This window comes from Lygodium microphyllum, chromosome 29, assembly GCF_053477565.2.
Source record: "Lygodium microphyllum isolate KBCC chromosome 29, Lygodium_microphyllum_v1.1.10, whole genome shotgun sequence".
NCBI classification, from domain to species: Eukaryota; Viridiplantae; Streptophyta; class Polypodiopsida; order Schizaeales; family Lygodiaceae; genus Lygodium; species Lygodium microphyllum.
Window position 1 is genome coordinate 53080433 of NC_141163.1, and position 144179 is coordinate 53224611.

Here is a 144179-nt window from a genome sequence, read left to right on the forward strand (position 1 = left end):
ACCCAAAGATCCTAACAATAGCTCTATTTTCCAAAAGCATGACTTTGTCGATAGTAGTTGTACACATTGAGTAGAAAAAAAACTATTAAGAGCTTTTGTACATAGCATAGACCAAGACACCTCTTCTGAGAAGTTATGGGGAATATAAGGAATCTATATTCATCAATCTTGGATAATTAATGTGTCCAACAACATTGTCCTTGGAAGCACTACCAATCCTTGATCCACACTCCTTATTCTTGGGAAAGCTTGGAAAGGAGGCAAAATATAGAAGTGGTTACTTCACAAGATCATAAACAATCAATGCAATAGACTTTCTCATGAGCTTACATATCTTCGAGTGAAGATAGAAAGTTGCATCTTGTGCATAAAATCTCTCTAGGGAAAAGAATCTACATCTTGTTATTAATGTTGCCTTATACACAAGGGAGCTTCCAATTGGTATATGAACAAAATCTTTGGAATTCACTTGCATAAGAACTCTTGCCAAATGCTAAATTTAGTTTAATCTTCTTTACAAAATTCCTTGCAATTGTTTTCCACATGATCAAGGACCCATTCAAGGTTAAACATGTTCCTTGCAATTGGATAAAACAAGAAAATATTATTTTGGGCTCTCTTTACTTTGCTTGCACTTGTTAGAGACTTGGGATAAGGGCTAACATAGTGCTCTAGAGGCCACTTGGAGAACTTGGTGGAGAAAATTCATAAACATTGGAGCCTTTTTGGAGGATGTAGGTTTGTTGGAGGGTCTCTATCTTTTCCTCTACACTTGAAGATACATTCTCCTTGGAAAGTTTTTGAAATTTTTTAGAAATTTGGGGTTTCGAACTTGGGAGCCCTTCAATGTTGAAGGTTGGATAATGTAACAAGAAGGCAACTCCTTGAAAAGGTCAAAATAATGTGTTTTCATGGAGTTTAACATATCATGTCGTCATGACCTTCTCCCAGATCTAGATGGAGGAGAAATAAGACACAAACATGACCGATGTAAATTTTGGAATGAAGAGTGAAAATACGAATCACGAGTAGTTGTAAAACCTTTAAAGTAATAAAATAATAAAAGTTTATGATTGCATGTAGATATATCCATTTGATGTAACTATTGGATGTGCCTCGTAGCACATTTGCTATGTGCCTTTTTTCACTCTTGATTTCAATTCCCTTGGCCAATTTTTTTTTAAGTTGCAACTTCTGGGGAAGCATCACTAGAAGGCCCAACTATAGTTATAGTTGTCACTTCTATAAGGAAGCAACACCTGAATGCCCAACTAGAGTTTATAACATGCAAAGGTGCTTTAGGGAAAGAAGAAAATACTAGGAAACAACTCATCATCTTATTCCACATGCACCATTTGTAAGGCTTTTGAAGGATTTCCAGCTTGCCTAGGAGTGATGACCCTCATAAGAAGTGGTATGACCTGTATGGTGTTTATAGGAAGTAGTAGAAGATTTTATTAATAACTTTGTGAATGATTCATACACTATTGTTGCTCGTAGGGTCACTCTAATGAATAAGGACTTTAGTATCATTGAGCATGCTTAAATAAATGTCTAAAGGAGTTTTGATACCCTTGCCACTATTGATGTCAAGGCCTTTGACATCTTTAATATTCCTCCAAAGTTGTGAAGGAAAGAGAAACATGTTAAGAATATATTACCCATGAGTGCATCATAAGAATTGTAGCCTTAGGGAATCATTTTTTAAAGATGGGATTAGTGTTCAAAGAAGAAGATTGAGGTACTTGCTCCCATGAACTACATGATGAAAAATGTGTTCGATCAAATGGTTGTCGATATGTTTGCTATTCTAGAGAAGAATCATCACACGAGAATAAGAGCATGTTTGAAAAAAGAGATCCAATTATTTGATTCAATGGTATTCTGTTGTATTAGGTAAACCCTTCTTACCTTTCTAATTTTGTAAGGATTATTATCTTGGTATCAATTCATCCTTGTATTTTGTGAGTAGGACATGTATTGGTTCTCTCCACAATGATATTGTAAGAAGTCTATTTGTCATTAATTAACTTCTCTCACCTAACCTTTTTTCAAAGATAATATCAAATATTGCAAATTTTTTCCATTCATATGATAATGTGAAAAATCTAGCTTAAGCATTTGTTTAAAAAAATTGTTGTGAATTTTTAACTATTAAGGCATTTTTTCCTTTGAAGAGGTATTGGGCTTAATTTTCATTGATCTTTTGGTAAAGAAGTTATCTTTATTAATTTTCTCCTGGAATACAAGGCTGATCTAAATGTATTGTGTGTTTTCCTTTCTTGTTTCTTCTTCTCTATCTAGTGAACAAGTCCTTGCTTATTGCATTTACTTATTGATTTAAACTTGTGATGTCAGTAATCTTGTTGCAAGCTATATAGAGAAGACATACGAGGACATTGTCAAACTTAATAAACACTTTTAAGATCTAATTCAAGAGGTCCTATAGCAAAGTGACACTATGAGTTGTATTGAGCTTAATTTTCATTGATCTTTTTGCTAAAGAAGTTATCTTTATGAATTTTCTTATGGAATACAAGGCTAGTCTAATTATATTGTGTATTTTCCTTTCTTGTTTCTTCTTCTCTACCTAATGAACAAGTCCTTGTTTATTGCACTTACTTATTGATTTAAAGTTGTAATGCCAGTAGTCTTGTTACAAGCTACACAAAGAAGACCTACAAGGACGTTACTAAACTTGATAATCACTTTAAAGATCTGATTCAAGAGGTCCCATGACACTATAAGTTGTGGACGGGGAATACTTGCAAATCTTTTGAGGATTATATCTATAAAGTTGTTAAATCAACCAATGAATGTAAGCTTCACTATCTTTGGATGCATTTTTAGTAAGGCTTTCACTATATGCAACTCACTTGTTTTATGCTTTGCTAGAGTGTAAATAATACCCTAAATAATATCTGTGATGGACCATGGGGAGGAAAATTGAGTTAGCCTTAGAGAAGGCAATCACACTAGTGGATCTTGATTCCCCTCCTGCATTGAAAATTGGCAAGGACCAAGTGGACGCAATGGAGCTCAAAACTTTCTCTTCTCAATCCAATTGCTAAGGGCAAGGGCAAGTTAACCACCAATTAGAACATCACGAGCACGTCTAAAGGGAAAGGATCATCAAAATATTCTTCTTTGAGGTTTTATTCATCTCCTTAGAAGTCTAAAAATAAAATATTTCCAAAGTACATAGTCTTCAAGAAACCAAGGAAACCACCTACTACAAAGAAACCTCTTATCTTTGATGAAATGGAGGGAAAGGTAAAGACCCAAAAAAGGCCTTGAAAAGGAAAGACAAAAAGGAAAAAAAAGAATAGCAATATTTTATTACTTTACTCATGAATTAAAGAATCTTTTGCATTCATTGAAAATTAAATTTATGAAACCATTCTTGTAAATAGATATTACCATACTTATAGTGCAAAATCAAATTGTCAATTATTTATATTCATGATTCAAAACTTATAATAGTGGGAGGCAAAAGACTCATATAAGATATTGAGTATTTAACTCTTTTGTCAAATTGTGGTATCATTGACCTTGAGCTTAAATCTAGGGGTTGTGTTGTCAAGAAACTCTAGGGTTTCTCTAGTATTCTTTAACATCCACTTCTACGAAATAATATTAACCTCTTTTCTTTCTTCATGTCGAATAACATGCATCTCAAGTTTACATGGTATGTAGTCCATCTTAATGGGTCGCAACTATCTAATCTAAGTTTATATCTCCTACAATCTAAGCCTATGGTAAAATATTTCCAAGAGAGATTATAATACAAAGCTAAGGATTGATGCCATGCATTGCACATTATATAATCACCATTGTAGTTATCGTATCTAGTTTTCTAAAATAGTCATACAATGTTTAAATTTTCTTGTACAAACTTTCTACTTAGCCATAAAACCATTATAACCATTGTAATATTGCCTAAATTTTCTTCTATAAATTTTCTCATATATTGAAGCAAGCCATAAAGACATGTAAAAGTACAAACCATTATAAGCATATTCTTCTCGAGATCCATTCAAGACTCACCCTTTTGAATATCCTACAAAACTTTAAGATTAAAGCTCTATACCATTGCTACATTTAGAATCATCCAATTTAAATATGAAAAGGCTTGATACTAAAAAAACCTTCAATAGGTCCATACACACCTGGGCTTAAAGAAACAACATATTGTATACACTATAAGATAATCTTACATTTAATGAAAAAACATATTTTGATTAGCATACATAATCTTTGAAAGTTATTTATGATTTTGTGAATGTTGTGAAAAGTGACATTAAGACTCTTCGCAAGTTGATGCTCGAAAATATAGATGGGAATATGTTTGTAGGGAATAATATGATATTTATTACTTGTAATAATTATGAATATATATTCAAATATATTATTCAGTTGGAGCTTAAGTGTGTGTGCATAAAAATATGTCGAGTTGGAGATAAGTATATATACGTAGTCATGTCAACATGTTGGACTTGAGCAAAACCCCCTTGAGGTGTAACTTTGAGAGTACAAGCACACTCCTCCCAATGATACCTTGCATCCTCTCATTTGGCTATTTTCTTCATTTGTGAGCCCTTGGATGAGAGCAATATGATTACCTAATTGTTTACATTAAAGGTTTTTGAGTTTCCAAGTTCCATTAACACTCTTGTGAAACAATGTAAGAGTATGAAATGGGGACAATGCCTTATGCATACCATGTATGAGAAATAAAATCCCAAAAGAAAAAACAAAGAGCACAAAAGAAGAGAATAAAGAGCACAAAAAGAGAGCTAAGAGAAAAAATTGAAAATAGCATGAATGAGAAATAGAATGTTCTAGGTAGATCTCTCAACTTTCAAACATCTAATGTTGACTTCACACTATCTTTTTTGTATATATTGATTGCTTGAATCAATCAATAGGATCATTAGGAACACCACACCATGCTAGACTTTGGAGATTCTTCCTAATGAAGAGGAGCGATCCAATATTTTTTCTTACCAAGATTCAATGAGGATTTTTTCTCTAATTTGTGAATAGTAATCCACCCATCCTTTTTTTTCCAACCATCATTTTTCTCATTATCATGAGAGGAATCAATAAGTTAATTAAGTTCTTTTATGAATTTGTCACTTGTGCAACCTTCTTCATTTTCGTAACCATGTGATTATTGTGAAACTTGTGCAACCTTCTTCAATTTCATAAAGCTTTGTTGCCATTTGGAAGACCACAAAAATTAAGGATGCAAATTGAAGCAACTATCCTCTACCCATATGATGAACCTAAAAATGTGGTGGCAAGGGGTACAATGGGTTGAAGCTTAGCATCTCTCTTGAGAACCTATACGGCGGATAAAATACCATGGGGCAAAATTTTTATCAAAGCTCCAAAGTTTGATGTAAGTAGGCAAAATCTCTCATAATGGAGCATGTTCACTTCCATGTGAAGTCATGCATATTAGAGGGGAAGATTCATCAACTTAAAACTGTTACAAAGTGCTTCTTCCTGTTGACAAATTGGATCACCATAACATCCTATTAGATCATCTCAATATGAAGCCTATTCTAGAGAACTTGAAGTACTCCATGCCCGCAAATTGGGCCCTTGCAAAATTTTACCAAATAGCTTGGCATAGTATCTTACATTGTGAGCCACATTTCACATCCATGTTTCAACGTTGTTACTTACTTTTCAATTTTATGGTAAATATTTGATCAAAGTTCAATCAAATGTTTTTGAATGTGATATACATTGTTCCATATAGAGCTTGTCCACGATATTTTGTATTTTTGCTAGTCACTTCATTAAACAAGATCATTAAACCATTACCAAAAACAAATTAACTTGCTTTGAATATGATACTATTGATACCATGAGATGTGGAAATACTAATAACGATTGGCAAAGGAAGTTGCATAACTAGATTTATGACCAAGTTTGGTTGATGAATCTTTGTCACTCCAAGTTATGAGCAACATTTTTGGACGGACAATGAATGTGCACGGTGCATTTCATCATGCACTTCCTACATTCCTACCATTTGAAGACCATATACCACCTCACAAGCATGGCAAAGTTTTCAACAAGTTGGAGATTTCACATTGTGTCAAACATGCGAAGTACCTAGAGAACTAGAATTTTACCCGATTTTCATTATGCAAAAATAAGAGTTAAAAGAGCCTACAGTTATGAATGTTCAACACAAAAATCACACGAACCCACACCTCTTCTATGAGCTCCTACATGAACATCTAGCAAGTTCGATGGCTTAAGTGAAGAATGCTTATAAGCTACAATGCATCAAGTGAAGAATGTTTGTAAGCTACAATGCATCAAGTGAAGAGTTGGAGATGGATGGTATGAGGGATTTAGTGCCTTGGAATAAAAACACCCCCAAATTCGGGAGTTAAACTCCATAAGAAATGCCAAAAGTGTAAAAGCAAGCAAAATTAGCACTGACTCCTTAAAAGAATGTCAACCCACATCCAGTAATCCCTCCTCAATCCGAAGAAAAGTCTGATCTCTCACTCACACTGAACAGACCTTCTACTCGCATGGATTTCATCGGAAAGTCTTTGCATAAGCTTTTTAGATCATCAAAGGTGCATTTTATTTATGGCTAAAGTACACGAGAGGCTTCACATGTGTAGACAGCTACTGCTGTCTTCAATAGACAGCCAGCCAAAGAGACGGTACAGGGGATCATCACATGGGTTAACCATTCATAAATGCATCAACAATCAGGCATGCACACTTGTCATCCAATGAGGACAATTGATATACCAAGTCTTTAACAAGTCCCCTGCTAGGACTCTGCCCTACATAAATGTATGGATGAATACATATATGCCCCATGTAGAATTTAATATACAAAAAGATCATTAGATTCTTTTCTGAAGCTCCTTCCATATGAATAGTTCTTGTATCAGAAAGCATGTAGAAAATGGCTGGATAGACATCGTAGAGTTACGGGTTCTCTTTCTTGAATAACTGGATCGATGGGAAAACTACTTGAAAAAGGTCGATGGAAGCATGTGACAAGACAGAGAAGAATCTACAAGGCACCTGCAAAAACTGTCCTTGTCCAGAGGAGCAGAAGGTGGTAGTGGGTGATCTGGTGTTATCCCTACCTGAGATACAGAATAAGAAGAAAAACATGAACACAGCTCCCAATTACTATTCTTCCTGATAGATTTGAAAATTTCTGTTAGAAGCTAAACACAATGAAAAGTGTGTGTAGTAATGAGGATTACAGTCTTGGCCTATCTAGTGGGAACAGTAGGACAGAATATAGAGAATGAACTGTTGCTTTCCAAGTTCTTTGCCAAAGAGCAGCTTTAGGCTGTTCACATGCCATGCATGTGTACCACACTACAGACCAACACATTTGATTGGTGACTAACTTTTTGGAGGAATCAGATGCTAGGTGTCTCCCCCTTGAGGATGATTCAATTGTACCTGCAAATGGTGTATTTGATTTTTATATCTTCTGTGAGATTCATTTCATGGACACAGTCACCAAATGTGACACCCCTTTGTAACTTGAATGCTTGTGGCCTATTTACCTTCATTGGGGGTCTCCAGCTACAATGACTCCCTTCGTGAAGGTTGAAAAGATGAAGATAAGAGTTTTCCTTTATGCAGCTTTAGTGACCTCAATAGGCCTTTCAGGCATTAAATAAAAATTTTATGGCAACAATTTGCAATGACCCACCAGGAGTCATGTTTTTCAAGATAGAATTGCCTTCTCCAAAAAATGGAGCCAGGATTTCCCAAAATCCCAATGTCAGACTACTGCAAATAAAGTTCATAGATTGGTCATGCCATGCAATTGGATTGCCCACTAACTGTCTACCTTAAAATAGCCATAATATGGGCACCAGCAAAAGAAAAAAGGGAAGAGCAATACCAGTCTTGCACATTGCATTGAATTAAACCACCAACACTGCAGTTTTTTGCACCTACATTGGCATTACAAAGATGTCTTCTTTGGATAGAGACAAGGGGTGGAAGTGAGTTGCCAGGTCGCTCAGCTAAGCAGCAGCAGAAACTTGGGCTCAGAGAAGAATCACAGTATTTCATGGCTCCACAGGAGCTTTATGATTGCCACAGAATGAAGAATGATCGGTGTCAGATGAATTCGATTCCCACCCTATTCAATTGTTAAGTGCAAAGAAGATGCCATACGTTGAGGACTGACATAAATTGATTAAACAGTGGCATTTCCCCTTCCCCCTCCCTCCCAACCAAAACAGGCAATTTTTGTGTGTCACATCAAATTACAAATTCAGCACCCCGGTATTACCTTGTCTATGTCTATATGTGCTGGAGTTTCATATCGGGCAATCGTTACTGCCATCCCTGAACCATCTGAAAGTTGAAACACCGACTGTATCTTTCTGCAAAGACCCAAACTCTGTTGTGAGTTTACACAAATTCACAGAAAAGAAAACAAGGAAAAGAGCAGATATTTTGTTGGTACCCGGAAGTCTGCACTTAAATACTTCGGCTGAAACAGAAAGTTGTAAATCTTTTTTTGTGAGGTGTGGTTAAATACCCTTTGCCAAATGTTGGCTCTCCCAAAATTACTGCTCTTTTGTTGTCTTTCAGAGCACCAGCTAAAATTTCGCTTGCACTTGCAGTACCCTTATTAACCTGCGAATGACACATTCTACAACAAATGTAATGGGCAGAGCACTGGTTTTTAGTATATTGTCTTGCAAAACCAGTTCAATTACTTACAGAAATCAAAATCCCAGTTCCAAACCACCTAGACCATGCCTGCACATTAACTGTAGCTACTCAATTTTTCTCCTTTTCCTTCCCCCTCTCCACCTTTATTCAGTGTTTTTGCCTGAGCTTCTCACCCCTTCTTTCCTCTATATCAGTATCCTTTACCAGTTTTCACCTTTCTCTCACCAGCTCTCTTCAAGGGTCTTTCAACACAAACCTGCGAGTAGAATCTGAGGACAGAAGGCAGTCACTCTTTGAGTCAGCCAACTAATTAAGTACCTCAGACTGCCATATAAGGAGTCAGGACTTGGCTTCTTGAAGCCCTTATTACAAAGATGACTCAACATTTCCTTCACACTAGCCTTGCTAGTTCCAGCTGGAGTTCTGCACGTTAGAACCCACGAAATGGGCTTGAGAGTCAAACAGCCTGCTTTCCTTCACACTAGCCTCCTTGCTAATTCCAGCTGGCTGCACTTGAGAACCCACCAAATGGGCTTGAGAGTCAAACGGCCTGCACCCCTCTGACCTTAGCAAGCTTCTCTACTTCACGTGCAGCTCTTTGATTTGACATTTGTTCCTTTTGTTGTAAACAGGAACACAACATTACTGCAATACACCAAGATAGAACAAGAGATCTATGCTTACACTTTCCTATGGATTGATCTCTACAAAAACTCAGCTCCTTGTTGATTCAAACTTCGCATTGCAATACCCAAATAAATGATTGTTATGCATATGAGGAAGTGACATTAGACGTAAACACCTCCCATTCTTCTGCCAATGCTCCTTCCCTGTCCCAAGAAATCCAACCTCAAAAGGGCATGGTGGTCACTGGTTGAATACACTGTTTAGAGCAGCTAGCTGGTAAGGTCCTAGATAACTTGTGGTGGCAAAGGGGAGTCATTCAGCCCTCAGATGATTCCAAATGATATCTGAAGCTTCTCTAGACAGACCTTCGCCATTTCTACCTAAAATAGTTGTGTACATCATTGCTTATCTGTGCCAGACTGCTTATGCTCAGCCTCAACCATGATTGACACTTGCAGTTAAAACTAGCCTTGTGCTTGTAGTCTTTGGTCCATCATCCTTGGATGGCCGAACCATGCCCAGGTTCACATGGCTACACCTCTATGGATCTTGAGATTGCAGTAAATAGTTCTTTTTCCCCTTATCTAAGTTTGACTTAGCTAAATGACACTGAGATTGAGCTAACTTTTGGAAGTTACTCCCAGACATAGCATTGATGAAAAAACACATATCTTGCACCTAGACTAGCAATAAAGCATATATCCTATAATTGGTGCACAGTTGTTAACAGTTACATATTATTTTCCATTGATCTTTTTGTAGCCGACTAATTATACAAGAAACATGCTCTCTACACCATCAACACCATCATTACTTGGAAATGCAGACCCTTGAAGTCTTTTAAATGAGTTACATATTATTTTCCATTGATCTTTTTGTAGCAATCATCAACACCATCATTACTTGGAAACGCAGACCCTTGAAGTCTTTTAAATGAGTTCATGATTGACCTTGGTTGACAAGGCCATTGCTTACAAGATCACATGTACAGCATGATATTTGACTTCAATACTTACCAGCACAGCAAGTGGCTCACTTGTAGCGACTGTCTCATTCCCATCTGCTTCATATATATCTCTTATGCCCATATTGTCAGCAATGTATACAATCACACCTTTCTCCAGCCTGAACAAATTCAGAAAGAGAAAAAGAAAGGGCTTGAAGAGGAAAAGAAATATGTGTGTGTTTCAGAATGGAGAAGGGGGGCTCGGGGGGCGGGGGAAGAGAGAGAGAGAGAGAGAGAGAGAGAGAGAGTCTTTCATTTAACATCTTCAAAAGGTCAAAAGACTATACACAAAAATGTATTGTGGTGCTCATAATCAAAACAGCATTACAAGCTCATAATAATGTTGTCCTTAAAAGAGGTAGTAAAGAAGACAGTGCACAGTGTGTCAAAACTAGAAGCCTATGTAAAAAAAGGCTAGTTGATTGAAAGTGTTTGCATCCAACTCATGAATCTGTAGTAACTACTAAGCGCTAGGTGACAAATGATATATCTTTGCTACATAAAAGACTATTGTTTGTTGCAAATAGTCATTTGGTACAGAAAATGCACATTCACATGTTCAAAGCAATAAGAGCATGCACACGTCCAACAAGTGACAGAGAAAAATTAATGGGTCTACAAAATCCTATTCAACAATGCTAATTGTCCAATCATCAAGGTATATGTATATATGAAGCCAGACATATAATTCAGCTGAATCATCAAAGTCCAGTATGATGCAATACAAATGCCAGCTATGAAGAGGCTTTTTTCCAAAATTCATCAAGAACTTGCATAAGGAACAAACATGCCAATCAACTAAGAGAGTGAAGGCATAGAAAGTCAATCCATAGCTGACGAACTACAGAGGCATGATGCATTTATAATATACCTGAATCACATGTTTTCCCCAACTCGTGAGTAAATGATAGTAAACCACAAGTAAGGAATTAATGACCGATTTCAAGCAGCTCATTTTTTCAGCTGAGCAGTAATCTAAGATGAAGACACCCCTCACCCTGAAGGATCTAAGTAAGGTTGTTATGGGGTTGGTATTCTTCAATGACAGGTCCAAGTATTTCATAATTAACGAAACCAACTAATGTGTGAATTTTATGCACACATTAATTAATTCCTCAGCAAGAAATTAAACAAAGTTTTCGTTTTTTTATTAAAAACTAATGTAATAAACTAAGGGATGATTAATTAAAGTATTATATTTAATTTAATTACTAGTTTGCAAAGCTGTATTAGCCCAGTGAAAAGCTTGAACCACAAAAGAAATGCAGAATGCAGTTTTTCTCCTGTAGAGTTCACAATGAAGACAGGGTGTGGCTGTCCAGGAGGCATTGCCTGCAAGTGCTGATCGTGAAGTGCCCACTGCAAATCAAGCAGTCCCAGCTGTTGATCAAGTTGTCCGGGGCTTGACAATGCTGAAAGCACCCTGGGCAAAGCAGTCCAGGGCTCAAGCAGAGCTATTGAAGGCTGGATGAAGATCTTTCCAGTTGGGTGACATCATCTGGCTATTGGGCGAAAGCATCTGGCTGCTGGACAGAGCTGTCTACAATAGGTTAAAGCTGTGAGTTGTCCATGCAGTTTCAGGATTCATTCAAGCAGTTTTGCTAAGGTTCAAGAATTATTGGAGAGATTTGTCACATGTCTGCATGGAATCTCACCCCCATCAGTCCAGACCTAGTCTTTCAGTCTCAGAATATGGTGAGAGCATTTGGAGATGCTTGCAAAAGCACAACAGATTTGTGAACAATTGTACTGATCTTCTAGTAATGATAAAGAAACACAGCGAGGATCCCAAGCTTTGGAGCCAATTTGTCTTTGTGGCCTGGTGTTCGGGCATCTAGCTCCACTTTACTCTGTTTTTTTGGTGCTGAAATTTTTTGTTTAACACTAAGTGTTCGATTCATTGCCCTTTGATTTACCCAGAAGCCAGTTTCATGATTCCATTGTCAAGACATTACCAACTACCTTAAGTCTTCCGTACTCGGTGTGTAACCACTCAAGTCTGCAATCCATCCAAACAAAAAAAGCAAACAAGAACGATGTCTCAAAGGGAATGGAGCAAGGACTTTTCTGAAGGAAGACGATCTTGTTGGCACACTTGCACAGGAGGGATTAGTGCTTGATCCTCTGGTGCATGGGGATCAAATAGATGGCGTTGCTTCAGAATCTAGGGAGGAGGGCTGATGCAGATGATGATGCTCTATTCAAAGCATAATTGCTTAGTGCAATTGACAGGCTTACTCAGCTCTCTAATGGAATGGAGACACTTTCCCAGCTTATGATGAATCCTAAGTTTGTAGCATTGTTGGATTCTTCTAAGCTGGCAAAGGGTAGGCAACAAGATACACTGATCCGAGATCCGAATGAGGTTGGGAAGAAGGCCCACATGACTTCAGTCTATTGTTATCAAGGATTCCCCAAATGCAGAGTATTCTAGTTCAGCAGACAACTCCTGTCTTTGGTGCTGAAACTAATGGACAGGGTAATGATTTTAAGTAGGTACAGTATACAATTCATCCACCATCCACTAGGGTAGGACAATTCCCTCCAACCAGTTGCTGAAGAAAGAGTACAGCCACCAGCTCATCCGCCCTTGCCACCTGCCACACCTTCCCGAGACATGCACAGCTGTTGCCACAATAGTTCTTCGGCAATGGCCCATGGTCCTACCTGAGAGTTGCGGAGCGCGGAGAGTTCCCACTACCTCTAGAGGTGGGGATCTTCATGGTTCCTAAGTCAAGGAGGGGCAAGGTCCATCTACTAGCACCACCGGATGGACCAAACTACGCCTTTTTTCTTTAGTCCTCTTACTCAGGGGAGTGGACGACTACACAGATAAAGGAGGAGTTGAAGAGTCAGGTGGCGGATCACAACTCCCAGTGGATGGGAGATGAAGGACTAGCATTGTTTGCACAACAGTGGCCTGGTTACATGATGGACATTAACTGGTGGGCTGGTACCGAGGTCCCACACTTGAGCATTATCTTTCGAACCCCTCCACAGTGGAGAGCTCCGAGGGACGTGATCGAGTGGCCCCTGGCACAGGCGGCCCGTTTCTACCAATGTACAGAGTCGCAACTCTCAGCATGGCTGATAGATGCATTGATAGTACCACCTGGAGCATCTATCACCCCTATGGTCCGCCGGCCGAGGGCCACTAGGGGGGACTAGAGCTCACCGTCTAGACCGGCGGCAAAGCGCACTTGCATGCCTCAAAGTTTCTCCTCCTCATCAGCAGCATCCACACCAGACAGATGCATGTTCGGTCAGTCACAAGTTTCCCCATGAGCTTACACCTTGCATCCTACAATGTGAATAGTCACCACTACAGTGGGGCACGTGGTTCCAGGAAGTTGATTGTTCGACAGGAGTTGCAGCTTGCCCTTGCCGGATGGATCGACACCTTGCTTATGCAGGAGCACAAGCTCACCCCCACCCAGGCCCAGTGGGTTGGGAAGGTACTTCCGGGCAGCTCGCACACTTACTAGGAGCACGCCATAGGTGCCCACGGCAGGAGTGGAGGCGTATGCACCTCTATTGGTCTGAGTCTCACCGCCTGTGTACGAGACCATGGGACAATAGTGGCAGGAAGGGTTCTATGGATCAAATTGGATATTGGGGACTCGTGCATTGGAGTCCTCAATGTCTATGCCCCTATGGAGGTTAGGGCACGCAGCAGGTTCTGAGTGGAGATCGCAGATGGACTCCCAGAGGTGGACTCCTGGATCCTTGGAGGAGATTTCAACAACCTAGAGGCTTTGGAGGACCAGCAGGGCAGAGGCAAAAACTACCAGGGCACGGCTGGGGAGGAGCAGGAGGCATGGGAGGTGTTTTTGCTTGCAGTCGGAGCACGTGATGCTTGGAGAGACCCTGTGTTTCACAAGAGGGAGAGGTCATTGGACTTCTCTTAGGGATACAGGCGGCTAGGTGGAGTCTTGCTGGAGCGGTTGGATAGGTTTTATGTGGGAGAGTGGGGAGGCTCTCGTAGAGGCCAGATTGAGAAGTTGGCAAGCACCACATTGTCCGATCATTGCCCGGTTCTCCTGGCACTTGACCCCCTAACATCTGCCCTAGACACAAGATCCTGTCAAATCCCTAACTCGATCTATAGGAAGAAGGAGGTGACGAGACAGATAGAGCAGATTTGGACCAAAGAATGGGACAGGAGGGACCGGATAGTAGAGGAGGTTGCACAGGTCCTAGCCAAGTCGAGCAAACTCTGCCAAGAGGCAGCCATACACTCCAGGCAGCAGTGCTAGAAGGAGAGAGCACTCCCGCGGGACCTTGCAGCCACACAAAGATTATTGCAAGAGGCACCAGGGGATCCCACCCTCCACGCACAGCAGGTGCGAGCACGAGCAGCCATTGCTAGCCTAGAGGACAGGTGCTCGGAGTTCTGTTTCGGAACCTCGACAGCCTTCTGGGCGCAGAAGGGGGACACGATGTGCAGGAAGTTCTTCCAAGTGCACCAACCTCGCACCGCAGGAGAGTAAATACGCAGCCTTCGGGATCAGTATGGGAGGACCCGTTCTAGTCCAGATGAGGTGATGGAGATCGCCACCAACTATTACATGCGCCTTTTCCGGTAGGAGATAGCTTCAACTAGAGGACAGAGGCGTAGACAACAGGTATGGGATCACATCCTGTCCCTCGTCACAGAGGAGATGGGACGCTCCCTCCCAGCCCCCTTCACAAAGAAGGAACTAGAGGAGGCTTTCCATACACAAGATGGGCAGCAATGCCCAGGGGAGGATGGCCTCTCTAAGGCCTTCTTCACTACCTACTGGGAAGTGGTGAAGGACCCCCTACTGATGGCCTTCCAAGATATTTTCACTTCAGGACAGATGCCACGGAGTCTCTCGGCAAGCCTTATCAGTCTTCTTCCCAAAGGAGGAGACCGGTTGGAGCTTTCCCAATGGAGACCGATCACCTTATTGTCAGTGGCCTATAAGGCGCTGGCAAAGATGATTGGTAGGCGACTATGCCCCGTGCTTCCAGATATCATCCATGACACACAGACACACTTTGTCCAAGGTAGGAGCATCCTAGACAATGTATTTACCTTCTTTGAGGCAACAGAGTGGGCTCAACACAGTGGGTAGAGACTGGCCGTATTACTCTTGGATTTCGAGAAAGCTTATGACAGAGTGGATTGGGATTTCCTAGAGGGCACCATGGTGAGGTTGGAATTCCCCCAAGCTTGGATTCGTGGGGTCTCCACCCTGTACAGATCAGCCACTAGCAGGGTTCTCATAGGCGGAAGGCAAGGGGAGGAGTTTCGACTGGAGAGATCGGTTCGACAGGGCTGCCCCCTGGCCCCATACCTGTTTCTACTCTTCACAGAGGCGATGTCTCACTTCCTTAGGTCGCGTGTGAGCAGATTACATGGCCTCCGACTTCCCGTGAGAGAGGAGACTGAGTTGTTAGACTCAGAGTACGCAGATCACACAGCCCTCTATATAGAGGATGATGAGTTGATGCTGGAGAGAGTGAGGCTGGCTCTTGACGTGTTCTATTCTGCAGCGGGAGCAAAAAACAACTGGCAAAAGTCAGTTGGTTTCCTCACAGACCCCGACTCCAGCACGGAGTGGAGCGTCCACCTGGGATTTAGATGGGTGAGCAGAGGGCAGACCGTCCGGTACCTAGGGTTCCAAGTGGGACAATACATCACTCCTACCCAGCAGTTTCTTCCTGTCCTTGATTCTATTTGGAGAAAACTGACCTAATGAAGCACGGTTCGCCTCTCACTAGCTGGACGAGCCCTGGTGGTTAACCAAGTCCACCTAGCGACGGCCTGGTACATCGCCTCGTGTTGGTACTTCTTATCATCGTGCGTAGTGCAACTTTACCGCCTAGTGAGGAATTTCCTTTGGTCAAGGTCTGATGGTTCCAAGGATTCCAAGGCCAAGGTGGCGTAGGCGACCATCATTAGACATAGGTCAAAGGGAGGACTTGGGATCATAGACCCAAAATATCAAAGTATGGCCCTCTTGGGCAAGCTAGTTGTCCGTGGTCTCACACTAGGCGACCAGACCTGGAAGGTCTTATTGCAAGAGGGCTTTCAGGACTGTAGACCGAGACTTGGCAGTGAGTGGAGGCCGACCCTGACATGGATCTTCACGTCAGCCCAGATCACCCCCCCCCCCAGATCGCCTTTCCTTCGCAGCTTACTCCACGTGTGGCAGGGCCTCCATAAGGCCCTAATCTAGAACCCCCCACGTTGCCAAAAGGAAATAGCCCATCAGCCGATGATCTGGAACCCCCAGATCAAAGATCGGGAAGGGGCACAGATAGGTGAGCACCCCCACATCTAGTGGGCTGGGTGGGAGGCCGGCCCGGCTCGTACTATAAGGACATGGCGGGAGGTGTACAGGATGGCGGACAAGGAGGTGTTACAGCGAGTATCAGGCTGCCAAAGAGGAGTGGAATTGAGGAGAAGGGAGATAGACATAGCAATACCTCCAGAGTGGCTTGCTCCCTCGATACAAGAGCCAATAGAGTTTGGGGAGATATGGGCAGCTAGGTTTTCACCACCAGTCATTCCCCTTCAGGTGGTAGGTAGAGTAGGTGGCGCCCCGCAAGGGACTTTCTTCGTTGTTTAGGAGGGGGGACATCTGGCCCTTGACAAAGGGCAACAAGATGAGGGGATTTCCGCCCTTTCGTGGAGGAGAATTCGGGTGGTGGGCCTTCAGGGGAAGACATGGCAACTGGACCCCTATGTTTTTTGGAAGGAGCTTAGGGAGTGGCGCCTTTGGATCTGGGAGGGCAAACCACTTGATGGGCTAGAGTGGGATCCAGGAGTGTGGCTATGGCCAGCATCTACAATCGCCAGGAAGCCACCCAGGTTCCTAGAGTACACTGCCAGGATTGGCATACATGTACTGATGCAAGAGGATATGGACTGGGCACCGTCACATAGCAGGCACTGCGCGGAGCACGGCATCACAGAGCCCTTCCGACGGACCTTCTGGTGCCGCCTATGGGATAGCTGGAGGCCGAGGAGGGTATCGTATTTCTTATGGCTGGTGGCACATGGAGGCTTGGCGGTGGGAAATTGGCTTGCCCAGATGCAAAAGGAGAGAGGTTGTAAGCGCTGCACACAGCAGCCTCTGGAAACCCCAAACCACTACCTTTGATCATGTGAGGAGGCGCAGCTCGTGTCGAGAGGAGCATGCTGCATCTTTCGTCGTATAGCACCCAGCCTTGGGTGTATCTCATGGAGAGCTTTTTGTTGGCAGGCAGTCAGCCAGGGCCGTCACCTTTTGTATGAGGCCGGGATGCAGGACATGATATTCATTATCGAGGCAGGGTCGTGCACAATGGTCAGTTTGGAGGCTCTATCCATCCGCCAAGTACTGAAGCCCACAACAGACCACTCGGAGGTATGGGAGATCACAGGGAGTCTTATTGGATGGCATATCTGGAAGGCACGGTGTCAAGAGGCTTTCGGTGGAGAGAGACTTTTAGCACATGCGGCCTTAGCAAAGCTCTGGACCTCCATCATCCACTCCCTCCACAGCCGATGGGATCAGGTGCAGAGCGAGTCCAAGGCTCGTCAGGAGCTTCGAGGTCACTTCATGTGCACTTGGGGCGGCCAGGGTCTGTTCTTCGTGATGCAGGCAAGCAGCCCCAGTTGGCAATATACCCCCCTCCCCCCCCCCCCATGGCTTCTTGCTCACATCCCCCCCAAACCGCCTTGAGAGGCTTGTATACATGATGTATTGGTGACTTTGCATCAACTCCAACTAGTCTTTGAGCATGAGCACTCTGTTGTAATCAGTGTTTTTGAGTAATATAATCAGCCACATTTTACTTGAAAAAAAAAACCCCAAAACTCAAACTTAATGCTAAAAATAGTTCCTATCCCATAAGCAAACTCCCACACTTTGGTTGGTTCCCCATCTATATGTAGATGGTGTGCTCAATCATTTAGCATCCCGATTCACCCATTCTAGCCTTCTCCATCCAGTCTCCACAACCCAATGGCTGCCAACTCTACTTCTGGCTGCTGCCACCTGCCTCTACAGCTAAGTGACCACATCATCAGCTGATGACTTGATCACTCCTTCTCTAGATTGCTGTGTTCTAATTCCAGGAGGCGGCCCAGCTGTTTAGCATTGTCTCCATAAGTTTTAGGTCTCCATTTCACAGTTGTGAAGCAGTCCAGCATCCAACTTCCCTCTCCCAGGTGTCGCCAGCTCTAGACTTCTGGGTGTGACCAATTGCTCTCATTTTCAGGCAGTACACTATTGTGTGCACCCATTCCGGCCTCATAGACTGCTGCATTCTGGTTTTCCAGCCTGTTGCCGCGTCATTTTCAGCATCATCTCAGCTCTGACTAGTGGTCATAACAATCGGGATCCATCTCCCATAGACTTCACACAGTAACTACTCCCTCTGCCCATGAGAGTCATCCGCTGTTGGAAAACTCCGCCCTTGAGCATCTTGTACACACACTCATCATTTACAACATTCATTCATTTGCTCTAGAGTTCTCTTTCTTCTTTGTTAGCATTTTTTCGTTTCTGTCTGAGTTTTTGTGTTTTAGTCATGTTCGTACATTCTATGTTTTCTCCATGCAAACCCCGCATATCTTCACATGGTATCGAAGCCGATGCTCTTCTAAAGAGCATCCTGCAGTACTGTGGAGGCATAATTTGTGTGAAATATACAAAGGACAAAGGCTCATCTTTTTCACTTTCTTTTCCAGATGTAGAGCAAATGACGGACAGAGCATCTTGTACACACACTCATCATTTACAACATTCATTCATTTGCTCTAGAGTTATCTTTCTTCTTTGTTAGCATTTTTTTGTTTTTGTCTGAGTTTTTGTGTTTCAGTCATGTTCGTACATTCTATGTTTTCTCCATGCAAACCCCGCATATCTTCACATGGTATCGAAGCCGATGCTCTTCTAAAGAGCATCCTGCAGTACTGTGGAGGTGTAATTTGTGTGAAATATACAAAGGACAAAGGCTCATCTTTTTCACTTTCTTTTCCAGATGTAGAGCAAATGATGGACATGGAATTCAAAGAACTCGTGCATATCAAGGACGTACAGTTCAGAGAATTCATGCATATAAAATATTGCAGCTGTACTCTTGTTTCTTTAAACTAGAAGCATCATCAGAGTTCGATGATGAGGATGGCCACCTCTCCACTCAGGGAGGACATACTACATCCAAGATGACTGGCAACCCATCTTTTCATCATAGCCAAGCCTCGTGTTAGGTTTGCATAACCCTTTTGAGTCATATGAAAGAAAATCCTTCCTTGTTTCTCTTTCTAGTGTGCAAAATCCAAATCATGACAAATTTGAACATGCTAGTTTCAACAAAGGAGGCGGCTCCAGAAGTGGATGTAGGCCCACATGTATACTTGACATCGTACCTTCTCTTTCATTTGAACATAGAGTCGGTGTTAATTCCATCCCGCCCCACCCTCTTTTGTAGAGTTTCTTTCTTTTGCATAAACATCTAGCACAAATTGTGATTTTTGGTGTGTTCTAAGCTAGAGAAGGAAATTAGGCAACTCATACCACTTCTGTGATTCGAGGACTTAGTGCCTTGGCAAGTTGGTGTGGTCTAGACTGGATGAGGAAATTAGGCAACACATGCCGTTTTCTCAATTGGACCTGCCTTGGGAGTGTCATTTTTCTGCTAGTAACTGTGTGGCTGCTTTGCCTGTTTCTTGGGTTGTGCATATGGCTTCTTTATGCTCTTTAAATGGTCAATTGTACATTAATTATTCTTTATCTCAACAATATTTAAAAAAGAGACATGCATTTTTCAGAAGGAAAAAAAAGAAAAGGACAGGTGCACACACAAACACACACACAGAATCAAGCCAAAGATTATATATGTATATATGCAATATGGGTTGCTCTTCAACTTGCCAAGTGGCGCCCATTACTTGTGCCAACTAAAACAAGTGCAAACATATCTTTGGATTATATGTATCGCAGAAAAAGGGTTGAAAACAAAGCATCAAGTCAATAACTAGGAAAATGGAAATTTGAATTACCATAGCTTGGCAATTTCAATACCAGCAGGAAAAAGGCCCCCACTGCACACAGCATTTTCAATAGCAAATTAAATATATGAGTTAGCAAAGCCATTGAAAGCTGGACCAAAGCAGAAATGCAGATTTCATTTGAACATGAGTTGCAAATAGTCACACACAAACAATCATGGAGTGAACAATTTGAACTGGATTCAGGTAAAATGGGTTCCCAACTAAACCATAGAACAAGACCGAGACTAAGAATTCTCTATCAGCAGGACCTCAAGGTCAAAAATGCATATCACTCTATATTACCGCATGATATATTGGCATAAATAACAAAGCAAAACCCACCTATTGTTACGTATATCCAAAATATATGCTGTTGCTCCATTCTCTTTCAGTTTTAAAATGGACTCTCTCAGTGAACCTGCAGCCAAGCACACAGAGACATTTACAAGAAAACTATTGAAATAAAGTTTCAGAAATCATGAGATAGAGCAAAGAAGTAACATATATCTTCTATATAACTGTGTACATGTGTGTGTGCGTGTGTCACACTTGCAAACACACCATGGACAGGGAGGAAGGTTGTGGCAGGAAAAGCAATCTTCCTGGCAGCAAGATGCTGAAAGACAGCAAGCTGTCCTCCACTTCTTCACCATGGAAACCACCTCACTATTCACAGGAATGGAGCTGGCACCCTAATACTATGTCAATCATAATGTGTGTAGAGATGAAACACACCAGCTAGCTTCTAAGCTATTTTCAACTCATCAAATCTATTATTTCTTAGGTTTTTAGCTTTTTGGAAAGAAAGCTATCTTTAATTACTCCTTATCTTGGCTTGATAAGCAAAGAGGGATCTAAGAAAGTGCATCACTTGCAGGTTTCTGCAATTAGAATCTCTAGTCTAGGGCAATCATTGGAGAGATGCAAGATCACTCCAACAATTTAAGGGTTGACATCTAAAGGATGACATCGCATACAAACTCCTAGGACAAAGTTGTTTGTAGGCATGGTACTGTGTGGAGCCTCCCAATCAGTTCCCCACTATCCTTCAAGGTTCTGAATGAAGAGTTGGATTGACAATTAGACAAGTTACTTCGGTCAAGACTTCATCAGGCCTAGTTTCTCACTCCTTAGAACACAGATATATTCTGCCAAGGAGGAAAGGAGGTCTGCAGGATTATGCATGGATTACTTACCTCTCAATAAGTTGACCATAAAGTACTGCTTCCCTATGTTAGATTTATTTATCACACACTATTGTGTGTAAAAGTGCATGTTTAGGTGTGAACCCCTTTTACACCACTTAGTATTAAATAAGGGTCAAAGGTGTAGGTGGATACATCAGCCTATATATTCACACCCTATCACTTGTACTTTATCTCACTCGTCTCATCTATCATTACCAATCTCTCTTTCAATTTGTGTGTATCTCTCTCTCTCTCTCTCTCTCTCTCTCTCTCTCTCTCTCTCCATGGAGTTCCATCTGCCATAGCCGGCTGGTCACACGTGAGCTCCATACCCAATGGTGGTATTAGAGTGGGTTCCACTTGTTATCTCATGATTCATCCATCTTAGCCTATGCCTCAACCGGCCCACATCAATGCTGCCATGGCAGCTCTGCCCTGTTTGCCTACCACTCAACATCTGTTCGCTACAGCCATGTTCTAGCCTTGCCGAATCTCATCCCACAACCTCTCTACCACATCATCAACTACGCTGGTTGCGCACTCAGTCAGCCAGCCGTGCTTCACTCATCCTAATATGACCTATTGAATGTGCCTTGAGACACCCTCTTGTTCTAACCCATCGAATGTGCCACCTGCCAACCGACACCCTCCAGCTACTTCCACCCAGCCTGCAGTGAACACTTGTGAGGTCAGATCTGTCATGTGCCATCATCTCCAGTAGACTCGTCTTCAGTGATGTTGCAGCAATCATCATCTGCCTATCTTGTCCACAGTGCCTATCCCAACACCTGCAAGTCACGTCATCTTTCTTCCCACATTGACCACACCTAAGCCCATCACGCACTCCTAGGAAACATAAGGTTCTCATTAAAATCTTAATTATTAAGGTTTTAAGCTTTAATCAAGGAATTCATATGTATTTGGGGCTTTTTACAAATTGACGAAATTTGGGGCTTTTGGTGTTGCAGCCTTGTACCATTGAGTTGACGAAGCATTGAAGATCGACTGAGTGCTCCCTTTTCACATTAGGAAAAAAAAGGCTCACCAAGTATCAAGTGCTTGGCGATGCTGTCACAAGTGGTCAACATGGACCGCATTGTCCTCCAGATGGACATCGAGGGGGAATTTTTATATCTCTAATTTTTTAAAGAACAAAATAAAAATAATTTAAGATATAACAACATTTTAAAAATTAAAATTATAAAAATATGGTTGGAATTAGACACTCACCATGTCTTGCATACACTAAGACCTTTCTATCAAAGAAATAGTAAATAATTGTGTGGGGCTCTTTACTTGGATTTTAATCCAAAATGAGTTGTATTTCTCTTTATTTTCTTTCCTTTCAATTCACAAAGGAGCTATATTTCAAGGGGGGTTTGTAACAACGTCCCATGTGACTTCTAAGTTGATCCCGAGAGCTATACCCAAGTATTTGACCTCTGGTCATGTGCCTACAGCCTCTAAGCCACGTTGGCTTTTGATCAACCTCTGAGCCATGCATACGCACCTTGGGGTCCCTAAGTTTCTCGGTAGACCATGTCACGATCATCCTCATGTTGCACCTCTCTTACTTATGTATCTCCTTTTCTAGAATCATTGTACCGGATTAGACAGTGCCTCTTCAAGGTTAAACCTTCCCTTTTCCTTTTTCGTATGTTTCATGTCACGGGTTCAATCACCCATGACCCGAAGGGGGATTTGTTAGATTTATTTATCCTCGTGTATAAACACACATTATTGTATATAAAATTGTGTGTTTAGGTGTGAACACATTTTACACCACTAAGCATTAAATAAGAGTCAAAGGTGTGGATGGATACCTTGGCCTATATATTTCGGCCGTATCACTTGTACTTTCATCTCACTCATCTCATTTATCATTATCAATCTCTCTTTCAATTTGTGTATACTTCCAAGAGAGCTCTCTCTCTCTCTCTCTTGCTCTCTCTCTCAATGGAGTTCCATCCACCATAGCCTATTGATCGCACATGAGCTCCATACCCACACCCTATTTCTCACCTCAAGTACATTATCGAGAGACTCACAGATGCCACACCCTTTTTCAAGATGGATCTTAAGGAAAAGTGCCATAAAATACACGTCTTTGAGGTAGATATTCAAAAGACCACTTTTAGGTGTGAGCCTATCATTAGAGTTTATGTTGACGCCAAGGCTGTTTTTGTCAAAAGTTTGAGTTCCACCTCTTATATCTAGAATATATAATTCTTAACATTAGATGTAGTTTTGTAAATTAAACATGTAGCCATCTAGCCTTAACATACATCGAGTACATTCTTGAGATACGAAAGGGTGTCAAAATCTTTTCCAAGGTAGACCTAAAAGTATACACTAGAGACTCACCAATGCACAATAATTTTCAAAGAGATGATGATGATGATACTTAAGGATATTATGGTTGGTTGATTTACCTTGACTTTGCTTGGACAACACTCTCTTCTCCTCTTTCAGCCTACACAATCCACTTAAATGGCTAGAATGAACCTCCACCAGTCTCTAACAACCTTTCCTTCAATTGCATGGGCAAGTTTTGCTAGGTAGCAGCCATAAATTGGCCAGGCCATTTTGACCGTCAAGTGGTCCAATACACTAATAGGTCCCTTAACTGGCATTAATGCATTCATTATTTAATGCTTGTCCCTAATGGCGTCAATGATATTTATTAGCCACTTAAATGTCCTAGGCCAAAACTGACACCAAACATCCACTCGTGCTTGACCTGTATTTGCCTTTGACCCCCACTGATATCTCAAGGTCCTTGACATATCATTGTGAATTAATTGACTTGCACAACATATGTGCTTCTCACATTAATAGGTCCCTCCTTTTCCCTAATGTCATCAATGATATTTATTAGCCACTTAAATGTCCTAGGCCAAAACTCACACCAAACATCCACTAGTACTTGACCTATACTTGCACAACATCTATGCTTCTCACATTTGCACATTTGATAAATAACTAAATGAAATGCTAAGCAAAGCATCAAAAATCCTAGTCTTTGTGGCAGTCCTCCCCCTTGAAATCCTTGCAATCACCATCAATTGCACTACAATTTGTTAAAAGCATTTGTTGCCACTATTTGAAATACATGTAGGCATCATAGTCAAACAACATATGCATCTATTACTCATAGAAACAGGGAACGGCCGTTCCGGCGCATAGGAACGGATTAACGCGTTCCAGGAGGTCCCAACCCAGGAAACGCCGGCGAAACGTTCCAGCCCGTTCCATGTCCCATTTCATCCCGTTCCGGACCATTCCCTATCCGTTCCAGGCCCGTTCCCTGTTTGGAACGGCCATTTCAACAATGAAAATTAGAAAAAAAAAAGTCATTTGTTTGCTGGCGCCCGTTTAGGGTCGCGATTTGCTGCCCGATGACTTCCGCCTCTCCTCTCCCGCCATCACACCTTCTTCGCCTGGCTCGCCTGTGTATCCCGCCTGGCTCACCTACTGCTCCCGCTTGCCCCACCTCTCCTACTACCCTACCTACCCCACTTGCTTGCTCGCGCTTGCCTCTCCCACCTGTCTGCCCCCCCACTCCCACCCGTGATCAGGTGAGGAATCTCGCATCAAGCACCGACCGAAGTCTTTCTCTACTCAGTACTGATTTTTGTTCAGTAGGACCATTATTTCCCCCAAATTTGGGGCATTTCGGATCAGTTGCCAGCAGTTGCCCCAAAATTTGGGGCTTTCTCAAGGATTGGGGCCCAAATTTGGGCATTGGGATCCATCATCCCAAGATCTAAAAGAGCCCCCAAATTTGGGGCATTTTGAATCAATCGTTGCCCCAAATTTGGGAGCTGAAAAGCGCAAAACTTTGGGGCATTTTCAACAAGGGAATGCAAGCTAGAATGCCCCAAATTTGTGGCATTTTGAATCAGTCATTGCCCCAAATTTGGGAGCTGAAAATACGCCAAATTTTGGGGCATTTTCAGCAAGGAAATGCAGGCTGGAATGCCCCAAATTTGTGGCATTTTCAATAAAAGGAATTCAGGCTGAAGTAGCACCAAAGTTCGGGCATTTTTAGCAAACATTTAACACATGCATGTTGAAATTTTGGTGCAAATTTCTGCAATTTCATTGAACTTTACTAATTATTTGTCACTTTTATATAGATGGCAGCATTGACATCTATGGGATCTTCATCGTTCTCAGCAGGTACTTCGTCAACAACTGGACGAAGTTGAAGCACTACTTGGTCATGGCGGGATAAGGTAGATGCACGGGTGCCATTGAGAGGTGGAGGAGCTCGCCCTTGGAAATGCAAACTTTGGACTTATGCTCACACTAGTGGGGCTGATAAAGTGAGACCCCATCTTCTACATAAGGAGGGGAAAGAGATGCGTTTTTGCACTAATGTATCAATTGAGAAAAGGTAGGAGTTACTTGACCGCATAGCCACTTCTATGGGGAATTCACATGCCAGGAAGACGTCAAATATAGCAGTGGATCCAACAACGTGGACTCCAAGGCCAACAGGGCATGGTGCTTCATGCAGAAGACCACCACGATTAGTGGCTACGCAGCCTTCTCGTGGGCCATCAGTGGCAGCATGTCGTGGTGTTAGACAAAGTTCATTGCACACTTCATGGGAACCAAAGAAAAAGGAGGAAACAGATGCAGCAGTGGCACGCTTTTTTTACCATGACCATATTGCATTCAAATCAGCCATGTCACCTTATTTTTTAAATATGGTGACAAAGATTGTAGAGTATGGACCCACATATAAGTCCCCCTTCATTAAAAACTATCAGGACTACATTGCTTCAGAAGGAGAAAGCAGCCATAGAGATTGCAACAACAAATATTCGCAATCAATGGGCAAGAAATGGAGTGACATTGATAGCAAATGGATGAAGTGACACACGCCATAGGTCCATACATGGTGTCGTCGCATATTCTCGTGGGGATGTATACTTCATTGGTAGTCATGATGCTTCAGGGCTAGAAAGAGTACAAAAGTATTAGCATCTGAGTGGTACGAGACAGTGCAGGCTGTTGGGCACAAAATGTAGTGCAGTTTGTGGCAATGTATCCACATAACACCTTTAGTCCATGCATGGCGCATTGCTTGAATAACTTGTTGAAGGATATTAGGGACTTGCCATGGATTGCATCTCTTGTTGCAAAAGGCAACAAGATTATCACATTTATATGTAATCATCACTACTTGCATATTGAGTTTTGCAAAAGAAGTAACAAAGAACTTCTCAAATACTCGGATACACGATTTGCAAACTTTCTTATGCTTGATCAATTGCACTATTGCAAAGGTGCAATTAGGAAGCTATTTGCTAGTGATGAGTATGAAAATTGCACTGGGGCTGCCACTGCTACTGCTGTGTTATGTAATGCATATGTCTCTGATAGAGATTTTTGGGATGAAGTAAATCGCACCAACCAAATGGTTGATCCTATTATGCACATGTTGAGGCTTGCAGATGGCATGGATCCATGCATTGGGAAGATCTATGAAGGTATGGATCGCATGATTGAGAGGTCGGAGAGTTTGGAACCAAATGCAGACAGGTATGAGCAAATCAAGGAGTTATGCATCAGCAGATGGAATGAGTATGACTCTCCTATGCATGCTGCAGCATATGTGCTTGATCCTGAGTTTCAAGGAAAGATGCAAGAAAGAGACCTTGAGGTGGTCAATGCTTGGAACACATTGCTTGCAAGGCTTTATCCTGGCCATGAAATGCAACGCAAAATTAAAAATCAGCTCTTTGTGTATTGGCAAACATTAGGAATATTTGGTACAGAGGATGCACTAGAGGACAGGACAAATATTGGGGCTGCTTTATGATGGGAGGACTACGGGGTAGAAGCTCTAAGAGTTACAGAGTTTGGCTATTTGTATTCTTAGCCAAACAATTAGCTCTTCTTGTTTAGAGCAACTATGGAGCTCATTCAATCACATTCACTCAAAGAAGAGAAATCGTATTGGTACAATGAAGGTGAATGACCTAGTTTATGTGAGCTCCAATCTTCGCTTGCTAGCTCGTACAACAGTTGCAAAGGCTGATTCTTTTATACATTGGGAAAAAGATGACGATGGTGATGGTGATGGTGATGGTAAGGATGTTGTTTAGCAAGATGAGCATTCAGGCACAATGGAGCCATCTTCCATGAATCAGAGCACTTAGCGGCTAGCCTTTTAGAACTTTAGAGTATTGACTTGGAAATTTGAGCTCTTGTAACTTGGATCTTTAGACTTTAAAGTTTAGTGCATATTTTGTGTCTTTGCAATGTTAACTTGTTGGACTTATGCAACATTGTTGATTACAATGTTGAATCATGAATGCGACAATCCATTGCTTATTACAATGTTTTGAATCTTTATTATTGTTGAAACTTGATTATTATGTCTCTAATTTCACGAATTATGGTTAATATGATATATCTCTCTAGATTCTAACTTCTAAGACTTAAGTGTTGACTCTCTCTCTCTCTCTCTCTCTTTTTTTCGTAAAAGGTAATTGTATTAATTACGAAAAAAATACAAGATTACTGGATTACAAGATACATGATGACACAAAGCCATCATGTGAAGAGGTTCTCTCTCTCTCTCTCTCTCTCTCTCTCTCTCTCTCTCTCTCTCTCTCTCTCTCTCTCTCTCTCTCTCTCTTTATATATATATATAATATATATATGCCGTTCTCTCCGTTCCCATTCCCTAACTTTGGGCGTTCCCCCCGTTCCGGGGGGTCCTGTTCCCGTTCCCGTTCCCCGTTCCTGGAAACTATGCTATTACTTAACCATGCACATGCCCTCTACCTATCTAAAATTCCACTCACTAATTATGATTCACATATATGAATCATAACTTCAGTCAAAACCATAAAGAATGTGTCCACATGCCAAAACCCAACACTGTTTTGATGGCCACGGCATTGTAATGCACAAAATAAGCATAAACAACATCTCATAGGCTATAGCAACATGATACTCATGTAGAGCATATATCAGCTACAAGCCAAATGCAACTCATGCAAATGTACTTTTGTTGCATCACTTGAAAATGTACATTATATACCATCCATGTGTCTCATAAATGCCTTGCAAATATACATCACATCCAAGTGAACATTCCATTTATTCCATGGACTCCATACAAATACTGGATACAAACAAGGAACATCCAAGTGTTAGCGATTATCAGTTCCTAGCGGCGCAGGCAGCCACGTGGCAGTCTGGTCGGACTGTACCAGTCGGCTGCATTTAATGCAGCCGACCTGCCATTTTTTATTGCATTCTTTTTGGCTATTTATAGCCGACGGTCTGCACATTGTTCCACACTTCTGTTTGCAGATTTCAGGCTGGAGATTCGTGCAGACTGCAGCGTACCTCAAGGTGGACAGCAGGTTGCATCATCGAGGTGGAGATACGCAGTCCCGCGCACTGCACCCGTGTAAATATCTGCATATCTTTGTATACCGCACACCTTATACAGCTGATCTTCATCTTCCACTCTCTCTCTCTCTCTCTCCTCTCTGTGTTCACTCTCTCTCTCAGTCTTGGTCCCACGCTTCTGCATCGCTGCACTCTGACATGGTATCAGAGCAGTGAAGAAGGGCTGACTGAGTGAAGAACTTGCCTGAAGAGGAGATTCCATCGCGACACAAGGCTGCGTTTCCAGTGTTCGAGGGCAAGCGGGAGGGCTGCGCATCGGAACAAGGCTGAAGCGAGTGTGGGCGCGCGGGAAAAGAGTCCAATTGGTGGATTTATTGCTGTTTGCTGCTGTTTGAAGAGGAGGAAGGCTGTGTTTTCAGCTTTCAAGTGCAGGTTTTACTTTTTCATCACCTCCAGCGGGTAAAGAAGGTTCGGGACGTGGAAGAAAGAGCCCTAGCATGCTGCATTTTCACAGTCAGAGGGGGCTGCTTTTGCGTTTGCACAGGCATTACAAGTGAAGATGTCTACAGAGATTGACTTGAAGTTCCAGACGATCTTGGATCGGAAGGTGCCTGTTTTACCGGCTCTTCCCTCAAATCAAAAGCTCGATGGCGACAATTACCGCATCTGGCGCGTGATGATGTTGGCCATCCTTGAGTCTTATGATTTGGCAGAGCTTGTACAGGAGGAGATTGACCGGCCCTCAGTGAGAGATGAATCCAAACTCTCTTCTGATACTCGTGCAGAGTTGGCCAAGGCCCAGTCTCACTGGGACAAACTGAATGCCTGGATTCGTTCTTTTCTTTTTCTGTCTTGTACTACAGCCATGACAACTCACATCGAGCACTTGACGGTGGCTCAGGAGATATGGCTGGAGCTTGACCAGATGTATAACCGGATGACCCTTATGAAGCGGGTTTCTTTGGAGGTGCAAATGCAGACTTTATCTGTGAACAAGTCTTCTTCGTTGCGGGAGGACATCAACAAGCTTAGACAGCTTCAGATGCAGGTTCAAAATGCAGGGAAGCCGATTTCCTCCAAAGACATGGCGATCACACTCCTATCCCAGTTGCCGCCACGATTCGGTGCTTTCTACTCCGCCCTTATTGCTTCGGGGCGTGAGTCTACTCTTCGGTGGGAAGAGTTGATTCCTATGGTCTTGGACCACGAGGAACAACTGAAGGGCCAACATGCTTCCAAGTCGGAAGCCTTGACAGGTCAAGCCTCTCAGAAGAAGGGGAAGGATCAAAAGAAAGAGGAGGACAACAAGTCAAAGAAGAACAAGGACAGAGAATCCACATGCCATATTTGTGGTAAGACCGGCCATTGGAAGAAGGATTGCCCCGACAAAGACAAGAAGGACACCAACAAGAAGGACTCGAAGGATTCTGGAGCGGTGGCTGCACCCTCATCAGCTGCGTTTCTACATCTAGCAGTCATTGAGGACTCTACAACGAAGGCTTCTGCTACTGCGATGACAGCTCCCCAAGCTCGAGAGTGGATCGTTGACAGTGGTGCCTCCTAGCACATGACTTCTTCACTAGTTGGTGTTGCCCAGTTGCACCCCTCGCATGGGCAGATTCTCATCAGAGATAGCTCTTCGGTGTCTATTGCAGGACGGGGTGAGATGCAGCTTATTCCAGATGGACGTGGTGGTACTCATACCTCAGAGGTCTTGCATGTGCCAGGTTTAGGGTATCATCTACTTTCGGTTCATAATATTTGTTCACTCGGCCTTTTGGTGGAGTTTGACAGTGATTCGGTATGAGTCCTTGATCGTGGATCCTGGAAGGTTCTCTCATCTGGATATGAGGAGAACAGCATCTACAAATTGACGTCTTCTACCGCTCTCCCTACTCTTCTTCTTACCTCTCAGACACAGTCCGAGCTATGGTATGCTCGGTTTGGTCACCTTAACTGTGGTTAACTTCGGAGGGCGTCACGTGGACAGCTTGTTCGAGGGTTGCGTGGGACCAAGACTGAGAGAGAATGTGAACACAGAGAGAAGAGAGAGAGAGAAAGAGACAGTGGAAGATGAAGATCTGCTGTATAAGATGTGCTGTATACAAAGATACGCAGATATATACACGGGCGCAGTGCGCGGGACTGCGTGTCTCCACCTCGACGATGCAACCTACTATCCACCTTGAAGTACGTTGCAGTCTGCACGAATCTACAGCCTGAAATCTGCAAACAGAAGTGTGGAACAATGTGCAGACCGTCGGCTATAAATAGCAAAAAAGTTTGCAGATTTCGTGCAGACTGCAGCGTACTTCGAGGTGGACAACAGGTTGCATTGTCGAGGTGGAGACACGCAGTCCCGCGCACTGCGCCCGTGTATATATCTGCATATCTTTGTATACCGCACACCTTATACAGCAGATCTTCATCTTCCACTGTCTCTTTCTCTCTCTCCTCTCTGTGTTCACTCTCTCTCTCAGTCTTGGTCCCACGCTTCCGCATCGCTGCCAAGATCCACTACATGGCCAAGCCATCCATCACTAGAACTTAGAAGAGTGGAGGTGCAACGTGCCCCTTGAGCATCATGCAATACTCAAGATCTTCTATGCTTTGCTGAGCCTAGAAGAGCCCGATCCAAAATCGACCCTAATTGAAACACATCAAGATAAAGTGCATCACTAAGGATGATTGGCGAAGTAATCCTCCTCCATCCATTTGAATACTTTCATAGGCGAAACAATACTAAAACTTTGCCAAGAAACACATGCACAGTTTACCTCTATCTCTTCATGCCCCAAAACCTACACTAGGTTCTATGACTTTTTTCCTTTGGAGCATAGAGATCCTCTATACTTTCACATTGCTGCTAACTATCCCCTCAGATATACTTGACATGCTAGGAGCACTAGATGTGTTAGTAAACATTCATGTTTGCACACTTTGGACCATTGCAATGTGATTGTGCAAGGGACTTTGCATACTACTAGCCATACCAAGATACGATTTCCTATACATAGCATGCAATACTAGCTGCATTTTTCTTCATGACCAGCAGTGTGTAGAGCATTTGCATAACAAGCATAAATACCAAGAGTCCCAAACACAATGGGCTGCACATGCATTGCCAAATATACTACCTTGTGCCCAAACATATGCCAACATTACAATACATAGAATATTGTGTCTACCAACATTACCTTCTATTATCACTAGAATTACATTGTCGATTCAAACTTGCAGCTTGCCCTCTTTGGCTTCCCCTTCCTCAGGATTTCCCATCTATTTTGATATGCACCATAACTTTGACCGCCACCGCCACCTTAGCCTTAACTAGTACCTCTACCTATGCTAGTAAAGTAAAATCTTACTCTTACTTTGAGAAGAAAAGGAATCTAAGCCAAGCTTCTTCTCCTCAAGTGTCACTATAGAAATCAGATTTCCAAAGTGAAGAATATCATCCTTGGTATTCATATACCTAGATACATTGGGCCTTGCATACCATGCATAAGTGGCTACATACCAAATAGATTTGATCCTTGCATCCCCATGGCTAAAGCATTACTAACATGTTACTAGGAAAAATTAACCATCACGAAAGTTTCCTAGGTGCCCCATATTTGCATGCATACCTTGTTGTCGAAAACTCATTGGATTGGCACAGCCAAGATGGTCTTTCATTTGTGTGGTGTATGCCATTAGGATCATTTTCTCTTCTTGCCTTGGTTGCCCTCCTTGGGGGAGCTCAAAAAGCACATAAACTAAGAATTGTTTGTCAATTGTATAAAGATTTCAGCTACTGTCCTCATCTGATCCTTAAATTGGTCACCAAATATCTCTTCCTCTTGCTCGTTATCAGCTTCAAAAGGCCTACATGACACACCTCTAGTTGCATCCCCTCATTCTCAGCTTGTTGCCATGCTACATGCCTTCTCCAAGATCAAGCATTGCATTTCCCCCAATACTATGTGAATATTTCAAATTTAGAGGCATCATTCCTGCTTACTCCCATCTCACTATATCAAGACATTGCATTTCCCCCAATACTATGTGAATATTTCAAATTTAGAGGCATCATTCCTGCTTACTCCCATCTCACTATATCAAGAGATTGCATTTCCCCCAATACTATGTGGATTTTTCAAATTTAGAGGCATCATTCTTGCTTGCTTCCATCTCACTATATGAAGACATTGTTGCTATAACACTCAACTGATTACGATTTCAGCACTAATGCAATGCTTTTGAGTTTGAATCAAGTGTCAAGGGCCCACCAAATCAAGGGAGTTGATGGTATCCTAGCAATGGAACCATGTAACCAACCTTCCCCAATCAAACTTGGACAATAAACTCCCGGTTAGCCCCAAAACTAGAGCCCCTTATGGTATTTCTTTAACTTCTATTAAAATTGGATTAAGTACACTAAGATTTCACTCCAATCTCCTTCACTTCCCAACATCTCTTGCTATAAAAAATTATCAACACTAATGCAATTCTTCTGACTTTGAATCAAGTGTCAAGGGCCCACCAAATCAAGGGAGTTGATGGTATCCCAGCTATGGAACTATATTATCAGCCCTCCTTCTTGTCATCGATGGTAAATAATCTCATTAAGCACCAATTACAGAAAGCATAAAATTCACATAAACTAAAGTACAAATATTACCAATCAAACTTGGACAATAAACTCCCAATTAGCCCCAAAACTAGCGCCCCTTGTGATACCTCTTTAGCTTCTATTAAAATTGGATTAAGTACACTAAGATTTCGCTCCAATCTCCTTCACTTCCCAATGTCTCTTACTGTCAAAAATTATCAGCAAGTCTTCTTATCAATTAGCCTCTTCATCTAACAAGGGATTGGCATTCAATTGGCCCTTGGCTAGTCAAATCTAACCCGAAGTCCTATTGGGATGGCTGGCTTCTTGAAATCTCTAGCAATTCCTCAAATTCCAGCTGTTGATTTCAAGTACTAAGCCTTCAATTTCTTGGCACAATATCCAAGGTGGGTGCTAAACCCTAATTTTTATGTAAATTGTAGAGGAGAGAGAAAGCTGAAAAGAGAATAATTCTGATTTCTGTCGCGAGAAAGTGTTAGAACCAATTGCTGCTATGAAACAACATTAAAATGTTGTTGGCCAGCAGCTAGGAGACCTCGATGGACATCACCCACCCCCAGATGGAATCTCCAGCTGCTGCCCTCCCTATTGGAGCTGTTGCCTATAGTAGAAGCCTTCTTGGCTGGCTGGAAATGGCCAAAACTTGCTAGTACCTGATTGGCAGCACTCTCTTCTTCTCTTTCAACCTACACAATCAACTGAATGGCTAGAGTGACTCTCCACCAGCCTCTAATAGCCTTTCCTTCACTTGAACAAGCAATATTTCCTATCAACCATCCTGCAAACGCAAACCGGTTGTCGAGAACCATTTCGACCCATTTTCATGGGGTTTTAGGGCAGCGTTTCGCAAAAAGGGATGGGTGTTTGACTTGGGGCTCATTTGCACACTCCCTTAATTCTCACTCTCTCCTCGAGGCTCATCCCCACCCCCTTGTCTCCAAGCATCAATCTCCCATCCCCTCCCTCTTCATTGTTCTTTCAAGTTCCCCCCATCCCTTCCCTTTTGAAGTATCATCTCCCCACCCCATCCCTCTCAAGTCTTCAAGCCTCGAAAGCTCTCACTCTCTCCTCTCCTTCCCTTCCCTCCCTCTTCAAGGATCATCGTGATTGGAGTGACAAGTCTTGACTCTCTCCTCTCCATTGGGCCTCTCCTTGACCCCTTGGCATCATGACATGCGAGCAACATGAGGCCTTCAACTTGCATGCCATCCATGTGGAGAAGGACACGAAGAAGTCCAACTCCCACCATTGAACGTGCAAGTATTGCAAGAAGTGCTATGGAAGTGGTGCAATCCGACTTCTTCAACATCTTTCCAAGATGGGAGGGGCAAGTTGCCGCATGCAAGGCAATCCTTCAACACATTCTGGAGGAGATTCTCGCCAATATGAGAGGGGGATCCACTAGAGGAGGCAAAAGTAGTGCATCGTTGACGACACCCACATCTATGTCTACTCATGAGAAAGCCTCAAATGTAGGCATATCTTCAACAAATGCGGGTGAGGCCTCCACCATTGGTAGTGTCGACTCCACATCCACTTATATGCGTGGATCGGTTACCTTTCTTAGAGAAAGCAAATGACAAGCGGACATTGAGATTACACACACGGTGATCGAGTGCAATCTTGCATTCACTGTCCTAAAGCATGAGCAATGGAGAAAGATGGTGAGAGCCAATGCCAATGTGGGCCCATGTGAAGGATGGAGTGGTATTACATACAATGGCATGAGGATGAAGAAGATTGATGAAGAGGAGAGGATTGATAAAGCCCTTGATCAAATTTGGGCTGCATGGACAAAATACACTTGCTCCATTCTCACCGACGAATGGAGAGACCATAGGAAACGGGGCATCATCAACATACTCATTTCATGTCCACTCACCACATATTTTTTGTGGGCCATAGACACCGGCAAGAGGGAAAGCAAAATGACCGGCACATTCATCTACCGCCACATTTGGCAAGCTGTCATTGAGATATACATTGTCTTTTTTAAATTTTAAAGTTGTTACTTTCATTATTATAATTTTGAATTCATGACTCCCCAAAGCTTTCCTTATCATAATTTTGAATTTGTGCCATGTATGATGTGGTTGTAGGTGGGCCCATCAAATGTGGTGCAAGTTGTTACCAACAATGTATCCAATTGTCGGCGCATGGACCGTTTGTTTGAGGCCGAGTTTCCTTCGATATTGTGGCCTCCATGTGCAAGTCATTGTTTGGACTTGCTCATGAAGAACATTGCGAAGCTCAAATGGGTGGAGGGTGGTGCATAAGGCTACATCAATTGTCACCTTTGTCGCAATGAAGGTAAAGGTGCTTGCATTGTATCATGAGCATAGCATGCTTGAGTTGCAACAACCTTCATCAACTCACTTTGCTTATATGTGGCTATTGTTGGAGCGCCTTTATGAAGTGCGGTCCACCCTACAAACGGTAGCGTCCACTCTATGGAATGAGTGGGATAAGCATGAGATAGAGGAGGCAAAAGCAATGCAATTGTGCCTCGATGAGTAGTTTTGGCAGAGAGTCCATGGGATTGTGATTGTGATTGCTGTGACTCCCTTTTATAGGGTGTTACATATGAGTGATTGCGAGGGGTCCACCATGGGCCTTCTCATTCACTTCTTTAGAACAGCATTGGTGGAGGCACGGGCTTGCACGGTAATCACAAATTCATAGCGTCCACACATCATTGACATAGCAAAGAATAGATGGGCATGGATGCGTAAGCCCATCCATGGATTTACAGCACTATTATATCCGGCCTACAAGTCTCTAGTATAGTCATGGATGATAGAGAGATGCATTCTAGCTTGTATATCTCACTCGAGTGGTCCCCATGACCACAACACAATTCTAGAGGAGATTGGATGCTATGCAAATCAGAGAAGGCATATGACTCTTGCTTCTTCCACTTATTGGAGAAGAGAGTCACTTGTGAAGCCGCTCTTTTGGTAGTAGAATTTTGGATATGCACTACAAACTCTTCAATCGTTGGCCATGAGAGTCTTGCCCAGGATTGCTCTTCGGGTGCATATGAGAGAAATTGGAGTATCTATTCTCTCATTCACATGAAGATTCGCAATCAACTTAGCACACAACAGTTAGAGCGGCTAGCCTATTGTCGAACTAACTTGTGCATGATGAAGGCCATGATGACCATGGGTAGTCCAAAGCATGTAAACACTTATCATTTTGGTTAAGACAAGTTTCAATTTGTTGTTTTCAATTGTATACTTAACAATTTAGTATCTATAACCTTGTGTGCATTGTGTAGGTGAATGTTGATACATTCAAGTTGACAAGCAATACTCTTCTAAGTGTACACCAAGAGGTTGATGCAGAGGAGGAGCAGATCTTTGTGGAGCTCTATAGAGAGCTCATAGCAATAGACACTCATGACACTCACACTCAACATACTTGTGGGTGAGGAGTTCGACCAATTCCAGGAGTTCGAGATGTGGCAGTTGCTAGCAAGGGCATGGTCATTTGGCACCCTCTGAGATCGACAAGGGGTGGTTTGAGTGGTTTGCAAACATATGTATGATCATTGATCTCATTTTGTAATGGCACTGCTATAGCTTACTTTCACTTTAAACATGTGCCTTATCATTTTTAGTTATAAAAAATTTTAAGGTTTTTTTGTGCTAATATTATACTATACCTTATAAAATCATAGGGTACCATTTAGTACCGTACTTTATCATACCGTACCGTATCATACCTTTCGTACCTGACAACCATGGGTCCAATATTACTTATTACAACTTTTTGCCTTTGACACCCACTGATATATCAAGGTCCCGGGCTTGTTATTGTGATTTAACTGACTTACACAACAAATGTGTTTCACACATCTGCATATTTGATTAATAACTAAATCGATTTGACCCAGAGTTCTAGAGTCTGGACCTTTTGGGCAAGCTAGTGGTCCATGGTCTCACACCAAGTGGGCACACCTGGAACATACTTTTGCAGGAGGGTCTCCAGGAGTGCAAACCGAGGCTTGGCAGGGGTCGGAGGCCATTTTTGATATGGATCTTCACGACTACCCAGATCACGCCACCCAAATCTTCCCTCCTCCGCAATTTACTTCAAGTGTGACAGGGTCTTCGCAAGGGCCTAGTTCAAAGGCCTCCGAGATGCCAGGAGGAGCCGGTGAGAATTCCCAGGTCAGAGATCTCGACGGGATACAAATAGGTGAGCGCTCACACATCCAGCGGGCTGGCTAGGAGGCTGGCCCTACTCCTACTATCAAGATGTGGCAGGTGTACAGAATGGCAAATCGGGAGAGGTGTTGCAGCGGGCATCAAGATGTCACCGAGGAGCTGAGGTGAGGAGGAGCGAGATTGACTCAGCAATCCCTCAAGAGTGGCTAGATCCCCTGATACGAGAGCCGGTGGAGCCTGGGGGGGTATAGGTTGCTAGATTCTCACCGGCAAGTATCCCCTTACAGGTGGCAAGTAGAGTGGATGGTGCCCGTTGCGGGACTTTCTTCGCCGTGCAAAATGGGGGGCGTCTAGTTCTTGACATAGGGTAGCAGGATGAGGAGATTGGTGTCCTTTCCTGGAGAAGGATTCATGTGGTCGGCGGACTCCAAGGGAAGACCAGGCAATTGGATCCTTACGTGCCCTGGGAGGAGTTTCGGGAGTGGCGCCTTTGGACATGGGAGAGCAAGCCAGTTGATGAGTTGGAGTGGAAACCTAGAGAGTGGCTGTGGCCGGCCACTGCAGTTGCCAAGAAGCCTCTAAGGTTCTTGGAATACACAACCAGGATTGGTAGACATGTACTGATGCAGGAGGACATGGATTGGGCACCTTTGCGCAGCAAATACTGGGCAGAGCATAGAATCATGAATGCCTTCTGTCTGACCTTCTAGCGTTGCCTATGGGACAGTTGGAGGCCGAGGAGGGTGTTGTATTTCCTCTGGCTTTTGGCACATGGGGCTCTGGCTGTTGGGAGTTGGTTGGCTTGGATGCAGCAGCATGGAGGTTGTAAGCACTGCCCACAGCAGCTCTTGGAAACTCCAAAGCACTGCCTTTGGTCTTGCGAGGCGGCACAGCTCGTGTGGAGAGGAGCCTGTCGTATTCTCCGACGAGTGGCACCTAGCCTTGGCTGCATCTCGTGAGGGGCTTTTTGCTGGCAAGCAGTTAGCCAGGGCCGTCACCTTTTGTATGAGGCCGGGATACAGGACACGATCTTTCTCATCGAGACTGGGTCTTGTGCAATTGTCGGCTTGGAGGTTCTACCCAACCGCCAAGTATTGGAGCCCACATTAGAGCGCTTAGAGGTATGGGAGATCATAGGGAGTCTCACAGGATGGCACATTTGGAAGGCACACTATCAGGTGGTTTTTGGAGAGGAGTGCCTCACTAAATGCAACTTCGGCAGAGTTGTGGACCTCCATCATCCACTCCCTCCTCCGACGTTGGAACAAGGTGCAGGGCGAGTCTCATGCTCGCCAAGAGCTCCATTTTCACTTTCTACCTCACTTGGGGTGGCCATGACCTATTCTTCACGATGCAAGCGGGCAGCCCCAAATGGCGATACACCCCCCTCCATGGCTTCTTGCCTCCATCCCCCCCCCCAGACCGCCTTGAGAGGCTTGTATACATGATGGACTTGTGAGTTGCATCAGCTCCAACTAGTCTATTGAGCACGCACACTTCGTTGTAAACAGCCTTCTAAGTAATATAATTAGCCACATTTTACCTACAAAAAAAAAGGCTATTGGAAATTACTTGTGCCCATAGTCTTGGATTTACATTTTGTCTCAACCTCTTGCCATCTTTATGAATCATTATTGAACTTGAAGCAAAGCTATTTGTGGTTTGCCAATTGTAATAACATTAAACAAATAATGTCTTGTGACACTCCCTCTCATAGGTTGCCTTTCTCATATTCAAATAAATGATATTTACAAGACTAATCCTTAATGTTCTGTGTATTTTTGAATGACCACATGAAACACCGAATTTTATTGAGTATTCTTTTATTAATGTTTGGTACCGTACTAAGTCCATAAACAAATTGGACAAATCTTACGTGACTATCTTGTATGGACCCACAGTAGAAATTACCTTCACCATTCTCGTCCAACTATCCACTCTTAGAATGTGAAAAGGGAGATCATACTTGATGATGGTCCTTCAATCTTGATGTCCACATGCCTTTGTCACTCCCTAAGAAACAATGGTAGGCCTAAACAAGCTTGGCTTTTCTCGAGTCTCTTGGACCCATAGTGGTGGCGTCAAAGGCAACCAAAGCAGAAGGGGAATTGGAGGGATCTATGGATCCCACCATAGTATCCATAGGCATAGTTGAAGGGGTGGCCATGGGTGTACATATGTCGGGTGAGACTATCTCCTCTTGAACTTAGGCCATCTTAGACCATGGGTGGCCATGGGTGTACATAGTATCCCTTTGAAATGGAAAATACTTCTTGATGATCTTCATCTTCCAATATGGACCACATTCTCCACCCATCTTAGACAAGTGGATGAGAAGCCTAGTCACACTACTCGTTTGGACCTTGCCACAATACTTCCAAGTCCAATAATAAGCATTAGTGTGATTAGTGGCTTTCTCAAGCTGAGAGGTGTGTAAGAAAAAGGCTTTCTGAAGATCCATATGCATGGTGATAGTAGATAGAGGAGGTGGTACGAGAGGTGGACGAAGAGGAAGACGAAAAGGGAGACCCAAGAGACAGAGAAAGAGAAGGTGGTAAGAGAGGAAGAGGAGGAGGAAGTAAGAGGATGAGATGGAGGAATGAAGTTTGAGAGGTGAGCTTGAGATTTAGAGTTGGAGGCTTGAGGCTTGCTAACAAGAAAGAGAACTTGAAGGTTAAGGATAAAGAGTGAAGTGGGACATGGCTGTTTTATAACAGTCCCAACTTAAAAAAAAGCTGCAAAACGGTTATCTTGGCGGTGCCAACGATCATCCAAACGCGTAGGAGAAAGGAAGCCAAACAAGCAACGGTCCTGTTGATCATCCAGTTCATACTGGTGTAGACTAAAATGTGGATCCTTCTAAGCCTCTTGATGCTAATGATCAGCAAGTAGATGAAGAAAATGACAACCAATTCAAAGATCAATTGAAGCAATAGTTGATATCTTTGCCTAATTGGCAAAAGATTCTCAGTTTACTCAAGTTTTAAATTCTTCAAGGAAGGACACCAAAGGTAAGAAGAGTGAGTAAACCTCTCGAGCTTCAAGACAGCATGATATACTGTAAGAAGAACCTATGCAGCCTCAAATGTTCCAAATATAGCCAACGAGCAAAGGAAATTGGTCTATGGAGCAATCAATGCAAAAGAAAGGCGAACTCGGAAGTGCCAATCCAATGGCTTATGGACAGCAAGGCATGCATGCTAATGTGGGCCACCTAGGGTACTTTGGAGGTGGATCAAGTTTCCAAGCAATAGTCACTTGCTGCATGGACATTCTTCAGCATGTAGCATACGATGCATCCCATTGTGCAAAGCACCACTAGACGGATCCTAAGCTATTTCCACTGGTGGATTACACATGATGCACAAAAAGATGAGGCTAAATGGTGGGCAACCTGTCTATTTATAGATGTTGAAAGGTGTCCCAAAGAATTAGGGTTTTTGGGAAACACTGAAACTCTCTCAAACCGTGCACCAAATTTGCATTTTTCATTAATTAAGCATGTTTGGCAATGCTTAACCCATGGGAATGCATGGATCAAATGTACATGGTATGTAACCACCTTTGTAGGGTATGCAAGGCCCAATGTATCTAGGTATGGAAATTGGAATGTAAAACCCAATGTATAGTAATATTGGCATGATGCGCAAGGCACAAAGTGGCATGTTTGCTAATGCATCTTCTAAACCCAATGTGTTTGGGGCTCACGGTATCAATGTTGGTCGTAAAAATGCTCTGTATAGTGTTGGTCATGAGGAGAACGCAACCAATATATCATCCTTGGCAGCAACATGAAAGTTTCAAATATATATGTGGTCCTGAGGAACAAAGGCCTATAACTTAGTGGGGGTAGAGGTAAAGTTTCCTTGCACTAAGTGAAATTCCAAGGATCATTTCACCTATAGATGGATGCAAACGGATGGAGGGTGACTGACAGATCATCCTCAGGGATGCATTTTACCTTAAGTATTTTAGTTAGAGTATACTTTAGATCGAGCTCAGTCAAGTTCAACATAGCAAGGATCTAGAGCATTGCCTAGGGAGGTCGCACTTCAAATTGTCGAGTGATGGATAGCTCTACTATATAGTGGATCTTGGATGTACTCAACATGCATTCAAGGTATTATTGCTAACAGTGTCTACCATGGGATCACTCTTTAGTGCACTAGCCATTGTAGATATGTGCTAGGCGAATTGGTATACCTTTTCACCTGCAACTCTAAAACTGTATATTTGCATCAGATTATGATAATCACAACAATTCATTATCACTTGCTGGTTTGTAGCAGATGATCATCAACTATCAATGGTATTCAACTCATTTTTATGGAAAGTAGTATATTATATGATACCATTGATAGTTCAGCCATGGTTTATAATCAATATATGCTTTACTACGGTTGTTTGGTGAAAACATTTATGATACTCTAGTAATGAATACATTCTATGAGGTTTTGGCAACAATTTTGGATTCTTTTTGTGTATTATGTTATGGTTATGCTGGCTGGAAATTTTGAGTAAGTGTTTGGCATTGGCACAGTTAAGCAATAGCAGTTGATGTCATTTTATTGTGATGCCTTCTCGAAATTCTAGTGATGTATATTTTGCTTTTGGCACATTGTATTGCAATAGGGAACGATTGCAAGGATTTCAAGGGGGAGATTTGCCTTTTTTTTCTTTTCTTTTTCTTTCTTCACCCCCATGGGGGTTGGCTTTGCTTAGCATTTGGCTTAGACATTTATTACATATGCACATGTCAGGTGCACATGTGATAAGTCAATTAAGCCACAATGACAAGCCAAGGACCCCAAAATCTCAATGAGTATCAAGCAAAAGTTGTAATAAGGTACACTAGTCACATACTAGTGTCTGGTGTCAAATTGGGCGTAGGGTATTTAATTAGTCATTAAATGTTAGTGGTGACATTCGGAACCAGCTATAGGTATTAATTAATTCATTAATACCTGATTCCGAATGTCACCACTAACATTTAGTGACTAATTGTGGATGGACACTTTTAAATTTCAATGCACAGATGAAGGGTGAAATAAATTTTCAAACTAACTTACTCTAAAATTTGATTAAATGGCTGAAAAATCCATTTGGAAGGCTACCACTTGGCAAAACCTTCCCATGCAAGAGGGGAGAAAGCTTATGGAAGCTAGCTAAGCCTCGTTCCAGCAGGGTGGAGGTTGTGAGAGGAGGAGAAAGAGCTGTTGGTACACTTTTCAACCATTGTAGATCAGCCCAGCCATTAGAGATTGTCAAAGAACTGCCACCAGCTGATCAGGAGGCCATATGAGGCAAACAACAATCCGTATAGGCTGCCAGCAAGTAGACAACAGCAAATTTGGCACCCACAAGACCACATCTACATGTGGGGCTCCTGTTCATAGTGGGGCTGTAGTCCCATTGCCAGCAAGGCAGCAGCAAATTTGAGCATTTTCTTGTTATAGAAATCGAAGATTACTCTCTCATCAACTTCCTTTCTCATTTTAGTGATAATCCCTTAACAATTCTCAGCCATTTCCAGCTTCAAGTGGAGCAATTGAAGAAATTGCGCTGTAAGCCATAACTTACAGCAGAGATTAGAGTTTATTAGCCATCCCAGGTCCTATGCTCACAAGATGAAGGCCTAGCACTAGAATTCAGTTGCTGAAATGTGGGGAGCTTTAGAGAATTCAAGAGGTCAACCAGCGACAATTGAATTTGGGGTTCAATTTTTAACTAATTGAGGGTCAATTGGAGGTCAATCTCTTATTGGATCAAGGAGCAAATAAGATTGAAGGCTTGCTGATCATTTCTAACAACAAGGGGCATTGGATTGTAAAGAAGATTGAAGCAATTTCAGTGTACTTCTTCCACTTGCAATACAAGTTGAAAAAATACCACAACGGGCACCAATTTTGGGGCTAATCAGGAGTCTATCTTACAAAATTTATCAGTCACATTTGTGTTTCAGTTTATGCGAATTTTCTACTTGCTGTAATTAGTGTATAATCAAGACATTTACCACCCTTTTGGAGAAGGCTGGCTGGATTCACCCAAAGAAGCATGCATGTCAGTCAGATATGTATCTTGGTGCAGATCAAGAACCCTCAGTTGCAAGAGGATATGCTGATTGGGAAATATGAGCTATCCAATGTCATCCTTTCCACTAAGTAGAGTGCAAGGTATGTATGATGAAATGTTGCATGCCTTTCTTTCATTCCTCCTTTGAAAATGCAAGTGAATGGGTGTAAGTAATCATGAAGACCCTAGCCCATACTAGTATGTGAATGAAAAAAGAGGTGATACAAAAGCAAGTTAGGTAATACCTCTCCGTCACATGTGACCTCCAGTAATTTTGCTTTTTTGTGCTTCACCTTTACTTATTAAAAATCAACATTCACAATTTCAATTCCCACCAATTTCACAAATTCGATATTCTTCCATTGCATACACTCATCCATCTATTCCACACCTCACCACACCAAGCGTACCACAAAATTATGCATGTACCCCATAGGTCTAAATCCTATCCCTCAACTACATGTGATGGTATAAAAGTGATGAGAGTTCAACTCCTAAACCAAGCACCAATGGGGACCTATTTGTAAGGGTATCCAACCTATATGTTGTGCATATCAAGTCCCTCCCATCTCTCCAATCACACAATTTGCCTCGTGTCAATGCCTAGTGGGCCTTCCTACACCCTTTTGGCACATTCACCACACACTAGTTAGACATCTTCTTCAAGGCAAACATCAGTCACCGTGTTATGCAGTTCAATACCACATGTAACACCTAGTCAACCATTATTCCATTCATTTCCACCCACCTATCCAAGACTTCACACAAGCTTCCATGCATCCCGTAGATACCTTCTTCAAGGCTAATACCTAGAGTCACCATGTCACACACTTCAATGCCACATGTACCACCTAGTCAACCATTACTCCATTCATTTCCACCCATTTATCCAAGACTTCACACAAGCTTTTGTGCATCTGCTACAACCAAGCATGTATTTATTGACGATATCCATTTCAAGGCATCCAACTTCTCAACTTAGTCAAAATTAATGCACCATATTGTGAAACCTTATTCAAGGGTTGGAACCCCAACTTGACCCCTATTCGTTCTCATATGAGGTAGTTCAAGCTTGGAAGAGCTCAAACACCATAGCTATTGCCAAGTTAATATAGTGTCTCATACTTGAGTTTCACTCACAACTTCAACATTTTGACCTTGCCCATGAGCATTGTGCACATTTAGCCGCCCACTATGCGGTTACTAATTGTATCTCCTATACCAATCTCAAACATGAGCCCAAAGAGTTTGAAATCACTAAGAGAAAGGACTTGGCAGTCCAATTGACAAAGTATCAATATTACTTGCCAAATTTGCCACCACAGGTCCACCAAAGTCAAATGACGACCAAGTAACTTTGTTCATGAACACGCTCCTACCCAAATACTTCAATTTCATGTAACTCACAACGAAAAATTGCCCACCTTTTATGAATTTGAACGTCAACCTTTGCATTTCACAAGGTTGTTTGATTAGATTCACAAGAAGCCATGTTTGCCACATTCAAAGGGGTCCCTAGTTCCCACCCCTTAAAAGGGAAAGCAAGAGTGTGGGAAGAACCACAAGACCCAATTAGTTAGTGAGGAGTAAAATAGGTCCCGCCCAAGATTAAAGCAATATTGGCAAAATGACACCAAGAAAAATAGATACTACACCTTGCCAAAAGTTTGATGTTGAATGTTATTCAAAGGCCAAGGGTATTCCATCCAAATCCTAACCCTCTTCTCCACTCAAAAACTCAAGCACATCAAGAGCAGGCAAGACTACCCCTCCACAACCAAGAGGGGTCATGCTCCAACTTGAGGCTTATCCACCTTGCCCACAATGTGCTCGCACTCATAGCAGCCAGAAACGTTAGAAACGAAACATCCAAAACGTGTTTCGTAAGTTTCTTTCAAAAGGGGGTAAAATAAGAAACGTGGGCTTTTTTATATAGGGATTTTTAATAGTTTTGAATGGGAATAGAGGTTCTAAACCTCTATGGAACTCTCTCTTAAACAAAGAATGGCTAATTGAGCTTGAGTGATAATCGAGTCAATTGAGAATAATACATTATATGTTACATATCCATGATCCATTATTGACTTGTCACTTATGTCAAAAGTTAGTCTTTGGACAAGCTATGCTATGGTTTAGAACTCAAACATTATGATTCATACATATCATACAAAGAAAATTGAAATTAACATGTAAATAGCCTATCTATAATATGGACTGAGTCAAGTTGCAACATCATGATTCTCATTTCAAAACAAACTGACAAAATATCAAAATCAAGAATGAATCGTAATATATCATAAATAACTCATAAATGAGACTAAAGTCGTATTATATTTAAATCTCAAGACAAGAATAGATACTTGATTGGCAAAGTCCAATAACTTTAAAAAATCACCAAAAAATAAGGATCTCATCCAAATCTTAAGCCCTCATGAGTCAGTACACATCATCATCATCATGTTTAACATTACCCATTAGTTTTTGTCAAAAAAACCATTTTTTGGATTCCAACTCACCAAAAAAATAAAAAATGCCAAAAACGCCCACGTTTTTTACTCTCAGAAACGTTTCGTAAGTTTCAAATTCAAAGAAACGTGTTTCTTATCTGCTATGCTTGCACTCATTCTTCTTCATTGGATGTTTTCCTTTTACCTTCAATAATAACATGGTGTGGAGAGAGGGGATGCTTACATCTTCTTCCACCATCCAGTGGTGAGGGGGAGCTCTCCTTCCCTTCGTGTTTATAAGACCTTGGTTATTGTATTAATATCTTTATGCCTTAATAATCATGCTTGCATCTCCTTCCACAATCCAATGTTGAGAGGGAGGTCTCCTTCCCTTCTATTTATAAGATCTTGGTTATTATATTAATATCTTAATGTTTAATAATCATGCTTGCAGATGGGCACTTGGGCAAGTGAACAATTCTCTTATGAGGGAGTTCCTTAAGTGGTATTACTACATTGGACATCATAATCTATTTCCGCATACAAAATTTGCATTGCCCCTTGCAACACCATGCATTGGCATCGTTTTAATGTGAAATGAAGCGCTTTGGATAGGGGAAAACGTATGAAAGCATGTGTCTATCGAAGGATGAAAATGCCTTGCATTGTGTAAGCATGTCTTTCTTTTCCCTCATCAAAGGAGTGATCAACTTGGATCTACCACATTCACAACAGATCATCATTATGACAATCTACTATCACAATTACTACTGCATCATTACTTCTATATTTCTTTAACCCACCCTTTCCTTGCAACAATTCATATTATGGAGAATGTCAAAATCCTAAGTTTTACTATTCATTTGTGACCATCAAATTAAAAGAAAAGAGAAGAAAAATGCAAGACCCGTTTGATTAGGCTACTTAAAGGAGATATGCATTGCCTTTGCCATTCCCCATCAAGGCATCCTTGGCTTGATTGTAGGTTTCTTTGAGGTGGGACCTTTCAATAGAAAAGAGGATGGCGATGCGACTCACCCTGTTGATCAAAATCCTTTTGGGTCCTCAAAGGGGGCGTTGAGCAACTAATATTAGGGTTTTCACTATTATTTATTTACAATGCATTAATCACTAATTGGTACTCCTTAAAACAGCCCCAAAAAACATTTAAGACTGACTACAAAAGATACATGTCTTTATTTTTCAATAGTAGGACTAATGCACCGACATTTTCTATAAATAGAGTCAACCGTTTAGTGCATCTTTTATCCCTGACCATTTGCCCTGTATCCTCTCACTGCTGCCCACACCCCATCCAGAGCTGCTACTGGTAATCTCGATGTGCTGCTTGTCTAGAGGGCATCCCCATCAGTGGATGATCTTCACACACAGCTGCTGCCACATCATTCTTCTACTGTTCATGGCCTGTCCCAACTGCCACAAGCTCTTCCAAAAGATGCCACAGCTTGGCGACATCAATCTTCTTGGAGTCAACCTGATTGGAGGCAGATCCATAGCTGTGTTTTGCTGATTCAGGGGTTGCCTGCTGCTGGCAACTCAGTCAGCAAACTGCACTTTCCAGCCTGCATTTTGCAGCTGTTTTGGCACTGAAAAGACTTTAACTGCCAGACTGACTAAAGTGAACGAAACGGAAATCAATTGGCCAAAACATCCACCTTTCAATGCAAAGCCTTATGCATAAATTGTAATGGTTCCTTGGCTTTCTTCATTGATTCTATTATATACTCGTCTATATCCTCACCCGCTTCTGAATACCATTTATCGAACCATTTGATCGATACCTCTTCATTATTAAAAGATGAGTCATATCATTTCGACAAATTATTTGCTTTTATCCATTGACCTCAGAAATTTTAAATCACCCAGCAGGTCATAAAAAACTTAGCTCAAGCAAAGCAAAGAAATAAACATTGCCAAACAAAGCAATAAAGCGCAAGGAAATAAAATGGTTTATAGCCTCCTGCCATCAGTCGAAATGCTGATGTCATCACCTATTTGATCAGATCTGCATTTTGCAGCTGCTGGAACTCCATTTACTGTTTCCATCACTGTTAGAGCCACTAGTGGACTGCTGCTGTGTTTTGGGCTCTGTCTCAAGTACAACAAACTCTGACACTACTCTCAGATACACCTGGCCCCAAGACAGGAAGTTTCAAGGCCTGCTAATTGTATCATTCATCTCTAATTCATTCATTCATTCTCGTTTGGCATTCTACAGATTGTCTTCTACATCTTGTGTCATACACTTTGCATTTCTATGTTTGCTTTACCATTTCTTTACAGGGGCTTCAAGGTTTCCTTCATCTTCTTCATCAGTTCTCAACAGCACACCCAACTTCACCTCCTCCTCCTCCAACATCAGCATCCATGGTTTGAGAGGGGGTTGCTTTCCCAACTTCATACATTCAGGTCTCAACTTGTTTTCTTTGACTTCAACATCGGCATTCATCCATACCTGGGCTTTATTAGTTGAAGAATTCCCCTACAAAGGATTCTCCAAGTGACACCTTGATACATGAGCATGTCCTTTATTACTATATTACCCCTTATAAAAGCATTGTGTATATATGTTAAGCCTTTGACATGGATGAAACCCATGATTGTAAACACCCCTCCAAACGAAAGCCCTATGCATTGTAAAGTATAATTCCTTTTTACATCATCGAGCAGAGCATCATGAGCTCCCATTGCTCGCCCAGGATCCTGAGCAGCTACCACAGTCCATGCAGCAATTACCCTGATCCACTTTGCCATAATTCTCCATTGGCACCCTTGATAGTGGTTTTGAACCTCAGTTTCACTTTCAATGAACTAATGAGCCAAGTCAAAAAAAACAAACAAAACAAAACAAATGTTACCTCTTTCATGAGCCACAGGGATGTTTAACATTTATGTTCCTTGGGTTGTATGAAGCTTACTGCAATGGCATGAGAGTGCATGCATGATTGGTGACATTGTATTGTGGAATGCGACAGACTTGTTGTGAACATCTTAGGAAGATGACTGGCTGGGCACATGCAGCTTGCAGATGAAAGACATTGAATTTGAGCCATTGTGACAACAAAGGTAGCAGATAGCCAGCTGTCAAAATCTGAAAGGTGAATTGATCATGACTGGGAGGGGAAGTTGAGAGTCAAGACACAGGGCACACCTCAGATAATTTGGCACTTGAAGAAGACATAGTTGCACAGCTAAAACACACAGGCAGATTTTGAGGCACGATGAATAGCAGAATTTCTCTCATTCTCTTCCTCTTCTTCTGTCACACTTGCTGGAATTGTTGAACAGCAAGTACTATTCCCATCTTCTTTACAACTCCATGTAGAATGACACTTGTCTATTTTCTGGGTTGAACTCAGAGGAAAAGCAGTAAAATAGGTGCAACAGAGGACAATAGAGCCTCATGATGCACATGCCCGGACTCCGTACAGACCCATAACCACAGAGTTGAGAAGTAAAATTTACTCTATTTCCACCACACCAGGCTAAGAACTGTCGCGAAGAAATAGCCTTAAGAAATATTACAAGAAATTTCTATATCATGATCTGGCCATTGAGGAGAGTTGGGTTGATTTTCTAACCATAGATTGTGACAGACTTCGTTAGCATCGCTGGCTTTAAGTTTCTATTAAGGCCACTATCCAGCAACAAGTACATGCACCTCCTTATGTACAAGTGAATCTGTGAGGCACTGAATTTACTAGGCTCTAGGCCTGATTGGTGCTGTGAAAGCATAAGTGGCTGGTATAAACCTTGCAGAATCCTGAATGTCCTTAATGAAGTCCAGTTTTCTGATGTTTAGAAGGTTTGGCAAAAAGAGCTGCAATGCATAATGTGTGATTAAAATTGCAACTAGATGAGTTGAAACTATCCCAAACTATAACTTAAAATAATCAGACTATCACCAGCATGACAACCTGAGGTGCAATATAAAGACAACAGTGCATCTGCAGCTACCTTCACTAACAAAACTAAGCAGGCTGTCCTCCAGTGATACAACTGAGGGCAAAGTTCTCATATGTAATCAGGTACCATGGCTTTCCAGTTAACCTATAATTTCAAATCTAAGCAGCTGTCTCATGTATACATAGCTAAGTACCTCACGTGCTACTAACATTCAGGCTTCAGAACAAAGGTGCAGAAACTTATGAGGGACACATCCACAGCATAACTTTGCACTAAACTGAGCTTTACATACGGGCGGCATTTTCATTGAATGTTGCAAGACGAATGTATCCAATTTTTACGGGATCTTGACCATCTTCTGCAACATCACAAAGACTCCATGTGACAGGATTTATTTGTATTGATTCCCTCCTACAGCACAGACAAGCAGATCACTTTTACGTTTAGAATTTTGAAGCTTTGGGACTTCACATAATTCCCAGCTATCATACATGTAATATAAGTAAAATCCTAGTGATGAGTACAGAAATCTAAAACACATACACCAGCACAAGAGTCTTTGGAGACCCGCCCTTCACATTGTGCAAAGTTAGCTTTACTTCGGAGCTCTCAGGACCCCTGTTAAACCAATCAGAGTATGAGTTTCAGCATGGTAACACACTGGTTAAAAAAAAGAAATAAAACTACACACTGGCCACTACCATTCTAACCCCAGTCTACTATTCTAAACCCACCCCCCAAAAAAACATCTACACAAACCTGAAGTCAAAAGTCAACCAACCAAAATGGAAAATGCATGTCTGTAAATCTCTTAAATTTTCAAAAAACAATATTGGTTTGCTTCACTTTCCACTAAATCAAGCAGTATGTTCTCCGATACCTGCGTCACTCTAATGTCTAACATGAAATGACTAGGCTACAAATTTTCAAGAGAATTTTGTTAGTTCCAGTTTACAACAAGAATCTCTCAACTTCTGCAACAAAATTCTATCGACCTGAATTGCACCCTCCTGCCCTCTCTACCGCGATCTCTTGTTGCCACCCTGCACACCCAAATCTCCACCCTGAAAGCCCTTGTGTAAATAAACTAAGTGTATTAAGTGAGAAGAGTGCAAAATAAGTGTGTCATTTATCATTTATTAAACATGAGCAAGAGAAGTGAGTGTTTGAGAGCTTAAATATACAAGGATAACTTATAAGCATTTGTAGAGGGATTATTGGTGGACTCCACCCAAGGACAAGTTGGTCTTTCTCTCCATGCCAAAGCATCTACTATAACAGTGGAAAAGCAGCTTCAATTACTTGCTTGGAAACTCTTTCTGTGTGACAGAAAGATCTATTTCCTATGTATTCCATTGAGGCACCTTGATTGTCCAATTTTAAACCATATGATCATTACCTGCATCACTCGAAACCAGGTTCACAACACCTCTAACTCACCACACTATTTTAGGCCACATGGACAAGACAGAATATTACGAAAGAGAAGATGCAAGGATAGAGAGTCCAAGTTGAATCAAATGTTTCAAACACACAAACTCTTAAAATATATACAAACTTCATCTCAGACATCTTCTGTGAAAAATCTTACAAAAGCACCCCTCTCAAATATTTGATTGCCATAACCGAACATAGCAAAGAAAACTCACTGCAATCTTTGAGCTGCATCATATAAGCTCATCCCTTTTGTTGGAATGCCATCAATTTCACTAATCACATCACCAGGAAGCACACCAGCTCGTTCTGCTGGTCCACCAATCACAGGAGCAATCACCACAAGGTTTGAATTCACCCCATCACTTATGTCAAACCCAACCTCTAATCCAACACCAGTCACTGCACCCCTCGTGCCAGTCTAGCAACCAAAAAATTAGTCAGTTGACCTCCCTCCTCACCCCTCTCCCTCTCCTCCACCCTTGCACCCCCCCCCCCCCCCAAAAAAATGTATATATACGTGTGAGTGATAAAACACATGCTACATCCCTCTACAACTTGTGCACAGATGAAAAATCACACCCCCAACTTTGAACAAACATAACTTCAAAATCTCAATGCTTTTGAATGGTGCATCTTAAGACTAAAAGCTTGCATTCATAAATGCTTTCTTCAAATAAAATGCTAAGTGTAAGCTTCAGCTTGAGTGTCATACAAGAAACCAAAAACAACAGAGGTTGAGGAAAAGAGAGGGAAGCGGGAAGGAAAGAGAAAAGGGAATGCAAAGCAGATCTGGTGCAGAATGGACCTTACAATTCCAAGCATTCTCACGTGACAACAAACTCAGGGAACCCAAAATAACCGTGGCTGCCCCAAACAATCCAATTGCCTTATTGAGAAAAATAAATGGATAGGTTGAGGAGTGTTCTGCTATAAGCCCTTGTAAAGTGAACAAAGGAACATTGCACCCTTTCAACAATGGTCATTTAGGTTATCCACCAGACTAATGCAAGATCATTATCCAGAAAATGCAACCTGGCTTATCTGAAACTTAGACAAACATACACATCTCAAGCTTGAGGAAACTGATCAAGGGAGATACCCGCAAGCTTTTGAATTTCTCAGGCTCCAAAAAGCGTGTGAATGGGTCCTCCAAAGTAGCTAGCATTTTCCGAATTGCAGCGTCTGAACAGTAAATTTCCATCAACCCCTGATTACATGACTGTTAGCAAGTGACCATACCAACTTTCAGCAATCTTTTCAAGACCTCATTCAGAAAGTTTAAAAAGGCTGTAGATGCCAAATGACAAGCATATGCATACATATTACATCTTCAGTCCAGCTATTTACATGTTAAACCAAAAATAACATATAAAAAGATGCAGAAGAAAGAGGAAAAGAACATGCCCGAAAGACATAAAAATAAGATAGATATCATTTATAAAAGAGAACAGCCAATATCATTATTCTGAAGAAACACCCATCATCAAAAGCCAATTAAAATGAGAAATAAAATTGACACTTGCTTACAATAGGCTGCTAATCAGCTTGATGAACTACAAGAAACAGTATCTATGAGTAAACCCCTAGGTCCTAGGTGGCACATAAGACCACCAAGTATAATCAAATGGAATGGGATTGCATAAATGGAAGACGACTCCTTGTTAGAATAAGAACAAGGGCACCCAATGTATTTGGGGACACGACATCACTATGATACATTAAGCTTTGTAGCATAAGATGATGAGAGGCCCAAACATATATCTATTTTAATGTAGCATTGCACAAACATTCGTATGCTTAAGACATGATTTGAGTTAAGATTTTACCCATAAACACTCTATGATAGCTTAATTACTCTAGACATGTTCGTGGAACAGGAACAGGAATGTGAATGGGAATGATGACACCTGTAGAACACATTCCCAAGCTCCCTATACGTAGGGGTGGTTAGGCACTATTGTTCACAACATTCAACATATTCAAGTGCTTTCCTTGCTACGTGCCTTCTTCGCACAGCCTGGCCACACCTCCACTCGGCCAGTGACCTGACCCTCTCGCTGTGCTTGGGCTTCCAGCAGGCTGCCCTGCTGTCCACAACATCCTCACTACAGCAGATTTGCATTTTGCTCGACTGGCAACTCCATCAGGCAAATTGTGACCAATTTCAGCTAGTTTACACTTGTGTTTGGCTATCAACGAGGATGTCCAGCAGATGGAGACATTATTTCCTGCTCTTCAGTTGACTGACGTCTTCTACAGCCAGTCTACACCTATGTTTGCAGTTTGGAGAGGCCCTTAACTGCTGGTATCATCGTCCTCTGTATGCTTAACCAGTTTGCAGCCCTGCTACTGCTGTGTTTGGTGGACTGATCTTCGGCATCAAAGATCTTTGTGGTTTCTCCTCCACTTGGCTGCCCAGCCATCACCTTGATAGCAGCCATCATTCTGGAGAATTTTCTTCATCAGCAACAATTCCTAACAACTGCATTTCATTCCCTGTACTGCTCTCCTTCATCACCCAACGTCTTTGTCAGCATCCGCCTGCCCAAAGGACTAGGTTTTAACCCCTCCGCAGAGCATTCCTTCAAAGGTGCCATCCAAGAGCTAAAGATTGTCATTCTCCGTTGACAAAAAGAAAGGTTGTGGAATCAGCAACTCTCAAATTCCAGAATATTATTTATTCCATTGCACCATTGGGGTAATTGTTATCTTCTTCTCGGGAATTCCTCCCACCCTCCCTTTATTCTATTGCACCATTCGGGGATACCATTATCTTCTTCTCCAAGCTCGCTTTGACTCTCAGATTCCAGACTTTTATTTGATCCACCGCACCATTGCCATCCATTGGGGGATACCATTATCTTCTTCTCCAAACTCCCTCCCAACCTCGCTTTTTAGGCTTCATACACCAGTGCTATGGCTTTTCCAAAGATAAAAGCACAAACCACAAGGTGCTCCTACTGCTACAAGCATGATCACACCAACCATCTCGCTGTTTTGTGCAATAGAGATGATTCTCCATTGGCTCTCCCAATTTTATGCTCAAGGCAATAAATTAGAAGACACATAAAACACGCACTAAGCTCTTGTGAGGAAAAGGAGGCCCTAAGACCTCACGAGGTGATAAGCCCTCCTAGAGTCCCCTGCCATGTGCTACAAAGATTTCTTCAACCTATTATCAGGTGCAATGGTTACCACAACCCTTGGCTCCGCAACCTGCACCAAGAAAGAGAGAGGCTATTGAGTATTGCCTTTTCGGCAGTCCACTCACGTTAAAGTCAAACATTGTTCATCTCCTTGGCCTTCGTAGTCTGCTCCATTGCAAGACAGTGGCTATTCACCATCACCTTCAACCTTGCATACACTTCACCGAGAGTCAAAGGTTGTCACCCATCCATGGCTCCCAAGCAGCTACCCATCCCCCCCTCCATCATACAGCTCCACAACTCCACAAACACGGCCTCCGATGAGGGCATCAAGAAGATTACCTATGATACCCCTTCGTCCTATCCCTTTTCTACAGAGTTTTGGGAGTCCACATCCACAAGTTACCTGACCTCTACTCCATTGCAGCCTCAAATTCCCTTTTCGGCAACATTGGCATTCCTTCCTTAGTCATCAAACACACCAAAGGACATGATTCATAAGTTCTTAGATTCCCTATCTTCATCAAAGGAGAATTCAAAGAGGGCTTCAAAGGGGGATCCTATTCCTCCAACTTCAGAAGGGGATCTTCCTCCTCCAGCTTCAAAGGGGATCAGTACACATGGAAGAAGTGGGTGACCGGCTGGAACCACCAGAAAAGGGCCACCCCGATAAGGTACAGCAAGCAAGAGCTGGCGCCAGCTGAGAGAGGGGTGCAAAACAGCAAAAGGCCTGACCAGCAACACAATTGGATTAGGATGGGTGAGAAAGTCCAGTTATAGCAGGATACTACAGCAAACACAAAGCTGGTGGGCAGGAAGATAGGCTGGAAAAGGTGTTGAGCAGCATGCTTGCAAGATAAAGTATGGTGATGATACCATGTGGGAGACGTGGAGGACGAGGATTCACACAAATAATAAGAGAAACACTGAAGGCAAGAATGAGAAAGATGAGGACAGCTGAATGATGAAAGGAAGCTGATACAAGGCTTAGCCCCTGCACACACTACATGGTGTAGCTGGAGTAAGGGCACCTGGAGAGAGAAGGTGGGAAGCAGAAGTCAATAAGTGATGTTGACCAAATCACATGTGAGGCCTATAAATAGGCAAGACTAACCTAAAAACCTCTAGGAGAGTGTCCAAATCCTTTAGGACAGTGTTCCGGGCCAGAAACATTGGATCCCAAAAATAGAAAGAAAGGAAAAGACAATCAGAAAAGACCAAAATGATTGGACCCCCATAGAGCTCCCATCCCAAGTCCCTCACTGACCGAGTGTAGGGCTCACAACTACAAGCTAGCCATCACCGCCAACAGTATGCCCTACCGTGAGTTCCAAAGGCAAATATACCTACACATGTGCTGCATAACTGAGATTAAGAGAAAGTTTCACGAGTTAAATCCATGAGACATGTGAAATTGTGCACTAGGCAAACACGACAATGATGAGGGAAGGTACTAAAAGCCAAAGTTTTTTAGCATCCATAGAGTCTGCATATAACTTACAAACTGCAGCTCAATTGTGCAAGCAATCACACACTTATGCATTTGTTAAGCATGTGTGGGTATATAGTCCCATTAACGATGCATGTGCACATGCTTGTATCATCTTCCCAGCATTTAAAAGCTGGAAAGCATCTTCTCCAAGCATACACACCACCACATCACTTCCATGCACATTTGCACAAATAGTGACCCTGCACATATGCAGGCAATGAAACAAACCCGTTTACCGTACATGTTTGCTCTCTGTTATTCATAGGTTCTCGTTTCAATGCTTCTTCTCTGTAACGAAACCAGCTCTGCCCATTAAAAGTTTTATCGATATATGCTCGATCTATTGTACGCCATGCTTCCAAGAATATTAGGTTCTCCTCAGTCAATGCCCCTTTTCAAAACACCACATTCAAAGTAACAAATTGATTAGGCACAGATCCTAGCAAACGACAAGAGATTTATGTGATCAGTTCTAGTATAAAAGTCACAAGAACAGTAACTCAAAGATGGTTCTAGGAATCACAAATGGAACTCACATGTGGAATTGGAAGAGCTTGAAGGTGACCCAATTGTGACAAATATTGCAACAATTACTGATCCAAGAACACCAAAAAGAAATCTTCTTTGAGGGCTCTGTTTTAAGCTCAAAGTTAATTTTGACCCTTCATTTACGGCAATGCACTTGAACACATGAGTTGGCCGTAGATGACAATATAAGTTCTGGTATGATAAATGCAAATCGAGCACATGTCTTGCGACTTCTTGCATTGCACTTTGCACACATTTATTAGTAGCATCCATCCTTGACCCTGCTATAATTGTGTATTTTCTGAAACTCTTTAGCAGGCGAGCAACATAAAGGACCAACCATCCAAACTGTCCTGCTTGACAATTGCCACTCATCCCAGCAAACTTCTGCAAACAACAGAAAATAAAATATAGCTATTAATTCAAGCAGTCAGCAAGCAACAAAGTTCATGCCTTCAATGCAACCTTACAATACTTACAAATAAATTCACTTCCAAGTATACTTAAACAAGCCCTGTTTGTTGATGAAAATGCACTTGCAAAACTAGATCCTCAATCCTGACTTGATTTAGAACCTTTTTCCATAAGCACAAACAATCAGAAACTCTAACCTTTCTTGACAAGTTGCCTTTTAAATATTTAAGTGCTACACATTACGTTCTCTCTTTGCCAAACTTTTATGAGTTTGAGTATCATCTCCTGTGTTACGTATGGTTGCATAGCCAAGTCCACAAGAAAAGTACATCTCCTACTTCCACTGAAGTGGAGACCCTAGTTTCCACTTCTACAAAGGGAACATTGGCAAGTGGTAAGAATTCCAGAGAACAAAAAGCCAAGTCCTTTCTACAGCATTCTCAACCTTTCTACAGCTGAAACAGCTTTCTTCAGCAGCAAGCAACACATTCCCCGCATTGTGTTCATGATGGACAGCATGGTTGAAACCAGCCTTCCTTATCGGATAGGGTGGTAATACCTGATCAAGCACTTAATATCATCAATTAGTAAAGAGCATAAACTAAAATGCACACTTTACCCTTTAACAATCTTCGACAACAGACACCCTACTGACCCCGAAACTAGCACCCCTTTAGGTATTTCTTTAACTTCAATTGCTAATGGACTGAGTATAAGCTAAGATTCCACCATCTCTTTTGCTGATCAAAAAGCCCCTTGCAATTCAGACAACTAACAAGCAATTCGGGCCAATTGCCCCTTGATTTTCACCCACGACTTGCACAAATGGAACCCCCAATTGGGCAAATGCTGCCCCAATTCACAATGGATGAGCTAGCATCTAGAATCCCTGACAATTCCTTGAATTTCAGGTGCTCATTTCAGTATACAATGCCCTTGACTAATGGCATGGGTCCCAAAGTGGCTACTAAACCCTAATTTCTGCAGAAACTTAGGGTTTACAGCAAAACTCTCCCTGCTATCCACCAAATTTGGCTAAGATCTGCTGAGAATGGCCAAGAAGTGCTCAAAATGACTAAGCACACGATAGAGAAGATGAGAATGCTAGAGAAAGAGATTTCCCTACTTTTCCACTAGGAAAACCCCAAAACTGACTACTATCTATTTAGAACAGCCCTAGATGTTGTCGTCGGCCCCTAGTTTTTATCACCTGCACCTACAAGGGATGGAACTGCTGTCACTTGGTCTCCTCTTACTATTGGTTGTCCTAGAGATCCCTCTAATTGCGGCAAATCAGACCAACAGCTACTCCTTCCTCTCTTTCAGAAGTTGAATGCACTGATTGGCTATCCACCCGGAAAAACTCCAAAACTGATTGCTATCTACCTGAAATAGCCCTAGATGTTGTCATCGGCCCTGCACCTGCAAGGGATGGAATTGTTGTCACTTGCCCTTGATTGGTCTCCTCTTACTGTTGGCTATCCCAAAAGGTCCTCTAATGGCTGCAAATCAAATCAGCAACCACTCCTTACTCTCTCACAAATTAAAAACACTGAGTGGCTCTCCACTAGTCCCAAAAACGTTTTTCTCAATTGCATGGGTATTTTTACCAAGTGGCAACCTTCCAATCCCACTTTTCAACAATTTTCAGCCATTAAATTTTTTTCAGTATTAATCTCTTCTAAAAATTAATTTCAGCCCTTTTGTCTCTACCAGAAATTAAATGTGCCTATCCATTAAAAAATTAACTAGGCCATTTGCAACCTAGAGTGATCCCTAACCTTAGTTAATCCTTAGACCAGCATTAATTAATTAATTAATGCTAGTCCCTAGTATCACCACTGACACTTAATGGTCAAATAACTTTCCTAGAGTCAAAATTAACACCAATTGAAATTAACCTTCCTTCTTGAAAAGAGTGGTAATTCCCTGATCAAGTACTTAATTACAACAATCAGCAAATAAACATAAATTGAAATGCACACTTTACCTTAATAATCTTGGACAATAGATACATTGTTGGCCCCAAAATTGACACCCATTCCAGTATTTCTTTAACTTCAATTGCTAATGGATGTATTACAAGCCAAGATTCCACAATCTCCTTGGCTAATCCAAAAGCCCCTTGCTGGTCCAATAATCAGCAAATAAATTGGGCAAATATCCCTTGAATTTCACCCAAGACTTGCTTTAAATTGGACCCCAACTGGACAAATGCCGCCCCAAATTTACAATGGATGGTTAGGCATCTAAAATCCTTGACAATTCACAAATTTTAGGTATTGATATCACTGTAAGAACTTCTTCTCATGGCATGGATTCGAGGTGGTTGTTGAACCCTAATTTCTACAAAAATTTAGGGTTTACAGCAAAAATCCCTTTGTTATCCACCAAATATGGCTGAGTTCTTCTAAGAATGGCTCAAAAATGCTCAAATCTCCTAAGAATGGGTTGAGGAAGGTGAGAGAAAGCCAAGATGAGAGAGAAATCTGATTTCCTTCGTGAGAAGACCCTAAAATCTGTCTATTATCTGCTCCAACCTGCATTTAATGCAGTCACCTACTACCAAGCACCTCCAAAATGTTGTCACTTGATCAACAATGTTATTGCCACCCTGGAAGGTGTCTCCTTGTTGTCTGTTGTCTAAGACACAACATTCTTTTTACCATCAATATATACAATCTAAAAATGAAACAAAGAGATAGTTTGTCCATCTCATATGCTTCTTTACAACTTTGTCTGCGTCAAAAAGTACCTCAAAGTTTGTCAGTCTATCTATACTATAAAATCAGCCCCTAACAAGTAATGTTTCCACGTAGATAGTGCTTGAATTATAGCCAAGAACTCTTTTTCATATACCTACAAATTCCTCTCTACACCTTGGAGAATATGGCTCTCATAAGCCACAACTCAGCCATCCCATATTAAAACAGCCCCAATGTTGTTTCCACATGCATTACACTTAACCATAAATGACTCCCTTAGATCAGGTAACATAAGCACAGGATCTGAAGTCATCTTCTCCTTTAACTTCTCGAATGCTGAAATTTCTACTATTGTCCATCTAAATGGCACACCTTCTTCTACGAAGCATGCAATGGAGATGCAATTTCAGCAAACCGACGTACATACTTCCTGTAGTAAGAGCGTAAATTCAAGAAGCTGCTGATCTCATGCACATTCTTCAAAGGTGGCCATGATTGTATTACCTCAACCTTTGCAAGGTCCATACGAATATAATCAACCAATACAATATGCCTCAAAAAGTGGATTTCGTGCAAAAAGAATTCTTTCTTCTTATCATTAATGACCAGCCTATGCTTATGAAATTCATTGAACACAATGTTCAAATGCTTTCTATGCTCTGCCTGATTCTTTGAATAGACAATCATGTCTTCAAAGAGAGTGTCCATAAATCCTTTATGTGACATGAAGATGCGATCCATCATCCAATTAAAAGTAGCACGAGCATTCGTAAGTCTAAAAGACATGACAAGAAACTCATACAATCCAAAACATGTCATGAAAGGCACATCCTCCAGTCTAATGTGTATCTGACGATACCCACTTTTCAAATCTATATGGTTGAATATGGCTACTCCCTACAATCTATCCATAATATCATCGATCCGAGGAATCGAAAACCGATTCTTTAAGTGATTTTGTTCAAAGCACAATCGTCAATGCACATACACCATGAATCATACTTTTTCTACACTAAAAGCACTGGAGAACAAAACGGTGAAGAGCTGGGCTGAATCAATCCTTTTTCTAACAACTCATTCACTTGGCTCATATTCTCCTCCTGTTGGGCTGCACTGACTCTGTAGGGTGGCTTATTAGGTGGGCTACTTCTAGGAATAAAGCCTATGACATGAACTTCAAACCTTTCAAGCGGTAGCTGCCCTAGAAGTGACAAAGAGAAACAATTAATATACATTTTCAAAAATGAACGTGATCCCTCTCTAACTTTGGCATGTTCCCAACACTTTCCTTATCAGCCTTATCCTTGGTGAAAACCAAATACACTGAAATGTAATTTTTCATTACTTTAGAAACGGTAGCACCTAATACAAGGACAAATTCCCCTTTCAGCTTTACATCAAGTGTAAGAGTCTTTTCCTTATGCTAAATAGTGATCTATTTTGCATGTGAACCAATCATTGTATGCATATGACACCATGGCATACCAAGCAGCACATCATAACCCTCAAGCGAAGCAATGAAAAACTCCTCACTGTCCACATATCCCTGGATGTGCGACCAAAGCTTTCCAATGAGCAGTGTGGCAGGCTCTACATGACCCTTACCTACCATTCCAACTTCCCCCATGGGTCCCATGTCATCCTCTCCAATGCCTAGATGGGCTACCATGTTTGGAGAGATGAAGTTGGCTCATGCACCACTACCAAAAAATATCAATGCATACTAGTCTCTAATTTTGCCTCGTGCTCTATATAACTCAGCACTATCATCATTGGACTGATCACTAACAACATCAAGCATCAAACTAACTAATGTTTTGGGCTTCTTTCCCTTAGGACCTCCCTGATTTTCTAATTTTCTAGCTTGCCGCCTATTGGTATAATCCTTTGCAATGTGATCCTCCTGTTCACAAATGAAGCATTTATTTGCAACCATTAATTGCCTACAATGTACCAATGATTTCAAACCCTTTCTTTGCTACTTTGCCCTCTTTACAGGCTGATTTTCAGATCTGCCCCTTCTCTTAGTCTTAGATAACTTTTTATTTGGCTTCTCCCCACTCTAGTGGACGCCCAAATCCTTCCCACACAACAAAGCAACACTTGCAACAGTTGTCTCTACTAGCTAAGACATGCTAGACACTGGATTTTATACAAAAATCCGTGATTTTTTTGGGTAGCCCACATATATGCTTTTCCACTTGTTCATGAAGGGGTATCAACCAATAAGAACTCACACTCAACAATGCATCCCAAAACTTCTTATTTTACTAATCTAAATCCTTACATTCCTTTGCATTAAGCTTATTCCAAGTTATCATGATGTCCACCTCAAAAGTACTTGTCAACCAATTCGATGCAAGCATTTGCTTGCATTGTATCCATGTTGACAGTGCTCTTCCTTACATCAAAAGCGTGGACCACCACTACAGTGCAATCCCCTTCAAGAAAATGATTGCCTACCAAATCTTAGAAGATTTGGTGAAGTTTGCCCCTAAATAGACTGCATCAAACTGTTGAATGAAAGTCAAAGCTTTCAGCCTATCTTGTACACTACTGAAGGACTCAAACTATGCTTCTTTTCCACCCTCATCATAGTCTTTTGCTGCCCCTTTGGAAGTCAAGTTGTTATACACTAGCTACTCCAAGAAGGTGCATTTGTTGTATTTACATCATAACCAAGCTCAAAAGAAGCATTTGCATGACAAGCACTCATTCCTTGAGCCCCATAAACATTCAAGGGTGCAAATGCATTACCAAGCATGCCACTTTGTACCCTAAGCATTAGACCAACGCTGCCATACATAGGGTTATGCACATTTCTAGCCATGCCCGAACACATTGGGCCTTGCACACCATGCATTGCCTCTGCTACATACAACAGGGAATTGTGCCATAAATTTCTATATGCGGTCCTTGTCCAACCATTGCATGAAAAATTATGCTACCACCAAAGTATCTTGCCTACCCCATCATTGCATGCATGCCCAGCTGTCCAAAATCCATTGGATTGGCACTTCCATGATGGTCTTGCATTTGCATTCCTTGCCTTATAGAAACCAACTGTTTTGCTTCATTAGCATCTTTGGAGCTTCAAATGAAGTCTTTGGCATTATCTTTGGTGCACCTTGTGTCCCAAAGGTGCGGAGGATGACTTTTTCTTCATACCCTTGCTGTCCTTCTTCAGAGCATTCAAAAATCGGGTGAGCTAAGGATCCTTTGCCAATTCAGCAAAGAGATTTACTGTTGTCCTCATCCGATTCTTGAACTACTCATCAAATTTTCCTCTTCACTTTGCTAGTCATCAACCTCATTATGCTTTGAAGGCCCTACATCTTGCCCAGCAGCAAGATTTTCAGCTTGATGGCCATCATGTGAGTTTTATCCAAGATGAAGCATTGCATTTCCTTCCTCTGTGAATGTCCATATTGATGGCATCTTCACTGCTTAATTCCATCTCACTGTATGAAGACATACTACTGTAATTTCTTAGCTGAGCTCAAAAATCAGCACTAGCACAAAGCTTTGGCTTGCAATCAGGTGCCTCGAGCCCACCAAATCAAAGGATTAAGTGGTATCCCTACAAAGGAACCATGAAACCAGCCTTTCTTATTGGATAAGATGGTAATACCTGATCAAGCACTTAATTACACCAATTAATAAAGAGCATAAACTAAAATGAACACTTTACCTTGACAATCTTGGACAGTAGGCACTCTATTGGCCCCAAAACTGGCACCCCTTTTGGTATTTCTTTAACTTTAATTGCTAATGGATTGAGCACAAGCTAAGATTCCAGAGTCTCCTTTGCTGATCCAAAAGCCCCTTGATGTTCAAACAATTAGGAAGCAATTTGGGCCCATTGCCCCTTGATTTTTACCCAAGACTTACACAAATGAAACCCCCAACCTACCAAATGCTACCCCAATTCACAATGAATGAGCTAGCATTTGGAATTCCTGACAATTCCTTGAATTTCAAGTGCTCATTTCATTGTACAATGCCCTTGACTGATGGCACTGGTCCCAAGGTGACTGTTAAACCCTCATTTCTACAAAAATTTAGGGTATACAACAAAATTATCCCTGCTGTCCACCAAATTTAACTGAGATCTGCTGAGAATGGCTGAGAAATGCTAAAAATGAAATGCTAAAAATGACTAAGCACAAGCTATGAAAGGTGTTGAAGAGAGAGATTTCCCTAATTTTCCACACATGAAAACCCCAAAACTAGTTATTGCCTGCCTGTAACAGCCCTAGATGCTATCACCTATTGCCAAAGAGAGTATTGAATGTTGTCATCACGAGCCATTGGCTGCTATCGGCTGCGTCTAGAAGGGCTGGAACTACTGTCATATGCCCCTAATTGGTCTCTTCCTACTGTTGGCTGCCCCAAAAGGTCCTCCAATTGGTCTCTTCCTACTGTTGGCTGCCCCAAAAGGTCCTCCAATGGAGGCAAATCAAACCAGCGACTACTCCTTCCTCTCTCTCACAGGTTGAATGCACTGAATGGCTCTCCACCAATCCCCAAAACGTTTTTCTCAATTGTATGGGTATTTTTGCCGAGTGGCAGCCTTCTAATCCCATTTTCCAGCAATATCATTAAATTAATTTTCAAAGTTAATTAATTCTGAAAATTCATTTCAACCCTCATCCTATCATATGCTCCACTAAAAGCCTCAAACTTCGCTCTTTCTCCATCCTTATCAAAGTCCTTGGCTGCCCCTTTGAAAGTCAAATTATCGTACACTGGCTACTACAAAAACGGTCCATTTGTTGTATTTACATCGTGACTAGCACCATAAAAAGCATTTGCATGACCGAGACTCATTCCTTGAACCCTAAAAGCACGAAGGGGTGTAAATGCATTAATATATACACCACTTTAAGTGCCCCAAGCATCATACAAATGCTGCCATACATTGGGTTACGCATATTAGTAGCCATACTCGGATACATTGGGTCTTGCACACCATGCATAGGTTGTTGCATACCATAAGGAGTTCTGCCATATATTCCCGTATGCAACCCCTAACCCACCATAGTTTGAAAAATAGTGCCTCCACCAAAGTATCCAGGCTACTGAAATGAGACCTTCTCGAATAGGGTGGTAAATAACATGATTTAAGACTACTTACAAATAAATACTTCATATAAACTGAAATGCACACTTTACCACTTAAATCTTGGACAATGGACAACATGTTGGCCCTAAAACTGCCGTCCCTTGCAGTATTTATTTAACTTCAATTCCCTCTTAATCATTAAGATGCTTTATACTTTCACATTGCTGCAATTCCAACTTAGCTAATATACAACATACTCGAATACATTGAGCCTTGCCCACCATGCATTGGTTGCTACATACAATAAAGAGTTGTGCCATACATCCCCATATGCGATCCCTAACCCACCACAGCATGGAATCTAGTGCCACCACCAAAGTACCCTAGCTACCCCATCATTACATGCATGCCTTGTTGTTCAAAAAGCATTGGATTGGCACTTCCAAGTTAGCCTTGCATATGCATCAATTGCCCCACCAACATCATTTCCTTATGCTCACTATCCACATTTGGAACATCATATTGCTATATTGGCTCTTTCTTTGGTGCATCTTGCTGTCCCGAAGCTCTTCAAAACAATTTCCTCTTCTTCACTTTCTTTGTTTCCCTCCCTTAAAGAGTTCAAAAAGCACATAAACTGAGGATCATTTACCAATTGTACAAACATTTCAGCTACTATCCTCAGCTGATCTTTAAACTAGTCATCAAATTCCTCTTCCTCTTGCAAGCCATCACCTTCTAAAGGCCTCGAAACACCCACATTTTGGTCTAAACCAATATTATCAGCTTGTTGTCCATGCTACATGCCTTGTCTAAGATCAAGCATTGCATTTTCCCCAACACTTTGTGAATTTTCAAACTAAGACACATCATCCTTGCTTGATCCTATCTCATTATCTGAAGACATTCTTACTATAATGCTCAATTCAATACAATTTCAGCACAAGAGCAAAGCTTATGACCTCCAATTAGGTGCCATAGGTCCACCAAGTCAAGGAATCATAAAACCAACCTTCCTCCTCAAATAGGGTGGTACTAACCTAGTTTAATACTAATTACAAGAAGTAATTAATTCACATAAATTGAAATGCACATTTTACCACTTTAATCATGGACAATGGACAGCATGTTTGCCCCAAGACTAGCACCCCTTCTGGTATTTCTTTAGCTTTTATTCCAAATGGATGGAGTACAGCTGAGATTCTCTAATCCTTTCCACTAATCCAAGTGCCTCTTGCTATCAAAACTAACATCAAACCTTCAAACTAATTTTCCGACTAGCTTACTTGGAGAATTAGCCTTCACCTTGCTCCCATAGTTGTCGAGTATGAAAGGTATGATATCATACGATATGATAAAATATGGTACTAAATGATACATTAAGTTTTTATAAGATATAGTACGATATTAGTACAAAAAAAAAACATCTTCGGTATTTTGGACTAAAGATGATAGAATAAGTACTTAAAGTCTAAAGAGCAATGCTAATAAAGTATAAAAAATGATTACTTGAGAGTAATATGTTAAAATCTCTATGGTATATGCCATGGAAACATGAAACGGGGAACGGGGAACGAGGACAGGGACGGTGACAGAGACGACATACCTAGGGAACGGGGACATGGAAACGAGAATGGCATTTAAAAAATTAAAATTCATGAAAAAATAATAATATTTCACTCATAATCCATGTGGACTCTGGAGTGTTAAAACCAAGGTATATAATCCACAAGGACAAATCATTTTAAGTTTCAACTTTAAGATATCATGCATCATTCTAAAACTGCTCATTAGTAATTAAATTGTAACTTACAAGGCTCAAGAGGTAAGCTATTCAATTATAAATAATAAAATGCATAATACATATACCATAAATGATAAAACAATGAACAATGAACTAAACTTTAAAGTCTAAGCTAAAAGAACATGCCTATGGTCCCATTGCCAAAAAACTTAAAAGATTACAAATATGAAGTCTAATCTTTGAAAGAACATGCTCATTGCCCCAAAAAAGACTACTACAAATATAAAGTCTAATCTCTAGACTAAAGCAAAATGCGGCATGCCAAAATAGCCCAAAGGGCAACTGCAAGACTGCAAGACTCAAGTACAAATATAATATCGACATGACACAATAGCCCAAGTGTCACACTATCATCAATAATCATAGTATCGTATACAATGTACATGTGTCATGTATCATGAGACTCATGATAAGTAAACTAAATCAAAGATCATCATCATGATCTGAGATTGCTCTAGCTACTCCTGAAGTATCTGTATCTCCCTTAGCATCAGCATGTGTCTCCTCTTCTTGCTACATCTCCCACTCTGTGAATGGATCGGGCTTTGTTGTCATACTGTCACATAACATCCTCAAATTAACACTAATGAATACTAGATCCTTTGCCCTCTCCACACCAAGACGGTTCCTCTTCTTTAAAGCAATCTGAGCGTATGTACTCCACAATTTCTCCAAACAAGAGGAGCTAACTGACTGACTCAAAATATGGATGGCTAGTTGCTACAACTCAGGACCATCTGAACCATAGTCCTCCCACCACAAAGCTGCCCCAATCTTACAGCAATCCTCCTATGCATCCCCACAACCAAAAGAACCTCGAAAGGTCCTATAACATGAAAGTTGATCTCTGATCTTTGGTCTAGTGCCATGATCAAGCACTAGACGAGATGCATCCATAACCTCAATGTCATTCTCATGACCCTTGCCCTGGAACTCAAGATCCACAACAAATGCAACTGCATGCATGGGTGAGCTATAGGAGTTCCACCTCGTCACAATTAAATGGTGTATCTTCTCATACGCCTCATCATTTGGTGCCAACTCCTGCAACTTCTCATTCAGCCTATCCATAGCCTCATATACCTTGCCAATGCAAGGTTGCATAGCATCCATAACCCTCAATAAATGCACAATAGATGATACCACAGCATCTATCTGCTTTACATCATCCCAAAAAGTGGAGTTATTTGCTTTCTCCAAGTATAAGATATCTATAGGAGTATCTACCAATGTTGATGAGGTAAACTCATCATTAAGAAATAACTACCTCAAGGCACCACTGCATTCTCTTAATCTACCTAGCATCAAGAAGCTAAAGGCAAATCTGGTATCAGAGTATTTTAAAAGTGACTTCTTCGACCGCAAAGAGAAGTGATGGTGAAAAAACTGGTGATTCAAAACAAAGCTAACCATTTGAGCTCCTTGCTTTATGACACCTGCAATCCATGACAAGCTACCAATATCCTTTAGTAGGTTGTTCAAGCAATGAGCCATACAATATGAAACTGTGATATGCAGATAATATCCCTCGATAATAGCACCTGCTGCCCTATTTGCGAGCTCTCCATCTGAAACAAATCCCACAACATGCTCTGGGCCAATAAGCTCAATACCTCTAACCCACTCTACTGCAAGTACATCTGCTGACTTTCCTATCCCTGATGCATCATGTGAAGATATGAAATACATTTCCCCACGAGAATAAGCAACCATACCATGAATGGATCACTTGCGTGTATCACTCCAACCATTAGCAATCAAGAAAACTCCATTTTTAGCCCACAGGCTCTTTCTAGTCACTATTGCTTGCTCAACAAGGCGCTTTTCCTTGTCGAGCAAAGTGGTGCGTAAGGTCTCTGATGATGGAGATACATACGAAGGGCCATACTCACCAATCTTCTTACACATTAATTTAAAATACTCTGACCTGACTGCACAAATTTGAATGTGGTCATGATAAAAAAAGCGTACCACTAATGTATCCACCTCTTCCTTCTTCTTGGGATCCCAACTAGTATCAAGTGTGCTTTGTCTACGTGCAACATGTGGCGTTGTTGATGCCATGGCCGATGCAATGCCTACAGTAGGTGTGGAGGTAGCACTTCTTGATATTGACCCTGCTCTAGATACATCTGATGGGGATGGTACCACAAAAGTTGCAAGGTCAACTGCAACATGTCGTAGTCTAGATGCAAGATATGCTTGTTGACCTACTACACGGTCACGAAGCTCCCTTTGCTTCTGCAAGGTCATATCGGACAAAACTGTACCGCTAAATTTGGCTCATGTAGAAGATAAGCTTGAACCTAATTATGCATAAAACGGAACAAGTGGCAATTGGTATTCCATATTCTAATATTTAAGTAGCTTTGAAAAATTAAAATAAATAAAAATTCGAAATACAAATGCTCGGCTCAATGGATTACTTAGTTTGCTCCACTAGTTCACTTGTATGTGCAAAGCTTGCAAGTCCATGGTCGAGATCCTCCACTACTCAATGGGCGGTCAGTATTTACTTCTTCCCACCATGACCAATCATTAAACCTTCTTCCTCGACCACCAGCCCGACGAGCGGGGCGAGAAGATGAAACCATTTTAGGCTGAAAATTGAAATAAAAATGGCTCGAGAGAAGTAAGAACTCGAGTCTCGAGAGAAGGGAGAAGGCTCAAGAGCCAAGAGTCGAGAGAGAGGGGAAAAGAACTGAAGGGAGAAGAAGAAGAGAAGAGGAGAAGAATGGAAAACTTGGAACTTAGAGAAGAAGGAAAACTCAAGAGAAGAGGAAAAGAAGGAAGAGAAGGGAGAAGCGGGCGAAACGCGCAGTCACAGACAATCGGATGAGAAGCAACGGCCGGTCGAAGGTAAGTGGGTGCCACATGGCATTCCCTGTCTGAAACAAGACAAGGAATACTCCACCAATTCGCAACACGTCCCATGATGTGTCGGGGACGGCGATTCCACGTGCTAGGGGGAACATTCCGGCCGTTTCCTGTTTCTCTGGTATATGCTTCATGCACAATATACGCTACAACATACAAGTTATAAGTACATAGATGGGATTGGATACATCAAACATAAATGATGATGCAAATAAAAGAAGTGTAGGCTTGGGAAAGAGAGGGATGTGAGAAGCTTAATCACGAGAGAGAGGCTTTTTTTTTGGGAGAGAGAGAGAGAGAGAGAGAGAGAGGGTGTGCGGATGTGCGTATGTTTATTTGTATGTGTCAAAGGTTGATGCTTTGAAAAAAGAAGCTTGTGGGGGTGTGGCCAAAAGTACCCTAGTTTTTCGTACAAAATCGCACTAGTATGCACCGTACCATACCGTACGGAGACAACTATGTCTCCTCCTTGTGATACAAATTTAGCACCTATTCGCTACCTAGCCTCTTGAATCTCCCTAAAATTCCTCAATTTGAACTACTCAAATTCAAATCATAGGCCCTCAATTCTGAGCACACATCCTGAGTTGGCTATCAAATCCTAATTTTTAATATAAACATAGGGTTTACAATAGAGATTTTCCAATATCTCCACCTCTAATTACTCAAATGGCTGGATTTTGCTGAGATAACTTGAGAGATGGTTGTATGATGAGGGAGAATGTTGTATATCCAAAAACTACTATCAAAACCACTTTTAGGTCCAAACGAAGGTTAAAATGATCTCAAATGCCAAAAATCACAACCGTTAAGCCCTAAAGGCCTTAATTTGCAATATATACACTCTTCTTCTTACTCACCAAGTTTCATTGCAATCGAAGACCATTGCTTGCTTGCTTGCTATTATGCTCCAATGCCTTTACCTCAACCTTCAATTGAGCTCCGCACAATTGTGGAACGGCTCTAATACCATGAAAACACACAAAAGGGGAGAGAGAAACCATCCAATATCACATATGCACAAAAGCAACAGAGACTTGAGAACACAAAGAGATGGGGATGAAATCTTCTTCTTCTTCTTTCTTCTTCTTCTTCCAACGTATGTATATATGGTCACTAATTGTGAACCCCCTAAGGAAAGAAGAAGTGGCACAATGAATGTGCCATAACCAAGGATGGACTACATGGGTGTAGTCTAGTTGTAGAATCATTGGCATGTCCTCATATCGGTCACATAACACACCAATGAATAATATCTTGCCACATCACCAAGGCACATAGTGGATGTCACCTCATGTAGAGCTCAATATCTCAACACAAAAAGCCATCGCTAACCCCGAATTGCAATTGCCTCCTAATCGTCGCTCTTTGGCAACAATTGCCCAATGCTAATCACCTCTGGTTAGCTCGAAATGTTCTATACTTGATGGTTCCTGCTAGGGCAGCACTTTCTCAGCCTCTTTCCCTCAGCCTCCACAATGCATTGAATGACTGGGATGACCCTCACAATCAGTCCCCCAACCAGCCCTCTTCTAGTTTGCATGGGAACCTTTGACGAGCAGTAGCAGCTTTTTTTGCCACTTGCTAGTTCCTGCTAGGGCAGCACTTTCTCAGCCTCTTTCCTCTCTCCCTCAGCCTCCACAATGCATTGAATGGCTGGGACGACCCTCAGTCAACCCCCAACCCGCCCTCCTTTAGCTTGCATGGGAACTTTTGACAAGTGGCAGCAGCTTTTTTTGCCACTTGGCAGCTTTCCAATGGTAAATTCCAACTTTAATTAATTGATTTTCAATTTTTAATTTTTGACAATTAATTTATTATTCTTTTGACATTTAATGACAAAATATTAGGCCCAATTAATGGCCTGTAACCCAAATTGGCATCAACAACCCACAAATACCTATCTAGCATAACTTTATACAACTTTTGCCAATGTGACCCACTAATTACCGAGGTTTCTAGGGTCTCACTGTCACTTCATTGACTTACATTTCACATTTGCAGCTCACATGTGCACAACTTAATAATGTCAAAGCTAAGCATTAAAGTTACAAATCCTTGTAACACACCTCTCCCTTGAAAGCCTTCCAATCATCCCCAATTGCACTGTCACATGACAAAATAAAACTAATACTAAATTGGAAAAAGCATAGGCATCATAGTCAAAGAACATCAGCTGCTATTGTTCTACTATGCTTTTGCCCAACTCATGCTGAAATTTCCAGCCCTCATAGCTAAATCATAAATGACCAAAAAGAAACTCTAACTACTTAATATCAAAACCATTGTGGATGCATCCATTAACTTTATCTCAAACGTGTTCTAACCAAACAACCATAGCAAAGCATTAGCAATGGTTGTACTATCAATGGCACACGTTGTTGTCCATAAAAGAATTGTCTAAATACCATTAAAAACTAACAATCACACACTTAAAAACAGCAATGATACTCAATCTCTAACGATCATAATCTAATGGCCATACTCTAATGATCATAGACAGATGCAAATGCATAGTTTTAGAGCTGCAGGGAAACCATACCGTCTGCATACCAAGTACAATGACTAATACACTAAACGGTGCTTCTTGGAAAATATACTATCAGCAAACACTACCCTAGATGCATATTGAACACACCCGAAATCCACTATTTACTAGAGCTATCCATCACTAGAGGAGTGGAAGTGCTACCTCCCCCTTGAGCATCAGGCAATGCTCTGGACCTTCTAAGCTCTATTGAGCCTTGCTCGGCTTGATCCAAAGCCGGCTCCAGCTAAAGGCTTCTAGGTAAAGTTGCAACAACTTAGAGTGGTTTGTTAAGTCACCCTCTTCCATCCATTCAGCATCCAATGGTGAATAATTCTGAAATTTCACCAAGAAACTTTAATCTTCCCTATCTTCAACTTGGTGCATATTGGGACAATCCCTTGGCATATGCTTCTTATGTTCACATACAAAGCATTTATTTGCAGCCATTAACTCCTTGCATTGTGCCAATGTTTTCCAAGTTTTTCCGTGCTTTTTTTGCCTCTTCTCAGTCCTATTTTCAAATCAGCCCCTCCTTTCAGCCTTTGAAATCTTACTGGATGGCTCCTCAACATGAACAATTCTTTCCACACAGCAAAGCATTGGCTGTACTAGCCGTCTCTATGAGTTGTGACATGCTGAGGACAAGCACTCGGAGTTCTCTTTCCACACCTTAGCAACTTTCTAGGCGCGAAAGGGGACACGATATACAAGGAGTTTTTCCAGGTGCACCAACCTAGCACCTTAAGAGAGTAGATACGCAGCCTTCGAGATCATATGGGAGGACCCATTCTAGCCCAGACGTGGTGATGGAGATTGCCACCGACTACTACAGACAGCTTGAAAGGTACCCATTCTAGCCCAGACGTGGTGATGGAGATTGCCACCGACTACTACAGACAGCTTGAAAGGTACCATCCAGTCATGCTTGGATGAAGAGAAGAGGAATCATAAGGAGGGCACTTCAACATCTACTTCCCATGATCAAGTACTAGTTCATACAGTTTTCACAAAGCATTCTTTCTATCATAAAAAAGGGCATATTGTAAGTAATTGCTAGAAGAAGTACCCAAAAAAAATGGAATGTAATAAATGCAAAAATACTGGGCATATTACCAATACGTGTCCCAGTGTTCCAAAACCACCTAAGAAATTGGAGGCTAACTTTGCCTCCCAATCAACTAAAGATTAACTCTTTTGAGTCTTGTAACCTCTCTACCTATAAACATCTTTATAGCCTGATTTAGAAAGGCATCTTATTGTGGTTTAAGGGAGGGTATCCTGTCATACTTTGTAATCCAATGCCACCTAGCATTGAGGGGGGGTATTGAGAGTGTAAGTATGTGAATCCTCCTCATGCTAGAGGGGATAAGGGTAGCTGAGTATGAATGGTCCTGAGGGAAAGGGAAAACCCTAACCCTAGCCATCTAGGGCTATATAAACAACCCACGGGTCTACATCAACTCATGAGTGAAAGTGACCCAAGTTGTACTTTCATAAGCAACTTAATAAGCAAGACTTGTTCTTGTAATTTTGGGCTCTTCTCTCCCTCTTGAGCATATCTCAATGCTACTTCACTCTGATGTTACACAATGAAGTCTCCCTGTTGGAACCTGTAATAGAGAATCCACATGAAGTAGATGAACAATAAGAGATACTTCAACCAAAGCAAATAGTCTTTCATATGAACAAGAAATGAGAAAGGAACATTTTCAAAATGTTTGTTTTGAAATTTAAAAATCACTCTCGTTTAGATTCTAAATGAATGCTAGAATAGCATTTTAAAGACTATCCAAAAACACTTGCAGTTTATGAAGCTGTAGGACTAAAAATACTAAGCAACATCTTGAGGACAAGATGGATTTCAAAAGAAAGGGATGTAGCTAACCTTTTACATCAATTATTAGCAAGACATATTGACTCAATGATTCAAATTAATTTGATGCCTCATTTACCGTTAAATGTTCATCTTTCTATTCAAGAGTGGCCAATGGCCACAACACCTTGAAATTATACTTGGGTCGTAATTGACGAGATGCCCAAGAGAAATTACAAGTTTAGTGGGGCAATCAAATTGACCAGAAAGCCCAAATGACTTAAGACTTTCTCACTCGAGTAGTCACATTGACTAGAAGCCCCCATATAATGAGTGATTTCAAAAAGCAATACTAGATGCTCATGATCGAAGATACGAACCATGAACCGGTGGACCTATATGATTAAGCTCTCCAAAATCTAAATTTGGCGGCTCATATGTGGCATCTAGATAGAACATGTGTCATTTTGAAAACACAGGTGTAGGTATACAAAAGTTAGGGTTTCAAAACCCTAATTTTCAAAATTGCAACAAATCAACCCCTTTTATATGGTTTAGATACTTGGTGCCCATGGTTTGATATAATAAATTCTTAAGGAGCGACTTCCCCTCTCAATGTGGTATCAACTCCATTCACTCACACACACACACACACACACACACTCTCTCTCTCTCTCTCTCTCTCTCTCCTAAATTTCATGGTGATAGTTGATCTAGTTGGTTAAATTCAAAGTATTGTCATTCTCACTTCTTCCTTGTGCTTACATCACACAAACAGAAACTCATATCTAACAAACATCATCACCTAGAACTTAGGGCTTCTATAATGACTTTGCTACCTCTATTAACCACATATTTAGGCCAAAAGTAACTTAGTGCTTAGGCTTTTTAAACTCCTCTATAACTCAAAAGTAACTTAGGGCTTCTATGATGACTTTGCTACCTCTTTTAACCGCCTATTTGGACCAAAAGTAACTTAGTGCTTAGGCTTTTTGAGCTCCTCTATAACAACTTTGCACCTCTATAACAACTTAACACCTCTATAACAACTGCCCATTTTCCCTCATCTATGATCCATAGTTTGATTCCCTTGGAGCATTTTGATTGCTTTAATACTTCAACTTTATCTTTCATATTTCCAAACTTCAATTTTGATTCATTCCTTCCTTGATTGATGACTTGCCATGGTACGATCCACTTAAACCCTTTTTCTTGAAGTATTTGTCTTAGTTTCCTCTTTAGCATGTATGATTTTGAGCATTCTTAGTGCTTGTCATCAAGTAGTCCTACTTGTGTTTCTTCGTGTCATCCCTCAAGGAAGCCTCCTATACGTACATGGAATGCAATCTTCTTTTGCAATAGAGCTTCATTAACTTCTAAAAAGATGGTGTTGTCATACCTTATTAATATGTCAGCTTCCTTGTTATGATTTCCGTCTCTACTTATTGATCTACCTCCTTTCTTGTTCCAATTTCCTTTTGTACTTCTTGTTGTACTTTGACTGTGATTTCCTTGACCTCATCTTCAATCTTTTTACTGGTTATAGCCACTTTTATAGCTAGTTTTTCCCTCTAATTCCATCAAGCACATAAGCACTTTGGCAAGTGAGTCTTTCAAAACTACACTCTTTTCTTCCAAGTTGTGAATTTCTTGATATAAATACTCCTTCGATAGGCTTGGCTCTCTATTTGCCTTACGCAGTGATGCGAAGACCAGTGAGAAAATCTTTGGATTCATCTCACTATTAGGGCAAGAGCTTAGACCCAACCCTCACTCCTATGTGCTGCCCTTACATCCTAGGGGGAGGTGATGGGGAAGATTAAAGACTGGTCAGCCCATAGGAGTGAGTAGGTATTTATATAAAAGGGGGGAGAATAGAAATAGAAAAGAAAAGAAAGGAAGGGTAGGTATCTGAGTCTGACAAATAGGCAGGCTGTGAAAATACACTGCGGAACTAGCATTCTATCTTGGCAAGGGTGGTGATAACCTGATTTAACTCATATTACAGCAAGCATTAGATACACAAATCTGACAATACACACTGTACCACTTAATCTTAGACAGCCAACACCTGATTGATCACGACAACTGGTGTCCCTTGCAGTGTTTCTTTCTTTTGTATTGCTTTGCTCTTTGGTAGTGCAAGACAATTACAATCTTTAACAAAGCCACATCATGTACATGGCTTGAGGATAACTGCTTTGCAGAGAAACTGAACCTCATTGAGATTAATCATGGTTAAATGCACTGTCCGGCCTATCAAAGCTAAACGCACCGCTCAGCTCCATGCTATCCTAAATGTCAAGAGGACAGGGAATGGGCATGGAAATAAGAACTGAAACTGAACAGGAATTTTTGAAAGACCAGCATTAAACAAGGATTGCCATATTTCAAGGCAAAACACATGTTGGGGAGGAGGGTGTGGGACCATTGGTCACCAAAAAGTTGCAAGGAGGGTGAAAGTGATATTTCAAAAGTCCTATCTGTTCTCACTCCAGACATCATTTCCAAATGCTGTGGACCTGAGATGCCCCTTAGAACCTTTGAATGCTGGAAGCAACCTTTGCCACAATAAAGTGCAAATGCAACACAAGCCTAGGACATTTAATGCTGTCAGGAACTCACTATGAAAAATATCAAGTGCAACCTGTATTGAGGTTGCTGCAATGATGGGTATCAGCTGGAGGGAATTCTGGTTGTCAATACTGTACACATTGCCTTTGGGTTCTAGCAAGTAGAAATTTCCCCAGGGTTACCTCATTCAGCGACAAGCAAGCAAACAAGACTCGTTAAAAAAGGAAGAATAGAATAAAGATAAGAATGAAACTGTATGCTACACAAGATGAGGAGTTTGTCACTTCCCTCCATGTTCAGTGTCCTTTTCTATTGCTTGTACATTGTGGATGTAGACATCTCATTTGCTCAATACACTAGACGAATAAGTGAACTGTCAATCCACAACAATAAACATTCATGCAGTTTTCTCAAGTTTGTTTCATTACAACTATCGCAATTGAAAATATGAATGATTTTTCAATATAGCAAAGGAATACCTTTCACTAAATCATACAATTAATTTCTAGTAGTATCATAAAAGTTCAAGTACCTGGCATTGTGTCTCATCAAGACGATTGTTCCAAGTTTGCAAGGAAGTAACATTTGCAGCACACGCAGGATCAGCAATGCATCGTGCCAATTCTACCCTTTTAGCAACAACAGGAGGCTGAGACCTCTCTCTCTCTCTCTCTCTCTCTCTCTCTCTCTCTCTCTCTCTCCACAAACACTTCATAGCTGATCTATTTTGGATAGTCTCCATCACAGACATCACGTTCATCATCTCAACTTGTTGTATCAGTTCCACATTTGGGCTTTGTAATATCTAGCAAATCTATCAAATCCATAGTTTCATATTTTCCAATTATATGTTGTTCCTAGCTAGATGGTGAAACTAGCCTTCCTTCCATGGATGGATGCTAATTCCCTAATTACAACTTAATTACAGCAGTAACATTTATTACAAAACTGAGAAATGCAAATTAACTTGCAATCTTGGACAATGGACACTTTATTTAACTTAATTGAAGAAGAAGTTGATGTACAATGGAATTCTCCCAATCCTTTTCAGTATTCCAACTCCCCTTGCCGTCCAAAATGACCAACAAGTCTTCAATCTCATTTGCCGCTTGATTTGGGCAACAATCAATTGGCCTTCATCTGCTTTGATGGAGATGGAAAATACCCCAAATTCATTGATTTGCTAGTCCCTCCACTTGAATTTGACTAAAAACAGCTTCAACACTATTGAATCCAAGTCTTCGAGCTTCCAATTTCTGGCACGCTTCCTGAGGCTACTGCTAAACCCTGATTTCTGCTGTAGATTAGGGTTTACTGCAAAGAAATCTGAAATTTCTCAACCTCTGATGATATCAATACTCTAATCTTCGAAGCAAGGCTGTAGAAAAGCTGGGAGATAAGAGAGATTTCTGAGAAGAGAGAAAATTCAGACTTTCATCGTGAAGAACTGAAGAAAATCAATTATTTACTCCTACTGCCCTATCTCAACAGCCCTTTAGATACTGTCACCTACTGTTGATTGGTCTTCTCCTACCCCTAGCTGCCTTAGAAGGTCCTCCAATGGCTGCAAATCAGACCAGTAGTATCTCCTCCCTCTCTCTTGCAAGCTGAATACACTAAAATGCCTCTCTCCAACCTCTAAAGACATTTTTCAGCCTTGCATGGGCATTTTTGACAAGTGGCACCCTTTCCAAATGGTTTTTCCAGCATTATCCATAACTAAATATTAATTTTCAATCTTTAAATACTAAAAATTAATCTAATAATTATTTCAGTGCCTTGAAAATAATATGACTGGTCCATAATTAAATTGGCTAAGCAACTTCCATTCCGGCGTGTCTTTACGCCATCTTTGATGCTTGAGGTATCACCACAGAATACAAACATTGAGCAGCCCAACTTCTATGCTCTAGCTAATCTATGTTGGATAGACCCATGAGGGACATCATGATATGAATATCATACTCTTCTTCCCTCATGGGCTATCATACAAGTTCGTCCACTTTGCCATACCAACAAATGTATTAGATCCCTAGTTTTCATTTTTCCAACTAGTTGTTGCTTTTCAACTACACGTGGATCTATTTTGTCTCATAGGCTGAATTAGCCTCTTATATATGCTTATCTCCCTCCCTTCCCCCCCCCTCTCTCTCTCTCTCTCTCTCTCAACAAAGTAGAAATGATAAATGCAACAATAGAGGAGGAAGCAAAGAGGAAACTCCGTGCATTGCATGTATGTGTGCTAGGGTGAACTAAAAGAGGAAACCCCCAAGAGGACGCTAAAACACTTTGTGCTAAGATAGGTGCAGACGAGACATGTATTATGGATGCTTGGAGGATAGGTGATCCAAATGGCCAAGGAGGTCATATCCTCGTGCTGAAATTTGGGGACATGGATAGCAAAAGGGCCTTCTTATCAAGAAGAAAGGCTTTGAAGGGTGAAAAGATTTATCTCAATGAGGATCTCACACCCACACAACAATAGCATAGAAGGGTTGGCATGCCAAAAGTGTTGGAGGCACGTAAAGAAGGCAAGTATGCTGTGTATAGAGATGGCAGAGTAATCATAGCAGAACAGAGGTCACAATGACGGTACAAGGCTTATGAGTCACTGAAGATGTCCCTTTGGAATTGTAATGGTTCAATGAGACTCAATGCAGGTTATTTTGAGGACACCTTTCGTGGGATAGATATGGCTATGTATACAAAGACACATCAGTGTACAAATTCTAGATTACCGGATGTTGTGGGATACAAATGGAAGAGCATATACGGACCTCAATCCCGTAGACCAGGAGGAACCAAGGGGTCAAGAGGGGTGGCTATTCTTTATCGTGAGAGCCTTCAAGACATGATTCACGTGGTGTCACGAGATGTGCATGCTAATACATGTGGTTAAGGCTAAGGATAGGGCACCCAAGGGATCTATATGTTGTGGTATGCTACTTCCCACCTACTTTTTCAACATTTGCTTTTGGGGAGGGATCACCATTTGAAGTACTATATAAAGATATTACGAGATATGCAAGTATCGGGACATACTACTAGTGGGAGACTTTAATGCTCGAACAGGAAATGAGCAATCTGCCTTTTATGATGCTGAACATGAAATTTTTAAGAAATTGGCTTTGGATGAACTAGGGCTTGCCAAGACATCTCAAGATAAGGCGTTGACAGCATATAGATCCCATCTACTAACTTTGGGAAGTGCTCATGGATTGGCTATATTCAATGGCCTATTAAGATGGCCAAGAGTGGATACTTTCACTTGATGAAATAGCAAAAAAGGGGCCAGTGTGGTGGACTATGTAATGGGCTCGCTAGCATTAATTCCAAAAACCGAGGATTTCAAGATATCTGATAAGCCGATCAGTATAGCGACTAACCATGCCATCTTAAAATTTAACTTAGCATGTAGTCAGAGACAAGAAACATGCACACAGCCACACACATTCCCGCATTATGAATTTCTAGAGCAAACATTGCACATCTACAGTGATGCGGTACGAGATGGCTTAAGTCAGCTAGACCAACATGAACCATTGGAAGATGCCACTAGATCTCTAGCGAAGGTTTTACACGCTGCAGCCTTAGAGGCATTCCCATATAAGATGGGCCCTACTGCAATACGCAACGGTACTGCCCCTCAAAATGCTTGGTATGATGATGAGTGCAGACAGACTAGGACCCGCCTACAAAGGGATATTACACTAGGGACATGCACACATAAGCAGGTACTGCCCCTCAAAATGCTTGGTATGATGATGAGTGCAGACAGACTAGGACCCACCTACAAAGGGATATTACACTAGGGACATGCACACATAAGCAAGCACGGAATGTCTTGCATCCTCTTGTGCGAAAAAAGATATCATTTAGCCAAACTAGAGTCAGAGATGTATCAGCTCTTTTTAAGCAAGGACAGCAAGAGGGCATGGAGGAAATTTCATGAGAGACAACCCCCAGTCCAGTTGACATCACCTATGGTTTGGCATGAGCATGCTAAGGCACTATATGATGTTCCATCACAAGAGCAAATACCCTGTCCATCAAACTCTAGGCCAACGCAGTGCGGCTTCTTTACCAAAAAGATGGTGAGATATGCCATTTGGAGGTTGAAGAATGGGAGAGCACATGATCAAGATGGCCTTGTGGCAGAGCATTTTGCACATACATGTTATGCACTCGCCCCTATCTTGGCGAATCTCTTCAATAGAGCCATATGTGAGGGGTTTCCAGTAAGTTGGTGTGACCACACAATAGTGCCGACTTTTAAGAGTGGAGATCCATTGGTCGCTAACAACTACCGCACTATTATGATTGGCCATATGCTAGCAAAGATATACGCCTCTATTGTGGAGCATGAGTTGAGTTGGTGGGCTGAAACAAAGAGAATACGGTCTACAGGACAAGCCGGTTTCCGCCAAGGATACAATACGCTAGACCATATATTCACGCTAACGGCCTTGATTGAGAAGGGACGATCAGGGAGGCAAAGAATCTACTCTTGTTTTGTGGACCTCCGCAAAGCCTTTGATGCTGTGCCACGTGCAAGGCTCATGCAAAGGTTGCTAGCCATTGGGGTCCTAGAGGATATGCAGTGGTGTATTTATGCATTGTATGAAACTATGACAGAGAGAGTAAAAGTGCCTAGAGGCACAACAAACTCAATCTCTAGTATGGTGGGCGTAAAGCAAGGTTGTCCCCTCTCTCCTTTGTTATTTGGACTGTACATTGATGAGATCTCCGATTATATGCAGAGATGGGGTGGTACGAGAGCCAGCTTGGCTAGGGTACTGATACCAATTTTGTTATAGGCTGATGATATGGTGCTTATCTCCAATTCATGAGAGGGAGTACAACAGCATTTGGATGCATTGCATGTGTTCTGTGAAGAGAAAGGTCTCAAGGTTAATCTTGGAAAGACTAAAATCATGGTCTTTAACACCTCACCAGCTTGGGTGACACACTTTGAGTATTACTTTATGTATGACGGCCAGTCTGTGGAAATGGTTAGACAATATGTATACCTCGTGGTCACTTTCAAGGGGGCACAGTTTTCATGAAAGGAGACTTCAAAGGCTAGGCTTGCACGGGCATATGCAACTTTGGGTACTCTAGAGCAGCAGTGTGCGCGCACAGTTTCAAGAGCCTCGTACCAAATTGTGGCTTTTTGACACTTTAGTTAAGCCCACACTGCTCTATGGGGCAGCCATTTGGGGCCCAAGCCTTTATCATACTAGACGGATGCCACTTATGGATTGTGCTGGACTGGAAGCACAACATTATGATGGCTGGGAACACATGGAAAGACCACTAGTCATGATGATAGCACGTATGATAAGGGCAAAAGCCTCAGTACCATAGGAGATCATCCAGGCAGAATTAGGCGCTGCACCCATGGTAGTTGAGGCATTATTCCAAGCAATTACTTTCCTTCAAAGGATATGGCAGCTCCCTAAAGACTGATATCCTAGACTAGCACTAGAGTCTTCAAGACAACTTGCAACACACGGAGATAAATAGTGTTGGTATGCACACATGAGCACGTGGCTGAATTTGCATGGCATGAGTACAGATAGACTACCACCGTTTGATTACAGCCTCGATTGCCCTACTTTGAGCCTTAGTCGTGCAGAGCTGAATAGTGTGATCACGGCAAACATCACTAAAGTGGAGATAGAAAGGACTTGGTCCAAGCCCCCTTTCCCATTAGGCACGAAAACGGCACAATACCAAAGTCACTTCTTGCAGCTTTCTCATGATGGTTTCATAGTGAGGCCTAGATACATGGATGCTCAACTGTCCCACGGACTCCGCGTTGCTATTGGTCAGATCCGCACCTCATCGCATCAGCTGATGATTGAGACAGGTTGATGGAGCCATATTGCAGCTGATGAGAGGATGTGCCAGCTTTGTGGATGAGAGCCAGAGATGGAGCACTATATTTGTAGATGTACTCTATACTATGATATCCGAGGCCGCTATCATTGCCTCTTTAAGGAGGGCTTTGGACCACTAAGACGAGTGATGGACTATGAGGACCAAAGATGTCTGGGCCTTTTCTTGCTGAAGCTCCAACGATGCAGAGCATTATTGTTACAGGATAGGAGGCGACCCCATCATCATCCACCCCTCCAAAGAGCAGTTACAGACTACTTCAGTGTAGCTGAACCCCCAACCGCGACCACCCGAGACACTACATCTCCTACTGATAGGCGTTGCCGAGATACAACATCAAGAGGCATCACAGTTGACAGAGCTACAACGCTGCGCAGAGCACGACGCCCTAGAGTACCTACACGGCAACATAGGGGTGCCCATATGCGCCACAATCGAATCACAATTGCTCGATACACAGGCAAATTGGCGTGATGACTCAGTCGGAGGTAGCTCTGCTATGCCTACTTTTGGGCCATTTCTCAACCATTGGAGACCCATTTTAGTGAAGTTAGTTGCATGTTCCAAACCTAGGGAATGTGATGATCGCAATTGATACACTTTCTCCTAAAGATTATAGGCTTTGATGCTCCCTTTGTTGTTGGTGAATCCATTTGGGCCTAAACAACTGGGTCAACAGCTCAATTTCACCAAATTCTGGTGACAAATCTCTGAATTTTCTCTCTCTACAGTAGTCTCTCTCTTCTCTAGCCATTTCCCAGCTTTGCTCCAAGTTTTACAGCAATCCAACCATTGGAAGTGGAGGTTTTCGTGAATCTCCTCTATAGACCCTAACTTATAGCAAAAATTAAGGTTTGATAGCCACCTTGAAAGTGTGCCCAGATTTGAAGGCTTTAGACTTGAATTTTCAAAGCTGAAATCAGTGTCAAGGGGGCAAATTGATTTGAAGGCTTGTTGGTCATTTATAACAGCAAGAGGCCCTTGGATTAGTGGAGGAGGTTGAAGAATCTCAATTGTACTCCATCCCTTTGCAATACAAGTTAAAGAAATATTGCAAGGGACACCTAGTTTTGGGGCCGACCGGCTCTCCCATGTTTAAGTGGTAACAATTGCATTTTCAGTTTATGCTTGCTGTAATTGTTGGTTAATCAAGTCATTACCACCCTTTCCAAGAAGGAACACTCATTTCACACATGTTTCCAAGAGGTTGAGTATGAGGAACACTTAATTTGCAAATGTAGAGTATATTATGAGATCAAAGGGAGATTTCACAACCTTTTTCGAGATGGGTTTGGGCCTCTCCACAAGGTAGTGGCAGTATGAGGATCAGACTGGGTTTGTTTTTATCTAGGTTCTAGACACAAAGAGAACCATATTAGGAGCAATAGGGTAAGGCTGTGGTAGAACTAGGAAGCTAGCAAGTTCTTACAAATTTCTTCAAGCTAGCTCTAGACTTAGGCCTAGATTGAATTTCTAGCCATTAATAATTCAACAAAAATGAAAAATACTTGGCCCTACCCAAGTTTTAGCCATTGCCCAACCTACAATTTAAATTCCTAACCACTTTGAGCCTAAAAGTGGTGAAACTTTCTACAAACCTTAGTCCAAGTCATTAAATGATATAATGTCCTATCATTATGACACCAAAAGACATTTCCAAGGTGCTATTCAATGTCTCTAACCAAGATCTGTGTCCCAAGTACCCTCTGGCACCTATCCACCACAACTTCTACCAATGTCCCCCACTACACGAGCTAAGATTGTCTATCACCCTACGTCATGACTCCGTTGAACCTAATCTCACATTTGCACAATACATGTGCACAACTTAATTATCCCAAGAGCATTAAGTCAAAATTTGATTACCCTGTAAAAAAAAAACCTCCCCCTTGAATCTTACAATTGCCCTCAATTCCATGGTAGTGAAATAAAGGAATCTCTTACCATTGGAAAATACGTGTAGCATCACAATCAAACACCATATTACTAAACCATACTCATGCCCAGCATAGTTGCCAACAAACCCATCTCATGTGGTTAGGAAACTCATTTCATACTCGGCTATTTTTCTTTTGTTTAGAAGATGACCAGGACCGGCCCATGCCTTTTTAGAAACCTCCCCACCAATAAATAGAAACAAATAAAAATAACCAAACCACGCCCATGAAATGCCAATACCAAGCAGCTACTTCAAAACCGAAGTGATGTGAGGGGCTAAAATAATGTGCTTCATTAAAAAATAAAACTCTTATTCTATAGTGTTATTTATAGAAATTTCTTTTTTTTAAAAGAACATAAAGGTGTGATTTGCCAAGGCTTGGCCAACTAATTGTTGCTGCAAAGGAAGAGAGAAGCCGATGGTCTCACCATTTTTTTGCTAGAAGGGATAACATCATCAAAATAGGATGGGTTGCACAAGCAAAGAGCAAAGGACTCAAAGGACACCCTTGTTTAATACATCTGGAAAGTCAAAACAACATTATAACACCTCCATTAACCATCACCTATTCAAAGAGCCCATACTGATAGTGTAGTGTAGATTTGAGATTTTGGGTCCAAAACCCATCTTCTACATGAGTTGGGCCATAAAGGACCAATCCAATGATCAAAAGTTTTCTCCAAATCCAATTTAACCATCACTACTTCTTGATTTGTATACTATGCATAATCCATTGCCATCCGTACATTGGAGAATATGACAAATGATCTCATTGAGAGACCTAAATACCTAGAAATATACATGTTGCATAGAATGCGAGTAGCCATTGGCTAGCTTCGCATCTCCTCTCATCAGCTTGAGATTGAGATAGGGAGAACAACCTGTGTCCCTGGATCCACGAGGATTTGCATACTATGCCAGAAGGAGATGGAGAGTGAGCAACATTGCATTAAATGCAAAGTCTACAATACAATTCAGGTTGGATACCCTACACTATTCAAAGGAGACACCCCCCTCAAACTAGTCATGGAATCCTAATTGATGGTGATTCAACTATAGGTGGTTATTCGTCATAAACTAGCCACCCCTCCCTACCATTATCCCCTCCCCTTCCTTCCAAGCTACCCATTGGTACCCCTTCTTCGTCTACATCTCCTCCCCCTCCTCCTCCTCCACCTTCTGCTCCCCTTCCACCCTTGACCACTCCTCCTCCTCCATTTGTCACGAAAACACAAAATTTTAAGATGCTTTAATATTGCCGATAAACATTTGATTAAGCTATTAATCAAACGTGCAAGGTTGGTTAAGCACATGTGATACACATGGTAATTATTTCATAGTAACAGGCCAAGGACCCCGAGGGTGCAGTGGGTGTCAAAGGCAAAAGTTGTGATAGGTTATGCCAACTGGGTTTTGGTGGTCAGTTGTTATCAAATTTGACCCCTACAACAGTTGTTTGGCCAATAAATATCAGCGATGACACTCGGGACTAGCATTAATTAATTAATTAATGCCAGTCTAAGGGACAACGGATGTTGGGAACCATTCCATATTGCAAATGCTTAGCCAATTTAACTATGGATGGACACATTTAATTTTGGGTAGGGTCAAAAGGATTATTTAGTTCTGAAAATTATTTGAATGGCTGGGTAATGCTGAAAAATAGGTTTAGAAGGCTGCCACTTCGCAACAATGCCATGTTGACTAAGAAAACGTTTTTGGGAGCTGGGTCTCAACCATTCAGTTAGTTTTACAACCTGGGGAAGGGAAGGGGGGGAAAGAGAGAGAGAGAGAGAGAGAAAGCTATTGGTCCATTTTCTAATTAGAGAACAACAATTTCAGTTAGTTTTACAACCTGGGGGAGGGAAGGGGGAGGGAAGAGAGAGAGAGAGAGAGCCATTGGTCCATTTTCTGATTAGAGAACAACAATTTGCTGCAAAAGACAGACATTTGGGGGCCTCAGCAAAGCAAGGGACAACGGGGGGACACCTTCCAGGGGGTCGCAACAGCATTGCCAATCAAGTCACAGCATTTTGGAGGTGCCTAATAGTAGGTGACTGCATTAAATGCAAGTTGCAGCAAGCAACAAGCAGACTTTAGTGTTTTCTCACAAAGAAAACCAGATTTCTCTCTCATCTTGGCCTTCTCTCACCTTCTCTAGTAATTTCTCAAGAGATCTCTGCACTTCTCAACATAGTCTCAGCCAGATATGATGGAGCAAAAGGATTTCTACTGTAAACCCTAATTTTTTGCAAAAACTAATGTTTGACAGCCACCTCAAGATCCGTGTCAATAGAAGAAGGCATTATACACTGAATCCAGCACCCGAAATTTGTGTAATTCTCAAGGAATTCAGATGCCAGCCCATTCATTGTAAATTGGGGTAGCATTTGGCCAGTTTGTGGTTCCAATTATACAAGTCCTGAGTGAAAAGTCAAGGGGAAAATTGCCCACATTGCTTGCTGATTGTTATTACAACAAGGGGCTTTTAGAACAACAAAGGAGATTGTGGAATCTCAACATGTACACTGTCCATTAGCAATCAAACTTAAAAAAATACCAAAAGGGACGCGTCACGCCAGTCTTGGGGCCAATCGGGTGTCTATTGTCCAAGATTGTTAAGGTAATGTTTGCATTTCAGTTTATGCTCAATTATTAATTGATATAATTGAGTGCTTGATCAAGTTTTACCACCCTATCCAAAGAGAAACGCTGGTTTCATCATCCCTGAGTAGTTCTCCTCCTTCCCCATATCCTCAAGTGTCCTCCACGGGTCTTGAGTCGTCCGAGATGGAGCCATCTTCTTCTAATTATAGGGATGTACCTTTACCTAGCGAGGGGGAATCCCTATCCCAGACAAGTGCATTACAGGTACCAAAGGCCTCTGGATCTCCATCGCAACAATCTCCATCGCAATGGGATCAGCCCGTTGCCATTCCACAATAGTATCAACAGCTTACGCAGGATTTGGGGGTGCTTCACATATCCAAAACACTAACACGCCCACATAGATCAGCCAGCATATAGGCCAAGCATGGTAGTTCACACTATGTTTTAACTATACTCTTATGTCACAAATTTTACAAGACCATAAGCCTACCACTATTGATGAGGGTCTTGCACAAGATGTCTGGCACCATGCTATACAAAAGGAGCTTGATTCTATTGAGCATAATTAGACTTTGTAGTTGGTTCCGCATCCACGAAAGTGGAAGGTCATAGTTGTCAAGTACCAAAAGAACAATATGGTACACTACAATAAAATATAGTACTAAATGGCACCTTAAGATTTTTCAATGTAAGGTACGATAAAAATACATTACTCTATCCTAAAATCAACTCAAACATAATTCCTTTTTATAAAATACAATAGGAGAGTTGTTTGAATCTCACATTAACATAATCCCATGTGAGAATCATATTACTATAAAAAGTATTTGTTGAGAAACCACTTCTTCAATTCACACATTTCATTTAGGGTTTTGCACTAACAGCCCCAAAAAGGGCTAGTGTCCACATTTTGGTCACTTTTTCAGTGGGCGCCCACACAATGTTGCGCCACCTTAGACAGCTTATGCCTATAAATAGTCAGACACTTCATTCATTCTTTACTTCTACCACCCCACCACTCTTCAATCATTCTTCACCCCTCTTCCTCTGTCATTTGTCACCCTTTCCTTCTCTCATCAGCCCCTTCCACTACCATCACACCCCTTCAAGAGGACATTGCGGTTTGTGGCTTGTGGCTGCCTTCACCCTTCCTCTTCTTGAGTTTGAAGCATCTTCCACTAGCATCACCATCATTTGCTTTGTGTTGGCACCCTTCTCCTTCACGCTTCACCTTCACCTGCGTTTTTCAATCTAGAGGCCTTCTCTTTGCTTGGCGTCATCATCTCCAACTTGGCATCAACATCCTAGCCACTAGCGACAATCTCCATCATCGAGCATCAATGATTTCATCACTCATTTATCACAAGGGCTGCTGCTAGGACCTGCGTTTTTTCAGTCTAGCTCCTCCTCCACCACTTGGCATCACTCGTCTATCACAAGGGCTGTTGGGACCTCCGTTTTTACAACCTGGCTTCTTCTCCATCACCTGACGTCACTCATCTGTCTCAGAGACTGTTGGGACTTGCATTTTTGCTACCCGGCTCATCCTCCATCATCTAACGTCAACATTATCCACCTGCGTCAACATTTGGGCTGCTCTCCCTCCATTTGACAGCTCCAACATTCTGGGATTTACATTTTGCTGCCCAGGTAACCCCTCAACATTAGAGGATTGTGGTTCGCTCCCTCAACAACTAGTGGTCATCTTCCATATCTCCGACAGCATCAGAGGACTACGATTCGCTCCCTCGACAACCGTGCTTCACCTTCCAATGATTACTTTGATAGCCCACTACCTAGAGGATTGCATTTCACTCCCTTCACTGAGCAGATTTCCCAGAGGTGTTGCCACCTGATTGAAATAGGATACTACAATTATCTTCTGAGCTTCAACTCCGCTGCATTAGCTTTTCTTCTTGTAGCATGATTCAGTGCAACATCACTGTGTTCTTGTGTTTTTGAGTTTCTCTTCTCTCTTAGTGTTTGCCATATACATTGTGTTACTCCCCACAAACCCTATTGTCTGTCTACACTATCGCTTATTTTGACATGGCATCAGAGCATACCTTTATTTTTTACAGCATTTAGCTCATTCCAAAGCGTGGTTTGGACAGGAAAGGAAGTATCCATTAAGTCGGTACCTTATTGTACTAGTATCCATTAAGTTGATACCTTACAATACTAGTACATAAGGTACGCTACCTAAAATATGGTATAGTATGAACCCTTCCATATAGGGTACTAGTGCAACTATGCGAAAGGTGATTGGTGCGAAGTGGGTCTATAAGACCAAGTACCTAGCTAATGCACCCTAGACAAGCACAAAGCTAGGCTTGTTACCAAGGGATTTGCATAAAGAGCAAGCTTGGACTACTCAAGAAACTTTTGCACCTATAGCCAGTATGTCTACTATTCAAGCTATTTTGGCTCTTGCAACCCATCACTCATGGCAAGTCTATAGAGTGACTTCCATCATTCGGATCATGACCGTTATCTTAATTGGATGATTGAGGGAGATGGGTGTGCATTGGTCATCTTGTATTTGGATGATTTCATTATCATGGGGAGTGACTCAGAGCAAGAGGATCAAGCATGAGAGATTTTGCGCTAGGAGTTCAACATGACTGATCCTAGTATCCTTCATTTCTTCCTCATCTTGAGATCTATCAGTTGACCTTCAACGTTTTCATTTTCCAACACAAGTATCTCTCCAAGCTTCTTTTGAAGTTTTGGCTGCTGGCATGTCTGTATGTTGGCCTATTTCTTGCCCAATGGACCCAAAGTCCAAGTTGGTGACTACTACCAGAGATCCCATTCTAAATGCTACTTGGCACAAGTGCCTTGTTGGCTCCTTGATCTAGCTTATCCATACTATGCCAAACATTTTTTTATGGTGGCATTGCTATCTTCTTTCATGAAGACACATACTTGCTCATTGGACAGCTACTTTGCATGCGTTGCACCATTTATAGGGGACTCAATCCTATAGGATCATGTATGAAGAGGGAGCCACTCTTGTTGAATAGTGACTTAGATTCGGCAAGAGTCATGGAATCTAAATGCTCCAAACAAGTTTTGCTTTCTCCCTAGGGAGTTATCTCATGGAGCAATAAGCAGCCTACAATGGCCTTATCTTCTATGTGTTGAGAAACCCTTCACCCGCAGTTTGTGTTTTTGCGTTTTGTATTTAGGGTTTGCGTTTAGGGTTTGCAGCCCCAAAAAGGGGCACCATCCTAGACTGACTGTGCTTATTTATAGGCCACTCTCTCATTCATTCCTCACAGCTGATTCATTCAATCCGTCACCTCTTCTCTCCAGCCCCTCCACTACCCTCACACCCCTTCAGGAGGACATTGCGGTTTGTGATTCGTGGCTGTCTTCATCATCTTCCTTGTGCTACGGCACCCTTGTTCCCTTGTATCACATTCACTCCATGATTCAAATCTTCATCATTCCATTCATCAGAGTTTCTTCTCTCTTCTTTTCTCTTCTCCATGTTTGCAGAGTTCACTCCGTGTTCCTCCCTGCCAACCCTACTATCTCACTGGTACGTCATCTTTTGACACTATGGTGATAGAGTAACATGATCTTTGTTCCATAACACAACAGGCCATTTGGCTCTAGCAATTGTTAAAGGAGATTGGCTTTCCAAAAACAAGATCCACTCAACTACGCATGGATAACTAGAGAGCTTTAGCTCGCATGGATAACTAGAGAGCTTTAGCTCGCATGGATAACTAGAGAGCTTTAGCTCTAGGAAAGAACCCAATGTTTCATGCTCACACAAAGCACCTTGAGGTCCAATACCATATCATTCGGGAGGAGCGGATTGTGGGTTCCACGTTAGCGGTGGACTACTGTCAAGACAATGCAACAAACCTCGTTATGAAGCTTTTGTCTCAAGCTTTTATGCTTCATCACATGAGGTCTTTGGGTCTTCTAACACTCCCAAGATCTAAGAGGGGGTGTTCTATAATTTGTCAATCTATCATCTCATAGTTGTGAGCTTCATCAAAGTCTAATGGAGACATAGGAGCTCTCACTATTTCAGCCCATTCTTTCTGTGTGCATTTCTTTTTCAGTGTGTTTAGGGTGTGTTTGCACTGGCAGAGGTTTACAGCCTCTACATTTCTTTTTCAATGGACAGAGTGGTGGACAGAGTGCATTTATGATGGGTGGCCTGTTTTTGACCATCACCAGCTGCCATCGCATTTATTGCAGCTGGTCAGCCAGCAGATTTATGGCCGACTGCACCTGGTCGGCCAGTTTTGGCTAATGCCAGCTATTTATGCCCACCCTTTGGCTGGTTATTCTCTTTCTACAGGTGGACAGCACACTTTGTCCTCAGCCTCTCCTCTGTCTTAGTGCTGCCATTGTCACATCTGCCTGATCCAGTGCCCTCATTGGCACTTTGGGCTGCACGCAGGGACTAACCAATTCATCGTTGTATTCAGCTTTCAGTGCAGATCTAGCCATCTATCACTCCATACACCCACCAACATCCCCTTATTGTTGTATCCCTATATGGGCACTATATTGTACACTTTATATTTAAATGCCTTGCAAGATATGTCGCTGATCATCATTTAGCACATCACACTTTGATGTCTAGTGATGATTATCATTGTACATGGTTTTATCTCATAGGACATTTTCAGCCTTAGCAAACATTAATATGTGTTTACTTGCCTATATCAACCTCAGCAGACATTAATATTTCTTTCTTTCTCTCTCCCCCTCCCTGCACCCTTCCCTCCCTCCCTCCCTCCCCAACCCCCCCAACATGTATGTGCCTGGTCATGCCTACACACTCGCGCATGCAAGAATCAAAGCACAAAAGAGCTCATCTTCTGCATGAGTGAGTGTAGAAGTCTCCGATTAAAACATTTTCATTTTTCCTTATCAATGCTCAGAGTTCAGAACCTGAATAGGTGTTTCAATGTTTTGAATCTGTTAGGCAGTGTGAAATTGGTTGAATTCTGCATATAGGAATTTCTGATATGCTTCTCTTAGGGAGCTTCTGTAGCTGTGGAATCTGAACCTCAACTGAATTGAAGGTGACACTCATATTTTGAGAATTCAGCCTTCTGAACTCTTTGAAGCCTTGTGTGAGAAAGAAGAGGATAGGGTTTGATGACGTGGAGAATTCATGAAACAACATGTTCCCCATAGCTTCTGCTCCTTGTCATTTCGACTGGAACTGTGCCATTTGATTAAAGGTTCTACAGACAACTGACTCCTAACCTTCATTTGGAAGGTGAGATTGTAACAGATATTGCTCATTGTAATGCAAATTTTAAGCTTGGGAATCCCAAGGTTTATGATGCTTTCAACCAGAAACTGTTGGAATTGAATTGAATGAATGCACGGTGTCTGAAACAGAGGATCTAAGACAGATAACTTCACCTTCATTTGGGAGCTGAGATTCCAACACACATTGCCCTATGCTGTGCAAAAATTTTTGAGCTCACAAATTCCAAGAATTACAATGCTTTAAGCCAGAAAGTGATAGGGTTGAATAAATACAGTGTGCTGCAAACTGGTATGTAAATGAAAATGCAAGTGAGATCTTAGCTCGTCCTGCATCCAGTGAGATGATCAATCACCTGCATTCCTTCAACAGACATGCACAAGTTTTGAGGGCATCCACGGCTTCGCTGGAAGGAACAGCCCACACAATATGTACGCTCAATGTAAGGCCTGCAGCAACTTTGATTGTATTGGCTGCAATCACATCCCAGTTCCAATGTGAAGGAATTACGCAATTCCTTTTCTCCGGCACATCGTGTGCAGCACCATTAATTGAGAAAGAGCTCCCACTCTCAGACAGTGCCCCTTTGCCATCCCTGCTGCTCCCTGATGCAACCACTCTCAGTCTACGAATACGCATTGAGTTCGGCGCCTGCAGAATTGCTCCTCCCGGATGCGAAGCAGTCAGGGAATAAGAGCTATGGTGACCTTGATGTGCTGCTGGCATGGCCTGCATTAATCCACATGCTTCTAATGATGCGCAATGAGCTGCAGCACAGATCAGAAAATTAGTTGAGCGAATTCACTCTCAAAAACTGCACGAATTTGCGAGAAAACCAGGTGAAAAATGAGGGGAGGAGTATTACCGAAGCTTGAGCTGGGCATGGAGGGGAACATGACGGAAGGCAACGTGGGGAAACCGAAGAAGAAGCAGCAGAGAGACAGCTCCCTGCCGCAGTGCTGAGTCGTATTATCTTACCTAGTCTTTCGTTTGTGCCTTTAGCTTGGTGTGATTCCAGACTCCAGAGCCTTCTGGTAGGATGAGAGGAACTCTTTTAGCCAGCCATTCCTTTGCTCTTTTTGCCACATGGCACTCTCTAGAAGTCTTCAAATTTGACAACTGCCTTTGACCTTAATCAAAATTTAATTAATGCCACATAATTTACCTCACTGTCATTGTTCAAGGACCATTTAAAAGCAAATATATTTTTTATTATGTCTTTCGCCATGCGCGACACATAAGGTTTGAACTCATGCACCCCTATAAGGACGTGTCTCCACCAAGGCAAGATTTGCAACCAGGTTGTGCACTTCTTCCTCAACTCGCTGGTTCACATGCAGTAGAGTTGGAACCCCGAACCTTTTCAGGCCAAAGGTGAAAGGCTTGTCCATTTAGGTTTGCTTCCAATCAACTGAACACGTGCGATTTTCTATTGGCTCAAATGCATGGAAATGACTTTAAAAATATTAACACTGTATTTTATTTATTCTCATTTCAACCATGCATGCCCTACATGTCTCTATTGGCTCGCAACCAGCTCAAAAGTAGGTTGCGAGCCATTCTGCAGCAGCGGGTGGAGACAAGTCCTAACTCAACCCACACCCAAACCATTACGCAATATCCATTTTTATTACCTATAAAATATCCATTTTGCGTTTGGCAACCATCCCTAAGTGAGGCAACCCAGGAAAACCCATGAGTCCCTTTCATTCTATAATGTAGTGAATTATTGTCATGCGCTTTTGAGGGTCATGGACCACTAAACTACATGTGGCCCATCTCCCCTTGGGTGATGCTATACGTCACACCACCTCTTGCCTTACATATTCGGACTTTTCTCCTGCATTTCCTATATAACAAGCACTTTGAAAACAGGATACTTCAATTGTGCCATGCACAAACCCTCATCATCAACATATCCACAGACATGTTGCTAGGAGCATTGCCGCAACCCAGCCAACATCTTAAAGAAGAAGAAGAATGTAATTTTAGTGATATCAACGTGCCAACAATTGGGCGACTGGAGAAGCTAACATGATCTCCACATTAATGGCTTTGTTCTTAGAACTATCTTAGCCTCTTGGCCAAGGTAACGATGAAATGTTTCACACCCAAAAGGTTGCATTTCAATGTTTGACCCTTGGGTAGGTCCTACGTGAAGCACCGCATGAAATGGCAAAATAACACATTAAATTTACATATGTTCAGCAAGTTTTTAATCAGAAATTGATTTTCTCCCTTGGAGTGAAATAGTTTTGCAAAACATTGCATACTGAAGTGTTTCATTAGTGAAATGTCAAGCCTGAAACGTGTTTCATGGTAACATAGTTTTGCAAAATGTTGCATAATTAAGTGTCTCCTTGGATTTTGCATTGGTATGCTATCATCATGGTTAGTTCTTCGAATGATAATGCTATTTTCAATATTGAAAATCTTGATGGCACCAATTTCACCTATTGGAAGATGTAGGTATGGCACGTTTTAATTCCAAAGAAAGCAAGTTAGGCCGTTGAAAACCAAGAGTGTAAAGCCTGCAAAGGCACGGATCAAGACGATTGGGATGAGTTGGATGAGCTATATAAATACACTCTAAATAGGTTTATTTCAATGTTATGGCACTTGAGGATAATACCTAGCAATTATGGAAAAATATATGTAATCTTTATGACAAGCAAAGTCCTGCATCATAGATGTATTGGTTGAAACAACTCATGGACGCTCGCATGGAGGAAGGGACTAGTGTGTCAGCATATTTGAATGGATTTCATTCAATCTTCAGGCAATTGACTTCACAGGGCATTGAGTTCAAGGATAATCTCCCTCCCTTGTTCGTACTTGTGACATTTCACTAGTCATAAGACAATTTTTGTATTGCCATGTATGCTAATGCCTAAGGATGGCTTAAAACTCCAAGATGTTGAGGATGCTTTACTCATACAAAAGATAAAATTAAAAAAAGTGGATACAACATGTACTTCCCATGCATCAATTGTTAGAGGTAGACATGATGATAAGAGCGGTAATGATCGCCATGGTAGAGACTCATAGAGGTCTCAGTCTTAGGGTCATAAGTCCTCTCTTACATGTCATTATTGCGGGAAGTAGGGTCATATTCAGTCACAACACCATAAGATGTGTGATGACAAGTGCAAAGAAAAAGGCAAGGGTAAAATGCAAGAAAAGTCTGATGATTGCAGTTTAGTAAGTCTAGTGTGAAGATTAAAGAGATAAATGTAGTATAGCATAAGTCAAATGATGAGTACATCTTAGCAACTTCATTTGTTGATGCTTCTCAGTTTGATAGATGCTTTGTCTATATATTTCAATGTTGGTTGCTTGATTTGGGCGCTTCTTTTCATATTACCCTACATAGGGATTGGTTTCAATTCTATTGCAACATGATCGGTTTTTTTAGACTAGAAGATGACTTGGCACTAGATATTATTGGCATTAGGGATGTATGGATGTTGTTTCCTTCATGTAGCTCCTTTACTCTGCATAATGTATGTTGTGTACTAGCTTTGACCAAAAGCCTTCTATCTACTCGACAATTGGATAATGCAAGCTATTATGTATCTTTTAGTGATTTTGCATGGAAGATTACCCATGGACATCTTGTTTTTGCTCAATGTGCCAAGGCTAGCAGCCTCTATCCTTTATTTGTATATGGATCCCTCGACCATGTTTTGGTTGCGCGTACAACATTGTATATTTATGTAATTGTTGCCTTGGGCATATGTCCTTAATGGAAATGAAAATGCTTACTCATTTGTAGCATCTTTCGTCTCTTGATTTAAAAACCTTTTGATTCTGATGACCATTGTCTTTATGGCAAGTAGACATGTAGTTCTCATAAGAAGACTAGCATTATGTACATGGGTGAGCATCTAGCTCTTGTGCATTTTGGTATATGTGGTCCCATACCTTGTCAGTTCATTGGGCGGTGTGAAGTACTTTGTTATGCTCATTAATGATTATTCGCATAAGATTTGGCATATCCTATTAAGTAGAAATCAGATGTCTTATCTACCTTTTAGCATTGACTTATTCTTGTTGAGAACTAGTCTGGATATAGGCTGAAATACCTAAGGTTTGACAATGGGGGTGAATATATCTCTGAGGCATTTGAGAAATTTTTGTGATGAGAGGGATATTAAGTGTCAATCAACTGTCCCCTACACCCCACCCTTGAATGGTATTGTTGAGCACATAAATAGGACCATTCAAGAAAGAGTTTGAAGTATGCTTAGTCAAGTAGGCTTACTACAACACTTTTGGATTAAGGCAGTTACTATTGCCATATATTTGATAAACAAAACTCCATGTGCTATTGTTTACTGATGTTAGGTTATAGAGGAGGTATGATTTGGAAAACCTCCCTCATATGCACATCTCAGAGTCTTTGATGTGAGGCCTTATGCCATGTACACAAGGACAAATGCAATAAGTTGGATCCTAAGTTAGTGAAATGCACCTTTCTTGGTTATGGGGATGCAGGTGAGATAGGCTATTGCCTATGGGATCCGCAAGCTCGAAAAGTCATCTGCAGCCATGATGTTGCCTTCCATGAGGAGAAGATGCATAAGCAACTTAAGCATGTAGTTGAGGTATGCATGGTGATGTTTTAGGAGGAGACTCTTAGTGTATAGCCAGCTAGATAGCTTGCAATACAACCGATGTTCCAATGACCCATGATCATGATGTTAGACAATATGTATAGGTCCCATAGTCTATTTTGAGATGGTCAACTATATAGATAAATGTCACCTTGACCAAATTGTGCCCTCCATGGACTATGTTATGGTGATAGACTCTGGTGAGCCTCTTACTTAAGAGGAGGCCATACGTGACAGTCACTCTTGGAAGAGAGCCATACAATCTTAGTTTGATTCATTGTAGAAAAACTATATATGGGATTTGGTTCATTTGCCTAGTGAGAAACATGCATTGCCGTGCAAGTGGGTGTATAAGTTGAAGAGTACCCCTGGATGCCCAAGCTAGCATTCAAGGCAAAACTCATTGCTAAGGGTTCTAAGAAGGAGCATGGTGTTGACTTTGATGAAGTATTTTCTTATGCAGTCGAGATGATTGCTCTATGATTGGTTTTGGCCTTGGTTGCATAGTTAGATCTAGACCTCTATTAGATGGATGTGAAAATGGCTTTTTTGCATGGGCACTTATACGAGAATATCTATACACAGTCGCCTAAGGGCTTTATTGAAAAGGGTAGAGAACACCTAGTTTGCAAGTTCAGAAAGAGCCTTTATGGCCTCAAGTAGGCACCTTGGGAATGGTACCATAAGTTTGATGTGTTCATGCATTCACATGGATATACTTGTAGTGAAATGGATTTATGTCTTTATATGAAGAAGTCTCATGATGGCAGCCATATTATCTTAGTACTTTATATTGATGATATGTCGAGTTGTTCAGAGAGCTCGTCATCATGAGCTAGATGCTTTGAAGACTCATCTTAAAAAGAGCTTTGAGATTAAGGACATGGGATAGGCGTCACATATTCTTGTTACGTGCATCACACATGATCACTCTAAGAGGCTTTACCTGTCATCTCACAAGCGTACATATAGAAGGTGCTTTAGTGATTTCATATGCAGGATGTTATGCCTATTAGATGTCCTTTATCTTTCCATGCGAAGGTCAATTTAGGCTAATTGTCCCCAATCAAATGAGCAGAAGGCTAAGATGGCCAAGTTCCCTTCTGCATCCATAGTGGGTAGTTTGATGTGTATGACATGGTAGCCACTAGCCTTGACATAGCATTTTGTAGTGGGGAGTTGTGGCATGATATATGCCTATACCTAGCTAGCAACATTGGGATGCTATGAAGGGTATCATGAGGTGCCTAAAAGGCACTATAGATATGTGCATTTGCTATGGTGGCTAGGATACTATAATCATGGGCTACACTCGACTCCGACTATGCATGACACACGCAAATAGTAGGAAGTCTACCTCTAGGTATTTCTTTACCTTTGCTCTAGAGGTGTTGTTATTTGGACATCCAAGGTGTACAAATACATGGTCTTATCAACTATTAAGTCCAAGTATATTGCCACTACTGAGGCTTGCAAGGAGGCCCTATGGTTAGGCCGCGTGGTGGTAAACCTTGGTGTTATTGTTACTCTTATACTGCATTCAGATTATATGAGTGCTATTTAGCTGGCCAAGAACTCACAAGAACCTGGTCTTCCACGTGCGTAGACAAAGCATATTGAGATGTGATATTCCTTCGTCAAGGTGGTGCTATACGACATGTTTATTGAGTTTGTAAGGTCTTAGCTAACAAGAAACTTGCATACCTGCTTACTAAAATCTCTCAACTAAATATTTTACCTTCCTCAGGATGATAATGGCCGTAGGATGAGATAATGTCTCTTGCTCATCCTATTGTACTTTATGTAAATTTGTAATTTGTCACTTTTTCTTATTCTTTCCTCACTAGAGGCACATTTTCCTATAAGTGGGAGGTTGTTGGGGGTAAAGGTACATATGCCTATACTGCCTTGTATTTACTTCACACACCGTGGCCACACACATGCACACTGTAGGTGGTAGGTGCCCATCACAATCACCTTATTCTTTATTCTTTTAGTGACTATTGAATAAGGGAAGGCCTATTGGAGTTCCCATATATTCTCTCTCTCTCTCTCTCTCTCTCTCTCTCTCTCTCTCTCTCTCTCTCTCTCTCTCTCTCTCTCTCCATCCTCCATAGCATGCATCTCTCTTGCTTTTGCTTACCCATGCTTCCACTCAGGCTTCTCCCTTCAACTATGATATTTTTAAAGTCCCAAGTTCTTTCACCATCGAAAATACCTAGTCATATACATTAAGCCATACCAACTCATGCACATTGGAGACATTTTCTCAAATAGTTAATGTATAATAAAGAAGTGAAGTTATGAGATTATGTATTAATATATCAATTTTGGTGAAACTTTTGAAATATATATAAATAGCCTACAATTTATTAACTTATACACAATATAAGCAACTAGAAATATGACTTGAAAATTTATTTTCATATTTATGTTTATATTTCCCAGATAAATATGAAAAGTAAGAGAAATAAAAATGTTAGCATGGGGATTTAGCTTGGTAAACATGTATATTTGACATACTACAATAGCAACGTGAAACATTGATGAGTTATCATTTCACTCCTTGTGCGTTCTTATTGTTTCCATGTATTCATATCACAAGAGTGGTGTAGGGAAAGAAAGGGAAAGAGTAGGATAGTTGATTAGCCTCATTGAGAGATAGACTACTAATGAGTGTTGGAGGATCCATTAAAGAATAGGTGGTGCCATCATGTACATTGAGCTAGATTGCCTACAAATTCTGTTTTCTCCATCTTTTGAAGCAAGTTTGTAGCTTTATAAATTAGTTTTGGGTCTTGTCTAAGTTTAATGATATGTATTTTCTAAAAATTGGGTTTTCTCTCAAGATGCTTTGATCTCTTAGTTCATGGGTCTCTTAGTAGTGCGAAGGGCCATGTAGATATCATTGGCTCTATTATTGTAGAAGCGAGCTCATGCTCAACCACCAAGCAACACGAACTGCTTATTGTTCAAGTGTTTCAAGCGAGCACTAATGGCTACCTCTCACATGACCAATACGCTATCCCTCTCTAGGAGTGTAGTGAGCTTACCTTGATGCCTGAATGAGTTGCCTCCTCCCTCAAGCACATTGGTGGTTCCACAATTCTTGATGCAAGCTCAAGCATCCTCAAGCCTCCACCTCCAAGCTCCATCCTCCATAGCCACGTGCGAGACAAGAGAAGAGAAGAGAAGAAGAAGAGAGGAGATGGTGGAGAGCTTCACCTCCTCGATCCCTCACCCTCACACACTCACTCCCTCACACTCTCTCATTCCCTCTCTTAAGCATATACAAGCAAGCAAGAGGAGAGAAGAAGAGCCTTTTGTTGCCACACACCAAAGAATGAGCTCTCATTCACTTTTTGAACTTTATATACATGCCCTAAAATCCCATGGGCACCCATCCCCCTTTTTTGCATGACTCGGCCATTGCGGAAAGATCATTTTTCCCATTCCCTTCTACTTGGCCTATTTCTTTAGTTTATGCCCATCTACCCTTTTACAATTTGCACAGGAGAGAGCCTGGTGCTCTTTTACAAAAATTTTGGGACACCTTTTACTTAAAAATGCACATTTGCCTTTAGCTTGATTTTAGAGGCCATCCTTGCGCCTTTGCTTGTTCTTCGTCCTGCTTCTTCCATTGCCTCCGTATTTTACTTCTTTTTCTTCCGTCTCGAGTTGGGGTTAACAATTATTCTAAAGAACAAATAAACTTTACAAAGATTAGACTTGCTCATTTTTTGTCCTATCAATTTGGCTTTCCTAGCAAAAGAACTCTATTTAAATACTTTTGCATTTATGAGTCTCTTACACTTTTGTGATTGATAATGCTACCTAGTCAAGTTCCCAATCTTGCTAGAATATGCAAGCTTCCATTGCCCCTCACGTGCTTCCACATCATTCCATGAAAATCTTTATTTTTTCACTTTAAAATGGAAATTAAAAAAATGATATCGTGACAAGTAACTATTAAACTTAGAGACATATCTATATGCAGTCTAGAAACCCTCATATACTTGTGTAAAATTGGCTCAATAGGAGCCTCTGGCTATTGCACATGTCTATCTTGTAAGACATGAGGCTGTTCAGTATCCCATGGCACTCCCACCTCAACGTTAGTAGGTTGTCCAAGCCTTGCATGATGTGAAATAGGTTGTGCAATCTACTCATGTGTTAGCTGCTCATCCTCTTGAAATACCACTATGCACATCTCAATTATTTTGATCATAACTAGGTCTATTGCCAAACCATAACTCCTTTAGTATATTGCCATCCAATGACTTGCTAGGAGAGTTATTGATCAAATGCACTACTTTCTTTATAAATTTGTCCCAAAATCCATTAGTGAGACAAGCATTAGAGAGGATACTATGGATCCTTTCTCAATGTTCCTATTCATCTTGTCAACCATACTATTTTAAGCAGGATTCCCAAGAGCTATCAACTCTCCCTTGATACTATGAATTGCACAAAAATTCATAAAGGCATGGGAGATATTCTCTCCACCATTATTAGTCCTCATGGACTTAAGCTTCTTGCCTAATTGATTCTTTGCAAATGCCAAGAACTTTTGAAATGCATCCAACACATTGCTATTCTTGTAAATAAAATAAGCCCAAATCTTCCTTGTGGCATCATCTATAGAAGTGACAAAGTATGATGCTCCACGCACCCAATGAAGTTGTGGGCATTGGCCCATATAAATCACTATGAATCACATTAATATACTTTGATCTTCTACTTCCACTACCTCTCTTAGATACAACATTTTTGTTTCCTTTCCAAATAAAAAATGCTCACAAAAATAAAGATTAGAAAATTTTGGATAAGCAAGATGGTTCAAATGGAAGAAGGCTTTCATTCCAGTGATTGAAATATGCCCCAAATGGCAACACCATAAAGAAATAGAGTGATACTGGATTTCAGTCCTTTGGCCACAACAAGAGATCCCTTGCAAATCATAAGATCACCAAAGATCACTCTATAGCCACCATTATCAAGCTATCCTATACTAATTAAAATTTTTACAAAGCCTAAAACATAAAATACATTTTGCAAGACAAAAGAAGAACCATTTGGCAATGACAAGTGTATATCCCCAATGCCAACAATGTATCATACATAGTTATTTCCAAGAAGAACATATCCTCTCTTTCTAGCATCATAGATAGTAAACCACTGTTTATGCAAAGTGACATAAATGATAGACTAGAATCCAAAAGGAGAAGAAGAAAATAAAGGAATTCTAATTTCTCTTCTCTTAGAAAGTTTTAATACTGTCCAATTTCTTTGAGCATCCAAAATCTCTTTCTAAATATCCAAGCCCAAGCTATTTTGCTTCAATTCCAACCTTCCTAAATGCAACCAAATTGAGCCCTTAAATAGAGTCTCAATGGCTCCTCATATCAAAGCACTTGTTTGCCTTACATGTAAAGCTTGGTGATGAGAATAGTTTCCCTATCAGGATATCGATAACAAGTACTAATGTTGAAGAAGAGCTTGAATCCTACCTTTGTAAACAAAGCTTTATTCCTTGAGCTCCTTGCTCCAAGCATGAGCTCCCATAAATGTTGAATGTTGCTTTGATCTAGTTGAAAGGAAAGAAATGGCGGGATGTGAGGTAGAAGCTATATAGTACAAAGGGGTTGAGAGAGAGAACAACATGAATTATGTGGGTACAAAATGAATGATACCCTTATTCTTTGTTATCTTCAATTATGCTAGTTGAGAGCGAAAAGAACATAAGAGAGTTATGTGGGATGGTACCCTTATTCTTTGTTATCTTCACTTATATATGACTGTACAATGTATAAATATACAAGGGGTGCTGCTTGACTATATGCCGTTGGCCTTTACCCCAACAGGAGGGAGTTGCTCTATGACACCCATTATGATACTTTAGAAAGTTATGTTGAAGTCCCTTCTCTTTTTCAAGTGTATTTGGGAATTTGTATCCCAATTTGGAAAAGCAAAATTATAGCCACTCTTCTTCCAAATTTTTGGGAAAGTGGTTTCCATAGAGAAACCAACCACTCATTATGACAAAGCATTTGTTGATATTATGGATATGAAGGTCATGTTGGTGTCCATATAATGTTGACATTTAAGAATGAGATTCTCAACCACTAAGGGATTTGAAGGCTACTAGGAAGCTTGAAAGAGCTTAAATACATATATAAGTCCAAGTTTACATAGTTTTTGAGCTCTGATAAGGTGAATCCCCTCAAGAATGTCCTCGCAATGTCCAATTGTAGTGAGAGATGATAGCTTGGATCCTTTGTAAGCTAACGTGTACCACTTGGCCTAAGAAAGGGGCCTCCTCTCTATGGAGCTTAGTGATTGATCTCTATTCTATTTCACCTGCATGGTGATATCGTCGCATAAGATGGCCTCATTCTTAAGTGGGTGCTGGTTCTAGGACACTTGATTTTGTGAGCTAACAAAGGTTCGATGAGAAAGCGCGGACGTATGAGTCAATGTTGATGGGGTCTCAGGGGAATTGGGCTTGGAAAGAACAAATCAGTCGGTCAAGGGGGTGGAGGCTGGGGGCGTATTGCATGGATGATGGGGCCTCCGAAGCTAGTGGTTGGGGCCTTTGTTTGTACTTGAAAAGAAAAGAAGGTGCACTACCTAGGGGTGTTTGCTCTGCTATGTGGTGCATTATGCTTGTGCTAGTTGAAGTGGGAGTTGGGTCAAACCTGGGTGTTGTCTCCCACTTGAGGACCCAATGTGTGCATAAGGGAGTGTGGTGCATGTAGCTTAGTGTGATAGGTCTTAACCATAGGCGAGTGTTACTTCCCTAAGTATGTCCTGCCCTTGATATGCCCTAAGTGTGCAGGGGATCACAATGAAGCTAGGGGGTTAGTGACAAAGCCAGCCGACCAAAGCCACCGGACGCACCTAACTTGAGAACCCCTAGGTTCAGTGACTGTGGCCTATGTGGGGTAGACTGTTGTTCATTGTTATTTCTTCACTTTGCGTCTGTGCTTTCTTTTTCTTTCTTACTTTCTTTCTCTTTTGCGTTCTTTTTCTCCTCTTTTATCTTTTCTCTCTTTCCTTTTTTTTTGGATTACATAGGCAAGATGGGAGCTAAGCTTCGTCATTCGAGTGGGGAGGAGAAGGGGCTTAATAGATTTGTTAAGGAATTGGCAGCTTTGGAGATACCCCTTGAGGTCTAGGTGGACTTGAAGGGTGGTGGTGGAGAGGAGTGGATGATTGTAGCGAGTGAAGTAGCTATCATTCATGTCCTCTAGAAGAGCTAAGCAAAATGAGGGTAGTAGAGCAACTCGCATCATTAGTTGAGCCATCACACAACTATCTATAGCATTAGGATCAAATGGAGGATTGGGACGCTACGCTCTTGGGGAGTGTGGTCTTGCCTAAGGAGTATCCTAAGAAATCTAAGGTAATTACATGTGGTAATAAAGGCAGGGCCAGGGCATGAAGAGAATTTGTTGATGAAGTGGATTAGGGTATCATACAAATTTTCTGATGTGAAAACGAGGGCATCTTTATATGTAGTACAATACGGATTATAAATTATTGGAAAGTCATAATGGCCAGACCTTGGAGTCAAAATCCACTCCCACCCTTCGAGGGTATGGCATGAAAGTTGGGTCGTTTCGCTCGAAGTGTTGAGTGTTGCAAAAGGCCATCTTAGTGTCCATGTTGGCATCGCAGATCTTTTCGCATCTTCAGTGCCCCATAGTATGGGGTTCTTGTCTCTCTTCTTCGGCCACTTCTCCCGGAGTTTGGCTCCGATATTAATCACCTCTTCCACCACCTTGATGGGCGAAACTCTATGCAAGATGGTGGGGAATCGCAAATTAAAGTTGAAGGGGTTCTTGGTTGTTTCTTGCCTCTCCCAGATTACAAGGTGGCATGGAAGCTTACTGGGGAATCGTCCTCACAAGGGGGGATAGATACCAAGGCTGCCCTTACTCCTCTGGCATTTGATTTTCTTCTTGTTTTGATGCCATGAGGCATATTCCACGGTGGATTCCGTGAGGTTTTGCAGTGGATTCTGTAAAATTTTATTTATTGCCGGGGCTCATACACAAGGTGGATTCCTTGTGCAAAAAGTCAATGGGGACGCTTGTCCTTTTCGGGCGTCCTGTTAATTTAATGTGCAAGTGGGTGATTCCATAGCGGGTGATTTTGCAAAATATACATTTAAATTAATAGACATTTATGAGTTTAGAGTGCGCACTCGTAATAAATTAAGGTTAGGATTGAGTTCTAACCAATTTATTTATTTTGTAGCTGAAGACTGCTAGGTATTCACTTTTGTCGGTTTAATTTTATGATTTTCTAACAATTGTGAATGCTTCAGTTGATGTGTAGAGCAAGCAACGACGGCGTTGGGAAGCACTGGGTGAAAGCATGTATTCAAGTTATTTAGAAGAAATTATCATTTTTGATGGACGTGCATCTTAGGCATGGAGCCAATATTTATTTTGACGCGCTTATTTATTGAAGCACGACATTTATTTATTATTTTGTATGTGTATGGGCACACGATTTAAATATTTGTATTGGACATTGTATTTGGGCACCGCCCGACTCTTTGGGTACCCAATAGCTTTAAATATTTAGTGGAAAAAAAGTAAACACAAAGGCTAGAGCGTGCTAATTGTAAATTGGGCTATTTGTTGAGCTTGGAGATGAATAATATATCAAATACATGCTTTGTGGAGTGCTCACACAAGGCATGGGGAGAGATTGTACCCAATTAGTTTTTTGCTTCATGTCGTGCAAGCCTTCTCTCTTGTTTTTTGTGCAAAAGTAGAGTTCTTTTGTTCTTGGGGACCTTCCGACGCTCACTACGCGCGCATGCAACATTCAATATGTGCACCAGTGGTATCAGAGCAAAGCTGAGATCGAGAGTTTCCGATTTCTTACCATCTCGCGTGAAGGCGGAGCTCCTGGAACGATCGAGCTCTACAGTTAGTCTCGTGGAAATCCATCAATACCAGTGTGTTCCTGGCAGTCAAGAACCCCTTGTTACACACTTGGATTACGAAGGACCGGCCTTTGCAGCCGGAGGACCATGCGGGAAGCTTCTTCATCAACACATTTTTTTTTCAAAGACCAGAGAAGCAGATAAGTTAATTTCCTAAAGTTTCATTAGAGAACTTATAATCTTTCTAAAAGAAAGCTTAACTTCCCAAAATTTCGACATCCGTGGCGGCAGGATGTACTATCTGCCGTCGACGCCGTTCAGGACATATCGACGTCCTAATTTCAAAAAAAAAAAACGATTAAGTTTAAAGCTTAAAGCTTAAAGCTTCTTAAGTTCCAACCTTACTAAGTCACAAAGGTCAATTTCAACTCTCTTCCATAGTGGCAGTTCCCATCGGCTTAAACACGAACTTGTCTTCAACCCTCTGCAAGCCCTGTTCACATCTCTGGACTGACAGAGCCAGATTCCAGCAAACAGTTTGCAACACGTAGTCTACACACACGAATTATCTTCTTGGAAGACGACCATGATATCAAATTTCTCATCCGCAAAGGAGAAATACTATAAAAAGCCATTAAAAAAAGAGAAATAAGCCTTATAAACCCGACTTTGAGCTACGCTCATCTCGCTAACAAGATTTCGAGTTTGTGAGGTCTTTTGGAATTTTGCAGGATGTCTGATCAAACCATTGAAGATTTTATGGATGAATGTGACCTACCCGAACCAACAATGATTAAAAACTAAATTTGATTATGATGCAGCTTCAAGAGGAATGAAGAGCACGTTAAACTTTGCAAGCTCAATTGGCCAATCTGCAATGATCTACTGTTGACCAAGATGGACCGCAATCTATAGAGCTTATACGACATACAATCGATGCAACACTTGAGGTGCAATCTATTCGAAAAGAAACAAACATAAGTAAAAGAAATTTCAAATTTCGTACTTTCAATGGGTCACGCGATGGAAAGTCTGTACTTGCTTTTATCAGTCAATTTGATGATTATTTCCATAAAGAATAGTATGTTGAGAAAGACAAAATTAAGTGTGTCACTAATCATCTAGTGGACTGAGCATCCCTATGGTGGACTGTTGTCCGCAAGAGCATTGATTGTCCTACTACTTGGGAGACATTCCAAAAGAAATTTTTGCAGCATTTCCTTCCAACCCAATTCCACGAAAAAGCTATCAAACAATGGGATCTTCTGCAACAAAGGGATCGTGAGCCTATTTCACAATATACCGAGAGTTTTTGGAATGCTTTATTGCAACTACGAATGCTTGAAGATGTACCTAAGGCAACCCATAAACGCAAGTTTATGTCTGGCTTACTTGGAAATTTTTATGCGGAGGTCAACATGTTCAAGCCTGAAGATGCAATTTCCTTGGCCCATGACATTGAAGACAAAATTCGAGGATGAGAAAAGTGACCACAACAATTTCACTCTAGTAGTTCTCAAATTGGTGTACCTGTACTATTAGTAAAGAAGAAAAACAATATTTATCGCATGTGCATTGATTATCGTGTCCTAAATAAAATCACTATTAAGAATAGATATCCGATTCCTAGGGTAGATGATCTTATGGATAAGCTACAAGGATCTGCAATATTTAGCAAGATAGACCTTAAATCTGGATACTATTAAGTAAGATTGGACACATCTGATGTATTCAAAAGTGCATTTAGAACACAATTTGGACACTATGAACTCCTTGTTATGCCTTTTGGTTTAACTAATACACCAACCACATTCAGTCATATTATGAATCGCATATTTTTGAAGCATCAACATTGTGTCATTGTTTTCTTTGATGACATATTGGTTTTCAATAAGAATGAGAATGAGCATTATGAACATTTATATTTGGTTTTCAAATTATTGAAAGAGAATCAATTATATGCTAATCTAGAAAAGAGCGAATTTTTCCAAACACAAATTAAATACCTAGGACATATTGTTTCATCTGAAGGTATTAAAGTTGACCCTAAAAAGATAGAAGCAAATTTGAACTGGCCCATACCTAAAAATGTGCACGAATTACGTTCCTTCTTAGGTCTTGCTAGCTTTTACAGAAAATTTGTGAGAAATTTTTCATTGCTTACATTACCTTTGACAAAACTATTAAAGAAAGGCATTGTGTATCATTGGTTCGACAATCAATAAAAGTCCTTTGATTTACTGAAACATGCTTTAACTCATGCTCCTGTATTGCAATTACTTGACTTCAATAGACCATTTTTCCTAGTAGTCACTGATGCTAGTGGATCTGGAATAGGAGCAGTCCTTATGCAAGATTCTCATCCCATAGCCTACTCTAGATGCAAACTTAAACCCTCTGAGCTTAAGTATTCTACCTATGATAAGGAATTGCTAGCTGTAGTACAAGCTTTACATCAATGGAAATACTATTTAATGGGATCTGAATTCATGATAAAAACTGACCAACAAAGTATTAAACATCTCCTTAGTCAACCACAAATATTTGATTGAATGGGCTGCTTTTATTCAAAGTTTTCATCCACTCATACAATATCAACCCGGAAAAGAGAATGTTGTTGTCGATGCTTTAGGTAGAAGACCGACTATTCGTAATATTTATGTAATATCTTTTGACTATCTTCTCCTTATGAAAGATACTTATGACCAAGACCCTACTTTTCAAGCTGATTGGAATAAATTAGTTGCAAATAATTGGATTCCCATTGATTCATTGTCTTACATTGATGGATTTATGTTTTATGAAAAAAGATTATGTGTAGCTATTCCATTTTGATCATTTGTTTTGCATGAAATTCATTGTCCCCCATACCAAGGCCATAGAGAAATTATTTCTACTTTGTGTACATTGATTGAAGATTTTTATTGGCCACACATGGAATCTGATGTATCTAACTTTGTATTTGAATGCTTACTTTGTCAAAGAGTTAAAAGACACCATAGTTTATTAATGCCTTTACCAATTCCAGAACGACCATGGGAACAGATCTCAATGGATTTTATCACTGGTTTGTCTAACACTAAAGCTAATCATGACATGATTTGGACTATTGTTGATAGGTTTAGCAAACAAGCATATTTCATTCCACGCAAGAAAACATTAACTGCATCTCAAGTTGCTCAATTGTTCTTGAAAACTGTTTTCACTAATCATGGTTTGCCAAAAGTTATTATTTCTGACCGTGATTCTAGATTCTCAATAATTTTTGGATTACTTTGTTTGTTATTTAGGAACAAAGATTGATTTTTCATTTGCATTTCATCGTGAAACAAATGGGCAAATAGAAGCTACTAACAATACCATTTTAGATCTTTTGCGTGTATACACAATTTCAAAACCACAAACATGAGATACACATTTACATTTACTTCGGTTTGCATACAATAACACACCACATACAGCTACACAAAAAGCACCATTTGAAATCATTTATGGATATAGATTACCTACACCTGTTACATCATTGTCAAACAAAGTTCAAACTGCTGATGATATTGCTAACATGCATGCTACCATTTTTGATGAAGCTAAACATATGATTGCCAAAGCCCAGCAATCATATATAAAACAAGCCAACAAGAAAAGAAAAGCTATGAGTTTCAAAGTTGATGATTATGTTTGGTTACGAATTGAAAAGCGAAGATTACAAAGTGTTGACAAACACCCTGTTGTGAAGTTAGCCCCTAGATTTTATGGACCTTTCAAGATCATTCACAAAATCAATGACACTGCATTTAAACTAGAATTACCACAACACTCGAAAATCCACAACACTTTTCATATCAGTTTATTACGACCTTTTAGAGGCCAATTACCTGTACACCCTGTCTATGAAAACCCTCCTTTGCTAGAAGAAGAAACTGAACTCCTTGAACCTGAAACTATTCTAGGTGAAATCCTTGAACCTGAAACTATTCTAGATACTGACTTTATGACCACTAAAATTGACCGTAGATATTCTAGATATTTGGCTAAGTTTAAAAATCATCCTGTTGAAGAGGCCCAATGGATGCACACTCGAGACCTAAGTGCTTACCCTCACTGCTGGCTTCACATTGAGCTAATAGCAATTGAGGACAATTGCTATCCCACCCTGGGGATACGATGCCAGGAGTCATATTCCATGGTGGATTCCATGAGGTTTTGTAGTGGATTCCGTAAAATTTATTTATTTCTGGGGCTTATACACAAGGTGGATTCCTTGTGCAAAAAGTCGATGGGGACGCCTGTCCTTTTCGAGCGTCTTATTAATTTAATGTGCAAGTGGGTGATTCCATAGTGGGTGATTCCGCAAAATACACATTCAAATTAATAGACGTTTATGAGTTTAGAGTGCGCACTCATAATAAATTAAGGTTGGGATTGAGTTCTAACCAATTTACTTATTTTGTAGCTGAAGATTGCTAGTATTCACTTTTGTTGGTTTAATTTTATTATTTTCTAACAATTGTGAATGCTTCAGTTGTTGATGTGTACAGCAGGAAGCGTGGCATTGGGAAGCATTGGGCGATAGCGTGTATTCAAGTTATTTAGAAGAAATTATCATTTTTTATGGGAGCGCATCTTAGGCATGGTGCCAATATTTATTTTGACGCGCCTATTTATTGAAGTGCTTGATATTTATTTATTATTTGTATGCACATGGACACACAATTTAAATATTTGTATTGGACATTGTATTTGGGCACCACTCGACTCTTTGGGTGCCCAATAGCTTTAAATCTTTAGTGGAACAAAAGCAAACACAAAAGCTAAAGCATGCTAATTGTAAATTGGGCTATTTTTTGAGCTTGGAGATGAATAATATATCAAATACATACTTTGTGGAGCGCTCACACAAGGCATGGGGGGAGATTGTATCCCATTAGTCTTTTGCTTCATGTTGTGCAAGCCTTCTCTCTTGTTTTTTTGTGCAAAAGTAGAGTTCTTTTGTTCTTGGGGACCTTCCGGCGCTCACTATGCGCCCATACAGCATCCGATCTGTGCACCATGTTTCCTCCACCATTTGTTTTCTTCTCTCTCAGTGCTGCCTTTCTTTCTACGGAGGTATCTGCGTGTTGCTGCTTGTCAGGTCGTGGAGAGGGAGGCGATGGGCAAGCTCTTCCTCGTGCGATCCCCTTTCAAGGTTCATGCCTACCTCCTCCTCTTGTTGTTCTCCTTTAGTGAACCCAAGCATGTCCACTTCTTGTGGGGTTAGGCCTACCAACAAGAGATAGTGACGCTGCTCTTCCAGCCAAAGGCCCACTTCCATAGGTTGTGGTGGTGTCTGTAGGCCTACCCTTAGGGCCCTACGTGCCATTCCCAACTTCTTCTTGATGGCTTCTATGGACTCTCCCTCCTCTGCTTGTGTGACGTCCAATAGGGTATTCAAGAAGAAGCATTGCTATGTTTGAAAATCCACTTGGGTGGCCTTTGCTTTGCTCTCAACAAGTATTTTGCCTTTCTCTACTTGAGCCAGACGGCATGCTAAGGTTCTCACCGTCCCTTCATTGCGGGTTGCCCTCTCTTCTACTCTCTTCATCATCTCCTTGGAGCTCTCCCGCTACCTTTGTATTAAGGTTGTTATGATCAACCCTTGTTCTTTCCCCTTGTGGGTGACACCCTCCTTCTCCTTTTCTAGGTGCTCAATTTCTCTCTCCAACCTCTCATCCTCATCTATCTCCACCTTGACCACCAAGGTCTTCGACCTCTCGATGGTGCTCCTCCTATTCATGCTCTCTTTCTGCTTCTCTTGCAACAAGCTCCTCCATGCCCAGTTGGACTCTTTGTAGTTGAACTTTTAGGTCATGATGCTGCATTATTAAGATTTTGTAGTCGCATTGTAGTGCAACCAACTCCTAGTTCTCGTCTTTGAGTTATTGTCTCCAAGTTTTCTCTTTTTCCTCCTTGGCGCTGAGCTTGGCCTTTAGCTCACTAACCTCTTTTTGGTACAACGCCACCTATTGAGTCTTTTCCATTTGGAATGTGGCCGCCAACTCTCTCAACTTCCAACTTAGCCACACTGCTATTCTCTTTTCCTCTTAGGCTTTCTCCAGTTGAGAGAGTAGCTCCGTGAGGTACTCGTTATAGTTAGTGGGTAGCGTCACAGTTGTGGGGATGGGAGTTTTGGAGGCTCCCACATTTTGCTACTTAGGGTCTTGCCTTGACTCGGCATCTGTTGATGCTGCCAACCTTTTTTACCCTACAATCAAGGGGTTTCCATGCTCTTTGCCTAAGCTAGTTCCTTGTTGACGAAATATTGCACCCAGGCCATAAGGTTAGTGGCATTTGGCCAGGGTGCTCTGGGCGGGCATTGCCGTCGTAGGGGTAGGCATCATGAGGGGAGGAATGGGGTGGACGGGGGCTTTGCCCTTGCCCTCCTGTGTTGCGGTTGGCGTGCCCTCGGGTACTTGAGTGTTTGAACCTAGGCCCTCCTCTCTCCTTGGGCTCAAGGTGTCCATCTTGCCTTGTTCGCCTTGCTGCTCCATTGACCTACGTTTGACCAGCTCAATGCCTTCCTCTTCCTTCTTCCTCAACTCCTCCTCCTGTTTGATGTCCTTTTTCCTCCTCTCTTCCTCGACTCTTTTTACTCTTTCTTGGCTTTTTGCAGGTTTGCTTTCTCATTTTTCTTCCTTTCTTCCTTCTGATTTTTCTACATCGTCTCTTTCTTAGGTGTCTTTGCTTTCCTTTTGCTAGGTTGAGCTTCTTGCTCTCCCTCCTCTTCACTAACCGTCTTCTCACTCGATTGTTCTTTGTCATGATGAGGAGGTGACCTATCATGTGTTTCATTCACTCCTACTTCCCCATCCAGTGCCTCTTTTATCGCTTCTTAGATAAGGGTGGTCAAGATTCCTCCATACCCAACAATGAATGAGGCTTTGAATGAAGGCTTCTTTCTGTCGATTCCTTTTGATGCTAGGGACTTTTCACCCACCGGTCTGCTTCCAAGGACTAGTGCTTTAGCGGATTGGTCTATGGTCTTCCACACGTAGCCATTCCAATCCATCGTGATCCGCCACGCTCTCCAGCACATGCACACTGATCCTATGCATGAGCGAGTTGTACCTTTGGGTGGAGAAGAGGGAGTGGATCACCTTGGCTTGTAATCTGACTTCTCTGTCAAGAATGTATTGGATGCATATGCCATCGTTTGTCAAGATGCTCTTCTTCATTATCCCCATCATGGCATAAACGTCTCTTTTTTGCCTCTTTTCCACTTTCGTTTTGAATCCCAGTGTCGTCTCCACCAAGGCCTTACTGAGTGGGACCTACACCTGCTTGATTCCTTCTATACTTCCCACGATTACTGTCCCACTCTCCTTGTCGGGGTCATATGCACTTAGAAATTCCACACACTTAGTGTGGTTAGGCAAAATTTTCAATGTACTTGGCAAGGTTGCACATAGTGTGGTCAGGCTCTTGTGAACTTTTCAATGTACTTGGCAAGGTTGCATTGGTCTACAATACTCTTGACAACCTCCTCACTGGTCACCACCTCTTCGATGTTGTGAATGCTCCTGAATTTGAGCTAGTTCTATGCTCGATTTTCAAGGGAGAGGACATACTTTGCTCTTTTCTTTTCTGTGAAGGGAAGGCGATGGGCTTGGTCTTGTTGTGATATCTTCAGCTTCTATCATAAGCCATGGTTTTTCATTAGTGTTTTTCAAAACAACCAACTTCTGGAAGAAAAAACTTTATGCTTGTTGAATTGAAATGTTTTTAGCAGAGAAATAGTCTTCCCTTCCAAGCTTTATTTCAAAGGTTGTGACATTTCCTCAATCTCTATTTAATGTTTTCCTTCCTTTTCTATTCTTAGATGTGGATTGAGGCTTTTAAGATGTGTTTTTCCTTTTCTTGTTTCCTTATGTGTTTGATTTGATTTTGATTCTCCTTATGATTCACCTTATCTTGATTCACATTATGGTTCACCTTACCCCCCTTAACCCTGCCTCATTGGAATTTTGAAGAATCCTTCCTAGGATTGAAGGCTAGAGTGTAGAGGGTGTTCTACGCATGGGCATAGTGCTTTACTTTCACATGAGCCAGGCATAGAAGTTTGGATCATATTCCATATGTGCGTACCGCTCCATGTTGAAAGGTCGAATGCCTACCCAGGTGATGTAAGTAAGGACATTGAGTAAGAAGTCACAAGAGTCTATGCGACTAGCAATGTGGAGTTCCTCTTCAGTGAGGATGCGATCTAAGTAGGGGTGTCCCCTGAATGTGTTCTTCCACGGGTCGGTCACGAGTGGTCGTTAATACCCTATAAGAGGTTGGAGTGACTCGGTCATACTCTAGTGTTTTGATTGTGCATTGTTGCTCGGCATTTGTCATGATCTGACATCCCTAGAGCTCCCATTGAAGGCAAAGAGTGTACCATTTTTTCAAGAAAGGGGAATTGCTGGTAGTAAGCTATTTAAAGTCTTCTATCTCTTGATTGTTGGCATAAGTTATGTGCTTGTTGTATGAGGTAATGAGGCGTTGTTTTTGCACTTGTTTGTGGGAAACCTTGGTGGCAATCAGCTCCTTAGCTACCTCGAAAGCCTTGACAAACACAAATTTTGATTCTTTCCAAGAATAAGGGAGTGTCCATACTTCCATCGCTATAGGCTCCCAAGTCTAAGCGGTCATGGGTTTTAGCAAGCAACATGAAGGTGGCATTTAAGCATCTAAGAGAGGCAACCAAATCATCCCATGTGTTCTCCTCTAAGTCTAGGGCCATAGTCAGAATCGATCACCGCTTATAAGAGGATGTAAGGCTGGTAGGTGGTTGGGGTTTGACTAGAACTAGAGGATTCAACAACTAATGGTGGTCGCTTTGGTTGTTCCTAAGCTTGCGGTTGGGTTTTTTGTAGAGCAGGTTGGGTTGTGGCTTTGTTGATGGTGCATTGCTACATTCAAGTGACATTCCATGAGTTGTAGGACTAGTCATGGCATGTGTGTGGGTGGCAGACTATGGTTTGGGTCGATAGAATCGCTTAGTTTTCAATGGTTTGTGTGTTGGTGATTTTGAAAGCTTTGAATCTAGAGGCTTTTGTGGCCTTGGCCTTGGTCGTGGCATGTGGGTTTGTGTGGTCAAGTTTGAGGGTGGTGTTTAATTAGTGCCTTGGGCCGTTTTGGCCTTAGGAATCCATATGTAGGTGTTACCCTCGTATTAGCCTTGTGCTCGCAATAGGGTCTGGGGGACCCATCACGACTTGACCGTACATCGATGTCTATAGTTGCGTATTGATTCCCTAGGGCGTGAGGTGGGGTTCTTAGCCTTGCGGGGCTGTGGATGTTTGCCCCTAGGTGGTGGTTGTTGCCGTTTAGGCATCCATTGATGCTTTGGCTCATGGGCTTTAGCTTTGACTTTAGTGATTTTCTGGTCTTGAGGCTTGGTGGGTTGTGATGAAGCACCACCCCCTCCATAGAGTTGGTGGTAGATTTCTCCATCGGTGGCTTTGTGGACTTGGAAGGAGCCACACAGCCCCTACTAAAAGCTATAGCTATGTGGACATTGCCCATGTCTAGGTGGATACACTATGACTCATAGTCGACATTACAATGAGCATGATTCTTAAAGGTTCATCCTAACAATGACTCCCTGCCTGCATCATTAGTGTTGGGCAACACATAGAAAATCATCGGCATGCTTTCAGACTTGATAGAAATTGCAGCCTTGCACTTTCCCAAGAGTGTGTATGATCAACCCCCATATGGGTTGGGCTTAGCCTTATTGGACTGTAACTACGGTTTGCCAATTTGGGTCCAATGATCATGAGTTAAGACATTAAAGTTAGCTCCCTCATCGATCAATGCATTGATAGTGCATGTGTGCTTGGCAGTGATTGTTATGCTTAAGTAAGCCAGTTCTACAGCTTCCTCATCCTCATCGTCCATCTCAATGATAGTGGCTACTCGTACTTTGACACGGGATGCTAGCATAGGAGGCTCATGCAGTGGGTGTGTGGGAGGGAAGTACTTCTTTATGGGGTTGCCATTGAAGAAGCCTATGCCCTCACTTTCTAGGGTTTTGAGTTCTATGTTGCTAGTTCGGCTGATGGATCGAACTCTGAAAGGACCTAGCCCCTAAAATTTCATTTTCTATTTATGTCCCTTGACTGAGTACAGTAGTACGAGAGCAGTACTAAGTCGCCTTGTTCAAAGTCTCACTACTTGACATGCTTGTCAAACCAGCTTTTGCGTCTTGCCTTCTTGCATATTAGCACATCATTAGCACATGGGTGGCTAGAAGCTGAGTTTTCGATAAGTGTTCGAGCTCAACTAGGCGTTCCATCCATGTCTCCTTCCCATCCCATCTCTCTTGAAGGGATATCCCAGGCTAGGAATAAAGAACTCTAAGGGTAAAATTGCCTCAGCTCCATACGTCAACCTAAAGGGAGTCTGACCCACAACCGTTTTATAAGTTGTGCGGTAGGCCCACAAGACTGCCATCAACTTGTTATCCCAGTCATTGCACAAAGCAGAGACTACCTTTTCAGGACATTTACCAAGATTTTATTTGTGGATTCAGCTTGGTCGTTTTCTTGAGGGTAATAAGGTGAAGATTTTCGATGGATGATTAGGAAGGTGGATAGGAGATGAGCTATCACTTCCTTGATGAAGAGTGTGCCTTGGTCGCTAATAAATTCGATGGGGCAGCTAAATTGTGAGATCACTTGCTCCCATAAGGACTTGGTAGTAGTCCTAGCGTCATTTTTCTTGTAGCTCATGTTTCTGCCCATTTTGTTAGATAGTCAGTGGTGACAATAATGTATTTAGCTCGAGAATACCGTGTCATGGGACAAATGGATCTGATGAAGTCAATCCCCCTTTTCTCGAAGGGTTCTCATGTAATGATTGGGGTTAGCTCCATGTGATCCTTACAAATAGGGACCTTAGTCCATTAGCACTCATCACATGCTTTACAAATTTTTGCTGCATCTCGAAAAAGAGTAGATCACCATAGCTGAGACTATAGCATCTTGTGGCTATCGTGTCTCTATTGATGAAGTGTTCTCTTGTGATTCTACCATGTGCCCCTCTATGAGTACATCATGTATCTCATGCTTATACATGCATCTATGCATCAACCTGTCTTGCCCCAACCTATAAAATTGGCATGCCATCAACTAATAGGGTTGGATCTTCAAGATGAGTCGCCTAAGTCAGCGGGCGTTTTCTATTGGTTGTTTCAGTAGTCTGTGCTCAAGCAATTGGACTACGTCATATGCCTAATATGACGTCATGTTGGCTCTAAACAAATTTCTTCTGCTGGATAAGCAGAATAGATGTGCACCTAGCAGTTCATCTACTATGCCTTGTCCCCACCAACAGCTTATCCTATTGGGATGCAAAACATATGGTTAGCCATGTAGTATTGCTTCCCTTTACATACCACCACAGAGAAGTCAAATTCTAAAAGCAGAAGTAGCCATCAAGCGATGTGTCTTGTAGCACAAGGTTTATTAACAAGATATAACATGGCCTGATGGTCAACAAAGAAGGTAAAAGACATAGCCAATAGATAATGCTGAAATTTATTTACAACAAATACCATGGCCAAGCCCTCTCTCTCCATTGTTAAGTAATTTATTTTGATCTCAATGAGTTGTTTACTAGCAAAGCTCACTGGGTAATCTAGGTTGTGTTCACCAAGTTGGCGCAACACAGCTCCTACAACGGCGAATTTCGAAGCGTTAATGTACACATGGAATGTGAGTGTCCAATCTTAGGCTCATAGAATTGGTGCCGTGGTTAGAGCCTTTTTTAGATCCTTATATGTGCGTTGGTATTCCTCAGTCCATTCGAATATGATCAACAGCTTGTATAGAAGTTTAGCGATCAATGCGTAGTTCAACACACACTGCCAATAATAACCTGTATGGCCTAAGAAGCACAGAACACCCTTGTAATCAGTTGGGGGTGGAAGATCGACAATGATCTTGACCTTCGAGAAGTTTGTGGCAATGCCGTTCTTTGACACTATGTGCCCTAAGATGCATCCGTGTTTTACCCAAAATTAGAACTTCAAGGGGTTTAACGAGAGACGATATAGTCGATACCATTTAAAGACCACTCGGAGTGTCCAAGTGTTAAGAGTTTGTCCAAATGTTTCATCCAAGTAGATGAACACATAGGTCATCTACAAAGAGCTCTAACTCCTTTCTAAGCATGCCTTTGAATATAGTGCATATAAGCCATTGGAAAGTAGGTGGTGCGTTAGTCAACCTGAAGGGCATGACTATGTAGGCAAAGAGGCCCCACTTAGTGGCGAAGGCGGTCTTATGCCTATCATTAGGATGCACTTGCACCTAATTGTATCCAAAGAAGCCATCTTGGAAATTGTAGGCCTCTTTGCTAGCCACTCTTCCGAGCATGTGCTCGATGTACGGCAATGGATAGCTATCTCTCTTCGTAGCAATGTTTACCTTCTTGTAATTGACACACACTCTAATCTTTCCATTCTTCTTTAATATGATGACTATGGGCAAAACCCAGTCCATGTGCTCAATTTCATAGATGAATCATGTTGTCATTAGCTTGTCAATTTCTTCCTTGACAGTGTGGGCGTGCCTTGGATTCATGGGATACGATCACTGCTTGACCCGCATTATGTTAGGTGTCATGGGTATGTTGTGAGTCACTACACTCGGGTCTACCCCTTTGAGCTCTTCTAAGGACCAAACAAAGACATCTATATACTCTCATAAGAGAGCAATGACACTTACTTCCTCTTCCTCAGTCAAGTCATCGGCTATAAAGACAGATTGGTTTGTCTCCCCTTCCTAGGCTAAATTGACCTCCTTGACCTTGGGGGGCCCTTCGATTGGTTCACTTGCTTGGCCTTGTCATTTGGCTCCCAGCAAGATCACTACCCTATCTCGTTTTTTGAATTTTGTGAATTGCTTTGGTAGGTCTTGTGGTTTTCGCTGCTCCTCTACTTGTGTTTCCTTAGGCAGCTTCCATCATTCCTCCCTTAGCCATTGGTGCCTTAGGTGGACAAGTAGGTCCCCCTCGGTGCATCTAGTCCTAGAAGATTGAGGAATCTCAGGGTCACTATTTGAGCTAACTTTTGACTCAAAATCGAACTCCTTATCCTTGCTAGAAGAGGGAGTCTCTCCTGGTGGTTGTTGCTCGGAAGGTGAGTCCGTTCTTAGTAGTGGTGTGTCATTTGCCCATGTGCTCCAACCAAGCTTGATCATACTCCATGCGCATGACTCCTTTTCTCTATCCTAAAGGCGTTCTGCTTGCGTGGCCTGGAGTCAAGTCATATTTGTTTGATTTTATGCCCCCCACTATCTTATTCTATAGTGTGTACTTCCCTTTCACTCTCATCACTGAAGGAATAACAATCTTCATATTCATCGTTAGATCTATCCGTGTCCGACTGCTCATCATTTTGAAGGTTTTGATATGTCTCTTCTTGTTGGTCACGGATTAGAGCCCAATTGTACATCAAGTTTAAATTGTGCATCTTGGGTCCATTGCCATTCAGGCTCATCCAAGAGATCATAGAGTGGCTTGAGATTAGTTGTTGGATTTCCAGGCAACTTTTCCTCCAGGAGCTCTTGTCTATTGTTTGGGACTTGGAATGTGACAATGTTGGGTTTTCTACGTACGCTTCCAACTATCATGAAGATTGGACCTGAGGGTGTGTCCTTGGGCTTACCAATCATCTTGATGGCTTGTTTGTACTTCTCATTGTTCAAGAATGGTAGGTCGATGGTAACAAGAACGTGCATTCAATCTTGCTCGTCCTCTCAGGACACGGGATATACTTGGTTAAGGCCCCATAGGATTTCCTAATTTGGTCATCACCCTTTAGCATGGTGGAGATGGCATCTAGGTCAACCGACCTAGTCTTCCAGGTGTCCATCTCTACCCTCACAACCTATGTTCGATTGCCTAGGAAGATGAGACTCTTGCCCTAGTCTTTTATGACTCTCGTATTTTGCGCATCCAGGGTTGGCCTAGCAAGATGTCGTAGTCCACTCCCTTCATGACTATAAAGTCAATAGAGAATTGGATTCCTACAATCTTCACTGGCCAATTTTTCAACACGTCGAGTGGTTTTACCTTCATTCCGTTAGCCAGTGTGATAATAAACCTAGTAGTCTCGATCGGTGGGTTATCTAGGTTTGGAGTACTGTATGGCTTAACACACTCACTCCCACCTCGGTGTCTACGATTCCCTTTCTTGTGACATCTCCAAGAGTTAAGACTAGTAGGATTGCATACATCTCTATGTCTTTCTAAAAGGCATTGACATGCAAGGACTTATGCATTGAGTGCAGCGTTAGGCTCGGTATTTGTATTTCTGCGTTGTGCCTGTGCGAGGCTGCGGCGGCTTGTTCATTTGATTCTTTGACCCACTATTTCAGCTCTTGCCATAGCATTGGATGCTGCCTAAGTAGGTTGCCTAAGCTTAGAGTCACAGGGGTGGTTACCAATGTATTAAGGAGGTTGCTAGCTGCTTGCCTCCATCCTAACTCTATGGTTCTTGGCCAATGGCCTTGACTGGTTTGCTAGCTTGTAGCATTTAGACTTTGTCTAAGTGGCACTGCTTGTGGTGCCGTTACATCCCTCAATTTTAGTTATGGGGGTGAGACTGGCATGCTTATGCTTAAGAGATCATTGATCTTGTCTTCTAGTATGGGCTCAACATATTTTAGATGCTCTTGGGCTTCCTTCATCCACTCCTTCACCTTCTCAATGGCTTCGAGTTGGCGCTTTGGGTTGGTGGCCTTAGCACTTCTCTTTTCAATCGTCTTTGGAGCCGATGTTTCTGCCTCGACGTTAGTGACTTTGTTTCCAACAGGTAGTTTCGTGGCACTTTTGGTTTTGAGCGTGACCTTAGCGTCTAGACTTTTCTTCCTTCATCTTTGACTCTTCTTTTTGATTGAGGTTGCGTCGAGGTTTTTAGGCCCTGGCGATGATATGCCAGTCTACTTTGTTTGTGCGCGGGTCATGACATGCAATGGGATAGGTGTGGCCTCCCATCGAGTGTCTCAACATCAAACGATCCTGATGGAATCGATGGCTCATTTACCGAACTAGAGGATGGCTTCCTTCTAGGGCAGTCGATAATAAAGAGATGAGTGATTTCACACTCAACACATCTTAAGTTAGCCTTGTCTCTATTCGCTTGCTCCCTCTCAGAGCAGAGTGAAGAAACATGTCTTAGGGGATCGCAATTCTAACACACAATTGGCTCTTATGTTTGCCCTCCTAGGCCTCTACCTCTCCCTCTACCTAACGCTATCATCAACACTGGTTGGTAGTCCATAATGACTTCATTGCCTTCTTTGTCGTATGATACATAAGGGTGTACATAAGGCTCTTTGCTGTTTGGCTCCTCCACATAGTGGATTAGAGTGTCACTCGGTGGATGGTTTATGTAGGTCTAGGTGGTCTAGGGAGGGGGATTTAAAAAAGCAACCCCTTGATTTTGAGTTTTTTCACATAGTTTTCAAAAGTTGGAGTTTCTTGATGTATTTGCCAAAACTTGGGATTTTTTTCACAAAATTTGTAACTTTATGAGGGATAATCTTGTTATCCATATTGAAAAATTGTATTAAACAAACTACTCAAGGGACCATGTTTTTCAAACTCTCGAAATATACTGAAGAGAGGAAAATGAACAAAATTGGGATTCTATCACACATCTCAAAAAGTACCCTTATCAATCAAACTAATCTCTAGAATAATGAGCCAATCTAAACAAAACACAAAAAGAACTTGAAAAAAGAGAGGGGGAGAGATGTGCAACGGAGAGTGGATGGCATGGGATATGGAGGCTCAACCATTTTTCATGTTCATCTTCCTTTTTCTCTTCATTCTTTCATTTTCTCAGTCTTCTACAAGTGGTATCCTCAAAATGATAGATACCCTCAACTTAAGGATAATTTACATATGCTTCTACTTTAGATACATACATCCATAGGATACGACTTAGGATATGCCATATTTATCAACACTCCCCCTCAAGCTTAGAACGAGCTTGCACACATAAGACTCAAAGTGCACTCCTAAAGAACTCAAACTTATCTTTACCTAATGCTTTGGTAAAGATATCAACAACTTGGTCATTTGTTTTCACATGGATCAAGTCAATCTCTCCATCAATGACTTTTTCTCTAATGAAGTGATAGTGCACTTCTATGCGTTTTGTCCTTGCATGGTAGACTGGGTTCTTTGCCAACATAATGCTGCTAACATTGTCACAATACATAATGACTCCACCATCAATCTCTATCCCCATGTCATATAAGATCAATCTCAGCCATGTTTGCTCACATGCTACCAATGCAATGCCTCTATACTATGCTTCAGTGCTTGATAGAGTAACTGTAGGTTGCTTCTTAGTACTCCAACTTACCATGGCTGAACCAAATGAGAATGCATGGCCACTAGTAGATCTTCTATCCATAGAGCTACCTACCCAGTCTACATCTGAGTATCCAAACAATGTAGGCTTGATTCCTTTTTCAAAAAACAAGCCATAGCCAACTGTCTTCTTCACATACCTAAGAACTCTTCTCACTATATCCAAATGTGATTTGCATGGGTTTTGCATAAATTAACTTATCAATCCAACATCATAACTCAAGTCTGATCTTGTAATGGTCAAGTAGATAAGACTACCAACCATCTTTTTGAACATAGTGACATCCTCAACATAAGGTCCATCATCCATCAACTTAACATTTTGATCCAATGGTGTATCAATCGGTTTGCATCCTGTCATGCCATATTTTTCCATTATCTCCAATGCATATTGCCTATGTATTAGTCATATACCATGAGGTGTGTCAATAACCTAAATACCCAATAAGTATCTCAACAAACCAATGTTCTTTATATCAAACTCTTTATGTAACCCATGATGACTTCAGTAATCTCCTTCTCACGTGTACCTGTAATAATGAGATCATCAACATAGATGACAACAACAATAACCATACCATCTTTTGTATGCCTCACATAAAGTGAATAATCAACTTTGCTCTGCTGAAATCCCATACTACATAAGAATTTTCTAATTCTATCACACCATGCTCTTGGTTCTTGCTTCGGTCAATATAAAGCCTTCTTCAACCTGCATACATAATGTGGGTATTTTGGATCTACATAGCCCTTTGGCTGATCCATGTACACTTTCTCTTCTAAGTTTCCATTCAAAAATACATTTTTTACATCCATTTGATAAAGCTTTCAACCATAAATAGAAGCCAAGGCAATCACTGATCTCATTGTTGTCATTTTAGCTACTGGACAGAATGTTTCTTCATGCTCCAAACCATAAGTTTGTGCATATCCTTTTGCAACTAGCCTTGCTTTATACCTCTCAAGGAAACCATCCGACTTACATTTGACCTTATAAACCCATTTACATCTAATGGATTTCTTGCCATGAGGTAATTTCACCAAATCCCAAGTCTTGTTTTTCCTTAATGCATCCATCTCTTCATCCATTGCTTGTCTCTACTCTTTGCTCTCTACTGCTTCTTCAAAGCAAGTAGGCTCCACATGTTGTACATAAGAAACCATGTATGCATAATGCATATTCATGAACCCATTATAAGTCAATCTATCAACTGGATACCTTACCCTTTCTGACCTTCTCAATTGAGGTGCAATACCATGTGTCTCAACTGATCTAGGGTGTGGTGGAACATACTTTCCTGCATTTCTAATGCAAGGTGTTTTAACATGTGGAATGCCATACTCATTCTCTATAGATTCATCTTCTAAACTTTCAACTGTAGGTCTCTTTCCTTTCGCAACTTCTGCACTCCTTTGTGCACTTCTCAACCTACCACCCCATGGACTGTAACTGCCATTGCTTTCCACATTCTCTTAAGGTCCTGAAGCATCTTCCATATGCTGATTTTCAACCTTGTTGTTTGCTAAAATTTTCCTTCCATAGTCATCATCATCATTGCTTTCATAGGAATCAACATCCACTGCAATTTTGAGCTTGTACCATGATTCATATTCATTGAATTTGACATTCCTGCTCATGTATACTTCCTTATTCACTCGATCATAGCATTTGTATCCCTTCTTCTCATTAGGATATCCAAGGAAAATGCATTTACAGCCTTTAGTTCTATCTTCTTTCTCAAATAATCCGGAATATGAACATAACAAACACATCCAAAGACTCTAAAGTATGCAATAGTGGGTGTCTTGCCTTCTATTCATAATGTGAATTGCAGTATGCACTGCTTCTTCCCAATATGACAATGGCATGTTCATTTGGTTCATCATTGCCCTTGCAACCTCTGCAATGATCCGATTCTTCCTTTCAATCACATCATTTTGCTAAGCTAAGTACCTGCATGTCATTTGCCTTTTGATACCACGATCTCTCAAGAAGTCACAAGAAGTCACAAAACTCATATGACATGCACTCTCCACCATTATCTAACCTCAAACATTTTATGTAGCATCCAAACTGCTTTTCAACCATAGATTTAAATTCCAAAACTTTTCAAATGCTTCACTTTATGCTACATAAAGTACACCCAAGTCATTCTGCTAAAATCATCAATGAAAGTGATATAGAATCTACATCTTTCACTCATGGAAACATTTTGACATGGGCCCCAAATATTTGAGTGTACCATTTTCAAAGGATAGTTGCTTATTCTCCCCCTCTTTGGAAATGGCAATCTGGATTGCTTACCAAATTGACAAGCCTCACATACATGATCAAAATTTCCATATCCAAAATGTGGTAGACCACAGACTATCTGTCTTGATTGCATTTACTTCAATCTTTGTAAATTGACATGACCAATCCTTCTACGTCCTAATTTCACATCCTTATCTTGCCTACGTCCTCTCTCAACATATATAGAGTTGTAAATCATTGGAGTACCTGCATCCAAAGCAAATAATCTCCCTTTCTTTCTGCCACGAGCAATCACCCTACCAGGTCTTCCATTATGGAACTCCTCAATGAAACATCCAAACTTATTGAATCTCACCTGCAATCCTAGATCTATCATTTGATCAACCGATGCTATGTTCTTAGTTATTGTGGGCACATAAAGTACATCACCAAGCTTATTCTCAATCCCATCTTTAGTAACAAGTGGCACACTACCAATATGAGTAATTTTATGTATAGAATCATCACCAATGGCAACATATTCCTCATTCTGCATCTGCTCCTTGCTATCAAACAACTTAGCATGATGAGTCATGTGGTTTGTAGCTCCTGAGTCAAAAAAGAAGTCATTCTCACGAGGAGGGGGAGTCATGCTCCCAAGCACATGCTCCATAGCAAATAGGTGACCTCTAGGTGATCCACCTCTAGGTCCATAACTTGTACCACCATAAGTGCCTCCATAGTGGCAATATTGGGTCCTTCCACAACCCCTAGACATGGCATTCTATTTGTGATAATAATCCCTCTCAAAATGACAAAATTGCCCACAATAATGACAAGTCCCATCTTGTTAACCCTCAAGCGAACAAGGTGAAAAATCCAAAAAGTCTAAAGCAGAAGACAAAGCCAAGGTAAAAGCGAAATGGAGAACGAAGGCACACAAAGAAAATTTGGAAACACAAGAAGTGTGAAAAAGTCCTAAATCAAGGAGAGGTGCTCAAGAAAAAGTATAATTCAATACTTTTATAAAAGAGCGCAAGGTGCACCGTGATTTATTTTAAGAGCGCCAGGATCTAACCTATGCAAATTGTAAATATAGATGGGCGGTAGGAAGGAAGCTAGGAAGATAGGAGAACAATGGAGAAAAGGGCTTAGGCTATTGCCAGCCATGTAAAAAGGGGATAACCGCTCAAAAGGGATTCAGGGCTTTGTAGAAAAAGTTTAAAAGATGAATGAGAGCTCATTCTTTGGTGTGTGTTAAAGTGGACTCTTCTTCTTCTCTCCTTCTCTTCTCTTGTTTGCTTGTGAGTGCTTGAGGGAGAGAGTGCGAGGGAGTGAGTGTGTGAGAGTGAGGGATCTTGGAGGTGAAGCTCTCCACCATCTCCTCTCTTATTCTTCTCTTCCCTTCTCTTCTCTTGTCTCGTGCATGGCTATGAAGGATGGAGCTTGGAGGAAGAGGTTTGAGAAAACTTGAGCTTGCATCATGAATCGTGGAGCTATCAAAGTGCTTGAGAGAGGAGACAACTCAATCGGGCATCAAGGTAAGCTCACTACACTCGTAGAGAGGAATAGCGCATCGGCTGTGTGAGAGATAGCCATTAGTGCTCACTTGAAATGCTCGAATAATAAGCGGTCCATGGGTCTTGGTAGTTGAGCTTGTGCTCGCCTTTACATTTTGGTTCCGTTGTCGAGACCAACGGATTCAAGCTTGAGTGCTCGTGCGCTTCAAATCAAGGATCGAAGTAAGGGTTTCACCCCCAAACCAAAGCTCGAGATAGATAGAAGGTTTTGGGTTTTAATCGTTGCTACAAGTAAGTATTTCTAGTTTTTGATGATTGGTTGAGTAGGAGAAATCCATGCAATACCTTGCTTTTAGTTTTTGTCGCATTTAGAGTAGGATAGGTAGGAGAAATCATAGAGGGAAGCTTGAAGTTCATTGCTGTAAAAGAGTCCCGAACAGGGCAATAATAGGGAAAATGAAAACAAGAGAGTGCCTAAATGTCTCGGAGTCAAAGATCGAGTGATTGGGAAGGCTAAGGTGTAGGCCACTGAGGGCTTAAGGTCCTGGGTGACCAGGAAAAACCTCATTCATAGTTCTGGCTTTGTGAGAGAGAGAGAGAGAGGGCTTTTAGGTCTAGGTCTACATCACATATATCAAAGCATATCAGAACTTCTAGTGAGATTCAAGTATGGAATGCCTTGGCCTACACTCCCCCTTGATTCTTGGAAATTCTGGTAGCCACTAGTGACATCTATGTTTAGATTTTTGGGATCGACATGTGTTTTGGTTGATGGAATCGGACGCCCCCCACAGTGTTCGATTCCCAGAGTTGGACCACTTGGACAAACCCACCTGGTCCGATTGGACACCTTGTCCCATTTTGAAAATCAGACAATCGGACTCAAGCCGTCCGATCCCATAGAGTCGGCGGACCAACCCATCTTGTTTAATCGGACAGACCTTGTCCGATTGTGACAATCGAACACACAACCCATCCAATTGGACACTCGACCCATCCGATCCATGATTATCGGACCACAGAATCGGACCAACGGCCTTGTCCGATTGGACATACCCCAATTAGACCACCCGAAATTGGATGCTCTAAACTGAGATACTATCTCATTGGACATCCGATTCCTAGGATCAAACTGCAAGAATCGGATGCATGGAAATCAGACTGCAAGAATCAAATCAACTCTCGCTGTCCGATTGAACATACACTGTCCAATTGTGACAATCGGACCTGAACCTATCCGATCCCCAGAATCAGACATAGCATGAGAAGGAAAACGTGGGAATTTGATGAACCCTAGCTAACGAGAAGCGTAACCCGCACTGGAAGAACCCACTAAATGCCTCACACGTAGTTAAAACCTAGAGATTATGGTCGAACGGTCTGAAAGGGTGTTTGATGTTGTGGGTTGATTGCAAGACCCTAACTCACGGAACTGAACAAGATAGCGCAGGAACAAAACACACTACCTTGTCAAGCCAACCCGTAGACAAGAGCACTGGAGCTACACGCACTTTGTTTTTTCACTCACTCTGAGTTCCACCACTCGAAGCTCAATTAAGGAAAGCTAAAAGCTTGATTTCCCACAATGCATAGAAAATAGCACACACATACATCCACTCACAGAGTGAGGGTAAGTTGAAGGTTGATTGTAAGTAACAAGGAACACACCTGGACTTAAGGACTTAAAGGAACCCACCGATAAGAGAAGACCCAAGGACATAGAAGGGATATCGAATCCCCAAAAGATGGGACCAAGCAGAGAACACGGCCAAAAATATCAAAACGCTACAAGAACGGACAATCCCGCGGGAGTGGACCTGCTCGGCCTTATCAACTTGATTGACAACCTGGCAGAACAGGAAGTCCTAGACATGGAAGGAGGTAGCTCAGGCCATAGAAGCGATGAGGAGCTTAACCTAGGAGACTTTTGTGAGGTTGTCCAACATTTAGTGTACAAATATGATGCTCAAACCCGGCTAGAACATCCCGGTAGACCAGTTGAGGACATCATGGCAGACCTAGAGGAGGAAAGAAAACTGGCGCGCAGAGCTCTTTAAGGCCTAGCTGTGTACAACTAGGATCATCAAACTAGGAACTTACACCAAAGCTTAGAAATGTGAGAGATCCAAAGAGTGCTAGCCTTAGTAGTCAGGAATCAGTTGGAGAGAGAGAGAGCTCTAGAAGGAGATCTCATGCTAAGCAAGCTCCTGATGAAGTGGTTGCTAGATAACATGGCTGTAGAGAAAAGCACTACAGCATTGGCAACATCACTACTGACAAGGTTGGGAGTCAACCAAGGCTCTAGGAGCCAATCGAAAATACATGTGGTAGCAAAGCAACTGGATAAATACCAAGCAACTGATGACCCATACAGCTTTGTGGAGCAATTTGAGTAGGTCTACAAAGCCAACGGCCTCATTGATCCTACTCAATGCTCCCAAGCCTTCAAATTGTGCTTAAGAGACAAGGGTCAAACTTGGTACACAAGTCTAGATGCTGCGGAGTATGCCGATTTCAATGGCTTGAAAAATCTCTTTATTAAGAGATTTTTGGAACTGGGATACTCTGATAACCTGCTAGTGTAGCTCATGAATGCCAAGCAGAAAGCGAGAGAGGACATTCAAGATTATGTGACCCACGTAAGGAGCCTCTTTAAGAGAATTCCTCTAGGTGAGAGACCAACCGAAAGGGCGGTATCCACAATATTCATCAATAGAATACGGGGCAAGGAGCTCTACAAAGCCTTGGCTGGCAACTCAAGCTTGCAGCGAGACACATTGGCAAGGGTATTTGAAGAAGCTATTAGAGTGGATTATCTCAAGGAGAGAGGCTCTAGAGGCTTGAATCAGGAAGAGTCCAGTGCCAAGAGTTCCAAGAGAGCCTCAACACCAAAGTGAGAGAATAGACTCAAGTACTTAGGACAAAGGGAAGGGCACTGAGATGGGACAAGAGCTAACAAAGATTAGGATGGACATAGCCAAACTGCAAGAGATGATGAGACGACCAATGGACCCACATGTCCAATGAGTGCATTGCGACGAGAACTGCTTGTCAGCTAAGTGTCATGAACCTAGGTCACGACCTTGTGCTAATTGTGGTAAGTTCGGCCATGAAACCATGCATTCTCGATTACCTCGGAGGCTCCCATACCCGTAGCCTTACGGTCAACTCCACCCTACGAATAGATCACCAAATTTCTTTGGAAGGGGAGCCCTGTTGGCTCTCCCAACACCAAATGATGCTAAATCTACCATCCCTAGGATGGAAATCAATCCTACATGTATCCCTAGACTACCTGGACCCTATGTGACCCATCCACCTAGTGATGCCCCGGTCCACTATGTGGACAAGCCTAGCAATGATGAGCCGTTTGTAAACCCATATGTGTCATACAATGAGGAAGGAAAAGCTATCCTCATGGACTATCGACCAGTATCGGCGATGGCATTGGGAAGAGAGAGAGGTAGAGGCCTAGGAGGGCAAGCCCAGGAGCCAATTGTGTGCTGGACTTGTGGTCACCCAGGACATATTTCTTCGTGCTGCCCTGAGAGAGAGCAAGTGAATAGAGATAAGGATGATTTAAGATGTGCAAAGTGTGGAATCACTCATCTCTTTATCGACTGCCCTAGGCAGAAACCATCCTGTAGTTCAGCAAATGAGCCATCGGTTCCATTGGGGTTGTTCTGTGTCAAGACACTCAATTGGGAGGCCACACCTATCCTGTTGCATGTCATGACCCATGTTCAAATGAAGCAACCAACATATCATTGCTAGGACCTAGAAACCTTGACGCAACCTCAGTTGGAAAAAGGAGTCGAAGACGAAGGAAGAAGAGACCGGATGCTAAGGTCACCCTCAAAACCGAAAGTGCCACAACACTACCGCTTGGAAGGAAAGTCATTGATGTTGAGGAAGAAACATCGGCTCCATTGACGACTGAGAAGGAAAGTGCTAAGGTTGGGGAGTACCCCAATCCAAAGCGCCAATTCGAAGCCATCAAGAAGGTGAAATAGTGGGTGAGGGAGGCCCAAGAGCATTTAAAGCACGCTGAGCCCATATTGGAGGATGAGATCGATGATCTCTCAAGCATAGGCACCCCAATTTCTCTCCCACAACCAAAATCAAGGGAGGTGATGGAACCATAAGCTGGGTAGCCTAGTCAAAGTCTAACTGCTCTGGGCCAACAAACCAGTCAGGGCCATTGGGCAAGAACCGTAGACTTAGGAGAGAGGCAAGTGACTAACAACCTCCTCAATACACTAATGGCCACCCTTGTAACTCTAAGCTTAGGCGACCTACTTAGGCAGCACCCAATGCTATGGCTAGAGCAAAAACAATGGGTTGAAGAACCAAATGAGCCAATTGTCGAAGCTTGCCTGAGCATGATGCAGAAACTTAAATATCGAGCCTGACGCTGCACTCCATGCCTAGTTCTTACATGTCAATGCCTTTTGGGAAGGCATGGAAAAGCATGCAATCCTACCAGTCTAAGCATTGGGGGGCATCACCAGAAAGGAGATTGTGGACACAGGGGTAGGAGTGAGTGTGCTAGGTTAGGCGATACTCCAAACTTGGGGTAACCCACCGGTCGAGTTTGCTAGATTTAAAGTCACACTGGCAAATGGAATGAAGGTGAAGCCGTTTAGAGTGTTAAAAAATTGGCCAGTAAAGATCGCAGGGATCCAATTCTCTGTTGACTTCATAGTCATGAAGGGAGTGGACTACAACATCCTGCTAGGCCGCCCCCTAGATTCGCAATAATGCAAGGGTCGTAGAAGATTGGGGCAATGGCCTCATCTTCTGAGGCAATCAAATAGAGGTTGTGAGAGTAGAGATGGACACCTAGAAAACTATGCCTATTGATCTAGATGCCATCTCTACCATGTTGAAGGGTGAGAGACAAATTAGGAGATCCCATGGGGCCCTTACTAAGTATATCCCATGCCCTGAGGATGAGTAAGACTGGATGCATGTTCTTGCCACCATCGACCTATTGTTCTCAGACATTGAGGAGTACGAACAAGCCACAAAGGCAATCGACGAGCTCAAGGACACACCTTCAGTGCCGTCTACATGATGATTGAAAGTCTATGTGGAAGATCCACTCATGTTGCATTTTGAGTCTCAAGCAATAGTTGCGAGCTCCAGGAAATCCTAGGATACTTAACCAACAAGTTGGTTGGTAATCCAGTGACAAACCTTAAGCCACTCCAAGATCTCTTAGATGAGCCTGAAAGGTGATGATCCAAGGTGCACGGTTTGAACTTGAAGTACAATTGGGCCTTACTTCTCGACCAACAAGAAGGAAATAGTGAGATCCAAGAGAATTAGGAGAGAGCAATCGGACAAAGACAGCTCACATGATGAATATGAGGATTGTTGTTCCTTTAGTGAAGAGAGTGAAAAGGAAGTGGATACCCTAGAGTACGATACTGGGGGGCATATGATCGAATAAATATGAGTAGACCCCAGACCACGTAAGTAGAGTACACTTAGAGTAGGGAAAGGAGTCAGGGCACAAGGACTGTCATCGAACTTGGTTAGAGCACATGGGTGCAATTGACTATGAGCAAGTAGGCCTAGCCCAACCAAGTGATGCACCACTATTGCAAATGGACTCACCTTCTAAGATATGACCATTAGGAGAGAGCCCCTCTTCGCTAGGGAGAGTTCAATTTTGAGTCAGAAGTCAGCTCAAATAGTGACCCGGAAATACCTTGGCCTCCCAAGACTTGATGCACTAAGGGGGACCTACTCGTCCACCTACGATGCTGATGGTTAAAGGAGGAACAACAGGCACTGAGCAAAGAAATGGGGATAGACAAACACCAATAACCACAAGACCTACCAAAACGATTCACAAAGTTTAAAAAGGGAGATAGGGTGGTGATCTTGCTGGGAGCCAAACGACAGGGGCAAGCAAGCGAACCAATCGAGGGACCCGCCAAGGTTAACGAGGTCGATTTGGCTAGGGAAGGGGAGACCCCAGGACCTGTCTTTATAGCCAATGACTTGGCTGAGCAATACAAAGCAAGTCTCATCACTCTCTTACGAGAGTATGTAGACGTCTTTGCTTGGTCCCTAAAAGAGCTCAAGGGGGTAGACCCGAGTGTGGTGACTCACAACATACCCATGACACCTGATGCAACACCGGCCAAGCATAGACCGTATCCCATGAATCCAAAGCATGCTCATGTTGTTAAGGAAGAAATTGACAAATTGATGAGAGCGGGATTTATCTATGAGATTGAACACACAGACTGGGTCTTGCCCATAGTCATCGTCCTAAAGAAAATGGGAAGATTTGAGTGTGTGTCAATTACAAGAAGGTAAATGTAGCTACAAAAAGAGATAATTACCCACTGTCGTACACCAAGCATATGTTAGAGAGAGTGGTTGGCAAATAAGCCTATAGTTTTCTGGATGGATTCTCAAGATACAATCGCGTGCAAGTGCATCCTGACGATAGGCATAAGACGACATTTGCTAGTGAATGGGGGAGTCTTTGCCTACATAGTCATGCCTTTTGGATTGACTAACGCACCAGCCAGTTTCCAGCGACTGATGTATACAATATTCAAAGGCATACTAAGGAAGGAATTAGAAGTCTTCGTGGATGACTTGTGCATTCACTTTGCTTGTAGCAAGAGCACTTAGGTAGGCTCCAAGCGGTCTTTGAACGATGCTGGCTATGCCGCCTCTCATTGAACCCCTTGAAATGCCAGTTCTGAGTGAAGCATGGATGCATCCTAGGACACGTGGTGTTGAGGAATGGCATTGCCACAAATTTCTTGAAGATAAAGGTCATTGTTGATCTTCCACCCCTCATTAGTGCTTCTTAGGACATATCGGGTACTATCGACGATTTGTGTTAAACTACGCATTGATTGCTAGACCTCTATATAAGCTATTGATTGTATTTGAATGGATTGCAGAGTGCCAAGCAGAGTGCCAACGTGCATATGAGAAACTAAAAAAGGCTCTAATCACCACTTCGATACTACGAGCCCCAAATTGGACACTCACGTTCCATATGCACATCGATGCTTCGATATTTGCTGTAGGAGCTGTGTTGTGCCAACCTGGTGAACACAACCTAGACTATCCAGTAAGCTTTGCTAGCAGACAACTCACTGAGACTGAAATGAATTACTTGACAACGAAGAGAGAGGGCTTGGCCATGGTATTTGCCATGAAGAAATTTCGACATTATATTTTGGCTACGCCTTTTACTTTTTTTGTTGACCATTAAATCTTGCTGTATCTGGTTAATAAACCATGTGCTACAGGATGCATTACTAGATGGCTGCTTTTGCTCTTAGAATTTGACTTCTCCGTGGTGGTGCATAAAGGGAAGCAGCATTACATGACTGACAATCTATCTCGTATCCCCATGGGAGAAGTGGTTGGACAAGGCATTGAGGATGAATTGCCGGACGCACACCTATTTTGCTTATCTAGTGAAAAAGATTTGTTTAAAGCTGATTTGATGCTGTATTGGGCAGACAACATAGTTCAAGTGCTTCACCACGGACTACCAAAACGATTGATAGAAAAGGCTCGCCTTAGGTGGCTTATCCTGAAAATCCAACCCAATTAGTTGATAGTTGGCCAACTTTACAAGGTGGGGCAAGATGGGTTGCTGCATGGATGCGTGTGTGAGTATGAGATGCATGATGTACTAACAGAGGCCCATGGTGGAATCGCAAGAGGACATTTCAGTGGAGATGCGACAGCTCACAAGGTGCTGTAGTCCCAGTTGTGGTGGCCTACCCTCTTTCGAGATGCGACATGATTTATGAAGCATTGTGATGAGTGCCAATGAACTAAAGTCCCTAACCGTAAAGATCGCATGGAGCTAACCCCAATTATGCACGACAACCCTTTGAGAAATGGGAGATTGACTTCATTAGACCCATTAGTCATGTAGCACAATATTCACAGGCTAAATATGTCATCATGGTCACCGACTATCTAACCAAATGGGTAGAAGCATGAGCTATGAGAAAGAATGACACTAGGACCACCGCTAAGATCTTATAGGAGCAAGTGATCTCATGATTTGGTTGCCCCATCGAACTAGTCAGCACAACCAGGGCACACACTTCATTAACAAAGTAATAGCTCACCTCTCATGTCCTCCTTCCTAATCATCCATATAAAATCCTCACCCTATTACCCATAGGCAAACGATTAAGTTGAATCGACAAATAAAAAACCTAATAAATGTCCTGACTAAGGTCATCTCTACTTCATATAGTGATTGGGATAACAAATTGATGGCGGCCTTGTGGGCCTACCACACGACTTACAAGATAGCAGTAGGACAGACCCCCTTTAGATTGACATATGGTATAGAGGAAATCCTTCCCTTGGAATTCTTCGTACCAAGCCTTAGGATCGCCTTTCAAGAAAGATGGGATGGAAAGGGGGCATGGATGGAACTCTTGATTGAACTCAAGCACTTAACGAAAACCCGGCTTCTAGCCACCCATGCTCTCATATGCGAGAAGGCAAGATGCAAAAGTTGGTTTGACAAGCATGTCAAGTAGTACAACTTCGAATAGGGTGACTTAGTACTACTATACTTAGTCAAGGGACATAAGCAAAAGCTGAAGTTTTGGAGGCTAGGACCTTTTAAGGTTTGAACCATCAGCCAAACTGGCAACGTTGAACTGGAAACCCTAGAGGGTGAGGGCATATGCTTCTTTAATGGCAGCCACATAAAGAAGTATTTCCCTCTCAGGCACCCATTGCATGAGCCCCCAATGCTAGTACCCCCCATCCACGTACGAGTAGCCATTATCATTGAGGTGGACGGTGAGGATGAGGAAGCAGTGCCACCAGCTTACCTATGCATGATGGTCACTGCTAAACACACATGTACCATCAATGCATTGATCATTGAGGGAGCCGATTTTAATATCTTGACTCATGACCATTGGACCCAAATTGGCAAACCATAGTTGCAGCCCACTATTGCTAATCTCACCCCTTATGGAGGCCAACCCTACACACTTTTGGGAAAGTGCATGGTTGCAGTTTCTATCGAGTCTGAAAGCATGCCAATAATCTTCTATGTGTTTCCCAACACTAAGAATGCAGGCATGGAATCATTGTTAGGATGAACTTTCAAGAAGCAAGCCTCTTGCCATGTCGACTATGAGTTGCAGCGTATCCACCTAGCCATGGGTAACGTCTGCATAGTTGCAGCTTTTAGCAAGGGTGGTGCGATTCTTTCCAAGTCCACAAAGCCACCATTAGAGAAACCCACTACTAACTCTCAGGAGGGGGGTCGAGACTTGTCACAACCTACCCAGCCTTGAGGCCAGAAACCCACTAGAACCAACACTGAAGCCCATGAACTCTGGCTCAAATGGGTACCTAAACAGAGAGCACAACCTAGGAATAGAAACTCGTGGCCTCGCAAGGCTAAGGATCCGCACTCAAAACCTAGGAGGCTGAGACGAAATTATAAACATTGGCGTAGAGTCAAGCCACAATGGGTCCCCAAGTCCTTGTTGCATGTGCAAGGGTACTATGCAAGTAACATCCGGATTTGGCTACCTAAAGCCCAAACATCCAAAGGCACTACTCAAACGCCATCTTTGAGCTTGACCACATGAAACGTCTTGTCAAAACCACTCAAACCACAAGTGAGTGAAGTAAACAAATCCATGGAACCTTTAAAGCCTAGCTTAGCAGGGCATAAGACAATATATTGGCCGAAACCGCAACCTGTTTACTAACAAACCTACCACATCTAGTCCTAGTGACATCCCCCCTTAACTCTCAAACAGACCAAGTAGTACATCACTTGCAGCCACAACCATGCCCATCGAACATAAGGCTAAGCGACAAACTCATGAGCAAACCAAGCGACAACCATTAGTTACTGACCTCTCTAGTAATGTCAAACCTCAACCACCTGCTGGGCTTAGACCCTCTTATGACGAGCAACTTTCAAATCTAACCTTGGCCGTAGATTTAGCTGAAAATATGGGGGATGACTTGATTACTTGTCTTCGACTCTTGGACACTACTTTCATGACATTGGCTAAAAGCTATGATTGACTAGATCTAGGACTCTTGGAAGAACCTTAGCAACGGAAGTGCAAACATGCCCTTGCTCTTGGGAGGAGTTGGAATTCGTATTCATTAAAGCTTCCGAAGCAGCTGCGGAGTTAATTACAATCGATGTATCCAAGGAACAAGCAATCAAACAACATCTCATCACTTTGTATAGCAAGAGCATAATCATGGCCACAAACTAGGAAATCAAGAAGTTGCAATGGCTTGCCAACAACAATTCCCCCTTCTTGTAGAAATGGTACGCTCTACGATTGCAATGGGAACTAGAGGGATGCCAAATAATGACCAATGCTGAACAACAACGTACAATCAAAGCATTTGAACATGACCCAACTTATGCCGCTCCAACTTCATATAGGGTGTTGACTACTCTTCGCCATGGAAGACCACATTAAAGAACACCCTTATTTAGATTGCATCCTCACTGAGGAGGAGTTGCACATTGCTACGAGAGTGGCCTTTGGTGACTTCTTACTTGATGTCCTCACTTACATTGCACATGTGGGCATTCACCCTTTTGATATGGACATCTATGCTCGATTAGAATATAATTCGAGTTTCTATGACTGGCTCATGCGAAAGTAAAACACTAAGATTGTGCGCTAAAGGCCCTTCATCCTCTAACCATTTCATCCTAGGAACGATTCTTTTCATTGAGAAGGGGGAAGGGGTAAGGTAAATCAAACCAAACACATTAATTAAAAAAAAAGGAAAAGCACACATCGCAAGGGTAAAATGCAACAACTTGTGATTAAGGAAAATGTCGATAAAAGTTAAAATCAATAGACTACTAGGAGGAAAAGTCTACTTATGCACGCAAGCATTTCAGTTCAACAAGCATGTAGTCATTTCTTGTTGCTTATTCTGAAAACCACTAATGGTGAATATGGCTTCATGATAGGCACCCATCATGGCAGGCCAAGAAAAGGCTAGTAAACTGCCTTTTTAAAAGGAAGAACAAGCAAATGACGGCATCAGCTTGGCGGATATTCTTGATCCTGAAATCCAACTCCAAGCCAAGATGGTGCACACACTTTCTAGCCAAAGATACAACTCCATAATGAGCCACATCAACATCCTCCTACTAGAGAGTGTCACAATAAGGTCACTCACAAAAGGATATCCCCACAATAGATGATGCGTTGGAGCATGGCAAGGGTAAGCCAATTTGCATGAATGATAGAGTTTAGGGTTTTCATTTGACGAGTCAATTTATTATAGTATTATTTTATTGGCTGTACATTGCCTAGGTAATATAAGTGAATCAAATGAGGTTGGTACATCAAAGCAAAGGTCTGAACACAAAAAAAAAGTTGTTTCATTGGATAAAGAAATAGAAGGTGAATCAAGTATCATTTTTTAGATTATTGGAGTCATGTTAAAAAGTATATTTTTTCTATTTTTTTGAAGATAATATAAATTATAAACACTAAATAATTTGCTTTCTTTCCTATAATTTTTCTTTACAAATTTAGGCAAAAAGGATGGTTTTGACATGCATAACATTTGGAAAGAAATGGCAAAAAGTAAGGGTCACTTTGAGGGATCTTTGCGACATACTATACCTTCTCAGGCTATGTCATTCATGACTCAATCATTAGAGCCTATACAAGAGTCTTGTAGACGTCCCGCTATATGCAAGACATGTATGTAACTTTCTAGCTTTTCATTCTATGCTTAACATTTAGCCAACATCAACATTTGTAAGTAAACTTTATTTTGATGATAGGATGTCAATACCAAACTATCGTAGATGCTCTGTTGGTAGATGTGACATTGATCGATGATTTTGCATTGGATGGTATATTTTTCACCATCCTCTATATACATATCTATTGTAATGGTTGCTTCTGCTTTGTCATTATGCTTTCAATTTTAGCATTCAACGCTTCATGGAGGGAAATACCATAAACTCTTACCAGCGTGATGGTGTCCCATCATATGAGGTTGCTAAGTTGCTGTTAGTGGATTTTCCTGCATCTTTGCTTGTTGTTGGCCTTGAGGCAGAAGGTATATGTGCTTGCATTAGTTTAGTTTATAAACTCATGGGATGTTGCATGGTCTTATATATCTTTTCATTTGAAAGGGATTCTCGAATGGAATACATTTTCTAATGCACTTGTCAAAGGTGTCACGGACCTAGCCCATAGATTCTTGGCAGATGAGGGGTTCTTGGTGACTTTGGGGGATTTTATTTTTGCGGGCTTTCATTTTCGTTCTTTTCTAATCAATCTCTTTTTTTCGAGCTTTTTCGTGCAACATATCCATTCTGCATATAAATAGTCTTACTTAAGGAGTACGACATGTTGCATTTACATGAACACACATCAAGAAAACAAAACCAACGGAAAACTAGTAAAATATATTCGTGTCAAATAGTCGCAAGGTACACTCTTCCTAAAAACAAATCAAAGATCCCAATGCATGTAATCTCTTAGACAAAATCGGGCATAGTCACATGACGAAGTGTATAATAAACATATATATAAAAGTAGTAACAAAATGAAATGTCTAGAGTCTCTCGAAAAAAAAAACACACTCTCTCTCAGCATGGTACCGGTCCACACACTATGGTGGACAAACACTCCCCATAGAGCACATCATCTATTTCTAGACACATGCAATGTCTCATCTCCTCTGCACTGGCCTGCACCAAACCACCACACCCCGCAAACACATGCAAAACATAGTCGTAGCGTTTCGTAAATGTAGCTAGTAACCACCTAACCATATCACCAATCAAGATACATAATCTTTGCGGCCATGCAAGTAGAAACAATGAAAATACCATACAAGGTAACCTGAGAGCAAAAACATGCAAGACTACTTATCGAAAGAAAAGATGAGACCTCTCTGCTCCGCCTCTGACAATGACACCATCAACGTCCATGGGAAAGACACAATCATCCATCATGTAGCTACGATACGCTGGAAACAATCTCTCTGAAATCTTCTCCCCAGCCTCTCTGTCGTAGCAAGGCACAACATGACCAGCACGATGCCAAAGACACACAGTAAGATGAAGTACCTATTCACGAGTGGAAATAGAATAAGTGATCCATGTTTTTATTTAAAGCATGTAACACAATCTTTATTTAGAACATACAACCGTACGTTCAAAGTATCCAACTTTGTTATCTTACCGCCTCTCTAGTAACGGGATGTCGATAAGCCTTGGAGTCACACATGAGTGTCCAAGTGCAGTGAAGCACAAACCCCACTCTTGCCGCATCCATAATAAACTCACCTATATGCTCTGCTAAGCACATAGTGACTAAGAATCCCTGGTCGGCCAAATACTCGCGAGCAAGGTCCATACAACCCATAACTAGACCCTTTGAGAACGTGTTCCACTTGGGAATAGTCATGCCCTCTACAAACAACATTGGCATTATGATATATGAGAAGTGAGTTTGATGTAAACCTTGTGTGATAGAAAGCATAACTTACCCAATGGGATGGGACCTAGAGCATCCACAAGCAAGCTCGTAGGAAAATCCGCAAATATCAATCGAGCCACCTCTTGACATGGAACTCCATCTTTGCTATAAAGATGCATCTTTTGTGTTGCAAAAAACTTGTTGATATACACAAAACAACATAGTCATTAATGCAAAGTAAACGATGATGCAATGCTATATGCAACATGTAAATTGATGTTCTTGCAATATGTAGTTGTCATGTCTACCTATCAAGGGCAAATCTATCAATTTGGGTCACATCCACTAATAGAGCATCGACATATGTTTGATACTGGAACCCTGAAACAATTATTTCAAAGTAATTTATTTTTAATAATCATACACGAATTTCAAGTTAATATAAGACTTCTCACCTATTAAACGGGTCATAGGTCGCCTCTCCCAATTCTCTCGACCAAGAGATGAATCTGCAACAAAGGAGGTGGTGGGCGCCATAGAGGACTCTGGCACATTTTTTCTCCCTGGATTACCTTGAGTACCCTGGGTGGCACCTTTGGTAGCCTTGGTTGCTTGCTCCTCTACAGTGGTGGGTGCGGTAAGTGGTTCATGAGTATCAACTCCCTCCTTGAATCCTACATAGTTTCATTCACCCTTAGACTCCCATGCATGAGCACAAAAACTATTGCTACAAAAGCGACGAGATGTTTACATAGATTGAAGTACTTACTGTCATGCAGATCTTTCTCTTGCTTAGGGATAACCCCCACAAGGTAATCCAGCCACCAAGGGCAAACACTTGCCTCCCATGCCGTCAATTTTCTCTCACGTAATGATGGAGAATACATAGTGTTCTCGTCACGAACATCAATCCACTCTCTTGTGAATTGCGGAGCTGCATCCAGCCTCTTCTCTTCTACACATTGTAGTATCCACCTGCAACATTCTTCTCTAATATGAAATCTAATATGAAAATGCATGCAATCTAATATGAAAATCAGACACACAATCTAATATGAAAATGCATGCTAACCTATAAATCACACGTTTGGCTGAAAACGTAAGCTCTGGCATCTTCTCTGCAACATCTGAAGATTTCACTCCATCCAAGAGGTGTACAAAAGCCTACACAAGTTTCACAAGCGCTTAACATTAGCACATATACATTTTAAGAAAGAACTTAAGAAAGCAATATGAATGCACTGCATTGAGTCAACCTGCATGACATGATTCTTCATGTTAAGCTTAAAGAACTCCTCAAATGAATCTGGTAGTTGTGGACCTTCTACTTGTATCCTATCAATCTGAAGTAGTGCCTCCGAATGCAAGTGAGCCCAATATGTCTCTTTCTTCATGTAAACCCGAAAGAGCTTATAATCACCAAAATGCGGGTATTGGGGGTCTTTGGCCTTTGTGAGACTCATAAGATGCAACAATATTTTTTTCCTGTGATGCACAACAATATACGCAAATAGAAAGCATTGAAGAAAAAAGCATCACATACACACACCTTGCGTTATATATACAAATTACCTTTCTGCAGGGATTTTTGAGTTTTCGAGACAATACAGCTTGTCTCTTTTGATCTTGAGCATGCTTGCATCATCCCACTTTAGCCCAAATAACAACTTAAAGAACTCATCACCATTTTGGGGATTAGCAATGGATAGGTATTTGTAACCCCTATCCTTAAGGCGCTCCTCTTCCACCCTTGTAGCCTTCTCCAAACGTTTCTTCCTCTCTACCTCATCTAGACCAAGAGCCTCAAGCTTAGCAGTTTCTTTTGAGATGAAGACATGAAATTCATCCTATCATTCCAAAAAAAAAACTAAATTAGAGATAGAAAAGCACATCTCATACAAGTGAGCCATAGAAAGAAAATCACCTTCCATACAAGCTGAGATATTAAACCACAAGGAGAGTTATACCATGGAGCAACACCATGATAATACCTTGTCTCTATACTCATCTCAACCTCAGCCCACTTCCTCATGGCCGGACTCAATCTATCTAGAATGGAGTCTTTGTTTGAAATACCAAACTTTTGAAACATATACACCTCATGCGCAATATTTGGAGTAACATGAGCTCTGGCAATACTATTGAAAACAAACAAAAGCATAATATGAGAATGTAAGTGCAACATATTACAAAGAGGAGCATAGGTAAAGGAAGAAGACTTATGCATTGGTGGTGTCTAGTGCGAGTAGTAGCTCTGTTTCCTTTGCCTTTGGCACCTCAATGAATTGGCACCGTACACTAACATGGTAGTGAGCACAGTCGAAGTACTCTGTAATTGAAAACCAACAAACATAAGAACGGGATACGAACATTCAATACTTGCATGTATAGTGGACAACTTACTTTCTTTGATGCGTTTCCACCACGTTTTAAGCCTGTGGTTTCCATCCCAAACCAAGAACTTTTTACCCTTAAGGTCTTGCCACTCTCTTCCAAGAGCCCTCTCAAAATCCTCATTTCTTTGACGCCATATTGGACCCCATTCATCTAGATTGCTGGCTGTCACAGACATGGTCTCCCCTCTCGGACCTTCAACTGACACAAGGAAGTGTCCCATAGTCTCAAGATAACCAGTGGAATCAAAGGAAGGAATCAACCACTGGGCATCATCCGTAGCAAATCTGACTGCCTCATGAGCCACTAATCTGCATAGAGGCACAAGAGGAGGCAGCGTCCTCTTTTTTATATAAAATTGACTCAGCACATCCTTCATCAGTCCTAGAGAGTCTTGCTTGCCTAAGTTCCTTGAGTGCTTCTTTTCTTTTTCGTCATCATTCTCCCCTTGATCACTATCACCACTCACCTCTTCTTTGTCATCTAGACTATCATGCTGCACATTAGTCTCTGTAGGAGCATATATTAATAAGTAATAATAAAAAAAAGTAGCACTGAACAAAGCATCATATTTAATACATAACACTGAACAAAGTGCCATACGTAATAAAAACCAATCATATTTAATACATAGCACTGAACAAAGCGTCATATTTAATAAAAACCAATCATATTTAATACATAACACTGAACAAAGCGTCATATGTAAATGAAATGGACACATAAGTGACTACCTATGTGCTCCGCAACCCCGTCAATTGTATTGGAGTCCCCATCCACTTGTGCTTCGTCATCAATGTAGACACATCTTTTTGGACCACATTCTTTCTTTGTTGAAGGAGTGTCCACTGATCTCAAATGCGATGATGCTTCTTGATCTAAGATCCGCCCAGGAACACATCCTGAATGTAGCTTCATACAGACTTCACGGATACTATGAGGTGACACACATTTCTTTCTCTTTCTAAACACTCTTTTAGGTGCCATAACTTTCTCTACACACTTACAAATAGATACACAATCAACCTCTTTAAGTTTAACAACACAATCAATCTCTTTAAGATTAGCAATGCAATCAAACTCTTTAAGATTAGCAACACAATCAATCTCTTTAGGTCACGGGACGAAGCCACGGACGAAGCCACACGCTTGTGCATAAGCCCACGAATCGTCCGCGCGGATGCGGACGATTGGGGGGTTCAATCTCTTAATTTGTTCTCACGAAGCATATGGGACGAAGCCACACGCTTGTAGCCATGGGATGAAGCATAAGCCCACCCAACGGTTGCGCGGACGCGACCATAAGCTTCAATCTCTTACCTTGGAGGCCCGTCGGACGGCATACAGGACGGCATACGGGACGGTTGCCATGGGGCATAAGCCCACCCATCGTCCGCGTGGACGCGGACGATTGGGGGGCTTCAAGGTGTTACCTTGGAGGCCCACACGACGGCGCATAACCAAATGACGGGACGGCATATGGGATGGTTGCCACGGGGCATAAGCCCACCCATCGTCCGCATGGACGCGGACGATTGGGGGGCTTCAAGGTGTTACCTTGGAGGCCCACACGACGGGACGGCATAACCAAATGACGAGACGGCATATGGGATGATTGCCATGGGGCATAGGCCCACCCATGGTCCGCGTGGACGTGGACGATTGGGGGGCTTCAAGGTGTTACCTTGGAGGCCCACACGACGGCTCATAACCAAATCACGAAGCGTAGCACACATGACGAAGCGTAGCGCACACGACGGTGCATAACCAAATGACGAAGCAACGGCAAATGACGAAGCGTAGCCCACACGAAGCGTGACCAAAAGATGAAGCTTAAGCAAATGACAAAGCTTAAGCCCACCCATCGTCCTCGTGGACGCGGACGATTGGGGGGCTCAAGGTGTTACCTGGGAGGCCGCGGACGAAGCCATGGACAGTCGCACGAAGCCAAGGTGTTACAACGAAGCCGTTGACCATTGCGAGAGCTACAGGAGTTACGAACGAAGCCAGGACAATTGCACCGTCGCGAGAGCTGTAGGAGTTGCACCGTCACGAGAGCTGCAGGAGCTGCCGCACGAGGAGTTGGCACTGTCGTGCAGGAGTTGCACCGTTGCGAGAGCTGCAGGAGTTGGGGCACGAGGAGTTGGGGAAGGAGTTGGCACCGTCGCGCAGGAGTTGCACCGTCGCGCAGGAGTTGGCACCGTCACGCAGGAGTTGGGGCAGGAGCTGTTGCGCAGGAGTTGTAGGAGTTGTGGGGCACCGTCACGAGAGCTGTAGGAGCTATAGGAGCTGCCGCACGAGAGTTGTGGCGAGAGAGAGAGAGAGAGACGGAGAGAGGGAGAGAAGGGAGAAGGGAGAAACAGAGAAAGGAGAAAGAGAAGGGAGAAGGGAGAAAGAGAGA

The 144179-nt window shown here is 41.8% G+C and overlaps 1 protein-coding gene, 1 long non-coding RNA gene and 1 pseudogene across 12 annotated transcripts; all 3 read right to left on the bottom strand.

Moving 5' to 3' along the window:
* Positions 1-6580: 6580 nt before the first annotated feature.
* On the bottom strand, positions 6581-93281 carry LOC148010631 (carboxyl-terminal-processing peptidase 2, chloroplastic-like). 11 transcript variants are annotated; one of them, XR_015689532.1, is made up of 17 exons: positions 93097-93281; positions 92587-92998; positions 77063-77159; positions 56757-57135; positions 56462-56611; positions 52682-52764; positions 51795-52000; positions 51141-51188; positions 50689-50763; positions 50438-50556; positions 20688-20763; positions 20355-20396; positions 10344-10452; positions 8564-8661; positions 8312-8405; positions 7916-8101; positions 7152-7800 (listed from the first exon to the last, which is right to left on the bottom strand). XR_015689532.1 is itself a non-coding variant. In XM_087671887.1 (16 exons), the coding sequence occupies exons 1-16, from the start codon at positions 93125-93127 to the stop codon at positions 7014-7016; spliced, it is 2142 nt and encodes a 713-aa protein (XP_087528013.1). In that variant the 5' UTR covers positions 93128-93281; the 3' UTR covers positions 6581-7013. The 11 variants fall into 11 exon arrangements, 7 of the variants coding, with proteins under 7 accessions (XP_087528013.1, XP_087528017.1, XP_087528018.1 ...); XR_015689531.1 differs by having other exon boundaries at positions 7152-7464; positions 7572-8101; XM_087671887.1 differs by lacking the exons at positions 7152-7800; positions 7916-8101 and adding an exon at positions 6581-7136.
* Positions 93282-138549: 45268 nt separating this feature from the next.
* Positions 138550-139372, bottom strand: LOC148010632 (uncharacterized; annotated as a pseudogene).
* A 1580-nt stretch (positions 139373-140952) lies between these two features.
* On the bottom strand, positions 140953-141416 carry LOC148010633 (uncharacterized). The gene is made up of 3 exons (XR_015689489.1): positions 141309-141416; positions 141069-141231; positions 140953-140960 (listed from the first exon to the last, which is right to left on the bottom strand). It is a non-coding gene; the product is annotated as an uncharacterized LOC148010633 (long non-coding RNA).
* Positions 141417-144179: the final 2763 nt, after the last annotated feature.

Excerpts from the sequence above, each read along its gene's own strand:
- LOC148010631 (XM_087671887.1), bottom strand. The coding sequence starts at position 93,127 with ATGTTCCCCTCCATGCCCAGCTCAAGCTTCG. Across the intron at positions 50,764-51,140 it reads GGCAGGAGGGTGCAATTCAG|GGGTCCTGAGAGCTCCGAAG; the intron begins GTCGATAGAATT and ends TTGGTTTAACAG. Across the intron at positions 50,557-50,688 it reads CCAAAGACTCTTGTGCTGGT|GAGGGAATCAATACAAATAA; the intron begins GTATGTGTTTTA and ends TCTGTGCTGTAG.